This window comes from Theropithecus gelada, chromosome 1, assembly GCF_003255815.1.
Source record: "Theropithecus gelada isolate Dixy chromosome 1, Tgel_1.0, whole genome shotgun sequence".
Classification (NCBI taxonomy): Eukaryota; Metazoa; Chordata; class Mammalia; order Primates; family Cercopithecidae; genus Theropithecus; species Theropithecus gelada.
Window position 1 is genome coordinate 81,172,246 of NC_037668.1, and position 142,489 is coordinate 81,314,734.

General features: G+C 50.2%; 1 protein-coding gene and 2 long non-coding RNA genes across 7 annotated transcripts; 1 reads left to right on the forward strand and 2 right to left on the reverse strand.

Annotated features, from left to right (window-relative positions):
• Positions 1-2,495: 2,495 nt before the first annotated feature.
• LRP8 (LDL receptor related protein 8) lies at positions 2,496-87,484 on the reverse strand. 5 transcript variants are annotated; one of them, XM_025377294.1, is made up of 19 exons: positions 87,136-87,484; positions 86,215-86,334; positions 49,132-49,254; positions 41,042-41,170; positions 37,166-37,552; positions 36,106-36,228; positions 31,698-31,817; positions 31,499-31,624; positions 26,641-26,815; positions 24,326-24,553; positions 22,609-22,727; positions 22,231-22,370; positions 20,628-20,769; positions 18,516-18,668; positions 17,439-17,663; positions 15,311-15,379; positions 10,843-11,015; positions 9,514-9,690; positions 2,496-7,181 (listed from the first exon to the last, which is right to left on the reverse strand). In XM_025377294.1, exons 1-19 carry the CDS (start codon positions 87,248-87,250, stop codon positions 7,143-7,145), a joined length of 2,883 nt encoding a protein of 960 aa, XP_025233079.1. In that variant the 5' UTR covers positions 87,251-87,484; the 3' UTR covers positions 2,496-7,142. The 5 variants fall into 5 exon arrangements, with proteins under 5 accessions (XP_025233079.1, XP_025233108.1, XP_025233083.1 ...); XM_025377298.1 differs by lacking the exon at positions 9,514-9,690 and having other exon boundaries at positions 5,654-7,181; XM_025377306.1 differs by lacking the exon at positions 37,166-37,552 and having other exon boundaries at positions 5,660-7,181; positions 87,136-87,398.
• LOC112619347 lies at positions 47,017-49,310 on the forward strand. Its single transcript, XR_003118213.1, has 3 exons — positions 47,017-47,071; positions 47,862-47,991; positions 49,002-49,310. It is a non-coding gene; the product is annotated as an uncharacterized LOC112619347 (long non-coding RNA).
• A 37,533-nt stretch (positions 87,485-125,017) lies between the features above and the next one.
• Positions 125,018-126,943, reverse strand: LOC112613455. The gene is made up of 2 exons (XR_003116950.1): positions 126,710-126,943; positions 125,018-125,618 (listed from the first exon to the last, which is right to left on the reverse strand). It is a non-coding gene; the product is annotated as an uncharacterized LOC112613455 (long non-coding RNA).
• Positions 126,944-142,489: the final 15,546 nt, after the last annotated feature.

Below are 142,489 nucleotides of genomic sequence, written 5' to 3' on the forward strand. Positions count from 1 at the left end.
AGGTGTGGTGGGGGAAAAAAACCATTGGACACTGGTTAAGATAATCTTTTGTTTTAACAATGACTCATTGTAACCAAAGGTGAACTGACTCAACTTTTCAGACTTCAGAGTTTCCTTCTCTTTAAAATGAGCATAAAACGTACACCTAGCAGAACTGTTATAAGAAACAATGTCTCGGAAACTGTAAATTGCTATAAAACCATGACATTTTTATTACAAAACACCGCATATTGGTGGTAACAAGGGAACTGTATAAAAGAGAAGGGGGCTAGACACAGTGGCTCACACTTGTAATCCCAGCAGTTTGGGAGGCTGAGGCAGAAGGATCACTTGAGCCCAGAAGTTTGAGACCAGCTTGGGTAACATAGGGAGACTTTGTCTCTACAAAAAATTTAAAAATTAGGTAGGTGTGGTGGTGCACACCTGTAGTCCCAACTACTTGGGAGGCTGAGGTAGGAGGATAATTTGAGCCTGGGAGGTCAAGGCTGCAGCGAACCATGATCACACCACTACACTCCAGCCTGGGTGATGAAGCAAGACCCTATCTAAAAAAAAAAAAAAAAAAAGGGAACCATCAAGCACCTAATAAATGTCAGCTCCTAGGCTGAATGGGATTACCTGTGCTTGTTTTTCGAATCATCACAACAATTTTGAGGTGGTAATTAGAGTTAAGTGTGTAGAGGGATTAAGCAATTGCTACAAGGTTATTTTCCAGGAGTAAAATTATAAAAATCATAAGTGAATCTGGGGATCTTCAGATGTGGCAAATAACAAAAGTGTTGAGAAATTTAAAGGACACACAACTCCAGTCAGGCTGTAAAGTAATCCAGGTTTCTGGATATGAGACGTGGTGTAACTGAAAGAGCATGGTCTGTGTGTGTCTGCCGTGCCTGCATTCAGCATCATTTATTGAGCATCCACTGAGTGTCATGTGCAGAGAGAGAGGATACAATGTTGAGCAAGACAGTTCTTTACAGAGCTTGCAGAGGAGGAAGTTAAGGAGCATACAAGCAATTACAATGTAAGGATAAGATTTCCAGTAAAGGAAGCACAGAGTACTATGGAAGCACATGAGGTGACTCCTAATACAGTGTAGGGTCCTTAGGGAAATGTTCCTGAAGGAAATGTTCCAGACAGAGGCCCAGAACTATATCATTAGAATATACAGCAGTGAGTGATGAGGCTGGAGATGGGGCAGAAGCTGAATCATGAAGGGCTTTATAAACCATATTAAAAGAGTTTGGGCACACCCAAGAATATTGAATTTTAGTGCCAGCAAAGCAGTTGAAGGGCTTTAAACAGGAAAGTGGAAATAAGTGGTGGTGATACATCTATGGCACTTTAGAAAGACACTTTGGCTGCAGTGTTGTGGGTTAGATTGGAAAATGAAAAGACTAGACGTATGACATTCAGATAAGTAGTTAAAGTAATCTATTAGCTGGGCAGGGTGGCATGTGCCTGTAGCCCCAGCTACTCGGGAGGCTGAGACAGGATAATTGCTTGAACCCAAGAGGCGGAGGTTGCAGTGAGCTGAGATCATGCCGTTGTACTCCAGCCTGGGCAACAGAGAGAGAGACCTTGTCAAAAAAAGAAAAAAAGAAAAAAAAAAAAAAAGGCAAGCAAAATAATTATCCAGGCATTGTGGCATGTGCCTGTAGTCCCAGCTACTCAGGAGGCTGAGGCAGGAGGATTGCTTTAAGCCCAGGAGTTTAAGGTTGCAGTGAGCTATGATCCTACCACTGTACTCCAGTCTGGGTAACAGAGTGCGACCCTGTCTCTTTAAAAAAAAAAAAAAAAAAGTAAAGGAGATAGAAAAGTGGATGGATTTGAAGTGGAATACCATAATTTAAAGGGTGGGCAAAGGAGACGAAGATGTGGCCAGAGAGATAGGAGAAAAACCACGAACATGGTATCATGGAAGCCAAAATAAGAGTATTCCAAGAAAAGAGTGGCTAACAGTGTTAACTACTGCTTCCAGGTCAAGAAAGATCAAGACTGAAAATGTTTACCAGATTTATAATCGAGGAGGTCCTGGATGACCTTGGCAAAAGCAACCCCAATGGCATGGGAATGAATGGTAGGGCAGAAGTATTGGGATGCAAGTAGGCAAAAATTGTTATAGAAGTACTGAGGTGAGTTATCTAACCTAGTCTTAGAGAGAAGGGAAGGCTTCCTGGAGGAGGCATTACCTAAGTGGAGTACTCAAGAACAAATAGGAGTTAGTCATATAGAGGCAGAGAAGGAAAATTTAGGCAGAGAATGCTACGTTACAATTGATCTTAGGGGGCACTAAAAATAACCTTGTGACTTTGGGCAGTTACTTCACCCATTTTCTCATCTATAAAATGGGAGTGGATAGTATTGATAGTATTTACCTCACTGAATTGTTGACAAAGATTGAGATAATGTATGTAGAATACTGGTACACATTAGGGACTCAGTTCACTCCCGCTCATTAAAGTATTACAATGAAACAATACTTAAAGATATTTTAAAAATGAATTTAATCTCTCTCTAGAAACAGTGCACTGATTTTACAAATGTCCACATTTGGTTTTCAGTTTACCAAGATTATGTTAGTACAGCTAGTGAGATGCAGCACGCCATCTTCAGCCCCCTTGCCTCTGGAAGAGACACCAGACTGCAAAGGGCACCGCGTACAGAAGCTAATGGAACTTGAATGAAAAGACAAAAAGAGCAGAACTGGTTAGTGTGACACAACATTCTAACATGCCTGATTCTTACATCGAATATGGTAACTTGAGGGTTGGTGGGGGAAGACAAACAAGGAAAATCCACTTGGGAACAATTTGATGAAGTTTGCAAACCAGCATTTTACCCCCAAATTAACAACAGCTTGTATGGAAAAAAAAAAAAATGCTATTTTAAAAGTATATGGTTTGGACAGGTATCTGTTTTCTCTTGCAGTTCTTGTAAAAAAGTATCAAAACCTTGGCTTTAAATATATATATATATACACACACACACAAGTGGCTTTTTAAAAATTACTTTTTATAGCACAAAGTGTTTGTAAATGCAGAGGTTTTCTGCTAATTCTTGACTGTGCACATGGTGCATAGCCTGAATGAACAGAGCTTCCTGATTTTTTTAACTGAAAAATTGAAGCAGTAATTTTTTAACCTTCTAAATTTTCCATACCCTAAAAATACAGTGTGAGAAGACTGTTACTCTATCTTCATGCATTTCGGGAAAAGGAATTATTTACTCTGAAATGTTTAATGCTAACTCATTTATATTTTGTGAAATGATGAGTGTATGGCTGGAGTTTCGGGGGTAGGGTGGAGAGGCTTGCATTCCTGTGCCATTTCCCCATTCCCACCAACGCCTGACTGGACAGTGATTGGTATCCCCTCTCCAGACTCAATGTCTTCAAAATTTTCAGTTTTCTCTCTCACAGTTGAGAAAATCTAAGAGGCTTTCAACAACATGGCATGCTTCTGTGAAAATCCCACTGCCCTTGTATTAGTCTTCGTTGACCATATAAAAAAATCTTTGACTCAAATATGTGAAAAGCAGTCAGCATTTTCCTTTGGCCACTGGAAAGCTTGAGGCTGAATAACATCAGGTCTGCAAAGTGCTGGCAATGCATCCTAATGAATTTTCCATGATGAATTTAGTGCCTTGTACACAATGATCAAGAGATGCTTCATTGAATCAGAAATTAATCTATTTTATAAAGTGCTTACATTGAACCTCTTTCCATACAGCCTCATTTCTTGACCCCTTGAGCCTTTTGTTCCTGTTAGAATGAACTGTGCAGTTCCTAAAGTCCCCATGCTGTTTCATACCTCTGTGTTTTAGCTCGGTGTGTCTCTGCCTGAAGCAGCTTGGAATCCCCTTCTTAATTTTAAGACTTAAAGTCACTTCTACGATGACCCTATTCCTCATCTTCTTAGGTAGAAAGACCCCTCTCTCCATTGTGCCCTAACAGTGCTCTGAATAGAATTGATGCCTTTTTTGTTTCCACATATATCTTCCTCCACTGCTACTATGAACTCTGTAAAGTCAGAACATGTGTGACTGACATTTACATCTGCAGTGCCAGGTGTGTAGTTGGTATCTAATGAGTGGTTTTAGTGAATGAATATACTGCAGTCATACTGAGATAACTGGAGGGATCAATAGGACTTACTGCCATACATTTAAATCCGATCTCATTCTCTTTTTGCCAGTTAATGGGTTCCTTCAATCTGTTTTATAAATAATCCGTGCTATCAAAAGTAGATAAGTAGTTTTCATTTTCTCTGTTTCTAGAAGGCATTTCAGCTAGTGCCTTTGTAATTCCACTGGAGGAGAGGTAGACCATAGTATAGGTAGCAGGTCTGATACAATGTTCAGGCAGCCCAAAATAGTCTTCCTGCAGATGGAAATGGAGGAAAAGCACTGGGACTGGCTTCTGATACATTTTCTGCCCTCTTGGCATTATCTCTGAGCTTCCTTCCAGCTCTATAGTCCAGTGACTCTGTGATCTATGATTGGCTGTAGATACCTATGCACAGGGGGCAAAAGGCAAAAGATATGTAACTACACCTCAAAATGAGGCTGAAAAGCCTCTGCGAATGGGGGAAGGTGGATCTGACTCCTCAGGTTTCATCTGTTTACTGCTGTCCAACAAATGAGTATTTCACAATTTGTTTCTTGTAAAGGGTTGCTCCCATAGCTGCCTCTTTCAAACTGCAGTTATAGCATATGCAAGAAACATGGATGTCTCCGAGAAAGCTGTGAATTTCATCATCATTTTGAGATCTCAGGCTGTATGTCCAGACCCCATTCATTATTTTTTCTGTGAATGCCAGGATCTGACCGAAAGTTTAGAAACTATGCCTTATCCACTGTTATCATTTAATTCCTTGGAAAATTCAGTTTCTTTGGAAGAAGGTTACAGGAAAAGTCACTTGTTTTGAGTAAATTTCCATGTTTTTCACTGTCATCATTTTTCTTCAGTCAAAAATAATTTTACTCTCCGTTCTTAAAAGAATGGTAATGTGAGTAAGCTCCATAGGAGTTGGCCACCTGTTCTTAAAATTCTGTTTGGTATTGGTCATTCTAGGTCAACTGCATTTACCCTCTCAATGGAATATTTCAGGACTATCAACACATGCATGTCATGAGGAGATTGCTGGATTATGCAAAACACAGTGCCCAAGCTCCAGAATATAGTTATTTTCTTAGAGTTTAGGAGGCCAAGAGTGATGCAGAGGAAGGTCCTAGGTACAGGATGCTAGAACTCCAGAATGTCTGACTGAAAATTCAAAGGGTATCAAGCTGGTGAGACATCCAACCTTCATTGAGTTGGGGGCATCTGGCAGGTAGGGATGGGAAGGCATTTGGTTAAGTGTGTCAAGTTCCAGGTATGATGAGATTAGATGCATCTCCTCTGCTCCTACTTAAGTCAAACACTTCCATGTTGCACCTTGTCCCTGGTTGTCTACTGGGAGTAAGTGGCAGAACAACAGAGTTAAGAAACTCAAACTCTTTCTCTTTGGATGGGAAAGCCAGTGGGGACTGAATCTTTCTGGGACTATAGGATTATGTTTCCAATGGGAGACCCCACAAATGGAAAAGAGCACTTCTCCCTTCCTCCCGCAAGGCCAGGAAAAGCAAAGAAGGTGTCTATAATGAAGAACATCTATACATATACCCAGAGTTTTTCCTTTTATTTACAAAGCAGTAAACCAAATTCCTGTGTGAACATAAATATCCAATATACTATAATATTGTGTATGCCATTTCCCCCCTCAAATATGACTTCAGTTTTGGCCAGTTGTTCTGACTTAAGCCAAAAATTAGTTTCATCTATATGAACATATGATGGTAAGTAACCTATTTATTACTTTAAAATGTTTCCCCACATAAAGGAAATGGTAGAGAGTAAGGGGAAAAGAGAAATAAGAGATGTAATAAAACCTATTCCACCATCTTTATTCTCAACCACAGCATGTCCCAGATGTTCAGAGCCTGGGCCAGTCTCTATAGTAAACTTGGGCTGTTCTGGAAATGTCTCCACTTAGCTCTGTAAGGATGGCACCCTTCAGGGTGCTTCAGAGGAAACTTACTGAATTCAACCCAAGTGTCCTGAAAGAAATTGAAGAAGTTACTCAAAGAGCTGAACTTTAAAACAAGGAGTAGCTGAGGGTGAGGCATATTCTATCTTGAGTTTCTGAGCACTCTGGTACCATGGAATGTCTCTACACTGACCTTTGCCAAAGCCAAGACAGCCCCAGTAGGAGTCACAGCAGCCATGTGTGAGCTGAAAGGCTTTTCCTGACTTCCTGGGGTCACAGGAATGGCCAGAGGTGAAAAGATTGCCTTTTTTACTACATAATTGCACAAACCATGGTATCTGTTTTCTGAGCCAGATTTCCAAAGGCTTTTCTGAAAACTACAAGATATACCCCTTGTGGACTGTGTTAAAATAAATTTATCTTTATGTATTTGAACAGTAGCCATAGATGTGCCTCTTCTCTACAGATTTTTCTGTCACACACATACACATATAAACACACACATATACACACACAGAGTCTGCGTGGTGGGCCAAACATGCCAAAAATAAATACTCTCACTTCTCTAAATTATTTATAGAACTCATCTGATTTTTAAAATATGTTAATAAATAATCTAAATGGGGGAGGGAGTTGAAGTTTTTTTTTTTTTGTTTTTTGTTTTTTACTTATGTTGATGGATAGCCACAAAGCATAATCATCTTATTTACAAAAAACAAACCCCCCAAAACCTAAAAAAGTCCCCCCAGCAACCAAACATCTTCTGTAAATATATTTTTTAAATGATGAGTAAGGTACTGTGCCATTGGCCCCCATTTGGTTATGTGCATCATGTTAGTCAGCAGTAGCCATTCCACGAATTCCTCATGGGTAGTGCAACCAGTTAAAAAGTGTATAAAACATTATACATAGAAAAACTCTCACATCCTTTGGATGTTTGCAGTTCATCATAACTTTGTGGTTACCTTTCCGCAACATAAATTTTTTAAAAAAATCACACACACACATACACTCACACAGACCCATATATAGAAACCCATTCATCCAGTCATACACCATCCAGAGTGTAGTGGGTGGGACTGAATTCCATGAGGCACGAAGTGGGTGATCCCATCCTCAGGGTAGTCCATCATCTTCAAGGCTTAATGCCACTCGCTGGGGAGACAAACCAAAGAATTCATCGTTAGATCCATAAGAGTTACTATTTATTATTGACAAAGTACAGACTTATGTTACTTTAACAGGTATTAGCTCACATAATCTTCAAACTCTCCCAAGAGACAAGATTTATCCTATTTATTTTACAGATGAGAAAACAAACTCAATGAGCTTAAGTAGGGTTTGTTCTGGATCACATAGCAAGTGGCTGAACTAAAATTTGATCCCAGGTCTGTATGAATCCAAAGCTGTAGATTTTTTCATCATTCTGTTTTGTATCTTTGTAAAGAAGAGTTGCTCAGATCTAAATTTTCTCAATCCTCCCTTATAGGATTTTAGGTTTGGTCAATTTCAGTGGGTTAGCTTTGGCAAATGTTAAATTTCAGGCTATGGGGTTACTTGTCTCTAGCATGCTAATCACATTTAGGAAGGTAATATACTGCACCTTCCCAACAGATTAAACAGAATTGGGAGGCAATGCAGGTTAATTAAATTCCATCCCTCTCTCCCTCACCCCTACTTTCTAGTCATTAGGTAGATGCTAGACTCCTGTCTGCCAAAAATGGCTGACCATGAGATGGTGAGCTCACTAACCCCTGAGCCAGTCTATTCCATTGTGGACAACAGATTTAAATTCTTTTCTATATTAATGTGAAATTTGTTTGTTTATATCTTCTGACATTCCCTGATTCCATCTCTCAGACTCAGAGACAGTTCTACATAGGACAACCCTTGAAATTTATAGATGGTGTTTGAATTCTGTTCCCTTCATTCTGAGTGTTTTCTTCTCCAGGATAACATCTAACTTTCCCCATCTAGTCCTGATGTAATCTTGTTTGCCTCTTTTCCATTTCCCAGATACCCTCCTTTGGAAAGACCCTCCCCAGCTTCAGTATTTTTCTTATAGTTATGTGAATTCGGGCCAGCCAGTTTACTTCTCTGAGACTTAGTTTTATCATCTATCAAATGGGAATAGTAATAGGACCTACCTCACAGGGTTGTTGAGGAATCAAATGAGATAATGCATGGAGAGTGTTTAATGTAGTACCTAACAACACATAGGGCCCAGAGTATCCTAGGTCAACGTAACCAGCATAAAATAGAATCAGACTAGTATCTCCCATCTCTGGACATTCTACATATGATAAAAAGTAACTCTACTGCCTTTCAAGTCATCTTTGGGTTATCTGTAGTTTTTTAATGAACGCAATGGCCATCTTCCACTAGTGTAGAGAATTGAGACTACCTTATTCTAGTCCAGCCACCCTCCCACTCTCTCCAAGACAGATCTCTAGGCCAAAGATAGGCCCCAGTAGTGATGGTACAGTTACCGGAGAAATCGACAGAGGAGAGACAGGTTGTTGAGAATATTGATTTCCAGAGCTTCAAGGCTATTTACCTCATGATATAAAGGAAAGAGCATGGGCTTTTGTGTATATACAGACTGGAGTTTGAATTCTGGTTCTGCCACTTCCTGGCTATGACCTTAGGCAAGTTATTCAATTTCTATGAGTCTCAGTTTCCTCATCTGCAAAATGGGGCTAATAATATTGGCTTGATAAGGTTATTATGAAGATTAAATGAGATAATGTATGTAAAACACTGAGAACAGTGTCTGACACACAGTAGGTGCTCAATAAACGTTGATTTCCTCATTCTACTACTCTATTTCTCTGCAACTGGCAGAAGCTTATTACTCAGTCCTTAGACTCATCAGGAGTAACTCCCCCTGAGTCATTTCTTTCTCTGGAAATAATGTCATTTTACATGTGCAGAGTGCTTTGTAAGTCACAAAGTGCTCTCACATGTGCTATCTCACTTGTACTTTATAAACTCAGGAGGCAGGTAGAATGCGGGTTATTATTCTCATTTTACAAATAACAGTGAGCAGAAAGAAGTGACTGAGATCACAGGGCTGTGGAAGGATGGAACTGGGAATTTTCTTACTCCAAGTTCAGTGCTTCTTCCACTGTGCCCCCTCTGATCTTCAAAAATTGGTCAAGCAACTATTTTTTTTGGACTGGCCGAGGTTAAGGATCCTCAAGGCCGTCTGCTAACCCTCCTCATTTGCTCCATCTCATTTCCCATGTCTCCCCTTCATGAACAATTTGCCTCAGCAGCAATTCTGTCTGCTCTGCCCCAAACTTGATCGCTTTCTTCCACATGCCATTCATTGGTCTGTGACTAACCCATTTTTCTTCTTTGCTCCAACACCCAGCTTACAATTTGCAGCCTTCCCAAACCAGAAAGCCTTCTAGGACTGGCTGCGCCTGCCTTGGTTCATGCCCTCACTCACCAGCCCCTCAGACTTAGAGTGGCACTGCCCTACCTTGGACTTGACGACAGGCAGCTCGGAAAGAGGGTTCTTCGGGAGTTGGTGCAGCTGTGACCTTGGTTCCCCCGGCAAGACAAAAAGCTCCTTGAGGGCAGGGGCTGGGTCTTCCAGTTCTCTGGTCTCCCCAAGACAGGGCTCTGCCCACAGTGGGCGATCAAAGCTGCTGATTGCCTGACAGGGGGATGGCACTGTGGATGACCTCTGAGGTCACACTCAGCCCCCTGACTCTGCTGTATAACAGTGACACCTGTTGTGCCACTTCATGGTCCTCATTCCCCCAAAAAGCCATGCTGTGTTGTGCCTTTAAGCCTTTGCACATGCCTCTATCTGGAATGCCATTTCCCTCCTTCTCTCCTGGGAAAACTGCTATTAATCTTTCAAGGACATAGTCCATCTGTCACCTTCTCTGTGAGGCATTCCTTGCCTGATTCTCCAGACAGAATTCATAGCTCCCTTGTTGATGTTTCCATAGCATCTATTCAACAAATATTTGTTGGGAGTCAGCCATACTGTGCTAGACATCAGGAAAACAGATTAATCAGACAGTTCTGCCCTCAAGGATCTTAGGGTTTAGTGAGGAGACCACTGAGTAAAAGACAAGTGGACTACAGTGTGATAGGGGCTGTGAGGCAGAGAGGCCCGGAGGACTGTGGGAGAACAAAGCAAGCCAAGGATAGCTTTCTAGAAGAGGGGACTCCTGAGCTTCCACCACGGCACTCAGCACACAATTATACCACTGTATGTTAGTATCTCTAACTCCCTACCAACTTCTTGGGAGCAAGCACATTCCTTACTGACTTTTGAATACTTGATATCTAATGTGCTTGGCACATAACTGGCATACAGTATTGAAATGAATATATTTGAATTAAATGGCCACAGTTACCCTTCCAGGCCAAAGGTTCTGAAAATTTACTGAGCAGAAAGAGACATTTGGCTTTTTTACTGCCAGGAAAAGCCTCTAAGTACAAGGTGGTCCTGATACCTTTTTACCTTAACCACCTACCCCAGCATTTCTGTGTTCCCCAGGGCCTAGAACAGTGCCTGATACATGGTACATTCTCGATAAATGTTTCAGGAAGGGAGGAAGGAGGAAGGGAAGGAGGGAGGAGAGGAAGGGAAGGAGGGAGGAAAGGAAGGAAAGAAGGAAAGAAAAAAGACAGGGAGGGAGGGAAGGACAGAAGGAAGGGAGGGAGGGAGGGAAGGATAGAAGGAAGGAAGGGAGGGAAGAAAGGATGGGAAGGAAGAAAGGATGGGAGGAGAAGAAAGGATGGAAGGGAAGATGGTCAGAAGGTAGGAATTCTCCCAGTGAGAAATACTTACTGCAGGATAGACATGGCCAATCTGAGCAGTCCTCCCTATATGGAGCTCATCTTCATCTTCTTCTTCTGTTGTTTTCCTGTAGACTGGGTTGTCAAAATTCATGCTTTTGGTGTTCTTCCGCTTCCAGTTTCTCCAGATCAGGTATCCACTCATGCACAGCAGGGCTATCACCACTGGAGGAAGGACACAGGAGATTGGACCTCCAGCAGGCTCCAGCCCACTGCTCAGACATCAGTGCAAGGCTTGTCACCACTCCACCTTTCCTGCCCCTTGCTCCTCAGGCTCTGTTTCTGCATGTTCTTTTTCTGCTGTTTGAAAGCCCATCTCTCATCCCTTCTTTCCTTTATTAACTATTCATCCTTAAAGATCCTGCTCAAATGTGAAGTCTTCCCCAACTGTGGGCAGAGGCAGTTGCTCTTTCATGTGTGCTCCCAGATCACACACAGTATCTTACTTTATGTATCTGTACTCCCAACTAGATAGCTCTTTCAAGGCAGGGACTGTGTCTTTTTTTTTTTTTTTTAACTCTTTATGCCCAGTTCCTAGCACTGAGTAGGTGCCTAGTAACGTGCTGAATGAATGAGTGAATTTTACCACACCTTTGCCCTAATGCTGCTGCTTCCCTACATTTCTCTAAGAAAACCATTCTCTCCCAAAACTGGGGGGTGGAGAGTGGGATGGGGCCAGGTACAGTGTTTACTTCCAAAGGTGAGGCTCCACCTGAAGAAGAACATCTCTAGAAGGAGACACAGAGGGCAACATAAGCTGTGATTTAGAATAAATGAATATGTTAGTGATTAAAGGAGGAAGCTCTGTCCAACAGAGCTGGGTAAAAATGGAGCAAGTAGCTTCGTAAGGTGGTTAGCAGTCACTCAGTATCCCAGTGGAGGCTGAATGATCACCTATCTAGGATGGTATAGAAGGGGTTTCCGTTTTAGTAAGATTACAATAATTGATATGCACTAAAGACAGAAACAAGGCAGTTACCACTGGTAATATTTATTGTCCTAGAGATCTAGCTATGCAGTAAGGCCAGAAAAAAATTTAAGAGTATAAATATGGGAAAGGAGGCCAGGTGCAGTGGCTCACACCTGTAATCCCAACACTTTGGGAGGCTGAGGCAGGCAGATTACTTGAGGCCAGGAGTTCGAGACAGGCCTGGCCAACATGGCGAAAACCCATTTCTACAAAAAATATAAAGTAGCTGGGCATGGTGGTGGGCACCTGTAGTCCCAGCTACTCAGAAGGCTGAGGTGGGAGGATTGCTTGAACCTGGGAGGTCGAGACTGCAGTGAGCCACAGTAGTGCCACTGCACTCCAGCCTGGGCAACAGAGGGAGACCTTATCTCAAAATAAATAAATAAATAAATAAATAAATAAATAAATAAATAAGAGAAAGGAGTAAACCAAACTCTTATTAACAGCTATTTATATTTTTAGGAACTCTGAACCTGGTGAAAAACTATCAGAAATAATTTTAGTTAATCAAGAATCAACATAAAAGATCATTACCTTCTTTTTTAATCAGCAAGAACCAGTTGGAAAATGTAACGAAGGCCAGACATGGTGGCTTACACATGTAATACCAACATTTTGGGAGGCTGAGGCAGGAGGATTGCTTGAACCCAGGAGTTCAAGACCAGCCTGGGCAAGATGGTGAGTGAGCCCTGGTCTTTACAAAAAAAAAATAATTTAAAAAATTAGCTAGGTGTGGTGGTGCATGCCTGTAGTCCCAGCTACTCTAGTCCCAGCTACTTGGGATGCTGACATGGGAGAATCCCTTGAGCCCAGGAGTTCAAGGATGCAGTGAACTGTGATTGCACCATTGCACTCCAGCCTGGGCAAGAGTGCAAGATCTTCTTGTCTCTTAAAAAAAAAAAAAAAAAAAAAAAGAGAAAGAACATGTAATGGAATAAAAATACATTCATAATAGCCCATCAAAAAGCTATAAAATATAAAATACCTAGGAAAACCTAAGAAGAAATATGCAAGTCCTATGTGATCTATAAAGTTCTGCTGAAGGACATAAAAGAAGACTGAAATAAATAGATATGCCACATTTCTGGCTGGGAAGCTTTAATATAATAAAAATGTATATTCTCCTCACATAAACTCATATATCTAAAGCAATCTTGATAATTTCACCAAAATTTTTATAGAATTGATAAGGTTATTCTGAAGTTCACTTAGAAGAGAAACTGAATAAAAATAACTGAGAAGATGTTGTGAGTGTAACATATCATGAAGTTCTGCTAATAGTATGTAGGAATATATAAATCGGTGGAGGAAGATAAACTGCTTAGACACAAATCAAAGTATGTATGGGATGTAGTTTATAATAAAGATGACAGTGCAAGTCAGGAGAGAAGTACAGATTATTCAATGATGGTTTTGGGGAAACTAGACAGGTATATAGAGAAAAAACAAGTAAATTTCTACCTCATCCCATATTCTAAAATTTAAATTCCAAATAGGTTAATATCTAAATACTAAAAAAAGTTTAAAGTAGAAAAGAAAAACATCAGAAGATATTTTAATAATTTAGAGTGAGGCAGGCCTTCTTAAGCGAAACACAAAACCCAGAAATCTTAAAAGATTGACAGATCTGATACTTAAAAGTTTTATATTTATGCATGGCAAAAGATACCATAAACAAACTTTAAAACCAAATGTCAGACTGGAAGAAAATATTTGTAGCATGTATTTTAAAGATTTAATATTCATCATGTATAAATATTTCTATAAATAAGAAAAAATAGCCAATAGAAAAATGAGAAAAGACTGTGAGTAGGCAGTTCATAACAGATAAAATATAAGTAAAGGGACTGATAAGCTTATGAAAAGATACTCTACCTCACAGGGACATGTCAGGGAAATAATACTCATCTTTCATTCCTCAGATTAGCAGCAATTAAAAATATTGATTATTTCAGAGTGAGTTATGTCAGCAAAACAGCATACATCTGCCTCTTTCTATAGGGCAAAGGATGGCAAGAAAGGGGTGCATTTATCTTTCTCCACTCCAGTCAAAATAATCCTGGAATAATCATCTCACTATCATCTTTCCTGGTGAAGCCTTTCAAGGCCAATTCAAATGCCGTCTTCTCCAGAAGCGCCACTTTTACTCTGGAATTACCTTTCTTTCAACCATCCCTTCACAGGAGTATCATGCCACTGTTACATTGTTCCTCTGTATCTACATCCAAAATGCCCCTATTATAGCACATTATGACATGTATTAACATCTACCTCAAAGGACTTTATTTTTGCCTGATTAAACACTGAAAGCTCTTAAAGTCTTTATCTTTTTCTTCCCTGGATCCTTGGCACTTGGCACAGTGTCTCACACAGGGGAGAAGTTTTTAAAACATTTGCTGACTAACTCACCATACTGAAGATTCCCAGGATAAAAGGACAAAGTTCCTGTCCTTGAAGTACTCATAGCCAAGTAAGGGAGATAAAGCTCTGAATGGACAATCAGAATGCAAAGATACTGCTAAGAGATGAGACTGCTAAGAGATGAGACTGCTAAGAGAGGGGTGTACAGGATACTGTGTGGACTTCGGGGTGGAAGAGAATGAATCAGCCCCCTTGATTCTCTGTGAGGGCTTAACCAAGTGTTATACTCTGGCCGTACTCATCTCCTTCTAGCTCTAAAACCACCCCACCCTGACCCTTCCAGGCCATTTCCTACTCCTGGCTTTACTCATGCTGTCTTCACTGCTTGGACTGCTCTTGATCCTCCTTCACTTGGCTGACCCAGCTCAAATATCACTTCCGTTAGGAAACCTCCTCTGCCCTCTTCCCCTCTCCCTCAGCCCAAGCTAAGTGTATCCTCAGCACTGTCTCTGAAGTCAGTGCATGCAGCTTAACCTTAGGACCCACCAGGTCATAACAAACTTACCTGTGTTATGTGTGTCTCTCCAACAAGACTATAAACTTTTGTAGGACAGAACCATGTCTTATTCATCTGTAACTGCCTTTCCTCCTGTTATCACAGAGTTTGGCACATAGTAGCTGCTTAATAAATACTTGTTGAAAACCAAACAGAAAGAAAACAAGACAGTATGACCTATTAAAGGAACGGTAAGCAGCTCTATTCATTAATTCAACAAATCCTTGATTTCCTACCATGTGCCAGACATTGCTAGGAGCTGGGGAGAATGGTGAGCAAGATACCAGCCCTATTCCTAGGGATCATACAGTCACACTTCACGTGGCTGGAGTGCAGAGTGTGAATCGAGGGGTGGGGAGATGGGGGATGCACCTGGAAGGTCATCTGGGGCCAGATCCTGAAGAGCCTTGTGTGCTAGGCTAAAAAACAAAATTAAATCAGGACTGGGAGGTGGGCAGGAAGGCTGCAAGGGCAGAACAAGTCAACAGGGCAGGCCAAGTTCTCTACCCTGCCAGTGCTTTTCCCTAGGCCTGAGCAGGGTCTCTCTTTTCAGTGACTGGGAGCCACACTCACCTATGGGCACGATGATCCCAATAACAGCGGCAGTGACTGTGGAGCCCATCTTACTGTCTTCATTCCCATCTGTAAAACACAAACATTTGCAGAATGATGCTCTGTCACTGTGTGTCCAAGCCCATACTGGCCTCAAGTGGTAAGAACTACCCAACTGCTTCTCATCCTCATTCTAAAATGATGATCCTGGCTGTTGCCTAATAATTCAGTCTTTCCAGATCCTATCACAACTCCTGTGAGGCAAGCAGGACAGAGGTTATCTCCATTTTACAGGCAAGGAAACTGAGTCTTAACTGAGGGGTTTGGGGACTCACAGAAAAGTGGCAGAGCTGGGACTCGAACCCAGGACTCTTGCCCCAAGTCCCATAACCTTTCCACAGCATCATGGTGGTAGGAAGCTGGAGGCTGTGCATGGTAAGGTGAGCACTTAGGTCTTTGTGTTGCTGACGGACTAGGTCATTTGCCTTTTTCCATCAGTATCTGTTGCTTTGCCAGTATTGTTTTTGGTGAGCTGTCTGTCCATCTGCATTATCAGATTATTTTTCATAAGTAATTGAAATGGGACATAGTATAGTGTAGAGGAACCAAGAGCACAGTCTTCTGTGTCAGACTTCTGGGTTCAAATCCCAGCTCTACTACTCACTACCCATGTGACCTTGGGCAAATTATTATATATTATAAATACAGCACATGATATTATACTTTTATATCTTTCAAATGGTGATATTACCTACCTCCTAGGGATATGGTAAGGATTAAATGAAATAATTTATCTAAAATGAATATAAAATGCTTGGCACAACTTTGCCTAGTTCTAGGAGTGGGATAGGGGTTGTTGTAGGGTCTAAATTTTAAAAAGATATGTAAAAGCACATTTTAAACTGAAAACTGCTTGGAAAATTTACTGTCTTTTTGAAAAACTATGCCATGCCATCTTTCTCACTCTTACAACCATCTTCATTGTAACATTTGTGAAGCACTTCATAGTTCAGAAAGCATTTTTCCCTTAGATCCTCCTGACAGCTCCCTGTGGTGTGAAAAGGAGCTATCATCTACATTTGCTGCAGGTGAGGAGATGACTGGCCCTGGCAATGGCCCAAGGCCCATCCTCTCTCAGTGTGACTGTTTATCCATGTTACTCCAAGAGAATCTAACAGTTAAGGGGAGAAAAAAGCTGCACTGCTTGCTTCCAGAGCTAACTGTGGAAATGCTGCTGTCCTCCCCTGTCTGGTCCACAGCGAACACTGGACAGTGATATTAAAACCTAGAGCATGAGGAAGCCAGTGAGGAGAAGCTGGTGAGAGGCTCTGCCCTTGGATAAGAGGAACTGGAATTCACACATGCTCTGTCTGCCTCTGCAAACTTCGGAGTAAGTGCTCCACTCCCAAAAGCCAGCTTCCGCTGGCAAAATAGCACCAATTAGGAAGATGCTGCCAAGTAGCTTGGTTTCTGGGCTGTCCATGTAGAGGAAAAAATTAAAAAGATAGTTTATCCTTTTAAACGAACTCCCTCTGGCAGGTGACTCAATTAAAAAAGTATTTGCTGATTAATGAGATAGAACATTTCTAGCAGTGACAATTACTGCTCCCAATGATTTAATAAGTGGTGAACTTAATTATTTTCATCCCAGGTCTGGAAAGAGGTATGAGGAGACCATGGTTGTAGATATTACTATCTGGGGACCTTCTGGGAACTGAGATCAGAGCTTTCCAAACACAAGGGACACCTCCTCATATACACACCAGAACTTTGTGAAACATAGACACACACACCCTCGCAGAGTCAGCAACGGCTGTGTGTGTGAGCACCTCCGGTACACCGGTTCCGCCTTTGTCTATCATGGCAATCTTGTGAAGCAGGTTGTGGAAGGGTGGTTCTTTCCACTTTGTAAGAGAAGCAACTGAGGTTCACAGGGTCTCAGCTTCCTGCCAGACCCTCTGTAAGTTAGGGGCACCTAGGAGTCCTAAATCGCAGGTTGGTACTCTACCTCCCTCTCAGATATGCAGTAACCTCCTCAAAAATATGCAGTATTCAGCTCTGGTAGGTTCTTTCTTATCACATACCCGCCATCCTGGCTTCCCTAGGAGCCCTCTCATGTCATGAAAGAATGCAGAACTCATTTCCTTACAGTGCTGGGAGTGGTTGCTGGTTGCAGGACTTAGGGTAGACAGGCTGATGCTGGGAGCCCTGGGGACACTAACTGAGCTTGGGACTGCAGCTGCCAGGTTTGGTGTCTCTGTGCTGTGGTTCTGGTCGGTGGATCTGTGGACGGTGGTCCCAGGGGCTCTTGTGGTGGCAGGTCCTGTCCTCGTCGTGGTAGAGGGTAGCGTCGTAGTTGAGGTAGATTGAGGTGCTGGAGGGGAAATACCATGGAGGTCACTTGGACAGATAATTTTGTTGCCTAAGTTATTGCCTCTGAGTTATACTTAGGAACATATCTTCATTGTGTAGCTCAAATGCCACTTCTGTGAAGCCTTTCCTAATCTCCCCAGTGGGCTATGATCTTTTCTTTAGCTGAATGCTAAGCACTTCACTTTGATTCAATAAAGATGAGTCATTAAAACATTGCTGTGGAATTAGTTGTAAGACCAGCAATAAAAAGACTGCAGGGAGGGGAAATCAGATAAATCTAGAAGGATTTTACACTCATATTGTTATACCAATAGATTTAAAGTCTTATTCCACTTTAAACAATTGAACCTGTAAATTAGTAATAATGCAGTAGACTTAGGCTCAAATGAAAGGTCTTGGCTATACATCAAGGTTGGGACATGAATCTGTGTATGCAGTTGAAGTATTAACTATTAGTCCCCATCATATTGCAAAAGGGCTTCTGTGTAGTGTTTGTTAAGTTCTAGGTGAGAAACAGGCAAGTACATAGTTATCTGCATGTATCCAAAGCCATGGAGATTAAGGGTTCTTAATTTGAGGCTTTAAAAGGGTTCCAGAAACTCCCTGAAATTGAATTTAAAATATTTTATGTATACATGCATTTTTTCCTTGGGAGTGAGAAAAAGCTTTGGAAGGATCCTGGGGGCATGAGCATTCAAGGAAGGTAAAAAAGAGAAACCCCAAAAAGGCAACAAGTAGCCAGGGAAGATGGAAGAAAACCAGCAGCATACTGTGTCCCAGAAGCCAAGGGAAGATTTCAGCAGGGTAGGGTCTGACACTGCCAGGGGCCATCCCTCCGGGAAGGTCTGCTTACCTCGGTAGCACCTCTTCATGTCTGGACCCAGCCACATTGTGTCAGGACAGGCACACGTGTACTTGGGAGAGTGGCTGGAGATCTGAGGAGCAGGAAGGCACAGGTACTCACAGCCTCCATTAGGCTGGACACTCAGCTTACAGGCATCTGCAGCTAATGGCAGAGAGGGAGACAGCTGGGGCACAGACAGGACATGCCAGGTATTCCTGCCTCCTGAGGATGAGGCCTCTCCCACCTGGCTTGCTCAAAAAGCTTGCCCTACTACTTTTTTTTCATATATTTTTTTCTTTTTCTTTCTTTTTCTTCCCCCAAAGCTTTTGGGGTACACGTTGTTTTTTGTTACATGGATGATTATATAGTGGTGAATTCTGGGACTTTAGTGCACCTATAACCCAAGTGTAGTGTACATTGTACCTAATGTGTAGTTTTTTTCTTTTTTTAATGTCTAGCCCCCCTCCTACCTTCCCCATTTTTAGTCTTAAAGTCCATTATATCACTCTGTATGCCCCGTGTATTCATAGCTTATTTCCTGCTTATAAATGAGAGCATATAGTTTTTGGTTTTCCACTGCTATCATACTTTACTTAGAATAATGGTCTCCAGCTCCATGTAGGTTGCTGCAAAATACATTATTTTGTTCCTTTTTATGGCTGAGTAGTATTCCAAGGTGTATATATGCCACATTTTCTTTATTCACTCATTAGTTGATGGACACTTAGGTTGGTTCTACATCTCTGCAATTGTGAAGCCCTTCTACTTTTTAAATGTTTTTTATTTTTTATTTTTTGAGACAGGGTCTCACTCTGTTGCCTAGGCTAAGTACAGCAGTGCAATCATAGCTCACTGCAGCCTCAAACTCCTGGGCTTAAGAAATCCTCCCACCTCAGCCTCCCCAGTAGCTGGAACTATAGATGCATGCCACCACACACCAGGGTAATTTTTATAGTTTTTGTAGTGATAGAGTCTTGCCTTCTTGCCCAGGCTGGTCCCAAACTCCTGGGCTCAAGTGATCCTCCCGCCTTGGCCTCCCAAAGTGCTGGAATTGCAGGTGTGAGCCACCATGCCCGGCCTCCCTACTACTTTTATTGGGTACTTTCCAGCACCATACCTAGTGTTTTATCCCCACACTCTCATTTAATCCTTGCAACAATTCTGAGAGGTGGGGACGTTACATCCCAGACTGACAGATAAAGACACCTAGGCTCAAAGAGAACAAACTCGTCAAAGCTATCCTCTAGGATTTTTTTTTTTTTTTTAAAGATGGGGGTCTTGCTCTGTCACCCAGGCCAGAGTGCAGTAATGCAATCATAGCCCACTGCTGCCTGGAGCTCCTGGGCTCAAGGGATCCTTCTGCCTCAGCCTCTCAGTGTTGGGATTACAGGCATGAGCCACCATGTCTGGACTAGAGATAGAACTTAAATTGAGGTCTGCTGGGCTCCAAAGCCCATAAGCCCGTGGTTTTTGTTTTTCCATGTGCCACATACTATGTCTCTCATTTAAATTTCTAGGTCTAGAATCAGGCACCAATCTTATCTCCTTACACTCCCTTGCTTTCCCACTTTCACCCTGGCAGCCAACACTTCAGTTAGTTAGAATTAGCATATCCTAGTGATAGAGGAGGGGACAACCTACTAGTAGGATTCCTAGATTCTATTCCCAACCAATAAGCTGACTTATTATATGGCCCTTGGATACATTAGCTTATACTACTGCAAAATGGCTCCAAATAGCAAGTTAGATGCAATGTGTCATGGTGAAAGCAGCTTTGGAACCAGACAGACCTGGGTTTAGGTTTCAGTTCTGCCACCTGCTAACATTATTTTACCTCTCTGAGCTTCCATTTCCTCAACTGTTAGAAGAGTAATACCCACACTTTGTAGGATTGGCAAAAACAGGACATTTATGTATTAATTTATACCCAGCCTTATTTCACAAAGAACTTGAGGTAAAATGAGACAAAATATATGATGAAAAAGTACTCTACCAACAAGAGGGATTGTTGTTATTATTTCTGGGGTTGCTGAGTTGTGACCTGAATGTGAACACAGCCTGCCTGGTGAAAGGAGAGGACACAGACAGGGGACCTGGGACCTAGGACCAGAGACAGCTCACCTCTTGGCTGCTTCAGCTCATGGAAGATGACAATGTCATGTGGGTTATTGAGGTTCTCAGCCAGGATGGAGATTTCCAGGCCATTGAGCCGATTTGCACTGAAAATGGCCTCGTTCTCCAGGTCTGTCCAGAACACCTTGTCCTGTGGGGTATAGATGCAGAGAATGGGAGGCCTGGGGTCTAAATCCATGACCTCAGTCTGAGGGGTTGGCCCCAAACCATAGTCACAAGAACTGCCCTGAAATCTCCCCTGATCTGTCCTGTCCATGGATTCACGGTGGGGCTCTCAGTCTCTAATCTGTGATGCACCTCTCCTGGTTCCCTTCTATCTTAGAGGATTATTCAGTGATTCTGTGCTTTGAACTGACAGCCACAATATTACTCATTCATGCTGAACTAAGCCTGCTTGCTAGAGCCCAGCAGAAACCCAAGGTTAAATCTTTATAGCATTATCATTACTGGGGCCTGGGACCAAGATTGGAAGGGATGTGTGAGCTATGAGGGTTATGCCCTGCTGGGCTTCCTGTAGCCTCTGGATATCCACATGAGTCCACATGGTTAGTCCATATAAGCCTAGATGTGCATCTGTCAGTAAATCCACATGTACAGGTACAACTGTGCATCCTCATACAAAGATCTAAACACATACCCAATGTTCATCCACACACAAAAAGCTACATTTGCCCCTAAATATGCAGTCTAAATACATCTTAGTATATGTATGTATACACATAGGCACCAGCACTTAGAGGAACGCACACCTTTATTCTGATGCATTTATATTTACCCATGCACATACACATACTTTACAAGTACATGCCATGTATATACACAAGCACATACACTTGTGCCCCAATACACCTGTCCTTTAAAGCAGGGGCTGGACTTAGAGGTGGAGCTTTGCCCACAACTTCAGAGCAGTACTGAGTAACTTTGCTGCAAGCAAATCCTGCCAATGCCCACCACAGATCATCATCCCCTTGCTTTCCCTCCCCTTGGTGGTGGAGTTAGTTTTGGGGAAGAGGTGAATGTGTGAGACCTTGGTTGGTTCTGGCTTCTTCATTTCCAGAGAAGAAAAGTCATTAGGATTAGGGCACAGGAGAGTCTTGGCTCCTCGCTTTCCCGGGAGCTTCTTCAGACTAGGATAGTGTCTGATTCACTTCCATGACCCCAGGGTCTGGCAGAGGTCAATAAAAGTGTGCAGAGCTGAACAGCATCTCTTAGGCCATTTCATCCAGTAAATGATTCTAAGGATAGGTATGTTCCTTCTTCCTTTCCTCCCTTTACTGGGTACCTTTTGTATATGGGTTACAGTGCTGGGTGCTGAGGGCATAGAGAGGAAACATACACGCCTAGCAACTCACCTGTGAGAAGTGCTCTGAGAGAGGGGTCTTGGGAAGACAGCATGGGAAAGGCTGCCAGGTGGAGAGTGGGCTGCAGAGCCTTTGTGTGCAGGCAGCTCACAGATTGTATACAAACAAATCAGTTGGTTTCCCTGTTCCTGTTTTCATTTGAACAAGTCTCAGGGACTCATCCTATTTGAACAAGCATTTTCTAGGCTTCAGCTTCCTAGTGGGCCCATGCCTCTCCTTACAGCACTCACCTCAAACACGGCTATCCCAAAAGGGTGGCTCAGGAAGTCAGTGGAGGAGATCAGCATCTTTCTGTTGCCTCCACTGAAATCAATGCTGGACAGTTGGTGTAGCTTGGAGTCTACCCAGTACAAGCGTTGGCTCAGCAGATCTTGGGAAGGAAGCAGGATCAGGTCTTGAACCTGGGACCCCAATGTGGAGCTCTGTTCCTTTGTACCCCTCCCTGCCCACATTTCTAGGCCTCACACTGAGGCCAGCCTAGGGCAACCATCAGGAAACAAAGTCACTGGCACCATGAGAGGACCCAGAAACAAGACTCATGAAGTTCCAGACAGTGATCAGGACAAGGCACTAGAATAGGCCCCCAACCCAGGAAAGGCAAGGCTCACCCAGGGTGATTCCGTTGGGCCATTCAATATTGTCTGACACTAGTGTTTGCCGGTCCACACCGTTGAGCCCAGATTTCTCAATCTTGGCCTGGTTCCCCCAGTCAGACCAATACATGAACCTAAAAGACAAAATAACTCAATTTGGCTTCTTGTTGGGGACATGACTGGGGTAGTCTGAGTCACAAGAGCTCAATAACCCATTGAATAGTTAAGGGTTATGTTTAGTAGGGACTGAGAAGACCTCTAAAGTTCTTTTGAACCATCAAATCTTAGAATTAGCAGGCACTTTAGCCTTCACCTCATTTGAGAACTTGAGGAAAACTGTATTCTCCGAGATTGCACCCAGACTCAGCTAAATAGCCTGTGACCCCATCTCTCCCACTTCTGGCAGTGCTAACTGGAGCCTTAGGGTGTCAGTGTGGGGAAGGCCCTAGTAAACCCTCTCTTTTCTGGTTTCAGAGGAGAAAGTGGATGAGCTTCCTAACTCAGGTAACCCTCCCTGCTTCTGTCTCCTCAGGCCTACTAGGGCGGGTAGCAGCCCACTGTTACTAATCCAAGGTAGTAAATTAGACCTTACCCACTCCTTTGTAAATAGTCCCTTTATTAACCCTCCTCCAATTATCTTGAGTATGCAGTGGGGTTCCTGCTGGGACCCTGACAGATCCACAATGGATTGGGGTTGGGCTGGGTGTAACTCTATGATGTGAGGGACAGGATGTGGCAGGTGCAACACAAGGTCTGCATGAGAACAGATAGAGAACAAGGTTGAAGAGAGGGTGAGAGGAGAGGCTCCATATCCATCAGAGTGTCTAGTTCTGTGCTGGGAGCACGTGACCTATGCTTAGTGAATGGCAGCTATCAGTCACTTCCCAAGGCCTCACATAACCTCCCATGTGGTACTCCCCTCACCAGCTGCCCTTGCTCGAAGAAGAGGGTTTTCTTATCCCTGTTTAACAAGGAAACAGCAGTAGGAGCAGATGTTGATTCTGGTAAACTTAACATGATACAACACTAAAAAAACCATCTCAAGATATCCCCACTGAGGGAGAGAGGGAGTCCTGTTCTGTTCAGAATCCCTAACTCCCAAAATTGGAGGCCACAGCAGGGCAGCCTTGGTGGTGAGGGCCCAGAGACCATAGGCAACAGGGGTGGGGATGGAGGTGGGCAGTCTGAAGCAGAACAGACCAGTGATCTTGGTCCTCAAATCTTGCTGGCTGTCCCACAGGGCAGGGAATAGACATGTTTTATGTAACTCCAGAGGCCAATGGAGGAAGTTGTAGGGAGATAGATTTGGGATTATGAGGGGGAAAAGACCCACTTTCTAATGGGCAGAGCTGCCCCACAGTGAAACAGGCCCTATGGGAGGTAATGAGCTACTTGTCTTTGGAAGTATGTGAGCAGCTGCCAGATGCCCACCTACAGCAGCCTGAGGAAAGGCTTCCTCCCCCAGGAGCTTCTATCAGGCCATCTCTAGAGCCCTGCTCTGCTCTGAGACACTCCAATTCTACGATATAATGAGTGGGTGGGAGAGTCCAGGGAGAGCTTTGGTGACCAATGCCCAGAGAACCTTGGTTGGGGATTAACAAGACTTTCTTCCCCATGGCCTGTGTCTGAGTGGGCCAGAGCTTTCTAGAGCCCTCAAGATAGCTCTTGTGACAGACACAAGAGGACTGAGCACCTATGGTGGGAGAATGGGAAGTTAAGTTGAGACACTCACCCTTGAAGGGGGTCAACAGCGATGGCCCGGGGTTCACTGAGGTTACGGCTGAAGAGAGTGCATCGGCGGCCACCATCAACTGTAGCCACTGAGATAGTCTTATTGCCCGAGTCGGTCCAGTAGATGTGCTTGTGGACCCAGTCCACCGCCAGGCCCTCTGGAGAGTGCAGCTGCTCGTCAATGAGGACCTCCTGCTCTTTCGGGTCACTGGCCTTGTCCATGTAGGCACTTAAGAGAAAACAGAGATGACCATGGGGCAGATATTCCACCCATGGGCCCATCTGGAGCTACCTGTGCACCCTTCCCCTCTGTCTCTTCCATCTGGGCCATGGCAATAGATTTTTAGAGGAATGTGGATAATTTCCACTCTACACATTCCCTGGGGTACCAGGCTAGGGGTACAGACTTACAGGGGCCACAGTCTCTGGCTTTCTAAGGTGGGGCTGCCCCACAGCTCTGCCCATTAGAGTGAGCCAGATATAATACAATGTGATTTTGGAAAGCATTAGAGGCTATGGCAGCAGAGGCATGGAGACTACATCATCCCAGAGGGTGGGAGAAGGCTTTATAGTTGAGTCCTGAAAGACAAGTTCACCAGGAGCACAAATTCACCAGGACAGAAAGCCATTAGGGAAAAAGAAAGGCTTGTGCAAATGGCCAGGGTGAGTCTGCTCTGGAACAGTGAGACACTTAGGGGAGCTACTTATGTGGGTGTCAGACTGCAAGCAGGTATAGGCGGGAACCCCATCCTGATGGGCTTTGAGTAGCATGCCAAGGAATTAGGATTTATCCCCAGTGGTAACTGGACAGGCCAGAGGACATAGTCCAATAAGTGTGTTAGTTCACTGTGGCATCTATGGAGTGGGTGGGTTGGAAGGAGAGGGAATGAAGCAGGGAAACTGATTAGGAGGACATTACAGCATCCGAGTGGGAGATTAAGAGAGTCTGAAGAATGACCGTGCCCGTGAGAATGGAGAGAAGGGCTAAGAATACAGTAGACACTCAGGAGGCAACATTAGCAGGACTTTCTTTCCCAAATGCTGTTTCCCCAAAGGTTTTCTTCTTCTTGCTCTCTCTCTGGGTGATTAGTTCCTTAGTGTCCATTGCCATCAATAACTAAGTCTCTAATCCCAACAGCTCTCTTACGATCCAGACTGCAAAGCCAACTAGCTCCCCTTGGATGTCCCATGGACACCTTGAACTCAATATATCCAAAACTGTTCATCCCCATTCCCCTCCCCTCGGTCAACCAGATGATCCAACCCCTGAGCCCTGATCCTCCTCCACTGCTTCACACATCAGAGAACAGCACCACCATTCATGAAACCTCCCAAGCCAAAAACCTGGAACTCCCAAAATTCACTCTGAAGGAGTAAATTTCCTCCTTCAGCCCCATATCTAGTCTGTCACCAAATCCTGCCTCTTTCAGTTACAACTCTTGGACAGGCATTGTTCTAGTTATGTTTTTGGGTGTGTGTGAACTGAGTGTCTGTGTGTTGCGGGGAGGCAGGAATCTAGTTGTCAGTGAGTGGCACTTGCTATATTTGCTTCCATCCACTCATCCACCCATCTATCCATCATTCTTTCATCAGTGACTCAGTGTCTACCCAGCCCCTGGTCATTGGCACTCCTGCCAAGTGGATCTCAGGACAAAGAAAGGACATGACTGCCTAAAGGGGTCCCAGACATGCAGGGAGGCAGGCTGCTGGCAGCTGAGAAAGTCCTAGGAGAGAACCTCCTCCAGTGTGTGAAGAGCTTCGCCAAGTCAGGTCCACTGACTGTGGCGTCAAAGACACAGTGAAAAGCTGGCCTTGGGGTGATGCCATCCGGGAAGGCATGCCAGATCAGATGCCCAGGTGGGTTCAGAGGCCTCCTCTGTACTTTCTCATGATCATCACAAATGGATGTCACTGTGTTGTGACTGGGATCCTCTGGGCAGGGACCAGGTCTAAGTCCCCAGGGTCCAGTACGCAGGGATGTGAGCTGTTTGGAAAGTCCTCCCCAAAGCCAGGATTTCTTCCTTTCTGCCCTGGCCAAACAGTTCCTGTGTCTTGTGCTTCCATATTAGGCCTCCAGAGGTCAGACAAATCCCAAGTGTTTGGGGCTCAAAGCTGCTAACCCAAGGGAGCCCTCAGCCTACTCTAGCCCCAGTAAATTCCCAGAAGTTCCATATCCACTGTGATCCTGCATCTCTTCCCAAGCCCCAACTCTGTCCTGAGGAACTCTAGAGGCAGAGGCCACTACTCCCCTCCTCATCTGTCACTACCCCTCACCCCCATTCTTCAGGCCTTGCTGCAGAGGATGTGGCCGCTCACCTATAGATCTTACGGTAGGAGAGGTCACACCAGTAGATGCGATTGGTGGCAACTTCCACATCTAGTGCCACGACATTCTTGAGCATGGGGATGAGGCGTGAATAGTTCCGCTTCACCAGGTCGATCCTCCGCACCTCATGCCGGTTGGTGAAGATTAGGGATGGGCTCTTGCCAGCTGCCATGCAGGGAGGTTGAAAGAGAAAGAATCAGTGCAAAAGGCAGGGAGTCTGGAGACCAAGACTCTGCCACTGGCTTGCTGGGCGACACACCCATTTTCCTTAAAATAGTAGTGACAATTCCTACTTTACAGGTTGCAGGAGCAGATGAAATAATGAGTACAGAAATCTGAAGATGCAGAGCACCATGCATAGCAGGAGGATTTTTATTCTTTTTATTAGATACAAACTTCTCCAAAATATTTTATGGCTACCCATTTTCTCCTTAGGTCTGCACTGAAAGCCTTCCACAGTGTGACCCCAAGTTCCCTGTGCAGCCTCATTACTTGCCCTTCCAACATAGCTTGATCCCAGCTACCAGATACCATTACCTAGCCATGGATGGGCTTCCTGCCTCAGGGCCTTTGCTCAGGTTGTCCCTTCCACCTACCATGTATTTCTTTCCAGCAACTACCACCTTCTCTGCTTGGGCCCTACTGCTGTGGTTCAAGAAGGAACTACCTGAGCAAGTAAGTGTCTTAGAATGATAACTAGGGGCTGGGCACAGTGGCTCACACCTGTAATCTCAGCACTTTGGGAGGCTGAGGCTGGCACATCGCTTGAGGCCAGGAGTTTGAGACTAGCCTGGGCAATATGGCAAAATCCCATCTCTAAAAAAAAAAAAAAAATTAGCTGGGCATGGTGGCACACACCTGTAGTCCCAGCTACTCAGGAGGCTGAAGTGGGAGAATCATTTGAGCCCAGGAGGTCAAGGCTGCAGTGAGCCATGATTGTGCCACGCACTCCAGCCTGGGTGATAGAGACCCTGTCTCAAAGGAAAAAAAAAGATAACTCAGGATAGAAAGTGTTGGGGACATAGCAAGAGATGAGCTTCAGAGATTGGCAGGGGCCAGATCACAAAGGGTCCTGCGAGCTGGGTGAGTTTGTTCTCTAACCTGAGCCAATGGCAGAGATGGGACATATATGATATACAGCACAGATTATATATATGCAGTAGAGACAACATGTAACTGCTCATATATACACAAAGCCTGTTTTTTTCTTAGATTTAGGGTTAGATTTTAAGATGATAAACAAGTAACCTAGACTTTCCTGGCTACTCCATATGGGAGGTCACTGTCCCACGGGCCTCTGAGGGCCTAGCACCAGCTCCCACAGGCTGTTTTTAGATGTATTGGGTCACTCTCAGGCACCAACACTGTCTGAGGGGCTGCTCCTAGTAACACCTGCCCCTCAAGCTCCTTGTGCCTCCTTCTCTTGTTTTCCAGCTGACACTTCTGCCAGCCACCAGTCCCTATCACTGTGCATCTTTGCCAAGCTAATGTGCTCCCTGGAGGATAGGACCAGCACAGAGTCATGTAGGGCCTGGGGCTGGTGTGTGACCTGTGTGTAGTGATGGAGACTAATTCAAAGCAGGGTGGGAGTGAGACAGAAGTGTGGTACAAATAGAGAGCATGGAGAATGGGCTGAAGGTGCAGGAAGGGGCAAGGATGAAAGCTGAGTTCCAGGCCAGCTCTGCCACTGACAAGCTGTGATTTCCCTCACACCAAAATGACAGCAATGACACTTCACCTCCCTGAAGGCAGGAGCCAGGTTAAAGGGGCATGTTGGAGTGATTTTAAATGATAGCTGTGACTGTGACAGGAACCCCGTGTGTTTATGATTTGAGATTTTATGTAATTGCACTTGAAATATTCATGTGTGTGGATTTTGTATATGAATGGGTAGTTGCGTGTTGTCTCCAGTGCATGTACATAATCTGTGTCATGTATTAAATGTGTTCTATATGGGGGCAAGAACAGGTTACATGTTATATGTGATATACTAATGTATGTGTTACATATTGTACAGTTTGGGTGGTTTACTTTTTGGGTTTATGGGCTACCTGTCAGTATTATGGCTGCTGTATTGTTATAATTTATATGTTGTATATTATATTTAACTTGCATATGAACTGCAGACTCATATATCCAACTGCCTTCTCAATATCTCTATTTGGACACCTAACCAGTTTTCTTAAACTTAACATGTCCAAAACAGCCTAAGATTACTCCAAACCTGCTTCCCTCACTGTCTTTCCCAAGCCTATATGTAGCAATCTTATTGTTTCAGTGGCTGTAACACTTTTTTTTCCAGATTCCACATTCAATTCATAAGCAAATCCTGTTGGCTGGCCTTTGCACTATATCTGCAGTCTGTCCACTTCTCATTATTCCCGTAGTAATAATGTGGGAATAAGGGTTCAGCCACCATCACCTCACTTCTGGATTATTGCAATGACCTCTTAAGTGGTTTCCCTGCCTCCTCCCTTGTCCTCTACAGTGTGTTCTCAACACTGCAGTCAGAAGGACCTTCTTAAAATGTCACGCCATGTCCCTTCCCTACTCCGGGCCCTCAATGGCTTCCCCCTAATTAGAGTGAAATCCAGAGTTGGCTCTTATGATGGTCTAGAAGGCCCTTTGGGCTGCCCCAAGCTACCTCTCTGGCTTCATCTCTTCCTAGTTTCCTTGCTCCAACTGTACCAGCTTCCTTGCTCTTCCTTGAACATATTAGGCATGCTCCTGCATTAGGGCTTTTGCAGTTTCTGTCTCTTCAGCCTGAAATGCTTGTTCCTACAGATAACTGCATGGTAGCTCACTCCCCTCACTCCCCACTTTTTTTTTTTTTTTAGAAAAGGTCTCACTCTGTCACCCAGGCTGGAGTGCAGTGGCATCATAACTCACTGCAACCTCAAACTCCTGGGCTCAAGAGATCTTCCTGCCTCAGCCTCCTGAGTAGCTTGGGACTATAGGTGCATGGTACTATACCTGGCTAATGTTTAAATTTTTTTAAGATATGGGGTCTTGCTACATTGCCCAGTATTGAACTCCTGGCCTCAAGTGATCTTCCTGCCTAGGCCTCCCAAAGTGTTGGGATTACAAGCGTGAGCCACCACACCTGCCCCCCCTTCATCTTCTTTTTTTTTTTTTTTTTTTGAGACCGAGTCTCGCTCTGTCGCCCAGGCTGGAGTGCAGTGGCCGGATCTCAGCTCACTGCAAGCTCCGCCTCCCGGGTTTATGCCATTCTCCTGCCTCAGCCTCCTGAGTAGCTGGGACTGCAGGCGCCCGCCACCTCGCCCGGCTAGTTTTTTGCATTTTTTAGTAGAGACGGGGTTTCACGGGGTTAGCCAGGATGGCCTCGATCTCCTGACCTCGTGATCCGCCCGTCTCGGCCTCCCAAAGTGCAGGGATTACAGGCTTGAGCCACCGCGCCCGGCCCCCTTCATCTTCTTTACTCAAATACCTTCTCAGTGAGGGCTTCCCTGACCATTCCATTTAAAACTAGAACCCCCTGCTCACCTGGACTTCCCTAGTCCCATTCTCTACTTTCTATTTCTCCTTAGCCCTTATCGCCATCTGCCATGCACTATATTTTATTTATTTACCTGATTTCTAGCCTGGCTCACCCATTAGAATATAAGTCCCTTGAGGGCAGACAGGGATTTGCATCCATTTTGTTTACTGCTGAATTCCCAGTGTCTACTACAATGTTAGCTGTTCACTATAAACAACTGAATACAATGAATTAATTCTGCTGGCTGAATTGATCAATGTGTAGGTCTGCCCAGGTCGTGCTCTTTGTATAGACTCCCTATGCTGTGTGTGTAGTCTCTGTGTGGTTCAATTTTGTGTCTATATATTCTGCTGTATGAGTGTCATCTCTGTGGGCTGTATTAGGTGGCTCTATACAGTGTCTGTGTGGGTGTTAGTGTGCAGTGCATTGTGTGTGTGATGTACATGTACACTTTTGAGCACTGTACGTGCAACTGTTAGAGTAGGCAGACAGCTGGACATGAGTAGAAGGGGGAGTCCCTGAGAAAAGGGAAGCCTAGAAAATCTCACATCTAGAGACCACCCAAAACATGCATGCTAGATATGAGCAGAGAGGAGGGGAAATACCTGTGCAGAAAGGAACGCCCTTTAAGATGCCCAGTGACTGCTCACTCTGCAGTTCACCCATCAGAATGTAGCTAGCCGTATGCTGAGGAGGAAGGGGAGGTCAAAGGGGAAATTCCTAAGAAATATGCAGGCCTAATAAGATTTGACTGCTATACAACCTTCCTGGGGTGGTGGTAATGAGTGATGCCGCCATTAGGTAGTATTTGTGCCCAGAGCTGGGCATGCACACGAGCTAATAGTAAGGGAGGTCCCACAAGCCTGGGTGGAAACTAGGTGAGGAACAGGCAGGGACTGAAAGCAGGAATGGGAAAACTAGACAAAGAAAAAGGCAGAGATTTAGGACAGAGACAGGAACTTCAAGAAAAAGACCCAATGCAGAACTCTCAGGGCTGCCGCCGGTTCATTCTCTTTCAGCAGCCTGCCCCACTCTGCCTCACCTTTCAGAGTGCACTGTCCCTTTAAAGAAACACGGCTATTGCTGCTGTTCCCAGTTGGGTCAGCCCGCTCCTGTCTTGGACTGTACTCTTATCTCCTTAATAAACCTTTGGCTTATGTTACTAATTGTCTCTTGGCTGAATTCTTTCTCCCAAGCTAGACAAGGGACCGAAGATTCCTGTGCTTCTCAGTAACACAAACTGCCTTCTTGTGTGTGCGCACATGTACACATCCACTCCTCACATGTGGAAGCATGCTGCTTCCTATATCCCTTTCAGAGCTGCCCCTCTGCCCTTGGGGTGTCCGTACCAGCAGCCTTGCAGTTCTTGGTCAGCAGGTCCATCTCATAGCCAGGGTAGCACTCGCACTTAAAATAGCCCTTGTAATTGACACAGATCTGGCTGCAGGCATCTGGGTCCTTGCATTCATCAATGTCTGTGGGGAGGAGCAGGGGTCAGAACTGGCAGGAGGATCTGCTTCTGCTTGGGGGTGTGGGAGAAGGTCTCACCGCCACAGGTCTTCTGGTCCAGGAGCTGGAAGCCTGCTGGGCACGTGCATTCAAAGCCAATCTTGAGGTCAGTGCAGATGTGTGAGCAGCCGCCATTGTTGTGTAGACACTCGTTTAGCCCTGGGGAGGGACATGGACTCCTGAAGGTCCAGGAGCCCAGGAGGAGTGGGGGCAGGGAAGGGGTGGGACCTAGAGCAGAAGCAGAGCCTCGGGCAGTGGGACTCCCACAGAGGCAGGAGGGCTCCACAACCTCACTGAGCCTCAGCCTCATCTACCAGGTGTTCTGGGCAGGAGGTGGCACAGAGAGGGCAGGTCCCTACTCAAGGCCAGACACAGAGACAGGGTAGAGTGGAACCAGAACTCAGGTCCCCAGCCTCCCAGCTGGGGCTCTGTCCACCACCAAGCTGGAGGCAGCTAGGCCTTCCCCAGTGGCCCAAGGTCTTTCCTTTCACAAACATGTTTCTTGCAGTGCCTCCTTCCTTGTGACCTCAGAGTTGAAGGGGCCTGTATGTGTCACATCCAACCCTCAGGATACCCTAAGAATCCCTTCCAAAATGCTCCGCTTAAATATCTCCAACCTCAGGGAGCCCACTTCCCTCCTGAGGCAGCCGGCTCCACTGTGGACCAGCACTGCCTGCTGAGGCTTCTGCTTCTGCTCCCAGCTCTGCTGTGTGGGGTTAGCCAGGGTGCACAGGCTCCCTCAGAGCCTCCTTAAAGCACTGATATCTGGTCTCCTGCCATCTGGGTGCCTTTCTCTGGACTCACTCCATCTGTTGATGTCCCTCTCTGGACAGGGCCCAGAGCTAGTTTGCCACCCAGAAGGAACCTGAACAACACAGGATGCCCCCTAATGTGCTTGTGGTTATTTAAGACTCCTGGGCCTTTTTTTTTTTACATGGAGCCATTGCTAAATCAATTCTCTCCTATCATGAACTAATATGATGGGATTTTTCAACTCCTCTCCTCTCAGCACATGTCCCTGTTCCTCCATCTTGTCATGGGCCTGGTCCCAGGATTACCACCTGCTCCAAGAGGTGAAGGGATGCCCGGAGATCATCTGTTCTGGCTCCCCATCCTCCACTCCCTCACTACCTTCTGGCAGGGTCTTAGGGGAGGTCAGGGAGTCTAGGACCAATGCTCTCACAGCATCTCCTGAGCTTTAGAGTCACAGAAGGTTAATTCCACAAGCCAAGGGGAGGTGCCGCACCCCTCTGCCCCCCAGGCTCATGCACTGCCACTCCAGCCAAGCCAAGCAGTGCTGAGCTAAGCCAGCCATGGCCATGCATGTAGCTGGTCTGAGCTGCCCACCCCAGGCCATGCACAGCTATGGGGTGCCCCCACTTCCAGCCTGAGCCATGCTTAGGGAATAACCCCTTTACCCCTGGGCCTCCTCCTGTTTCCCAGGAATGTTGGCGGAACTGAAAGAACAAGACCACAGCAACCCCATGACTGGGAGACCCATGGATGACTCAGCCAGACCCAGCCCTGGGAAGCCCCAGACCTTTGGAGGTGGGCTGAGCCATGGCAGCTCCCACCTCCAGGAATTTTTCAGTCGCTCGGAGCCCTCCCTGACCTCTCCTTTCCTGTGTTATTCCCTGAGCACCATCCATTCATCTGTCCTCCCACTCACCCACTGCCCCTATCATGCATCCACTCGCCTCCTTCCTCTCCTTTTGCAGGTAGCAGCAACCCAACAATTCTATTTACTGAGCACTTGATGAAGTGGCATGTGTAGGTGGGATGGCCCTGAAAGGGGAAAGGGGAAAGGAGAGAGCTCAAAGTGACTGGCTTCTGATGAAGGAAGGCACAGTGTCCTCCAGGGCTCAGGTAGGTGAGGGGAAGAGAAAGGAGAGCAGGTCTGCCCCTGTAGCCTTCACCCAAATGCCTGCAGGGAAGTCTCCAGTCCTTCTTCATTCTACCTAGCATGGGTGTGATTCCGCTGGGGAGCCAGGAGAGGAGGGGGATGAGGTAGAGTGGTGCAGAGAGGCCAGAGTAGTATTTGCAGCTTCCTTCCATGGAAGGAAGAAGTGGTGTCACTGCACACACCTACATGCACACACCTGCATGCGCACAACTACATGCATACATACCAGCTTATGTGCAGAGCACAGACAGTCCCATGGACTCCATAAATACATTCACACATACTTGGGGTCACACACATAGATGCATGAATGCAGTTCCCCTGCTTTACTCAGAGAAGAAGACATGGATACAGACACCGGCCTCTCACCAACACAGAGACAGAGGCCACACGCAGACACAAGCTCGTGTGTACATACTCCTCTTTGGTGTGTCATGCAAATGACGGGAGAGAAGAGAGGGTTTAGTAGGATAGTAGTCCCTGGCTACTCCAAGTCTGGGTGTTGGGGGAGCTAGGCTTAGTAGCTCTGGCTTCCCTGTCTCTTTTTCCACAAGTTCCTTCTTCTGGGACTTCTCTTGGCAGGGCCTGGAGGCAGAGGAAGTGTCTGCCTCCTGCCAGCTCAGGTAGAAGCTGAGTCACTTTCATTCAGCTACTCTTCCTTTCACAATCAGTTTTTTAATCTTCAAAAGGGGGAGGAAATATGCTTTTCCTGGGAAGCTCCAGAGGATGAACCTCCTCTAAGCACCCAGGAGGGAGGTGCTGAGGAAACAGTCTGCCAGGAGGCAGGAGAGGGAAGGACAGACCTAGGCTCTGTCCTCCCAGGGCTTCTCTGTCAAATCTCCCTCAAGCCCTGACCTGGGAACAGTTAAAAAAAAAAAAAAAAAAAAAAAAGACTCATGAACCTTCCTGGAGTCCACACTGGGTTTCCAGCATGTTCTCTGGGATGCTCACCCTACCTAGAGCCTGCAGCCTCTGTTCTTTCTAGCCTGAAACCCACCCTGACAGCTGTAGCCGACATCAGGGCAGCCGCTTCCATCCAGGTCTCGCTTTAGTCTGGCCTACAAGTCTGGTCTCTCCATCAGGTCCGAACTCCTCAGGGCTTAGGATGATGCCAGCTCCTGCTGCAAGGCCTGCCCTACTCCCACGCAGGTATGGCCTGAGCAGTGGCCCTGGGATGTGCTTCAACTGGCTGCCTGCCTGCTGTGCCCACCTCTTCCTCTGCTGGGTCTTCTGCAAGGGGCTAGAAGACCTCAGAGCCCAGGGCCCTGGCTAGGTCAGCAGGGCAGGAACACCGAGGATGAGAGAAAGTTCCAGAAGGTCTCAGAGGTCTGAACGGGGAAGGAATGAGGAGAGGCCAAGTTTGTGAGAGAAAACATAATTTTTTAGTACCTGGGATGGACAAGCTCTTAGCACTTTGTAGAGATGTAGACCAGAGGCCTGGGGGTGAAAAGCCCCATGTGAAGCCATAGGACAGCACATGAGTCCAAAGAGAGGGTCAGAGCAGAAATTGTCAGGGCAGGGGGCACTGGAGGGCCTCGAGCCCAGATACCAGGAGAGGGATGGCAGGAGACTGAGTCCAGCCAGTGGGCGTAGACAGGCACTGCACCACACTTTCAGAAGCTCATCTGACCAATCCCGGCAGTCCCTCTGCACATCACACACTTTCCTGCCGTCCACACGCTCGCCACTCTTACACTGAAATCTGCGGGGACCCTCACAAGGTGACTCTGTTGGGCTGGACAAGAGAGTGGACAGTGCCTGTGAGACCTTGGACAAGAAGGGCTGGGCTGGGCTGGGGCCCACAGGAGGCAAGTAGAGCTCCAGTTCTAACCCCTCACAGGTCTCTGGAGGGTGGCCCAGGATAGACAGGTAAATCCAGGACCTGAGGAAGCTCTGCTCACAGGACAGGATCCCAGGGATGATTAGGAGGCTAAGCCTCATGTAGCTGGGCAGGGCTGTGGGGATCTGCATCTCATCTTGCAGAACTCAGGTCTTGGGAGGGACCAGGCAGCAGCTCTAGAGAGACCTTAGAGGCTGGACTGACTATCTCCTGGGGGGACCTTTGCCCCATGGACCCCAGAGAGGGGAAGTTGCCACACTGCGCAACCTGTTATCCATTCCCCCAGATGACTAGTGAAGGAGGGTCCCTCCTCCTGCAGAGGGCAGGTGGGGGCCAGAAGAACCATCTGAGAATTAAAGGGGGTTCCTGGGGAGCAAGACTCAGCCTCTGCTCAGCCTCGGAACTAGTGAGGGAAGCCACTCAGCAGCTGGGACCTGGACAAGTGGTGGGGGCTGGACTTCCCAAATGCCCTGTCATGTAGCCCTAGGCGTCTTTCAGCTTTGACAAAGTCCTTACAAATCCAATTCTGGTGCCACCAGGACCCCATGGGAAGGGAGCCAGGTGATTTAGGGGCAAGTGGTGCTTTGGGGGAAAATGCTTCTTGGAGACCAAGGGAAAACTCCTCCCAACTCTGCTCTCTGGAGAGTCACCAGAGCCCAGGGCATCCTCACAGAAGATGTGTTCTGTGCCCTGATCACACGCACCCTGTAGGCAGCCAGCTTCATCACTCCCATCCGGACAGTCCTGCTCCTGGTTGCAGCGCTTGATTGCAAGGACACATGTCCCATCCCCACACTGGAACTCGTTCCCATGGCAGGTGCCCAGTGCTGCCAGGAGAGGGCAAGGGGAGAGGATCAGAGTCAGTGTGGTGCTAAGACAGTTTCCCCACTACCCCCATCCCCATGCCATAGCCACCCCTGGCAAAAACCGAACCAGTGGCTGAACTTAGGAGTCCTCAAAGGACACCTGGCCAAGGCACCTCAGTGTACAGATGGGGAGACTGAAGCTCAGAGAGGGGGAAGGCCTTGCCCAGGGTCATACAGCACTCTGGCTGGCAGATTCAGGACTAAACCCAGGTCTCTTGTTTCTCTGTCCCTGCCTCTCTCCAGGGCCACTCCTCAGAACAGACACACGGCCTTCATTTGAGTCTTGGTGCTCATTACTTAATGACTTCATCCATTTGGCAAACCTTCCTGTGCCAGGTGCTGTGCTGGGAGGGGTGGAAGTGGGGGTGGGAGCCCAGAGACTCCTGAGAGCCTCCTCATCCTCTAGGAGCTCAGGGTGCAGAGCGGGGCTGAGGAATGCTCAGATGGGGACATAAGTGTGAGATGAGCTGTAAGAGAAGGCTGCTGGAGACCTGCCCGGCAGAGGGACCCAGCCCAGCTGGGAAGGTCAGATGAGTCTAGGCCAGGCCTTGAGGAATGAGCAGGCCTAGCGGGTAAAGAGATGGGAGGAGCTCCTGAGCCTGCCAGGTTTCTGGGTAGAGGGGTTGCGGGATGGGGGTGGGAAGTACAAGTGGGAGGGCTCACAGCAGGGACACAGGTACCAGTGGAGGCTTCTGGAGTTAAACCTGAGCTCCGCAGCCAGGCAGTTGCATGAACTCAAACAAGTCACTTCACTTCTCCCAGCCTCGGTCTCCTCTGTAGTAAACCCAGGTAATGTATTCAGGTAAGGCAATGAAAGGAAGCCTGCACCTGGCGGATCGGGATCAGGTAGCCGATCCGCAATCCCTGGGCGGGGCTGGGCGGTATGGAGGGGGCTTACGGCAGTCGGCCTCGTCGGATTTGTCTTTGCAGTCGCGGTCGCCGTCGCAGCGCCAGCCCAGGTGCACGCACTCGCCGCTGCGGCAGGCGAACTGGGCGGCGGTGGCGCAGGCGGCGGGCGCGGACGTGGCCCCGGGGCCCGGGCGGCCGCAGAGCTCGGCTGCCTCGTCCGAGCGGTCCTCGCAGTCAAACTGGCGGTCGCAGACCCAGCGCTCCGGGATGCAGGCGCCACCGCCATCGCGGCCGCAGCGGAACTCGCGGGGCCCGCAGGCCGGGTCTGCACAGCCGCGCTCATCGCTGCCGTCACCGCAGTCGTCGTCGCCGTCGCACACGAACACGGCGGCCAGGCACGAGCGGTTGCCGCACTGGAACTCGTGCGGGGCGCACACTGCGCGGGACAGAGAGCAGGTCGGCCCGCCGACCCCCTCCCCGGCTGACCTGGGGCCCCGCTGGTCCGGCTACAGGGGTTCCGACCCTCACCCGGGGGCCAGATCAAGTCCCTTTTGGGGGCTGAATGGTGGACGTACAGTTAGGCACGGCGAAGGCGGGCTTCCAACACGGACATGCTAGGTGACAGGCAACACACCTGCCCTTCGTGAGCCCCCCAGGCCTCACTGGGTAAATGAGCATGAGCATGGTGGAACAAGGAGGGGCATTCTGAAACCTTACAGCACTGCCTGTCTTGAAGGACCTTGTGATGGGCCCAGGACATGATCTGTTAAATGACACTGACCCTTCCCAGGGACCAGGGTCTGGGGTTGGCTCTTCATAGCATAGCGATGCATAGCATAACCTGCACTGTTCCACCTGAGTCCCTTGGCCTGGTATCCAAGGCGTCTCTTGGGTCAGTACTGTGGCTCCATCACCTCACTCCTGAATGTTCACAGCTCCGGCCATGCTAGACCGTTTGCTGGGCCCAGTGCATAGGCTCCCACCTCCAAGTCTTTGCTCAAGTTGCTCCATCTACTGGGAACCTACTTCTTGCCCACCACTGTCTCCACATTTTGCAATGATGAGTTCTCATCTTCCAAGGGCCCAAATTCCACCTCTTCCGTGACACCCTGGTGTTTCCCTGCTTGGGAAATCTCTGCCTCTGCCCTTGTTTCTGAGCCCCTCAGTCGCGCAGGTGTCTGAGTTTCATGTCCTTTTCCATCTGCCCCATGAATCCACACTGCCTAGGGGCGTCCCTCCTTTGTCCTGAGGGCCTGGTACAGAGCTCCCTGCAGTGAGTGGGTGTGGAGTGGATGGAACTGGTCTGGCCCAGGTATGAGGTGTAATTATGGGATGTGCAGTAAATAAGCGTCACAGCTCTGCCTGGGGCTCTGGGCTTCTCTCTGATAAGCTAGTCTGAGCTCAGCGGCCGGGATGAACTTAGAGACCAGCCAGCCCTATTGCCAGATGGGGAAACTGAGGCCCAGAGAGAGGAGCAGCTTGTCCAGGGTCACATAGTCCATGACAACAAGAGAACCAGAACTCAGGTTTGGGGCTTTTCTTTCCTACTCTGTCTCCTCCTTTTGGCTTTTCTGGTTTTCTCCTCCCTTCCTGGAGTTTTTCCAGCAGTTTTTCAGGGCAGTGACCTCCTCACTTCCCTCCCTCCTGTGTGTCCAAACACAGGCCAAGACCTGGCCCTGGGGGGCCCTGGTGAGGCATGGCTGTGGCCAAAGGTGATGTGGTGGTGGCAGCACCAGATCTTTCCATGTGGGGGCGCCCAGAGTCTGTGTTTTCATTTTCTGATGGAAAAATGTGAATTTTCATTGTTATTGAAGATAAAGAGTGATGTCTTCAGTTTCACCAGGTAGGTAGCTCGTGTCATGCGTTTCTGACAGCTCTACCAAGTGTCTGACAGTTGTGTTTTTTTTCCCCTCCGAGACTTCTGAGACACTGCAGCATTAGCGGAAAAAGCACATGCTGCCAGTGCCACTGCCCCTCAAGATTACACTGACACCTAGATGAGTTCCCTTCCTGCCTGTCCCCACCCAGCTTGTGCATGTGCAGGGAGGGCGGACTCACTGCTTTCTGGGAGTTCCAATGGGAAGTGCTTTTTTTTTTTTTTTAATTTTCTTTTTTGAGACGGAGTCTCGCTCTGTCACCTAGGCTGGAGTGCAGTGGTATGCTCTCAGCTCACTGCAACTCTGCCTCCTGGGTTCAAGTGATTCTCCTGCCTCAGCCTCCCGAGTAGCTGTTACTACAGGCACGTGCCACCATGCTCAGCTAAATTTTTTTTCTGTATTTTTAGTAGAGGTGGAGTTTCACCCTGTTAGCCAGGATAGTCTCAATCTCCTGACCTCATGATCCACCTGCCTCGGCCTCCCAAAGTGCTGGGATTACAGGCATGAGCCACCACGCCCAGCCCTATTTTTTAATTTTACTTGAAGATTTTGATGGCAAGGAAGTGCTCCTTCATACTGAGTTTTCTCTGAGGTTTTGGAGCCAACAGTAACTTTAAGATCCATATTCTCAGGCCTACATAGCCCCAGAGACCCTACTCCTAGCATTCACAAATGGAAGAAGCTCAGAGAGATGAGGGGTGGGAGGACTCTTTCTCCTCTGCCTAGGAGAGTGGGAGCTGTAGCACAGAAGCCCAGTAAGACCTGACACCCCTGTCTCCCATAATTAATGGGGAATGTTCCTATTCCAACATGCCTTAGTTGGAGAAGCTCCCATCCCTTGCAGTAGCGGCCTTCATATTGGAGGAATCATCTGATTATGGGGGTTGGTAAAGAGGAAAGAGGATTCTCATTGGCCAGTGAGTCCCAGCAAAATTATCACAGCTGAGGAAGTGAGCCAGTGCCATCACTGGGACTTTGAAACTACTGTTCCCAGCCAGGATCTCCCTCCATACCCAGATGCTTCCTGCTTCAGACACATCAAATTCCAGACTTAGAATCTTAAAGTGCGACTACTCAGACACCTCTGGAAGAGATGGCATTTTCCCTGGGCCAGGAAAGATGGATAGGATGCAAATATAGAGGCTGGCAGAGGGGAGAAGGCAGCAGTGACGGGCAAGTGCCTGGCAAGCCCTCCAGGGTGACCGCCCATATCTCAGCCCAGCCGCACAGCCCAGTAGCAACAGCCAGTCTGTCTCCCCCATTAATCATGTGTTCCCAGAGGGACGACTGTGTAGGATTCACCTCACTGTCCCTTTCAGAGCCTGGCTTCAGGCCTGGCACACAGTAGGTGCCCCTCGAATTGAAAAAGTAAGGCCTGGCCATGCTCCTCACTGGCCCAGGCCCTGCTGGCCTGCTCCCTGGGAAGGAGATAATCCTGTGTTTGAAGCTCAGTGATGTGGAACTGTCCCAGTGGCCACTTCCATCTGTCCCTGCCGAGGCTGCTGAGAATATCTTCTCTGCCCTGTGACGTTTGTGCTCAAATCTGATATTTCAGCAACAGTCGTCCTTGACACCTCAGGAATCCGTCCCCCTCCCCCCAGCACTGCTGGCACTCTGGCTCAGGCCACCACCATTTCTCCATACAGTACCCTCCCTGGTCCCCCTGCCCTTGCTCGAAGATTGGCAGACTTGTGGGATGGATGAGCAGATGTCAGACATGGTAAAAAAGCTCATGGGCTTTGCTGTCCAGTCCTGAATCTGAATCTTGGTTTCATCACTCAGCCCTGGGTACTTTTCCTCCCTTGTCTGAGCCTCAGTTTCCTCACCTATAAAATGGGGATGATAATGGCTGCTCATGAGGTGCTTGTGAAGATGAAAGAAGACAATGTCTCCATAGTGTCTAGCCATTACTAATGTCCTGATCATTATCCTTTCCTCTCACCTACCAAGCCCCACGGGGAACTGGGCCCCTCCCCAGAAGTGGCTGTCACTCCCTGAGGCTGCCTGACCATGCTTGGCAGACCCTGGGGATCTGACCCCAGACTCACAGGTAACACAGCCGGCCTCATCCGCTCCACCCTCGCAGTCCTTCTCCCCGTCGCAGCGCCATGAGGCAGGTACACACTTGTGGCTGGTGGGTCCACAGCTCAGCTTCTCTGCAGGACACACCTGCTTGGCTGTGGAGACAGACGTCCATGCATAGCTTAGCCAAGGGGGACACAGGGCATGGTGCCAACCAGTCCTACCACCCTGTTCCAGCCACCTGGTCCAAGGCCCTAGGAGTCCATCAGGGCTCTCCTGGCCCATGTCTCAGTTTCATCAGCTGAGAAGAAGCCTCTGTCTGTCCCAGGAGTTTCCAAATCCTAAATCTGACCCCACCACTTCTCTACAGAACATCTTTCATGGCCCCCTGGTCCCTGGCCCTCAAGTTCCTCTTTAATCCATTGACTCCTGCCTGCCTCTCCTGGCCACACCTCCCATCCCTCCAAACCTCCACTTTAAGTTCCGGCAACATGGAGCCACCATGCCCTGCACTCGTCTCTGTCATTTCCCAGCTGTGTGCTCTTAGGTGAGATATGTCCCAGCTGGGCCTCAGTTTGCCTTCCAGATCAGTGACTCCATGATTGGAACCTGTAAATTTAGAGGGTTCACCAAGGCCCCAACGGCTCCAATCGGCCCGCCTCTAAGCCCCCTCCCCGAGTGATGGTGCTGAGCCTGCTGCTGAGAACAGCTGCTGCATAGCAGGGCCCAGCGGGACTGCATAGCTATAATTACTGCAGCCGCAATCAGAGGCTGACTCAATCCGGGGCCTGAAGCCCCAGGGTTGAATCTCAATTTGGAAGAAAGAATGAGAACCCTATTCAAGGCTGGGGACAGCTCTTATCATGAGTTTCTGCCGGACCCATGTGACAGGCTCAGCCAAGGCAGATGCATCTCAGACCTCCGTGGTTGGCTCCCTACAGCCTTCCAGAGTGTGCAGGAGGCCCGATTTCTGTGGTCTCTAGGATGTGCCAGGCATGGTGCTAGACGCTTCCATTTAATTTTCACAATAAGCCAGCAGGGTGAGAGGATTATGTGCTGGCCTCCAACATGGAGGTGGAGAACATGGGCTCTGGAATCTGGCTGCCTGGGTTCAAATCCTAGTTCACTCACTCACTGACTATGTGACCTTGGCCAACAATCCTTATCTCTGTGCCAATAAAGTGGGGATAATACTATCCCTCATAGGATTGTTATGATGACTAAGTTAATGTCTGTAAAGCAAGCACCTAGAAGAATACCCAGCTCAGTGCTTACTAAATGTTACCTATTATGATTATCCACACATAACAGATGACTCTGAATTTTGCTTATTCATGGAGTATTTGAGCACTGCTGTGTGACAAACATGGTGGTAAGCACTAAGTTCTGGTCACAGAGCTGGTAAAGAACAGCGTTAGGATTGACTGAAAGTCAGCTGTGTCTGATGCCGGAGACCTGGCACAATCCATTTCCCCCCGGAGGCAGTGGGCTACTCATGCCTCACCCTCCATTTTGCTCTCTGATCTCAGACCAGTTTCTCCTCTTCCTATTTCTATAGCTGGGATGAGAGACCACAAGGGATATAGAAAAGGGCACAGATGAGTTGAGGAGGGGGGCAGGTATCTGCGTCAAGGTCCCCAGACACCACTACTGCCATGGGAGAAGAGTACCTTAGGCCTCTGAATGTGAGGTCCCCAAGGTTATCCCTAGGAATGTTTTCATGAGTACAGGGCAATTTCTTGGGAAGGCAGGATTCCTGGGATTCGTTTTCACAGAAACTTCCCTTGCTCGAGGATTGGCAAACTTGTGGGAAGGATGAGCAAAGAACTGTCAGGTTGAGCTCTGGAAAGTACTGACACTCAAAGGCCTCTTATAAAGGCCACCTTGGGGCTGCAGTGCAGGGTGCTGAAGGGAAACTGGGAGTTGGGAGATGGGGTCCTTCCAGGGTACCTCTATCACCAACACTGCAGGACCCCAGGTAAGCACCTCCCCTCTGGGCCCCACTGGAACACAGGAAGCTGAAGCTGACCAGTGCTTCGCTGGGGGTCCTCTCATCAAAGGATGGGGGATGAGGGAGCTACTGAAAGTGCAGGTTCCTGGCCTCAGCTCATACCGGCTGAATCTAGACTTCTAGGGCAGAGCCTAGGGATCTGCATTTTCGTAACTCCCCACCAAAACCCAGGTGATTCCCATGCACCTCCATTTGGGAACCCCTGGGTTGCAAGCATAAAAGACACGGCATGTTTCATCTCTTTTCAATTCACTACCATAAAAGCGATACAGATGTTCCATATACTTGCAAGCCCCTAAGACAGCAATGGGAAGGAAGGTCAAAGCAACTACTTATCCCTAAGCCAGGCCTCAGGAAACAGAACCTCTCAAGGAAGTAGGAGGGGACTCCCAGTTTTTGAACACCTACATTGTGTCAGGCTACGGTGTGTCAGGCTACGTTGTGTCAGGCTGCTCTGTGATGAGAATTTTATATGTTTTCATTTCATTCCATCATGGTCTGATCGTCAGTATCCCCTGAAAATCCATGTTGGAACTTAATCCTCAATGTGATAGCATTAAGAGGTGAGACCTTTAGGAGGTGATTAAGCCATAATGGTACAGCTCTCATTAATGAGATTAGTACCCTTAGAAAAGAGGCCAGGGGGAGCCTCCTTGCCCCTTCCACCATGTGAGGATGAAGCAAGGAGGTGCCGTCTATGAGGAATGGGCCCTCACCAGACACTGAAACTGCCGGTGCCTTGATCTTGGTCTTCCAAGCCTCCAGAACTGTGAGCAATAAATGTCTGTTGTAAGGTAAGCAGGCCCTGTGGGCTGCCAGTGCAAATTCCAGGGGTGCCATTTACAAAGGTCGCCACATAAGTGGCATACCCAGAGTACAGCAGGGCAGCAGTCCTGCATGTAAGCACCCCATTTTATAGATGAGGAAACTGAGGCTCAGCGAGACCAAGTAACTGGCCCAAAGGTGCACAGCAGGCGAGAGACCGAGCCTGGGTTCCTATGACTAGAGCCTTGCCTGTCCATCAAACCCTACATGCTCCAAAACTATCCCCAGACTCTCCTCCCAAAAGCCCAGGTGACTGAAAGGGCCCTTGGCTGTATGCTTCACCTCCAAGGGCCTGGGTTCTAGAGACCCCAGTGCAGCAAGCAGCTGCTTGAACTTTTAATGAATATTTATATAGTTAATTGCATAACCTTTCAGCAAGGACAATGATTAAACAATCTGTCTGCTTCCTTTCCTTATAATTAATAAGACATTTGCTGTGTCCCTAAATAGACAGCTCTAATTATAGGCTCTCGAGGATTCAGCAGTGCCTGATAACAGCCCTCCACCCTCAAAGAGCCAAGGCTCTTAGAATGCAGGACTTGAGAGACCTCAGAGGTCACATTGATGAACACCCTTGGAGTGGCAGGAGACCAAGGCCCAGAGAGGGGAAGGGACCTGCCTAGGGTCACACAGCTACTGGCAGTTGGGTATTCCAATTCCTGTCTCTCCTGGAACCTCACTGTCTCTCCTGTGTTGTAGCTTTCCCCCAAAGGTAGGACTGGAGCCTGGCTCGCAGGGTCCTATGTCAGGCCTCTCCACTCCACAGTCCTGGGAAGTTGGTCTGGGTAATTATTGACACATGGTATCACCCTATGAGTGGATATTATTACCTCTATTTTATGAATGAAGAAAGTAAAGCCCAGAGAGAGTAAGTTGTTTGTTCAAAGTCTAGTGGTGAGAGGCAGATCTGGACTTCCATCCCAGGTCCAAACACACTGCTTAACTTACTGCACCTAATGACTGCACAAGAGAAAAGCAGATCCTGTTGGTCTCCCTGGCACCTCTGGCCTGGAGAGAGGTCACTGGAGGAAGGGGGCTCACTGAGCCTTTGGGCAGGTTCTGCACGATGGCCATCTGATGTCCACTCTCAGGACAACTGAAGCCCAAGGGCTCCCAGCAGCATGATGTAGGAGAAACAGCCTGAGTTTTAGAGACACACAGACCTGGGCCCAAATTTCATTTACTAATACTAAGGTCCTTAGGCAACTTACTGAACCTCTCTGCACTCTGGCTCCCCTCATCTGAAAATGGGGTTGAATAATCTCCTAGGGTTAGTGGATGGCTTAAATGAGGAAACATGGAAATCCCTACACTCAGAGCCTAGAACAAACTAGGAGCTCAGAAAACACTTGCCCTTGTTTAATTTCATGAAGTGCAAATGCCAGTGGCTGGGGAGGGGCCTGGTGTCACCACTGGGGAATGCACATTATGAGTCCACATGGTCCACCACGATGCAGACCCCATCCCAGGATAGCCACTCCCTCTGTGACAGATGCCCCCTGAGGGGACCATATGCCTTTGGCCTGCTCTCCAAGTACCCTAGGTTCTGAGAGGCAGGAATGAAGAATCCCACTGTCTCCCAGACAACAGGAACCCTCCAAAGCTGGCAAGGGGGCTTTTCATGAAACTCTGTATCCTGTAGTGACTCAAGGCATTTAAAGGCATTTAAATTCCCAGAGAATCCTGCCCCAGAAATTCAAATCCATTGGTACTTTCTCCAATTCATAAATTCACAAATTAACAAAAAGGGAAATGTCTGTTAAATTAAAGAATGAAAGTACTTGGCGGCTGCTCATTGAGGGAGCAATCTATAGTGTCAACCCACGTGAGTTTTAGGGGCAGATAACCTCCAAATGGGGACTGCCAGCTCTAAGGGACCAGAGGCTCGGGTGGTGAGAACTGCTAGTGTCACTCAGTACAGCTCCTGCCACAGGAAGCACAGCATGGGGCCACCCAAGGTGCAGGACGAGGAGTTACACCAAGTTCCTTCGGTTGAGGCCAGGCAAAATGCTGCTAGCTGGGTCAGTCTCTAACTTACTGAGTGAGCTCAGAAAATCTCTGGGCCTCCATATTCTGATCTGTAATAGGAGGATAATCCTGGTTAATCAGAGAGGCCCCCCTTCCAGGTGGAAAGGTTCTAAGATGCATGAAAAAGCCTCCATATTCAAATAAATAGCATCCAGAACTATAACTCACCTTGAACCATCCTTCCCTCCCCCACCCTCACCCCTCCCAACAGACGCTTGAAGGTGGGTCAGAAGCCATCCCCAATCAAGTGAGCTATAATTAGAGCTGAAATGCTATTGCCACTAGGCAAATGTTCTGGGCTTTTCCATTGTGAATCCTCGCTACATTTGAAGGTACAGAACCCAGAACCAGAGGAGAAACCCCAGCCAGCTAGGGTCAGACAATATAATGGGGGAAAACACAAGAATTGGGACCTTCTCTCAAATCCCTTTCCCGCTCAGTGCAAACCCCTTCACTGACACTATTTTAATACTATAAGAATCTAATATCTTAATATCTAACAAACTGTTGTGTTGGGGAGAGAGGGCTTGCAGCCAAAATATAATAATACAAATAACACTGCCATTTACTCCAGCAATGACACTTGCATTCTTTCATTTGATTCTCACAATCCCTCTAAGGCAGGTCCATCACCACATTTTACAGATGAATAAACTGAGGCTCAGGATGACTGGGCAGCTTGCCTGAGATCTGACAGGTTAAAAGACCTGAACCCAACTATATCCGATTCCAAACTCACTACACTTTACTGCCTATAATCTTTCTTTTAGGGGTAGGGAATGGGGCTCCATCCTGGGAGCTGGCATGGCCCCAGGAACCTGGTAGGCCGTGGAGGTTGCTATGGCAACACCAATTAAATGGATAGTAGGTTGGCTGCTAGGTTCTCATTCAGTTGGGAAGGAGTGAGCAAGCCTACTATCAGGTCCTGCTGCCCCAAATTCTGCCTGACCCTGACTGGCGCTCCCACTCTGGCCAGCTTCCTCCAGGCAGTCTTCTGCCTTGCCTCCACCTGACCAATGTAATACAGGAAGTGGGCATCATGGCTCTTGCACCCCAGCTAGCACAAGCGAGGGAGAAAAGGGGTCTCGGAATACTAAGAGTTTAGGAATCTAGGAATGGAGAAGATTCTGGAATTCTGGAATGTTACTGATCAGGACCCAGAGGGAGGTGGGAAGGTATGCAGGGCTTCACGGTGAGTAGCTGGGAGAGCCCACAGGAGAGCTGGGCTTCTGTCTCCTGGGGTGCTGCTCCGGCTACTGCTCCCACAGGTGCCTTGTGAAACCTCAGAGAGCTCGAAGAGCCTTTTTTCATAAGAGGGAGACCTGCCATGAATAAGCTGTGTGTCTGTGAAGGAAGTCTATCAACTTCTCTGGGTCTCCAGTTGTCCCTCAACTGTGAAAAGCGGGCCTGGGAGGCAGGAAGAGTGAGGCAGGAGGGCCCCTGCCCAGCCCAGGGGGTGGGAAGGCAGCAGGTGCTGGGATGGGCAAGAGGGAGAAAGACAGAGGGACACATGGGTAGGGCAGGGGAGAGAGATGGCGAGAGGGAGGGTGAGGATAGGAGATGAGCAGGGAAGGGAGGCAGCCCAAGAGGGCAGGGGTGGGTGGGACCCTGAAGGGGACAGAAAGGAAGATGAAAAGGGACATCCACACAAAGAGATAGAGATGGGAGTGTGGAGGCGGGGGGAGAAGGGGAGCCCAGCCCTCAGGTAGCAAGGCAGCCCCCTCTAATAACCACAATGAGGCTCCTCTCCCTTCCCTTTCCGTCCCCAGTGTCGGAGTATCTGCTGGAGTGCGGTACGGATGGAGGAGCTGGCTGACTGCAGTGAAGGAAAAGCCCCCTGTAGCCCAAGCCCCTCCCCAAGCACACACTCCAGGCTGCACATGACTCTGCCTCTTGTTAGCTGGGCAGCCTTGGGCAAGGGGGAGAACCGACTCCAGCCTCAGTTTCTTTCTCTTTACATGGGGATCCCCCTCCTTCCTTAGGTTGCCAAGAGGATGAAAGTCACAAGTGGGCGTGGCGGGGCTTTGTTCCTTCTGAAGCTCAGGACAAAGCACTGGGCTTCCCTCCTGCCTGGGAGCCTCCAGTACGGCATGGAGTTTGGCCACGTGATGGGTGAGGAAAGGATGGGGCCTGTGGCATGGCTGGGGAGGCCAGGAGCAGCTGTACGAGGAAATGAGGGCTCCTTGTCTCGGGTGGGGGCCGCTCTTGCTCTGTTCTCTCTCTCTCTCCCTTTCTCTTTCTCTTATGTGGAGACTGGTAGCTCTGTTGCTAGGAGACAAGGAAACCCAGTTATCACCAGCCACAGCATTAGATGGGACTCCGGTCTCCATTGTCCCCACCTCTGCCTCTGGGGCAACTGTTACCCCTAAAGAGGGGCTCTCGGGTCCCCGCCAGCCCCACCATCCTCCACATGCTTTCGCCTGAGCCTTTTGTCTCGGGCTCACACTGCTGAAGCTCTGCCTGTGGACTGCGGGGTCCTTCCCCGCCCCCTTCTCATCTCCTTTTTAATTTAACAAATGTCACAGAATGACCTGCCGGGTGTAAGTTTGCTTTGAGGATTAGGGCCTGGAAAATAAATCATGGAGAGACAAAGCCCTGAGTGTAGGGGGCAGGCCTGGGGCTCAGCTCTGGCCTCCACCTCCCCCCGCCTGCCTCTGCCACCACCCAGCTGGTGATGGAGGCAGGAGCTCCAAGGCTCAGCCCACCCAGGATAGAGGAATGGGCCAGGGCCTCAGAGTCTTGGCTGGGTAGCCTTGGGCAAGTCACTCAACCTCTTTGAGCTTCAGTGTTCTCCTTTACAAAACTCAGAAAATGACAGTATCTGCTTCATGAGGCTGCTGTGGGGATAAAAAGCATTAATGCACACAGAGAGCTTAGCACATGGTAAAGGCTTAAGAAGCGCCAGCTGCTATTGGCACTTCTGGAATTATGGTCGGAGTTCTCAAGAACAGCAGCAGGGAGGCCTGGAGGACACGCTAGGGCTCCTTCTGGGCAGAAGGGCTTGACAAGACTGTTTCTAGCTGCTGCTGCCACAGAAACAGGGTCCAATCTGCAAGAGGGCTGTGAAGAAAGCCCAGACACAGGACAGTAGAAACCAGCAACTAAACACACCTGTTTACCAGGAGCGCCCTGAGGGCGTGGCACAGTGTTCAACTGGTCGCCTCTCCTGAGCCTCACAGCTTCTCAATAAGGAAGATGTGAGGAGGAAACCGAGGCCCACCCCCCCCCCCAAGCCTGAGGGGCAGGACTCACTGCAAGTGGCCTCGGACTCATCGGAGCCGTCAGGACACTCCTCTTCGCCATCACACTTCCACCGCTCGTGGATGCAGTGGCCGTTGTCACAGGTGAAGTCACTGTCCGCACAGGTCTTCTTGGCTGCAGGGGAAGGAGGAGAGCGTAGTGAGTCTGGGAGCAGTCAGGAGGGCGGTGGGGCAACCAGGATGTGCTTGGTCTGCAAGCCGGACCACAGGGCTTCCCACAGCCCCACCAGGCCACGGACTGCCTTGCTGACCAAGGGCAGAGGACAGGAGAGACAAGCTTCTTTGTTCCTTAGGCATCTGAACACTGCGTGAAGACAGGTGACATTTTGCTCTGCCCTCCAAGTCCAAGAGCTCAAATCCAGCAAACATGACAAGACTTATCATACCCCTGTCACTCTCCTGCTTCCCTTCAATGTCTAGTTCCACTGCCACTGCCTCCAGGAAGCCTTCCCTGATACCCTACAGCAACTGCCTTAGCTCCTTCAGCCAGTTCTCAGTCTCTTTACTTGCCTATCCCACTTTCCCCAACTGGACTGGAAGTCAAAGTCCCTTCTGCAGGCACCAGGCAGTTTGTGACCATGAATCCTACACCTAGATGATTCCTTTGTGGCAAGATGAATGAGGTATTTTGTGTTCAGAGCAGTGGAAGGAGGATCTACTGGGCAAGACACCCAAATCAGTCCCTGCCCCCAGGTGTCTACAGCCTGCGGGGTGATCTCCACACTGCTCTGGGGATTTCAATCCCAGTTCCTCCTCCTCCTCCTATCTGTGTGACCTTGAGGATGTTCCTTAACCTCTGAGTGTACATTTTCTTATCTATAGAATAGGGAGAGGAAGACAAAAGGCGGTGAGGAGGAGCAACAAGAAGTTATAATGTATGAAGAACCCGCAGCAGACTCAGGCACATGGCAGATGCTGGAGAAGTGGCGGCTACTGTTGTTTTCAGGGTTTGAGTCTCAATTAGAAGCTGAAGGAATGGGGTTCTGTGCCCACACAGGGGATATAGCAGGCTGAGAGCTCACAGCTGGTAACAGAGCTGAGATAAGAATATGGGTACCATCCCCAGACTGGTTCTTTGCTGCTTTCTGTGTCTTGTCCTAAGAGGAACTAGAGTTTCCAGATCAAGGAGAGGAAAAGAGATGGCTGCCCATGTCACAAGGTGCCCCAGCTTCTTCCCAAGCAGCAGCACAGCACTGGGCGCACCTAGCAGGCCCGGGGGAGAGCAGTTGCCCTGTCAGGCCTTCCATGGTGGAACTGAGGCTGCCTGGGTACCCCCAGTAGCAGGGGGTGTTGGAGACCGGAAGGGGCCTTGAGCCCTCCACCCCTGACACCCTGTACCCTCCATAGCAGCCCTAGGCCTCTGAATTATTGGGGGCTCATCTGCATCGAACTCACACATGCCCTGTTCCTGCTGGACCAAGCGTCCAGGACCCGCTACAGAACAAGGTGAGGAAGACAGCACTGGGCAGGGAGTCCGGGGGTCTGGATTCGAGTCACTGCTGTGCTATTTTGCTCTGTACCCTCAAGCACATCATGGCGCTTTTCTGGTCCACAGTTTCTTCATCAGGAAAAGGGAGGGTGATCTGGTGAGAGATAAGCTTTCAGGTGTGGTAGTTCCAGATCAGGAGGCCCAAAAATGAAGGCGGCAGGGGGCGGCGGTGGGGGTCCCTTTTCAGCCTAAAAGAGGATACCTCAGCACAGCAGTGACTTACCCCAGGCCTTGGGGCACTCAGACCACCAAAGTCCCCCCCTGGAATGAGCCTGGGATGGATTTAACATCAGGGGCCATAGCATGCGGCCTCTCCCCAGGGGCTGAGAAGTCCCGTGGCCCCAGCCTGCCCCACTCCCTCATCTTCCCCTCCTCATACTTCCCAATCTAGCCCCACCTCAGCTGCAGGTAGGTCCCTACATACCCCATGCTTTTTATACCATCATGCCTTGTCCAAGCTGTCTTTAGTCTGAAAGCCCTTTCCCCCACCTCCCGCCTTGTTTCCATTACACACTGGGCTTAAGTATCACCTCCATTCTTGATGTGGGAGCCTCCTGAGCTCCCACAATCCGCTGAGTGTCCTTCTAGGGCAGAGGTTGGCAAACTTTTTCTGTGAAGGGCCAGATAGTAGCTATTGAGGCTTTGAGGGCCAAATGGTCTCTGTCACACCACTTGACCCTGCTACTATGGGGCAGAAGCAGTCAGAGACATTAGATAAATAAGTGAGCATGGTTATGTTTCAATAAAACTTTATTTACAAAAACTAGGGACAGGCGAGGCCTGTGGCCTGTATTTCGATGATCTCTGTTCTAGATCATCACTGATCACGAGTCCAACATGGTTTGCTTTCTTCCCTGTCCCTGCAGCACAGGGACTGTCAAATTCACAAGAATCCAGCTTGGGGTAGGTCTCAGTGGGGGACACTGAGCCAAATGCGAGCACAGCTGCCCAGCCTCTGCTCCATACTTGCAGCTCTGGGACTTGCCTTCTCCCAAGGAAGCTACTTCCATGGACCACCTTTATTCAAATTTATCCACAGGCCCTCTGGGTGCTTCTGGGGCTGCAGGCCTGCTCCCCATCCTCTGGGTAGCCTGGCAGGGATTTGGTGAGAGAGACTGGGTCTCTGAATCTGTTCCATGTCTGTCCTTTTCAGTGGAATCTTTGCAGTACATCTGCATTCTAAGATGAATTTTCTTCACACTTTGCTTAGAAGAATGCCTCTGTATGTGCAGAACTAGAAGAAACCTGAGGACTCAGAGTCCACCTTCAGATGTGTGGATTGAGGCCCAGAAAGGGAAAGGGGCTGGCTTAGGGAAATACAGCACGGCAGGGATAAGAACAGCTCTCCTGCCTCTCAGCCCAGGGCCCTGGAGCAGCCCGCCCTGTTTCCTGCACTGAGAGGTCATTGTCAGTGATAGATACGAATACCACCTATTGGTAAATCATAGTCCGTAATCATCTTAAAGTAAGTACCAATATGAACCACAGCACCTGGGGAATTTCCTAATGTGAACACCAGTGGTTTTTCCCTCACAAGAAGCTCAGCATCCAAAAAAAATAAATGTATATCCTAGTTTCTTCTTTTTCTCATTCTAACACTTACTGGGTGCTTCCCCTGTGCCAGTCTCTGCCAGGTGTTTTTACCCAAGAAACCTCATGGCAAGGGGCCTGCTATGTAGTCATTTGACGTATGAGGAAATCCAGGCCCAGAGATGTTAAGTTACATGTCCAAGGTCACATATGGGGGGAGCAGGGTCACAATCTGAACCCACAGTCAGATGCCTGCTCATCCCCACCATGGCTCCCCAAACAAACATTCAGCAGTATCAGATGTGGAAGAAAAACCTTACAGTAGGTGAGCAAGCCCTGTGCAAGCTTCAGTTCCACATTCAATGAACCTTACTTCTCTTCTACGTTCTGCACTGAGAACACAGAATCAGCCCAGCCCAGTCTCTGGGAATTAAAAGCAAGTAGGCAAGTCTGGCAAGGATGTCTGGTCAGATGTGCCCAAAACATCAGGGCAGGCTTGAAGAAGGTGATGATGGGGCTCTGTCACTGGGCACAGGACAACCAGATACCCCCCCAAAACCCTGCCCTGCCTGGGATTCTGAAAGCCTGGGGGTGAGCTTGTCCTCCCTCCATGTGCCAAGCCCTGCAGGCACTGGGCAAGGAGGCCAGAGCAGCCAAAAACACCACTGCTGTCCCAGAGGGCAGCTTTGAGGTCAGCCCCAGCTGGGAAATGGCAGCTGCAGGGAGAGTGCCCTGTGGTGGTGGTTTTGGGAACAGATTTGTTCACTGGCTGGACCGGCTTGGAGATTTTCCACTCTGGCTCTGGCCTGGCACCTTTTGGCTCTGGCCTGGCACCTTTCACCCAATATCCCAGTGACTCCTCACAGCTATCTTGGTAGCTGTTGTTAATCCCATTGTACAGAAGAGGATATTAAGGCTTAGAGGTGAGGGTGTTAGGTGGCAGAAGCGTGATTTCAACTCTGTGTGGCAGCTGCCAAAGCTTGATCTCTTTCCATTCAGACCCTCGGCCACCTCAGTGTTACCAGGCTAAGAATGAGGACCCGAGAGTCCTCAAATGTACTGAAACATCTCTCAGGTCTCCTGGAATGTGCCCAGAAGTGTGCAGCAGAATAAACCCAGGCCTGGGACGGCTTTTGCTCTGCTAATGGATGGCCAGGAGTGGGGACTAGAGTAAAGCACGCTGGAGGGCCCCATCGGAAGTGTGATCACATGGAAGGATCTGGAGTCAGAGTGGAGACTGACTCCTGGCATAGCCACCTCGGGGTGAACCTGGGTAAGTGGGGATGTGGCTTCCCCATGCAGCTTTGTCACAAGGACAAAGACTTGCCTTTTGTCAAAAGGCAAAAAGACTCTTCTGGGAGATCCTAGCGAACACCCAGTGTGGGGCCGTTCAGTGCAATGAGCCCAATAGTCCCTCGTGAAGAGACCATATCAGCCCTGCCATGAGATGAGGGCTGTGCTGCCGTTCTAAGGCTGTCAGAGCAAGCCATGCCAGACCCTTACTCTGCTGGCCTTGGCTCTGGTTCCCAGGGTGATTCCGCAGCTGGGCTCATGGCTCCCTGTTTCCAGGGATTTATGTCCCCCCATGCCAGTCTGCCCCTTGGACAATGCCCACCTCTGTGAGTCCCTCAGCCCAGGAGTGATACATAGTCAACCAGGGTCTGTGACATCATAATCTGGTGCCATAGCAACAGATGGGCTGCCACAAAGGACTAGGGGATCCTAGGGGCAGTGAGGAGGGGTTGACCCCAGGGTAGAGTGGGGGATAGTGGGAAATCCAGGACAAAGGAAGTGGGAAATGCTATTTATAACAAGAACATGGGCCAAGGAAAGCACCAGACAGTCCTTGGTCTATCAAACTGTGCCCTGCCACTTGTAGGCTGTGTGACCTTACGCAAGTTACACGACTCCTCTGAGCTGCACTTTCTTCGTCTGCACTCAAGGATACCATCCCTGCTTCACGGGACACACAGGGTCATTGTGAGAAGCAAATAAGCTAAGGATAGCCCCAAAGCTTTATGAACTGAAAAGCAAAAAGGCGCAAGTTAGAGGTGTGTGAAGTCACAGCCCTGGCCCCAGCTGCTGTGTGTGTAACACTGGGCCCATCCCTCAAACCTTCTGAGCCTGCCTCCTCCTCATTAGGGAATGGAGGTGTGGCGCTGACTAAGTCTTAAGGCCCTCTCCACACTGAGTGTCTGTGATCCTATGAAATTATTAGAATCACTCAGCACCTCCTGGCTTCCCCCGCCTCTAGAGACATCCTTCCCATGCTGCTCCCCTCCCACACACATCCTGGAGCCCCAGTGCAGAGACGAGGCTTCAAAATAAAGATCAGTCCGGGCTGCCCAGGGGCACTGCTCCGTGTGGCTTCCTCTTGGCAATCCGAATGTCCTGCCATGTTGGACTCCAGAGTCTTGAGGCCCCCTACGTGGGTCTCCCATGTTACATGCCTGGAAGCCAAGGCCTAGTGAGAAGTGACTGCTCAAGGTCACAGCACATGTCTGTGGGAGGGCTGCACTTGAACCCAGGTAATGACTCCCAATCTCACTTTGTGGCCAGCAAGCCAGGTGAGGGCCACCTGACCTGGCCCAGGGGTCAGGGAAGGCTTCCTGGAGCAGGGGCACTGTGTTCAAAGAAGAGGAGTCAGCCAAACTGTGGGAGTGAAGAGAGCAGTGAAGAGCATTCCAGGAAGAAGGATAATGGGGCTTGGGGGCATGGAGGAGTGAGCAGAGTGACCATTAGGGGCTGGGACGAGGTGAGTGGCAAGGGACCTGGAGATCCACCAGGCCAGGGAACAACTTGCCCTGGTGAAGTTGTTCACCAAGTTGTGCACCAAGCTGCCCTGCAGAGGCCTGGCACAGCGGCCTGGCTTTCCTTGAGCTCACCCAGGGACCCATCCAGCCTCTTGCTAAACACAGGACTGCTCTCCAGCAGCCAAAAAACCCCAAGGCTCCAGGCTGCCAGAGCTTCCTTTGGGATTTTGTGAGGCTGTGCAAGACAGAAAATCGGCCCCTAGCAGAGGAGAGGGGTATGAGGCAGGACAGAGCCCAGGGGTGGCCATGCACCAGGATATTTAGGATAGACACTATTTTCCCCCTTGAAGATGCATGATGCCCACCGGTTTATAAAGGCCCTGAGAAGGACTGCAGTGAGGATATCTGATTGTTTCCTCCAGTCTTCCAAGCTTGTTTAACCAAGGAACTCCTTTTTCAGATGCCACATCTGTTTATTTCCCAAGAAACAAGTGGTCCAATGAACCACACCTAGGAAAACACTGCTAGGGCGTAAGCCTCTCATCCTACAAATGATTAGATGAGGTGCAGAGAAGGGAGGGACTGGCCCATGTTCACACAGCAGCCTGGTACTTGTACTTAGCCGCCTGCCTCTGGGCCAGCCCCACTAGGCCATAAAAAATAGAACAAGGTGTTCACAGAGCATAGAGCCCAGAGTGAAGCTGCAGGGACCCCACTGGAGACCCTAATCCTCAGAGCAGGGACATGTCTAGAGAAGGGCCCAGGAAAGGACAGAGAGAATGTATACCCGGCCACCTAGAACAGGAAGATGAGAGAGCTGTCAGCCTTACAGGCTCTGACTGATCTCTGGTTTCTGTGGACAGGTCTTGGGCTCTAGAGAATGTTCTCTGAAGGCAGAGCAGCGACCCCTAAGAAAGATGGATTCCAGCTCAACATCGTTGCTCAGCAACCTGGGCAGGTTCTTTCGCCTCCTAGGGCAGTTGAGAGGCAGAGAGCAAAGGTAAAGCCCCCACACTGGAGAGCTGGGTGCACAGAAGGGACTCGGCTGTTCCCACTTCCTCTCTCAGGTGTGGGCCAGTGCAGGGTGGCTGGCTTTGGCCCTGCAGCCCAGCCCTAAGGCAGCTGGGCCACTTGTACCCGGGTCGGGGAGATGAAAGGGCTGCTCCCACCAACAGTTACCCTTCCATAGAGCTCACCAGGCCCCGGCGTTGCCAGGACGACCGCTTCCAGCAGAATGAAGATCCAGGGTGGGGGCAGGGGGTGTGCCAGCCCACCCCTGGCCTACTAACCTGGCAGGCAGATTTAAATGACAGTCCAGGAAGCTACTATTAAACTGTCACCCCAGTCAACAGGACGACAGACCCGGAGTGTTCTCCGGCTGCAGCAACGACACAACAGTAATGAGAGGGGGAGGAGACCGTGGCCCAGAGCAACCTGTACCCCACCCGGGGACCCTGGCCTGCTGGCTGTCCCACTGCCAGAGCCACCCTCTCAGGCTGTGGCGGGTCCTGGCACGGAGCTGGGGCTCAGCACAGGGCCTGGCAAACTATTTTTAAGCAGAGGAACCCTTTTCCCAAGTGAACCCCCAACATATAAAACAGATTAAAATGGAGCTGCATGGTTGGAAGTGGGGGTGGGGGTGACAGCCACAGCCCATCGCCAGCAGATCTGGGGTCCAGCAGCACTGGATTCAAATCCTAACCCCTCCCTGGGGTTAGGATTCCCAAAGCCCTCAGTTTAAAGATCCCGTGGGTACATTATAACATTGCAAACAGCTTCCACCTGGCTCTGCTGCTGACACTCTAGGGACCTAAGGTTCTAAGGCTGTAACACTCTGATTTGCACCCTAAGCCCCTGTGACAAGACTCCATGACAGCTACCACCAGAGTCCGAGATGTAGATAACCTGCGGATGGCAGCCTCTGATGCCTTCCTTGCAAGGAACTGTTTATCTGAGTCCAGAAGTCCACATGCGGACAGTCTCTGACTACTCGAGGCCCGCGGTTCCCAGGAGGCAAACGGTTCCCACAGTCTCCTGACATTAGGGTACAGGCAGCCAGCACCCATATGTGGTGGGTGGGACACGGTGAGTGGCTTTGTGCTACCCAGCGGGCTCTGGGGCTCGAGCCACCATCATCCATCAGCAGGTGACATCTAAATTCACCCTTTCCCCCACCCTCCCATCCACCTGGGGAGACTGAGAAGCTGCAGGTGCTGAGGAGGAAGGAGACACATGAAGGGCTCAAGCCAAAGGATTCACCCCATTCGGAATAAAGAGGCTGTGGCAGAAGGAGCACTTTTTGGTGAGGGCGGCTTTGCTTTTAAATCGGGAAGTTTCCCTCAAAATTTTCTGGGTTCTCTCCTCCAACCCATTCCACTAAGGAGTTACACAATTCTAACCAAGCCAGATCCTAAGACCGTAAATCTATTTATTTCCCAAGAAACAAGTGGTCCACCTTCGCCCCAAAACACCAAGGCATGAAAATGAGGTTGTAAGGGTCGGGAGGCCTGAGGAAAGACGAATGGGAGGCAGCGGCAGGACCCCAGCGGTGGAAGGAGTGTCACCCCTTCCCATTCTGGGCCTCAGTCTCCTCATGTGAACACATCTCTAAGGGCCCCCTCCAGATGACCTTCTGAATTTGTGACCCCATGACATGGAGGGGTTGTGGTTCTTGGTGCTGTTGCAAGCTCCTCCAAAGGGCTCACCTGGGGCTTCCCACAGCCAAGCACCTCCTCCAGGCCCCAGTACATCCCAGCTGCTCTCAGATACTGCCGGACCCTGGCCCCACTGTCACCAAGGGAGGCCCAAGCCCTTGCTGGGGTATGTAGGCCTCCCTGTCACCACAGGGAAGAAGAGCGTCTCCGAGGGACAGACCGACAAAGGCGCCTTCCTGTCCCAGTGATTTGTGCATGCAGGAGGTATTGAACGAGTTGCAGCTGAGGGGCCGGGAGGAGGTGGGTATGGGGGAGAGGTGGGTGGGATGGGATCAGCAGGGGTCCCTGGCTGGCGCCTGCAAGGTGCTGCTGAGAGCAGGCAGCACGCTGAGAAGATGACCACGTTCCTGCCCTCTCCCAGGCTCCAGCCAGCCCCACCCCGGATTTTGGCACTGGGATTGTGGGTCCCAGAGAAACAGCTAGAAGAAAACTCATGGCATTCTTAAAGTAGAAGCTTCCAGAGGCCAGAAGGCAAGGCCACGAAACCCTTTAGGCCCTCTAGCCAGAGTCATTGCCAGGTTCCCAACCTTACATTCCCCTTCCATTCCTACCCCAGTGGAAATGTGGTCTCCTCTGACCAGGGGACCTTCCTGGCTAACCCTAGCTAGGCCCCCTGGGGCTGATGGATCCATGGCTCTGCCTCCCTTGGGCAGGCTGACCTTGGAGCTTGCCAAGGACCCCTGCATTCCAGGCTCTGTTCTTGCCACCAGCTTCCTGAGGGAAGGAGGGGCAGCTCTTCTGCTTCTTCTTTTGCAGTCGAGGAGAATGTTCTAGATCTCATTCCAGCCCTGCTCTGCCACCAACATGCTGTGTGACATGGGGCAGGCCTCTCTGGGCTCTCAGCCCCCACTAACTGCTAGTGGGAAGCTCAGGGCTCCCAGAGCAGAACTCTGCAGCCAGGGCCAAGGAGGCCAGGCTGGAGGGACTCAAGGACCCACGAGGCACAGACACTCCTCTGATGGAGCGAATGATTGAATGATGACCCCTGCCTGTTGTGGGGGTGGTGGTGGGTCCCTCGCTGCTACCCACAGGCAGGCAGAGCACTCGGGCCTCTGATGTCAGCAGTGGGTTGCTGCAGCACCCTCCCCTCTGCCCACTAGGTAGAGACTGCACTCACTAGGAAGCAGCCTTGGCTAAGTGAAAAACGCAAATGCTTTCACCAATTAGGCTGGTAGGAGAAGCATTTCCTAAGAAGAGCCCCACTGGCCCATCCTGGTGATAAACGGGCAGCACCTGTTATTGGGAAATCCATCTCCTGGTGCGGGACTGCTGCCTCTCTGGAGTGCTCCTCTGTGCTGGGCTCTGGGCTCCTCACCAGGGAGTGTGGGGCAGGCTGTGCCCAGGAGGCTGATGTGAGCTCTCTGCCACCCCCAGCCTCATGCTGGTCATCCAGGGAGCCTGTGCCCACCTGTGTGTCCAGCAGAAGGTCTGCAGGTTAAAGTGTCACTCTGTGACATCGCTGAGGCCTGTGCAGGGAGTCTGCTAGCTTTTCTGGAGAGAGGTTAAGAATATCTCACTGAGAATGGCGTTAGCAATGGGCCGTCTGCCACCCCTGGCCTGAAGGGCCTGGCTCTGCTCTGTGGCCTTGATGTAAGTCTCTGGCTGCCTCTGTGCCTTGCTCTCTTCCATCATGGCATGGTTAGTTGGATGAGATAAGCTCTAAGTTCCTCTCCTTTTTAGACAGGTTTTATCCACCACCAGGCCTAGAGTGAGGCTGACAGAGGGAGGGAACTGTGGCTTGGTCCCCAGCCCCTCACAGTCCACTTCTGTGGCTCCAGGGGCTACAAATCCAGAGCCAGTAGTCACTGTCCTCCCAAAGGCCTCCCCATAATCAAAGAGCCATCTTTCCTTGCCTACTGGCTTCCCATCTCCCCTTGAATATGACCGACTGCCTTAGCAGGACACTCAGGAACACTTCAAGCTGCCCTGCTACTGCTCTGGCCCATCCCTGGCCATCACCTGCCTCCAGTAACCACTCGATGGTTATGGACAAGCCATCAGCCTTCATACCAGGTGCTTTTGCTCATATAGCCCCACCAGGCCGGAAGCCCTTCTTCTACCTCCATGGGCAAAACTCTCCCACCCTTGAAGGCCAGCTCAAGCATCAGCTGTTCATGGTGTCTGATGATGCCCCCATCCAAATCCCCCCACCTCTGACAGAGCAGAAATGAGTGGATTCCAGCCCGGGGCCAGCCAGGGCCCACAACACCAAAGTAGGACGTTAGCAAGCTCGAGTCTCCACGGGGTGCTTATTTTGCTGCTGTATTTCTGGCAAGCCAGCCCCAGGCAGTGCCTACAGGAAGCCCCTTCCAGGCTGTGCCCACCCTGGCCATCAGTGCTGAGATGAAGATCTGTGGCCCCAATGGCCAGGGGAGACCTCAGGAGCCGTCCACCAGACCAGATTGGACTCAGAAGTCATCCCAGCAGCTCACTAAGCCGCTCTATGACATGGCTCGGCCACTGTCATAGAACGGGGCTCAGGGAGATGCAAACCCTTCCCAGTCTCACCTAGTGACAGCTGGGCCCTCGGCTGTGAGAAAGGCCTTTGCAGGGCTTCTCTGGGGAGTTCTGCAAAGCCCTGCCTGGGTTCCAGAGCCTCTCAGTGATCTGGGCCTCGGGAGCCCTGGGCACCCCTCCAGGCTGCCCTTGACCTCTGGGGTGACATTGGACACGCCCCTTACCCTCCTGTGCCTCAGCCTCCTCACCTAGACACTAGAGGAGTCAGGTTTTCATGTGTACCATTCAAAGGCCTGCCTGGGTTACCTCACAAGGTGAGAGTGAACGGGACAGAAGGCGGGTGCTAGAGGTGTGGGGTGGGGCTGGGTGGTGTGGGCCAGTGTGGTCAGTGCCCGCTCACAGAGGGGAGACAGGTGTGCTGCTGGCTGATGCAGACAGCAGAGCACGTGGCTCAGAGCAAGGGCTCAATGGAGAGAGTGGAAGGGCCCTGAAGCCAGGGGCTACTGAAGACCTTCGGCTCAGAGGTGGGGATCATGGGGGCGCTGGGGAACAAGGAAATTGTCTGATTGGGATATACTCCTTGAGCCCAAGAGAAATCTAGCAGACTGGTCCCGGGTCCTTAGCAGGTGTGGAGTTGAGTGACAGGTTTGAGACTCCATCCCCAGTCGCTTGGCCTGGCTCCTCAGGGCCAGCTGTGTGGTAGGATGCCACCACCCACTTTGAGAGATTAGGAAGTAAAGACCTTAAAAGGCATGAATTGGCCAGGCATGGTGGCGCATCCCTGTAATGCCAGCACTTTGGGAGGCCAAGGCAGGCAGATGACTTGAGCCCAGCCTGGGTAACAAAAACAAAAATACAAAAAAACATTAGCTGGGCATGGTGGTACACACCTGTAGTCCCAGCTACTTGAGAGGCTGGGGTGGTCGGGTGGCTTGAGCCCGGGAGGTTGAGGCTGCAGTGAGCCATGATCATGCTATTGCACTCCAGCCTGGGCAACAGAGGGAAACACTGTCTTTAAAGAAAAAAAAAAAAGGCATTGATTGTCCCAAGGTCATATAGCTTGAGGCAGGACCAGAACCCAGGTTGTTTCATCCCTAATGCTGTGCAAGCAAAGGAAAAAGTGAGAGGTGGACCTTCCTTCAGAGAGTCTATGGCCAAACCGAGCAATGGAGAACCCCAGGTGTAACAGCCACAACCCAGAACAAAAGGAGATGCATCTTGGTTAGACTCCAGGGTGTTGACGTCACTCATCTCCCCTCTCTGGACCCCAGTGCCTCAGCTATAAAACAAGGACGCTGACCTTGGTGGTCTCCAAGCCTGCATCTTCCTTGCCTGTGAGTAAGGTCTGCTGGAGGGAGAGGAGGCAGGCCTGGGGAGGGCTCATTGCCTGGAAGAGAGACATTTTAAGTTGGTCCTCAAAGAAAGGGGTGATTTTGGCTGGCAGTAGTAGGGGCTAAGGAAGCCTGCTCCGAGGAACTATGTTTTTCCAGAAGGAAAAGGTGGATTCTGAAAGCAGATGGAGAAGTCTGCTTCTGGCTTCTCAGTGCATTTGGAGGGAAATGGGGTCCATTCTGAAGCTCTTTAGAGATTCAGGATTGGTTCCAACAGGGAGGTGTGAGCGTGTGGTCCACAACCCCTAACCAACAAGCAGATTCCTGGCCTTGGGCTCATGTTAGGCTGGAACCTAACATGATGTGAGCTTGGAGACCACCAAGGTCGGCGTCCTTGCTTTACAGCCGGGGCACTGAGGCCCAGAGAGGGGAGATGAGTGACGTCACCACCCCGGAGTCTAACCAAGACCCATCTCCTTTTGTTCTGGGTTGTGGCTGTTACACCTGGGGTTCTTGTTTCTCGGTTTGGCTATAGACTTTATGATGAATGTCCACCTCTCACTTTTTCCTTTGCTTGCACTGCATTAGGAATGAGATGACCTGGGTTCTGGTCCTGCCTCAAGCCATATGACCTTGGGCCAATCAATGCCTTTTTTTTTTTTTTTTTGAGACAGTGTTTCCCTTTGTTGGCCAGGCTGGAGTGCACTGGTATATCAGCTCACTGCAGCCTCAACCTGGCAGGTTCAAGCCATCCTCCCACCCCAGCTTCCCACGTAGCTGGGACTACAGGTGTGCACCACCACACCCAGCTAATTTTTTTTTTTAATTTTTTTATTTTTGTTGTTGTAGAGACAGAGTTTCGTCATGCTGCTCAGGCACCCTAGGGCCATACTACAGCAGGTGATCCAGAGTCAGGGCCTGGGAACAACCTGTATGATTATACTTGAGTGACTTAACCTCTCAGAGCCTCAGCTTCCTCATCAATAAAATGGGGCTAACCACCTCAGGGGGTGGGAATTAAGAGAGGTTGTAATGTTGAAATTCATGGTAAATTGCACATCCCCACAAAAGCAGGCAGAGCTCTCGTCAATCATGCAGCTTATTTCTTACCACCACCACTCGCCCACTGCTCCAGCTTTCCTGCAGGGACTTTGGGGAGAGCTGGGTTGCCTCCCTGTTGGAATGGGAGAGGGCCAGGGGCAGACAGGCAAGGGGCATGGCTCGGCTGGAAAAGCATTTGGGTCCAGTGAGGTGCTGGGGAGCGGCCAGTCCTCATAGGGCCTGTGGGAAGCTCCGGTGGAGCCAAGGGGGCTGCAGGCAGAACACACCTGGAACCCGGGCCCCGAGGCCATGTGGCCCAGCCCTTGGATTTCATACACGAGAAAAGGGGCCACAGCAGCCTCGAGCTCCCATGGCAACTTCAGCCAAGCAATTCCACTCCTCCCAAGACCCATCAGGAACAGAACTGCCACTGAAGAGACTTAAGGAATCATAAGATAGTCTTTGAATCACAGAACAGAATCTCCTTGTCTCAGAGAGGATCTGAGAATTGTAAAACACAGTTTACAAGTACTCAGGCTTATTCCGCTGAACGTCAGGACCAATGAGTCACGGAATCTTTCCAGTTTTAAACCACACATCCTAGACTCACAAACAGAACAAAACCCCAGAAGCTTCTAATCTAATCCAGGCGCCAGGAGTGGCAAAGGCCTGTCCCTTTCCCCCAACCCCTACCAGTGCAGGAATCCTCTGTTCCCACCGCTGACATATGGCCATTCGCCCTCTTGAATGCTCTCAGCGACAGGGGACTCAGTCAGCCGTGCTGGCTGGAGGCTGAACACGTTCCTTCCTCTTGAACGGGGAGGGAAATAAGCTCTCAACAGGAGATCCCCACTTTGTACAAATGGATTTTTCACCCCTCCTTGTTCTTTGGCTCTGGTCAGAAAGATTCCCAGGGAAGTGGAAAGGAGCCAAGAGCTGCCACGAAATGACTTTACCCAGCAGACAGGCTGGTGATAGGTTTCGGTGGGAAAAAGAAAGGAAAGGGGCGATGAATTCTAACTTGCTGAGCGATAAAGGAAATTAAGGCATAATACCGAGGAGGCAGCAGTTCTATTAACCTGGGTGGAATACCAATTACTCCAGCCTTCTCAACATTGCTCCAAGTGAAGAGAAAACCCCCAAAGAGAGTGTGATTGTGGCCCAGGGCTCATCTGGATTAGACTGTTTGTTTGCCCTGGCACCCTAATGATGGGAATGAGAGAAAATTCCCCGTTTCCTGGGAGACAACCATGCCAAAGTGGGGGAGGACAGGCAGGCCCACGCGCAGCCACTGGACTGCTTGGCAAATGCGCACGGCAGAGGGGGTCCCCAGGCCCACTGCAGAAAGGCTCAGTGAGGGGCCACCAGCAGCCTCCCCTCACCCCGCCCTGTCCAGGGCACCTTCTCTGTCCCATGTTCTGGGAAGGCCAAGCTTTCTGCTGACTCCTGTGCTACCTGGAAAGTCTCAGGTCTCTGCTGCTGGAAGCCAAAATAATCAAGCAGCAGGCCTCCTGTGTGCCAGGGACCTGCTAGATGCTGGCATGCCCTGCAGTTAGGTAAGACCTGCGGAGGTGGCCATGCCTCCGGGCGTTGGTTCTGGAAGGGCCGGGGCTAGGGGCTCTGGTCAGGACCACTCACCCATCTGAGGCCAGCCACGGGGCGAGCAGTATGGGGATAGTTCATGGCCACAAGCCCCAGCTCAGTGCCTCCAGCCAGAGCTGGGCAGAAGGGGGCAGACACGGCTGTGGGAGGCAAGAAGAGGAAAGGAGTGGGGTCATGTGCCCAGCAAACCCTCACTGCCCATTGGCATCCTGGCCCATAACTCAGCCACACCGGCCACTTCTCAGAGCCCCTTACAGAGGGGTGCCCATCAGCCTAGGGGTACTGAGCTGGCATGGCTCCCCCAATAAGACAGGTCCCACTACAGCTTGAAGAGGAAGCCACTTTTAAACAGCCCTCCCAGTGAGCACTGCCGGCTGCCCAATGATTCCACTCACCTTGGTCTTTCCTGCAAGTGAACCCTCCTCCCAGAACTAAGGTTTGGAAGATCCCAATCTGCTGCCTGACATGGCCATTCTCCCACCAAAACAGGTCAAGGAACGCAGGACTCAAATCACGCCTTTGTCCCTTACTAGCTAAGAGACCTCAGGCAGGCTACTGGACCGCTCTGAGCCCATGTTTCCTCATTTTAAAAAGTGGTGGTAGATCCTGACTCAGAGGGCAGTTGGTTGCTAGATCACATCTATCAGTGCCCGACATAAGGGATGGCACACAGAAAATATTCAGTGACCGAAGTTCCTCCTCCCTTTTTCTCAGCCCTGTGGCAGCCCCACCACCAGGCTTTGTACACATTGAGTCCTGAAGAAGTTTTTGCTGCAATGTGTTTAAAAGGGCATCTGGAGGCCTAGCCTCTGTCAGCCTGGGCCACCTGGTTCTTCTGTGACTTGTTTTCTCCATGTATAAAGTAGAAGGGCTGTTCCTTGGAGAAAAAGGTCAAGGTGGGTGGAATTATCACCGGGCAGCCAGCTGGGCTCAGTGCAGGCTACGTCAGAAGCCTCGTCCCTGGCTAACACCACAGTGGTTATAACGCCAAGTGGGGCAGCCAAGACTGGCCCACCTGGACACACAGGCAATGAGTGGAGGTCACAGGAGGTCCGGCGGCCACCTGCCCTGCCCCTCCGCCCCTGCCCCGACACTAGTCTCTCCTAAGCCCCACAGGGAGCCAGGGGCCTCTAGAATGGCCTCTCCTCCACCCACGTGCACGGGCCCTGGCACAGGAGAGGAGCTGGGGAGGAAGCTGGAAGGTACCCAGCCACCCATTCCAGGGTGAATGGTGAGCCTGCCCAAGCATGAGCTCTTATGAGGCCCAGACTGCTGGGGAACCAGGGTGTCTGAGGCACATGCGTTCCTCACTCTCTGGGAGTTGGGAGTGGAGGACCCTCCTCCCCTTCTCTATTCTATTGGGAAGCTTTCCATGACCCCATGTGGGATCAGAGACCTCTTCTGACCCACAGCTTCATCATCCTGCGTTGGTGTCACTCAACCATCTTTCTCTACCAGACTAGCAGCTCGGTGGAGGCAGGCACTGAGGGAGCACGTGCTGAAGGCATCGCATGCAGGCAATCTGGAAGCCTGGGGCTTTTCATCTATACAGAATGTACAGCCCCTGACACAAACCCTGTTTACCCTCCAGCATTCTGCATACATAGGAAAAGCAGTAATCATTGAAGTCTTGCTTCAGCTCCTCCATTCATGCAGGAAGTGGGGCTCTGGTCTGTTCCAGTGCTCTCCAGTTGGGTGGCACGCCCACATCCTTTTCTCCAGGCATGTGAACTAGCTCTTGTGTCCTCTTTCTCTCGCCAAAGACAGTGGTGTGGTACCAAGGAGAACAGAGCCAGGGGCCAGGAGGCCTAGGTTTTGGTCCCAGCTCTACCCCCAAGCTGCTGTGTGGCTTTGAGTAAGCCACTCTCCCTCTCTGGGCCTCAGCGTCAACACCAGTTGGATGAGGGGTTGGGTCCCACTGCTCTCTGGGTCCGTTCCTGCTCTACTTCACTGCCATGAGCCATGTGTCTGGGGCTGGAGCTGGAGGAGAGTGCTCGCACCAGGCAGATGGTTCTGGGGACAGGTTCAGAGTCTGCAAGGCTGGGAGGGCACCTGCCTCTGTCCTGGGTCCCACCTCCTGGCCTGCTCCTCAGGAAACCCTGGGACACATGAACTTGGGCCTCAGCTTTGGCCTTGATCATAGTGTGATGCCATCTCTGGGCCAGGCCTCATCTGTCTACATCACCTCACCTCATCTCGTGATTTATGAAGTCCTTTGTCTACGTCTCCTCATTTAGTTCTTACAATCACCCCTGAAGTTCAGACAGGGACAGGATGGGCCCAGGTCACACCGCAGTCAGAGGACTATCAGGCCCAGCATTCTCCAGCAGCCCTGATATCTCCTCCATGAAACAGGAAGATTCCTGTTTCATCCTGTTTCAAGATTCCTGCACAGGATGTGCAGTGGGAATCCTGACCTTGCCCCCTGAGCAATACTGAGTAGTGGGGGTGGTACTCTCTCAGGAACCTCTTCGAGCCACCATGAAAATCCAACAGCATAAAGATGCCAAAGCACAGGTGCCAGCCAGGGCCGCAGCCCGCTGGAACAGAAAGAGCACCATGCAGGGAATCCCAGAGCCCAGGCTCCAGTTTTGGGTTTTCCCATCTGTCAAATGAGGGCAAGGATGCCTGCCCTCACTCAAGGCCAGCTGTGCACTGGCCACACTTACCCCGTCCCACCTTCTGCACAGCTGTCTGTGCCCACCACCTCAGCCAGGAGGAGTCATGAGTGCCTTCCCTATCTGCACACAGCCCAGCCTGGCTCACTGCACCAAAAAGGCAGGCCTGGGCACAGACCACACACACAGAGGTGTGTTCAGACAGACGTGCAGACACTCAGGCACGTGCACATAGCACGGGTACTTGCAGATGGGCATCTGTGCATACAGCAAGGCACATACCACCACTTGCACACTCAGGTGTGCACCACATACTGAACATACTCAGATATGCATGTCATGCTGGGCACACACTGCAGCACACAGACTGCACACCTACACACGCACAGCTGGCTTCATATGACGCTCACACACTGCAGACAAATATGCATAGATTTTCTTGCCTCTCCCGTGATAGCCAGATGGCAGGATTCTCCCAGAGGGCTGCCATTTAATGCTCTAATTAATTTTTTTCAATTCTAGGTACCCAAAGCCTAGGTTTGCTCAATTGGACCAGGCATGACCCAGTCTGAGGCCAAGGCAGGAAGCAGGACCTAGGACGAGGGGGTCCCACTACACCTAGGAGAGGCTTCGCCCTCACCTGGTGAGTAGATACCTAGCCTAGCAAGGGGCTGGGGTCACGGGCCCAGAATGTGGGTCTGATCCTGGTTCCAACAGTGCTCCTATGACCCATGACAGGGAGAGACCCCTTCCCAGCAGCCCCGGCAGAGCGGTCTGGCGCTGGCTGCACACCTCATGATGCAGGGTGCTCAGTCCCTGCGGAGGCCACTGACTCTCCTATCAGACTGCCCTGCAGCGAGGCTTTCCTGACATGGAGGTGGGCTCGGGGCTGCACATCCAAATCCAAACACACCTTTGCTGATCCCTACTGTGTGCAGGGCACGCTTCAAGGCACTGTGGGAGGACAGCGAAGGGAACGGGATGTTCACAGAGCACAGAGCTAGCAGATAGTCAGTGCTGAGACAGTGCTCACCGCATCTCCAGGCAGTCTGCTCTGAGCAGGCCAGAGTTCATCCTCACCCAGTTCTCCCGGGGAGCCCCACCTTGTTCTCTAGGCCATGAGGATCCTGGGGGGTTCAGGCTAGCAGGAACCAAGCATCACTGGCCCTCCAGGTCTCTTCTCTGCCTTTACCGGGGCACCATCTTTGCTGCTAAATGTTTGGAAAAAGCAGTGATAAATTTACTGCCTCACTTATGAATAATTTGCTGTCAGGAGCTGTGTGTAAGCAGAGGGCTGAATTAACGAGGCTTAATTAACATTAATGTTGTGACGGATCTCAAGTGAGTCGGGAAATCCCCCATCCTCACCACCCGGACCTTGCCTGCTGATTCCCTGCTCATGTGGGCGGTGAGAGGCCCAGGGAGGGCTCTCAGAGCTGCTGACAGACGTGACTGGGGGCTGATGGCTTGCAGGAGATCAGCACAGGAAGCCAGAGCCTCTGCAACTCCAATTCAAAAGAAGCTCTCAGACTAAGTCCTTCATCCCTTGCCTGGTGCACTGGCTAACACGTGGACCCTGGAGTGCAAGAGACCAGCGTTTAAATCCTGCTGCTGCCACTCCTATGCTATGTGATCCTGGGTGAGTCTCTCCACCTCTCTGTGCCTCACCATCTCTATCAGTAAAGGGACAGGACAGATTCCCCCTCACAGGGCTGTTAAAGGATCCATGGGCCAGATCACATACAGTGGCTCACGCCTGTAATCCCAGCACTTTGGAAGGCTGAAATGGGCAGATCATGAGGTCAGGAGCTCGAGACCAGCCTTGCCAACGTGATGAAACTCTGTCTTTACTAAAAATACAAAAATTAGCTGGGCATGGTCACAGGCGCCTATAATCCCAGCTACTCGGAAGGCTGAGGCAAGAGAATCACTTGAACCCAGGAGGCAGAGATTGTAGTGAGCCAAGACTGTGCCATTGCACTCCAAGCTGGGCGACAGAGCGAGACTCCATCTTTAAAAAAAAAAAAAAAGGATTCATGAAGTCATGCATGGAGAGCAGAGGTGCTCCCCACCCCGCTCCCTATAAGCATAAGCATCATTGGTGATGGTGCGCGGGGCTCATCATCTCATTTAATCCTCCCAACCAACAGCCCTTTGAGGTAGGGCCTGCCATGACACTACTGTGCAGAAGAGGAAACCAAGGCACTGAGAGGGGAGGTGGCTCCCCCAGCTCACATGCTGTGTGACGTTGGGGGAAGAGACTCCAGCCACCCACCACAGTCGCTGGCAGGAGCCCCTCGAAGGATCCAGAGAGCCAAGGTGAAGGCAGAGGTCAGGCTGCAGGGCCATGCTGGGGACCAGTGTGCCCTTGGGCAGTGGGCATCCCGTCAGAGAGGCTAGGCCACTGTTTTTCAATGACTAAGGTGTTACTAAGCTGCCCCCCGAGGGCCCAGCCTATGCCAGGCTCCGGGGATAAGATAAAGGTGGTGAAAGCTGTGCCCCTGCTCTCGGGATGGATTCCACCTCCAACTTCTGTCAGCTGTCCCCAGGGCACCCAGCCCAGCCCTGGCATGGGGCAGGCACACCATCATTTATCATCAGTGATCGCCATTATTCATATGAATTGGAGGATGCTTCTGAGCAGAACCAACTTTGAGCAGCAGCAGAAAGGAAGCCCAGCCCCACCCACCTACCCCAACGCCTCACCAGAGATGGGAATCCCCATGCCCCCAGCTGTAACCCTGCGCATCTCGGGTCACTGGACAGGGCAGTGACCTCTCCTGTCAGTTTAGTGGCCCTGAGCTCTGCCCCGGAGCATACCCACACCCTGGCCTCCAGGGGACAGGAAGGGCTCTGGGCCCCAGGTCCCCAGGTCTCACCTCTGGGACTACCCAGTTGGAGTCTTGGTGTCAGCGATCCATTTGGGGACAGCATGGGGAGAAGGGAAGAGACAGGGGCTGGGGCAGGGGCAGATTCCACCTCCAGAAAAGCCCTCAGGCCCCTCCTCAGCCTTGCCCCCTCCTGCCAAGCCCCCAGTACCCCCAAGCCCTGCCACAATCCCATGCTCCAGGAGGTCTTCCTCCAGCCCACCCCAGCCCATCTCCCACCCTCCTGACTCAGACATTCTGTGTCCTGCTAAGCCGTGTGACCTGGAAGAAGTCATTTTTCTCCTCTGTAAATGCGGGATGAGAACTACCCGCCTTACAGGCTGATGTGAATGGAATGAGATGCTGCCTGGGTGAGGGCTCAATATGTGACACCTATGATTACTGACAACCCAGAGGTTAGTGCAGTGGAGACCCAGCCCTGCAGGAGCCTGTGAGGAGCTGGGCTGGCTCAGAGGTCTCTGGTCTTTTCCGGGCTGCTCTGAGGCAGCAGGATCAGCCAGGGTCTCTGTGTGGCCCCTGTGCCAGGCCTGGGAGCCATGGAGCCTCTCAGGAAGAACCAGAAAGAACTTCGTTTCTGAACATCTTAGAAAGAATTGCTGTATAAAGGAGTGAAGCCTCCATCCCAGGAGGTATGCAAGCAGGGGGATCCATTCATTCGTTCAACAAGCTACAATGGGCCCCTCCTCTGTGCTGGGCCCTGTGTTGGGCACTGGGGGGTTGGGAAGGAGCATGAAAGCCAGTCCTGCCTGAAGAAAGCCATACTATAAAGACACAAGAGATGACAAGGGTGCCAAATCGACCCCGGGTCATGCCTGCCCAGCCCTGCACATGCTTCAGAGCCTGGAGGAAATGCAGGAGGCCCTATGCCATGAAAAGGGGCTTGGGAAGCACCCAGGGCAGCACAGTGAGGGCTGAGCTCCAGCCAGCAGATGCAAGACCCAGGCCCCAGCCTGCTCTGAGCTGCCATGCCCTCTGGTATCCCGGGGACCTCCCTGCCCTGGTCCACCTCCATCACAGCTCAGGGCCAGTCCCCAGGCCCTGCCCACCCCCAACATCCAGTGAGGGGTACGCAGGAGGAATCTGTGGTTTACAGGGAGGGCCCTGCTGGCAGCAGGGTGTGAGGAGGGGGCGAGGGGTAGCTGTCTCTGCCTGAACAGGGGCATGGGCACAGCCAGTTCCAGGCAGGTGGCAGGCTTACCCTTTGCCCACTTTCTTGTCCCCCGGCAGTTTCTGGGGTGTGGGCTCCAAGGAGGCCCAGCAGCCAGACCACCAGCTGCTTCCCCTCCCCACACAAACCCTGGCCACAAAGCGCCCTCCCCCAGCTCTGCCCGCCTGTGGTGACAGCCTCTTGGCACCAGCTCTCCCCTCCCTCCATCTGTCAGGAATCGGTGCAGACAGACTGTGAGAACCACAGAGGAAGGAATGACGCTGAGTGGACCCTCCCTGCCCCCAGCCTCGCCAGTGTGCTCCCCACCCCATCCTGTCTCTCTCTCCCCACTCCTATGTCTCTGCCTTCTCTTCCATCTGTCTCCCTACTGATGAAGACGTTGACAGAGTGGGCGTAGGGAGGGGAAGAGGACCAGCCAACCGGTGACCCCACTCATAACTGCCACACACCACGACCACAGTCCGGCCACCCATGTGGCTTCCCTTCTCCCCACCATTAAGGAGTCAGACACTGTGGGACTATGGGCTCAGTGTCCCCATCTGTACAATGGGTGAAGTCATTCCTGTGGGCCCACCTCCCAAGGGCCACCATGAGCCTGGAGGCAGCACGTGGGAAGGGCCTTGTCCACTGCAGAGCTTTGTACAATGCACATGGCCAGCGCCTCCAGCTTCTTTCTATTCATCGTGAGAACGGCGATCTCAGTACTGTCCTCCACTTGGGAGGAGTGAGGCCAGCGTGGGACATGGACAGACAGCCACATGCCTGGAAGAACAGAAATGGCAGTGGTAACACAGGCAGGCCTGTGAATGTTATGATTCTCACCACAGTCATACGAGGTGAGCAGGGCAGCGATGGGGAAACAGGCCAGAGAGGGGAGTCACACAGCTGGGCTAGAGGCAGTCTGTAACAGCAGCCAGGTCTCCTGGCCCTATCCACACAGCTACCCACTCGGGATGCTTGGCCCTGCTCTTCCAGACCTTCCAAGAGCCTCTCTTTCTTTCTTGAATTCTCCCAAAAGGTGAGGAAGAAATCAGTCTTTTATTTTGGCAGGGAGGGGTTGAGACAGGGTCTGGCTCCCTCACCCAGGCCAGAGTGCAGTGCATGACTACAGCCCACTGCAATCTCAAACTCCTGGGCTCAAGCAATCCTCCTGCTTCAGCCTCCCAAGTAGCTATAGGCATGGACCACGACACCTGGATATATATATTTTTTTCTTTTTTGGAGAGATGGAGTCTCACTATATTGCCCAGGCTGGTCTTGAACTCCCAGCCTTAAGTGATCCTCCCATCTCAGCCTCCCCAAAATTCTGGGATTACAGGTGTGAGCCACTATGCCTGGCCTTTTTTTTTGTTTTCAATTAAGTGAGCCATGCCCAGCTAGCAGAGTCCACAAGGGATGGGGAGGACTTGCTGGGGACCTGAGGGGGCAGTGGCCAGGGCTTGGGGGTGCAGCTGGACTGGTCAAGTGTTCCAGTTTGCTCACAACTGAAGGAGTCCCTGAGATGCAGGATGTTGAGTTTTAAATTGGGATAGTTCTGAGCAGCCGAGGAGGCGTGGTCACTTTATGCATGGTAAGCACATGGCAATGCTGACATGCTGGGCAAATGAAGTGGACGTTTTCACTGAAGAGAGAGCAAAACCTCTGCTCACCCTGCTCCTGTGAAGCTTGGACCAGGGCTCCAGAGGCCCAGTGGAGAGGAAGTTCTGGTCTAGCTGCAGCCTCAGGGTCATGTGGGGCTGACCCCCCCAGCCACAGCATAGATATGCCCAAGGTAACAGGGAAGGGTCTTGGGTCCTCATCCCTTTCACAGCGGAGGAAGCTGAGGTTCAGAAAAGGTCACACATTGAGTTAGGGGCTGGTGCTCCTAGGGCGTGACCTGCTTTCCCATCTGTGGATCCTCCCCAGGTCCTGGCAGGGCACCTGGTACAGAACAAACCCTCAGTGAATGTTGGAGCTGGGATCCAAAGGCTCCAGTCCACAGCAGGCACTTCCCAAGGACTCACAGAAAACCATATACAGTCATGCGCAGCAAGAGGGACTGGAAACCTAGCAAGGGGTCGGTGGCACAGGGCACACTCAGAGTCCAGAGGCACCCTCCACCCCTCTTTCCTCTGCCGTCCTCCACAGGTCCCTGTCCCCCTGAGGCTTGTGGTCTGCATCGTGAACCACAGACTCTAAATCAGGCCATCATGGTATCGAGTGTGGGGAAACACAAGGATGGGGGAGCCCAGAGGACACTGACCCACCCAGGGGAGGAAGTTCCCTGGAAATGGTGACTCCGGAGGTCAGGTGAGGCTGGACAAGCAGAGGTGGGGCCTTCCAGGCTAGGGACCTGCATGCGAAAGGGCCTGAGGCTTCTTCCGGGGGTGTGGCTGGAGAGGAGACGCCTGGGGCTTGGGGCCAGTGCCAGGTGAGACCTGGAGAGGAGACAGGTGCATGTCGGGTCTTGAGGGCTCTGAATGTCAGTTAAGAAGACTTGGTCCTATGAGGGGTGGACGTCACTGCAGAAGCTGAGCAAGGAAAGGGTGTAGCTTTGCAACTCTCAGAGCACTCAGCTGCAGAGCGAAGATAGGTTTAGAGGAGAGAACAGAAACTAGGTAGGGGCTGCTGCTGAGATCCAGGAAGGGCACGGCAGTGCAGGCGGGGGGAGAGGCCCAGACTGGCAGGTAAGCAGGTAGGCAGGTCGGGACTTTCCTCCTTCCTCTGTTCGAGGTGAGGGCTCAGGGGAAGGAAGGGAGGAGTTGTGATGACTCCCAGGTTCCTGCCCAAGGCCCAGGCAATGGCTGCGCTCTGGACTAGTCCAAGAGGCGGAAGAGGTTCAGCCACAGCCCCCTAGTGCTATGTGCTGTGCCACAGTCATTGCAGGATCCGGGCACTGCCGCCCTGCTATCCAGGAGAGCAAGTTGTCCATAATGATGTCACCTTTGCCTTCAGGCACGGCACTTCTGTCCTCACCCTCCACTTCTCAAAGCCCTGGGAGGTAAGTCACAGGATGCAGCTAACATTTATAGAGCCTGTGAATGTGCAGGCCACCAGGCCCTACGCTGGGGGAGCCAGAGAAGCAGTGGCCCCAGAGAGGATGGTCCTTATCCAAGCCCACACCACAGGTCAGCTGTCACAGGCTGGGCCTCCCTAAGCCTGGGGGCTGTGGCAGGAATGCAGGTAGGAAGGGCCACAGCGCAGGCTTGCAGTGAAGCTGGGGGCAGACTCTGTAAGCAGAGGCCCCATTAACAGAGCTGGGATCAGAGAGGGCAGAAGAGCTGTAGGAGACAGATCTGGGATTGACAGAAGAGCAGGTTTTGTAACAGGAAGAGCAGTCCAGGGGCGGGGAGCTGCTTGGTCAGTGAGTGAGCGCCCAGTCCGCGGACACATTGGACCCCCGACCTCCAGCCCACCAGGCTGCTGAGGAAACTCCTGCATGGGATGGAAGGGGGAGGCTGCTTTGGCTTAATGAAGATGCTGCCCCGGCCCACAGATCACGCATCCATTCACTCAACACCTTCACCAGGGCCTGCTCTGAGCCAGGCTGGGGACAGTGGGCACCAGGGCTGGGTGGAGCAGGCCAGATACGCCTCCTCTGTCACCCTTCTCCACCCTGATCCGGCAGGTGAGGCCAGAGCCCAGCGGGAGCAGGAGATAGAGGCATGGGTTCCTTCAGCCCTGGCTGACCATGCACCATGTCACAGGCCTGTGTCCTGGCCGCTAAAGGACCAAGTGTCTGTAACTTCCTGGGCATATTTAGGGCACAAGGCCAGGGGCCAGGCAGGGCCAACCACAATGTAATCTCCTTCTGCACCCCACCCCTCCTGAAGGTCCCTAAGGCTCTGGGCTCATTTCCTAATGAGGTCCCTAGAAGGCCTCTCCCTAATTAAACTGGGCCAGCAAGTGACAGCCTGGAGCGGCAGGGGAGAAGGGGAGATAAAGGAGTCTTTCTAGGGGCTCCCTGGCTCCTCCTATTCCACCCCACAGTGCAACAGCCCAGTAAGGATGGGGATTCCTGAAGGACAGATGGGAGAGGGAGGTTCAGAGAAGGAGGTCAAAAGAAGCCCAGGCAATCTTGAATTGAGCACTGCGCGTGCACCATGCACCGCTCTTAGTGTGCCTCACAAGTGAACTCACCGATCAATCCCACAGCCACCTTGAGGGGCGGCTCCATCCTACAGATGAGGCAGGTGCTCAGACAGGTGAAGTCATTTGCTTGGGGCCCCACATCTGGGAAGCAGTGAGGTGTGGACTTGACCCTAGGCGGCCTGGTAGGGTCCTGCTGTTATCCATGTCATGATATATCCTCTCACGGATGAGGTAGAGGCCTGTCCTGGGGACTTGCGCATCTACACCTCCCAGCTGGCTTCGCACCAAGTGGGCCTGGAAGCGGCTGGGGTAGAATTTCAAAAGCTGCCCCAAGTGATGCAAACCACTGATCTAATCCTCAGTCTCTCAGAGCCCCAGAGCAGGAATATACCCAGGTCACATGGCATGTTGGGGACAAGGCCAGGCTGACAGCCTGGAGGGCAGCCAGCCAGGTAGGTCAGTTAGCCAGCAGCAGCAAGGGATCAGGCCTCTGTCACAGAGGGGAGACATCAGCACAGGACCTCCAAGGGTGGGAGAGACCAAGGGCCAGAGGGGAGGGCAAGGCATGGTGGGGGAGGTGGCAGAGAGAACAGGGGCTCAAGCCACATGGGCTGCCAGACCACTCTGCCCTGGTTTGGTCCAATTCAGTGATGTAAAAAGAACCAACTGCCTCATGGGACTCGCACGCTGAGGGCCAAGGAGATTTCTGGTACTTTACGTAGGCCAGGAATTATTTATTACCCACATTGTACAGAGCGGGAGTCTGGGGTTCCATTCAAGGGGCTTGCCCTGGGGTCTCCCAACCAGGAAGTGGGAGAGCTGCAGCTGGAAGCCAGATCTAGCTGCTGCTGGAGAGACCACGCTGGCCGCTGCACCACTTGGCCCCTACGCTGGAGAAGCAGGCAGTAGAGGCAGGCTGGGAATGGGGAGGGGAGGGAGACAGAAGAGCGTCGCATGGGCAGCTGATGTCGAGTCTGCTCTCACTGGCTCATAGGTATTAAAAAAAATCAGCCCCATCAGAGCTTGGCACAAAAATAAGCAGACGGAAAAAGCCTCCGGTAGATGCAGGCTCTAACAAACAGTCGTATGGTTTAGGCCATGTCTCCTGTGTGAGGGGCTGCGGCGGGGTCCCTGGGGCCCCATAGGGTTGGATTTCACAGCTCCTGCCCCCCTGCTTCCAGCCCTGGGCCTCAGAGAAAAGGGTCAGCTCCTTGGAGCACCCCGTACCTGGGGCCTGGCCATGGCAGACTCCTGCCACGTGAATCCCTGACTCTTAGGGGAAAACAAAAGAATTCCACAGAATGGGACTAAGAGGGACTGGAGATGCCCCACTCCCAAGGGGCAGAGACCCCACGAGGGGCAAGCATCTGCCAAATGGCCACTTGGCAAGGCGGGAGCCGAGGAGGAAGGCTGCCATTTATAACAAGCAGCCCTCCGGGTGGGGCCAGAGCACACGTGGCCTGGGGAGGAGAGGCTGCTGTGGCGGGGGGCAGGCTGGGAAGAGAGACTGCTGGCGCCTCTCCAGCTACAAATCATTCCCCACCACAACGGCCTGGTGGGGCGGGCGGGGTCTCTGGCTTGGTTTGGGCAGACTTAGTGGGTATGGGAGAAGAGTGTCATCTTGGCCCCATAGCCTCCAAGGGTCCAGAATAGTCACCTCCTTTCTGGTACACACCCCCTCCTCTGAAGCACACCCCCAAGCACACGCACATGTGCCCATGCCCATGGCCGAGAAAGGGCTCTGAGAGTGTAAAGAAGGCAGCAGATGGCAGCTCAGGGTCCAGGAAGTGGGGGAGGGTGGGAGGGGAGGAGTGCTGGCTTGAATGTCCCTGGATTCAGGCCACCAGGAAAGTCCACCCTTGGCCTCTAGCTATTCAATCGGGCAGCTTAACCTGGGCCTGATGGGACCTTCCTGCCTCTCATCAGCTGCCAAGTCTCTGATTTACCCCCGACCCAATGGGGAACCAAGGCCCTGCGTGGCTAACTACCGTGGCAGGCCCGGCTGGCTAACCAGCCCCCCTGGGCCACTGAGGAAGCAGCCACCCTGGGGCCCCAGTGCAGATGGGGTGGAATGAGATGGCTCCAACAGTCCCTCACAGCCCGAGGAGCTGCTGTTCTCTCAGGCAGCCAAGTCCTCCCAACTGGCCAGTTGACCTAAATCTCTCCTGCTGCTATTTCACTGCTGCCCTCTTGTTGTGTCCTTGGTGGAGGAGGAGGAAAGCTGAGGACGGTTCCTTTTACTCAGCCATTCCCTGTGCAGGAATCACAGGCTCAGGAAGGGAAGGCAAATGCTCATTTTTAGGGCCAGGGTCTGGGCAAAGTGCTTTCATCAGCCCGCACACCTCTGGAATATGGGGTCATTTTCCCCCTTTCGGAACGTCTCGTGAAGCTTGTGGGCCTCACTCCATTTTTCTCCATCACTGCACTGCATCCAGCCCAATTGTGAGTGCAGGAAGAAGGCAGAAGGAAAAGTCACCCAAGGAACCTGGGCCTCAGGGTGGAGCTCTGGAAGTGGAGCTAAGGAGTCCAGCTGCCCTGTTTCCCTGCCCAGAATCCAACCCACCAAGCCAGCTATACTCCCCGCACTGTCACCAGGTAGTAACGCACAGATCCCCACCCTAGGCCAGGACTGGCCAGCTCCAGCCCTGAACCCAGCTCCAGGTACAGGAGTCTGCTCCAAGTGCTGGGGGCAGAGCAGGTGGAATAAGGACCAATGAGTGAAGGGAAAATGAAGTTCAGAGAGGGAGAGCCATTCGCCCAAGGTCACACAGCAAGTTAGGGGCATAGATAGAGGAATTAGAATGCTATGGAGGAGATGCCTTCTACCAATATCTGAGAAGAATGAAGGAACAGTTTTGTACTCTTCTGCTTTTTATTTTTTTGGTGGGGGTGAAAGCCCCTGGGGCCAGAACACCATTGTCCTCTCTCCTAGCTTTGCTTTCTATGGCCTGGATATGGCTACTTTGTCCCATGGGACCGGGATGAGGTGGCCCTGTGCTCAGAGAAGAGGGAAGTCGTTCAGCTGTCTGCCTCACTGGAAAGGAGAGCCATGGGGCCATGGAGGGAGAGGGCTGTGAGATGGGGAAGAGTCTCCCCTCTAGGGAGCAGCATGGCAATGACGAAAATGCACACACTCAGCAGCTCCTTTCCTAAGAACTTATCTTAAGGAAAGGACCAGGCAAACGCACAAGGATGGAGTTCAAGGATGTCCATCCTAGCACTGCATAGAGCAGGGAAAAACATGGAAGAACCAAACACACATCTGTCAACGGGAGATAATGTCATTAAATTATGAAAGAGCCACACAATAGAATACTATCTAGCCCTTCAAAACAAGGATGTGGACTACTGTTATTGCCATAGAAAGCCATATGTGAAAACAACCAGCATAACATGGCCTCATTTTTAATAAAAAAAAAAAACATACATTCAAGCCCAAGAGCTCACATGGAGAGAAAAATCTCTAGAAGGCTATGCTGCTTAAATAGTGGTACTAGCAAGGGTGGGGACTACCTTCACCCAAGCTGGAGTGCAGTGGTGCAATCTCAGCTCACTGCAACCTTCATCTCCTGTTCTTTATTAACTGTGTTTTTCATTGCCAGTATAAAATTACTTTCAGCTAACCAGAAGTTACTTACCCTGGAAAACTAAATTAGTAAAATCAGTTGAAATGAGTTTTAGCTCCAGAGCTACCAATAACTGGGCAAGTCTCTTATCCTCTCTGAGCCTCATTTTCCTCATCAGAGAATGGGGATCATAATGAACTCCTGCACCGCCTGCCCCGCAGGAGCACACCTGTAAGGCCCCAACTGGAAACGCCATCCAAGGATTATGGCAGGTTGAGAGGGGTGGAAACTGAGATGCTCTCCAGAGTGGCTGGGATGAAGTCCCCTGTGGCACCTCAAGGCCAGTGACCAGGGGAGGATGAGGGCCCCATGACCACTCCCGTGGACTCCTAGACAGACTGGCAGACCGCTTTGGGCTGTCTGTCCTGCCACGTGCCACGTTCCAAGGGGCAGGCGTGTGGAGGCCATGAGGTGTCATGGGAACTGTGTGCACCACACGAGCCCCACAGCCCTGGGCTTGCTGGGTGACTCTCAGTTACCTGAGACACTCCATGGCACCTGAGAGAACGCCGTGTTCTATGCCCCCAAAGCAGTTAGGCCCGGCTCTCCCATTGTGGGTACCCAGGCTGGGCCCCACCAGAGATACAGAGGTCAGAGCAGGTATAGTCAGTGAGAAGATCGGTCAGGACTGAGCAGGATTCCCCTGAAGCCCCTCAGCCCCTCCCATGCCACTCCGGCTGCGGGGTGATTACTGGAGTCTATGACATATGGCAGCTTGTGAGAGGAGCTGGGGTGAGCAGGGCTGATAATTAAAACTGCTGCCTGGGGACCCAGCTCATGCTGGAGGGTGCCCCCGGGGCCGGGCTGCTCAGGAGGGAGCTGGCACACCCACTGGCAGATGCTGGCAAAGAGGGACGCCTGGAAAGGAAGAGAGGCCCCAAGCCACACTTTACTGTCGTCATGACTGGGATGTGTGAATTCATATCCCCTTTCAGCTGCCTCAGACTTGCAGCCAGACAGGCACGGCTCAGTCCTGCCACTGACCAGTGAGGCCACCCGGGGGACAACTGACTTCATCTCTCAGAGTCTCGGCTCTCTCCTCTGTGAAATGCAGTCATGACACCTCAAGGCACCGGCTGAAGGAGGTCTTGCATGAGAAGTCCCCTCACTAGCTCACTCCCTAACTCTTCTTAGTATTAAGGTGGGTATTTTAGATGACTTCTTGGCAATCCAGAGGTGGGCAAGCAGGGCCCAGTGGGGGTGGTGGTGCACCTGAGGTCCCCAGTCAGGAGCCCAAAGCCCTTCGGTACTGAGTCCACCCCTTAGCCTGAGAGCACGCGGTTCCTGGATCCGGCAGGGAACAGAGAGGGTGGGGATGGGAGGGGGAAGCACACACAGTTCTGACTCCAGTCCTGCCCAGAAATGAGGACACCTGAGTTCTGAGAATGGGTCCCTACTGACGATGGAGCCAATTCGACCATCAGAGCCTTGGTTTCACCTTTCTAAGCCTGGGTGCGAGGAGGCAGCCAGGCCCTGTGTTACTACAGAGTAAAAGACAATCCCTGAGGTCATCTGCATCACTAATATATCATCGGATCCTCAGTTTCCCCTTCTGTACAGTCAGAAGGAGAATCAGCATCTAACAGGCAAAGGCTGAGAGAAGCCTATGGAAACTGGAATGTCATCCCCACAGGAGCTGGAAAAGTGAGGCCTATGTGAGGGCTCTGTGGGGTCTCCAGAGAACAGGGTCTCTCCCCAGTCCCACTCCCCAGGTCACAAACAGGTAGCCCAGGGAGGCATTGCTGAGTCCTGCAGCTGCTCCCTACTTCCTCCCATACCCTCCAAGCACCAGCCTCTGACCCACCAGGGTAGACAGCGCTCAGCGGGGAACAGCTTAAGAGGAGTCTGGGCTCCAGACCAGACAGACCTGGGTCAGATCCTGGCTCCACCACTTAACGGTCATGACATTGGCCAACTCCCATCTCCTTTCTGAGCCTCAGTTTCATCATCTTCGAAATGAGAATAATGAAAAACTGGCCCTCACAGGGTTGTGAGTAGCGAAGCTAAAGGATGTGAATTGTCCAACATGGTCCCAGGCATGGGATGTAGGCAGCCAATAGCTGTTATTAGCTACTCCCTTGAGGAAATGACTCTGGAGTCCCTAGTGCCCAGCACAAGGCTGGCAGAGCACACAATGTGGAGAAGGATCTGCAACTGCAGGAAGAACAAGGACACGTTGTGGGAGCTCAGGGCCTGAGGGGCTGGAGGGCAGGGGTCTAAAAAGGCATCTCTGGAGGAGGTGGCATCCCTGCCAGGCCTTCAGAGCCTGGGTGATCTGGATGTGTGGTCATTTTGGGGGCAGGTGCTACCAATGTTACTTAGGCCTGGGGCTGTAAGGCCTGGCTCCACAACCCTAAGGACACAACCCCACACCCTCCCACAGACCCCAGAGCTGGCCCCCTAGGACAGCATGGGCCTGGGAGTAGACCACTAACCCGGTGCTGGGAGAGCATGCATGCATTTACATCCCTTGAGGGGGTGCCTGTTCCATTCGCCCTCTGGGCTCTCGCTCCTCACTCCCCCTGGGAATCTCCCTCTCTCTGGCTTCACCTGCTACCAGCATTTCCCCAAGGAGGAAAGCTGTCAAGTCGGCCACCAGCAGACAACTGGGGAGGAAGAAGCCAACCATCCCTGAGCCCCAAGGGACTCAAACAGGGGAACGCTGACCTGGGAGGGCCCAAGGGAAAGCCTTCAGCAAACACTCCCAAGGCCTGCTAGGGCCTGCTGGGCAGTGCCATGGGGGATGCAGGCCCTGCACTCCTCCCTAGGCACAGCCAAGAGGAAAGGAGCAGACAGGACAGAAGCCAGCCTCTAGGACCAGCACACAGCCAGAGGGAAGGCAGCCCTTGCCCCTCCTAGGGCCCTAGGCCTGTTTGACTCATTTCTTCCCCCAGCTCCTTTCCAAGCAGCTTTCTGTCACCTCCACGGTGGCTGGGCAACTCCCTGGCTGAGGCCAGCACCAGCTGCAGGAACCTCAGACTTCTGGCTAAGCAGACAGGGGCAGGGGAAGCAGGGGGTCCGGGGTGGCCTGCAAAGGCCAGAGTCGGGTACCTAGAGACCTCAGTGAAACCCCTCCCACCAAGAACAACCTCACCCACTGCCACTCACCGAACACCTCCTGCTCACCAGGCACGTGACCTCATTTAATCCTCACATTTAATCTCTGTAAAGGAGGGCCTAGTATCACCCTCACAGCCATTCATCCAGGAGGCGACAGCTGGGATGTAAAAACCAGGTGTGTCTGGGTTGTGATTTTGACATGGGTCTCTAAGTCCCTTATCTCAACTCCTGTATCTCAGCCTGGAAGCAATGGGGTGTGAGGGAAGGCTTCCTAGAGGAGGTGACACTTGCACCGAATCTCCTAAGATGATAAAATGAATCTAGCCAGTGAGGGAGCAGGGCGTCCAGCAGACGGAATGGCACACACAAAGGCCTCGAGGTGAGAAGCAGCAGGAAGGTGAGAGTGTGGCAGAAGCTAGTTTGGTGTCACAGGCTCACGGGAAGAGGTGGGAAGAGGTTGCAGGGAAGTGGGTAACAGGAGCAGGTCACAGAGGGCCAAATACAGAGGAGTCTACACTGACTTTATCCTCTGGATAGTTGGGAGCCCCAGGAGGACTCTGGATGGTGGAGTTGCCTGGAATGAAGACGGGGAGGTTCAGAAAGGAGCTGCACTGTCATCAGATGGCTCCATCCATGAAGGAGATGAGGCTGGGTCCAGTGTCAGGAGCACATGTCCAGGACACACACTGAGGGCCAGATGCGGGCTATGGCACAGGCCGGGGGCTGTGGCCGAGCTTTAATTATTTACAAGGCTGTTTCCCAGCAAGCCTCAGCACTCCTGCAGCCTGGCCTTGCCCAGCTAATGAACTCTCAGCCATGGGAGACCTCCCTGTGGCCACTCTTTATTAAACCTGGGATGGAGGGGTGATGGGCGCTGGGATAACAAAAGAGTCCAAAGAAGCCTGAACAAAGTGAGGTCAGGGAGCACAAAACTGATCTATCTGTCCACCCAGCCTTTCCACGAGAAGCACAGAACTTCCTAGAGGAGGAAGCAAGGTGGAGTAGCCTTAAGATGTCATCTCAAGACAGGGAAATGAAGGCCTGGGAAGGACCTACCTAAGGTCACCAGCCAGTACTTGAGACAGTACAGGTTCCATAGCTGGTCACCCGCATTCACACCCCAGCAGTTCTACACCCTTGGGCCAGTTACATAAGCCGTCTGTGCCTTGATGAGATGGGACAAATTCAGGTACTTCATAGTGTTCCCCCACTATTGTCCACCATCGTGCGTGGACAATCTCAGCACGATGCTTGGTCCACAGCAAGTGCTTAGTCAGTGTCATCGGCGCTATGGTTACTGTTGTTGTGACTCTGGGAGTAAAGGCCAGGCCAGAGATGAGAATCTCTGCCTCTGCCCCCAGACACTAGAGAGCAACAGGAAACTGAGGCCAAGGGGCCAGCTGGCCTACGTGACCCAGGTCCGCAGCCAGGAATCCCACCCGACTTCTCCTGGCTGGGCTTCCTTGGGCCTGGCTCTCTGGCTTCCAGCTCCTTCCTCCACTTTGAAGGTTCTTTGAGCTGGGAACTAAAGCCCCAGGAGCTTTTCCCTCTTCCATCCTGCAAGTTCCTGCCGTGACTCCAAACAGCCAAGTCCCAGTCACTGTGGATGAGGCTCAGGACTTCGAAGACCTCAGTTTGAATTCCAGCTCCAACCCTGAGGAGCTCTGTGACTTTGGGGGAGTCACTTCACCTCTCCAAGTCTATGTCCTGTACAATATAGGAGCCATACCACCCGTTTTTAAATGGTAAACTCTGGGGGAATGCTATTAGTTACCATCTTTCAAGGCCTAGTTCAGCTGTCTCCTCCTGCAGGAAGCCTTCCTTGGCCTCCTTAAAAGTCCCCTCCTTCCAGCCTCTTGGCATTCAGGGGCTGCATTCTAGCCCCTTTGGGAATTTGGACTCATTTTGCCTCACGCAGACTCTATCTACAAATTCACCCCCCATTTTGCAGGCCCAGAGATGTACAAAGGTGGGCTGCTCAGGCCCTCTTGCAGGGTGGTGTGCCAAAGAGGTGGTTAGGGGTAAGGCACGGAGACTGCTCAGGGAGGAGTAGCTTTTGTTATCCCAGCACCCAGCACCCCTCCATCCCAGGTTTAATAACGAGTTCCTCAGGGAGGAGCCGACAGCTCTCTCTCCTGTGGGGAGAACAGTTCAAAGAAATTCAGTCCGGGCAGGTGGCCTAGAATGCGAGAAACCCTCAGATGGGGAAGAAAGGGCTGAGGAAAGAACATTTTCCAGCACCTGGCCCCAACACGGCCACGGAAGCCCCACTCCATTTCTTCAGTTTCTCTTTGTGGCTACCAGGAGTCCGTTTCTAAAGGCCGTGGAGGTGGGAACACTCACCCATCTGTTCCCTTCTTGCCAGCCCTGTGTGTCTATGTGCACAGCCAGCATTGGAGGGACAGCTGCCCCTGTTTGGCAGATGAGGAAACAAGCTCAGACAAGCCATGTGTGATTGCTACTTGGTACTATCAGCAGCGCCACCACCCTTTCCACTCCAAGCTTGATGTCATTCACTTTTGTTTAATAACTCCCTGCCTGTGACTCTACCCCATGCATCTCAGAGCCATGCAGGAGCCCAGCTTGGCCATTGGAGCGCTCTTGGTTCACCTGGGCGTCACTCAGCACCCAGCTACTTCACTCCTCCATCTTGTCCAAAGCCTCACATGGAGCTGAAATGCACCAGGCCTAACATTTACAGTCCGTTTTTCCAGCTCCTAGATCACACTCCTGGTGCTTTCCGCACCACATTCCCCACTGCGGCAGACAGTGCCCTGAACTAGAGGCAGGCAGAGATCCTGACCAAGTTCTGTCATCCTGAGCTGTGTGACCTTTCCTAAGTCACTCAACTTCTCTGAGGCGGTATCCTTATCTAGAAAGTAGAATGACAAGAGAATTGCTGCTCTCTGCAGCCATCCTCACAAGGACAGTTGTTATAAAGAGCCAGGGAGATAAGGCATAACCAGCCCAGAAACACAGTTTCTATTCCTTGCCTCGTCCTCACTACTCCCACTCTAAGGAGACCACAGAACAACTCCCAGTGAGGAAATTCACAGCAATATTTTAGCAAGGCACAGCCATTTTCATAACCTCAGCAGCACTGGGAAATGGTGCAGGGTCACGATTAGACTAGGAACTCTGGAGTCAGATGCTTAAGTTCAGGCTCCTACTTAACAACTCCATAGCTGCTAAGCAGGTAACTTAACGGTTCAGTGCCTCAGGTTTTTTGTTTTGTTTTGTTTTTTAATCTCTAAAATAGGACTATTGTGAAGATTAAAGGAGTTTATACAAGATAAGTACTTGCTGCAGTGCTTGGCACAGTTAATGGTCAGCACACATTAGTCTCATTACTTCCAATTTCACTTCTGGAACTGGTCCTCAAAACAGTCCCATGAAGTTGCTGGGGCAGGAATTATGTGAACCCAAGTGGTCAGGTGAGGAAACTGAGGCAGGAGATATAGACTCAGGCAGTCTAGTTCTGCCATGCACAAGTCTCAAAGCCAACTTTGGCTTAGGTCTGAAAGTGAACGAGAGGGAGACTGACAAACACAGTAAAAAACCAAAAGGATTCAACAGAGAGGGTGCCTGTCCACCTGTCCCGCTGCCCTTCCTGTGCGGCGTGGGGCTGTGGGCCTGTCCACCTGTTGCCCTCCTCCCTCAGATCCTGTCAGTGCTCCCTGGCTGCCAGGGCTGGCCTGTCTTGGAGGGCGCCCCAGCGCCTGGCACACAGCAGATGCTCGCGAATGATGAATGAATGACTGCCTGGGTCTATGTCTCTAGGAGAGCCCTGTTTTTCTGTTCCTGGAACTACATTTCTTCCACCGTGGCAACTGCCTGCTAATTAGCTCCTGGTCCCACATACACTCTGAAACCCCGTGAACTCTGAGAAGAAACTTCAAAATCAGTCGCGCACGCCCAGCAAAGGCAGCCGGCAGCCGTTTCACGCGTGGCCTCGGGCTTCTCGGGCCCCTTCCGGGGAAAAAACTCTCCCTCCTGGTACCCTCCTTCCTGGTGTGCCACATGACTCAGAGCCAGGCAGGGCTAGCAGGAAAGCACGGTCTGCTAACCAGGGTGGCTCAAAAAGGTCTTCACTGTGACTCGGCAGAAAAGCGGCGCCCGAGCCCCGCCTGCACCTACCACCCTGAGGATGTGCGCGGGGGTGTGGCCAGGGCGGGGCCAGGGCAGGGCCCCCGCGCCCAGGGAACCCGAATACCACACATCCGTCTGCTCCGCGATTGGCCGCTCCGGCCACGGGGGCCTATGGGGTGGTCCTCGCCCAGCCAATCAGGGGCCCTGGGGAGCCCATTCATTCACAAAAACTGAGCAGGAATAGGAGCGCAGTGCGGCCCAGAGCTGCGTGGAACTTTGAAACACGCGCGCGTCCCGCGGGGCCGAGGCAGGAGTCCGAGAGGGCAGTGTTTCGGGAATCCAGACTTTGCAGGGACTGCCACGTCCCCGCCCACAGCTCCGGTCTAGCCTCCCCAGCTTGGTGCGCCCTCCTCTCCAGGCCCCACCAGAACACGCCAGCTTTCCTGCCCTCTCCGGGTCGCTAAGAGCCACCCGGCCCCAAGGGAGGCGGCGCCCAGGTGGTTTCCCGGTCGCAGGCTCCAGCGGCAAGGCCCGCGCAGGTGGAAGCGCCGCGGCTGCAGCCAAGTGCGCGCCAAGCATGGTTTCCCCCACCGTTCCTCTTCTCTCCCCGGGTCTGAGCTACCCGGCCCGCCACTCACGGCAGTCGTCCTCGTCGCTGTGGTCTAAGCAGTCATCGTCCTCGTCGCATCTCCACACAGAGGGGATGCAGCGCTCGTTCCGGCACTGGAATTGATCCTTTTCGCACTCCTTGGCCGGTCCTGCGGGGGGAGGGAGCGTAAGCTGGATCAGCGGGCTCGGCCCCGCTCCCCACCATGCGGCCTGGGCCACCCGGAAGGGCCCGCTGGGGAGGAGGAAAGGGGGTGATTATGGAGACCCCGGGGCTTCGGGCACACTCCTTCTAAAGGGGGTACGATGGCAGGGGTTCCGTGGATGTCGGGCCTTTCGGTGGCACGGCGAGACCAGGCACCTACTTACAGTGTCACACGACCTGGGTGTACCCTCCATTCAGACCCACTCACCCGCACACGCGACCCATAGTTAGAGATCCGCGCAGACGCAGCCCATAGGGAGTCCCCGCACTCGCGCGCCACGCGCACTGGGAGCCGCGGGCACATCACCCTGGCAGGCAGCCCCCTCTCTCCGCCGCGCGCAGGGGTCTGCGGAAACGCATTGTCAAGCGGAGAAGCCGCCTGGCTCCGCTCATTACCGCCGCGGAGCGCGCGTGTCAAATAAACCCCAACGGCGAGAATCACACAGCTCATCCGGAACCATGAATGGCCTCCCCTTCGGCAAAGTTCCCCGCTGGCCAAGCCCCCCTGCACCCCTCCCCCAAGAGCCGCTGCCCAGAGGGCAGAGCCCTCAACACGGAGGCCCGCGGGGGCGGGGGGCAGAGGCCAAATTCAGGAATAGCCGCGTCGCGGGGAGCTTGTCCATCCCGGCGCCCCCGATAGCCCCCTGGTTCGGGAAGCCCCCCACTCTGACCCTCCCCCGGCCTCTAGGCCGCGCTTTGTTGGTGGCTAGGGCGGCGCAGAGCCGAGGCAGGAACCGGCCGCACGCACCTTGGCCGCCGAGCAGCGGATCAGCCGCTGCCGCCGCGAGATGCTGAAGCTGCAGCAGCAGCAGCAGCAGCAGCAGCGCCAGCGGCCGGAGCGCGCCCCGCTCGGGGCGGCCCATGGCGGGCCCGGGGCTCCGGCCGCCGCGCCCCGCGCTCCCCGCGCCGCCGCCGCCGCGCCTCAGTCCTCAGAGTCCTTGCCGCGGCGCCGGGGCTGCCGCTGCCCCCGCCGCCGCCGCCGCCGCCGCTGCCGCCCGCCCCGGCTCCTCGGCTGCATTTCAAGCAGGTTCGGTGACGCTCGGCGGCGGGGCGGGCTCAGGCTGGGCGCGCGGCCCCGGCCCTGCGCTGCCGCCGCCGACGCGCGCACTCCCTCCCGCTGCCGCCTCCGCCCCACGCTCCCCTTGCCGCCGCCTCCTCGCCCTCCTCCTTCCTAGCCTTCGTCCACTCTTCTCTCAGCGGGCGCTCCACGGCCCTGCTCGGGGCTCGCCTGAGTGCTGGGCTCTGTAGACGCAGGGATGGGCCAGGGGAGCCCCTCACCCCGGAGGTAGCAGGTTCAGAGGAGGCAGCAGAGGCTTCCTGGAGGAGGTGACAGGCCGATGAAAGGCTGAGGGATGTCTAGGAGTGAGCCTGGGCGGGAGGGGAAATGATGTTCCAGTGTGAATAGGCCTGTGCAGTGTGCGCGTGGGGCGGGGGAGGGAGGGATAGGGGTGGGGTACCAAGATGTGGATGAGCAGGGAGAAACTGGGGGCGCAGGGCTGGACCCCTGCACCGGTCATGGGCTCCGGCTGGGATATTATAAATCCCTGTGGCTGGTTTGGTTTCCGTGCCCATGTGCATCTGTGCATGTTCCACGCTCATGTGATCATGGGCGGGGACGTGAGGCAGGTGGCTTGGGCCTGGTGCACAGACTATATTCATCGTCGTTAAGTACGCTCCAGGCGCCTAAGCAGAGGGGCAATCAGGGGGGCCCGCAGGGACGACAAGGAATCCTCGCTGTGATGGAGAAAGGCGAGGTCTGTGGGGGGTGGAGGGAAGGAGAGGGGGGAGGGGGAGGGCAGGGAAGGGATGCCATCCCTGCCGCTAGGGGCCGCGCACCTAGGCCCGTGCTGTCCGCCCCTGCTGTCCTCTGCAGTAAGAAGGCGCCTCCTCTGGAGGGCTGCAGCCCACCTCACCCACGCTGGGGAGAACGGGTGCGGAGAACAGAGCTGGGATTCGACTTCAGCCTCAGACTTGTGAGCTGGGTCCAACCCACACAACCTTCTTTAGAGAATGAGATTCCAGGGCATTGGCCACGCAAAACAACTGGCCCGCAGGTGCCAAGAGCCAGTGTTAGGTCCCACCCTGCCTCCCCTCTTGCCCCTTCACCTGCCTCACAGATGGGCGGGTGCTATTAGCCCTTGACTTGGAAACCACCCTGTCTCATCAGCAGCCTCCTGAGCCCTAGTCCCCCAAAGGGCAGCCCAGTGGCAATGTCTGTGGCTACCCCACCAGATAGGGACTTAGACCCCCAGAGAACCCAGCAGAGTGCTCCTGCCATCATCACTCCTTTTGTCCCTTGTTCATTCAGTCATTCAGCAAGCATTTCAGGCCCTGTTCTGTGCCAACCCTGTGTTGGGCCTGCAGGTGCCAAGGTGAATCAGGCATGGTGCCAGCCCCAGAGAGGTCCCTGACTGGTGGGGAGACAGACCATTAGCACACAGAAATGCAGGCGTACTATCACCTATATGTGCCAAACGCTGTTCAAGGCTCAAGGATACAGTGTGGAAACAGGTAAGGTCCCTCCATGCTCTCCTGCAGCTATGTCTTAGTTGGAAGAGATACACACAAAATCAGGAAAACAAAAGATTATTTCAGGTCATCATAACTTCTATGGAAAAAACAAAACAGACCGATGTGAGAGCAATGGGGGTAACTGTAGAGTAAGTGATCAGGCAAGGCCTCCCGGAGGAGGTGACATTCCACTGAATGGCAAAATGGATCCTGCCCCGTGAAGATCCAGCGGAAGGGTGCTCCTGGCAGAGGGAACGGCAATGCAGAGACCTCAAGGTGGGCCGGGGCCTGGTGACAGGGAAGGAGTGGGTGCCTCAGGTGAGGCTGGAGGGAGTTGGCAAGGGCCTGACCACCAGGGCTTTGTAGGCCACAGCTGGGAGTTTGGATTCTGTGTCAAGCACAATGGTGCCTGGGACTGTGAGACAAAGATAGAAGCCTGTCTTGCCGCCCAAACTGGCTTATCCCACTCAGTCCCTCCTTCTCCTCCACTCTGTGGTCGTAGGAAAGTCAATCCTATCTCCGAGTCTCACTTTCTCATCTGGGAAATGGAAACGATAAGGAATTTCTGAGGTTCATTCCAACTGTAAGATTAGTGTGTGGGCTAAAGTTTACAGGCAGCAGATGAAGAAAAGAAAAGAAAGAAAAAGAGGCCAGGCGCAGTGGCTCACACCTGTAATCCCAGCACTTTGGGAGGCCGAAGCGGGCAGATCACGGGGTCAGGAGATCGAGACCATTCTGGCTAATAGGGTGAAACCCTGTCTCTACTGAAAATACAAGAAATTAGCCGGGCATGGTGGCAGGCGCCTGTAGTCCCAGCTACTCGGGAGACTGAGGCAGGAGAATGGCATGAACCCGGGAGGCAGAGCTTGCAGTGAGCTGAGATCGCACCACTGCACTCCAGCCTGGGCGACAGAGAGAGACTCTGTCTCAAAAAAAAAAAGAAAGAAAAGGAAGGAAGGAAAGAAGGAAGGAAGGAAGGAAGGAAGGAAGGAAGGAAGGAAGGAAGGAAGGAAGGAAGGAAGGAAAGAAGGAAGGAAGGAAAAAAAAAAGAGAGACAGAGAGAGAGATGGAGAGCACGGGCCTGGGGGTGAGACTGCCTGGGTCTGAGTCTGTTCATTCCCTTTCTAGTTATGTGAACTTGGGCAACTCAATCTCTGTGACTCAGTCTCTAAATGTGAAAAATGAAAAAGGTGGCAGTACTCACCTCATAGGGTAAGGATATGAGATGAGATTGTGCATGCACATCATACAGTATATTGTAGCTGCATGAGAAATGTTAGTTACTGTTACTGTCATTCAAACGCAATTCTCTGTTCACAAACCCCTGATGGCTTTCCAATACCCAGAATCAAGACTGAGCCCAGGCATCCCCTGACCTCCCCAGGAGAGTCCTTGTGCGCACTATCAACACACACAGCCAGTTGCCAAAGTGGGCAACTCCTTGTCTCTCAACAGCCCCCCAGCAGAGGTTCTCCTGGCTCCTCTCAGCCTCCACCCACTTTGGGCCACTTCCCTAGGCTCCTGCAGTCCCTGGGTTTCCCTTTGTCACAGCCCTGACCACCCTGTGTTGCCACACTCTGCTTATGCAACTGTCTCCCTCGTCACTCTGCGAGCTGCCGGAGGACAGGAGCCCGCTCTCCTGCATTCCTGGATTCTTGGCACAGGGCACATTTGACCAATGCTTGTTTCTGCCTTTATTGAAGGCTTTTGTACCCCTAGGAGGACTATGCCTTCCTCATCTTTGTCTTCAGAGGATAAATACAAGGATTGACACATAACAAGCGTTAGGTAAGTTATCTTTACTTCAAAAAGTTAAAAGAAAACCACGTAAGATAATAACAATAGCCAAGATTTATTTTATACTTGCTGGGGGTCAGGCACCATTCTAAATGTTTTACATTCTTTTCCCTGTTTAATCCTTACAATATCTTTATGAGGCAGGTTTTGTGTTTATCCCATTTTACAGATGAGTAAACTAAGCAGCAGAGAAGTCACACAGCTAGTAAGTGACTGAGCCAGTGTGCAAACCCAGAGGGTGGGAATTTTTCAGGGCACATAAACTGGTTAATTTCTGTGAGGGGCAAAGGGAGAAAGCTCAGTCCTTGAAACACACAAAAACACAAGACACCAAATGGACACTGAGGTCCTGGTAAAACTTCTGCTGCCCAGGTGACTTCCAGTCCTCCCCTACCCTCCCTCTCCATCCTGGACGGACTCAAGCTTACAGATCCTCCCTACCCTGGGTTTCCAAAGAAAACTCCCAAACCCAACCCCAAATGTAATGAATTCCCCATGAGGCAGATGTAGGTGACATTTCACCTGCTGTCAGCATGGTGCCCTGCCACTCCCAAGTCCCATGTTGGCCTCCAGAGCCATGGGAGCCCCAGCAGCCTACTCTCTGCACCCTCTGCTCTTTCACTCTACCCCCAGGAACTGGAGCTTCAGACCTTTGCCAGGCTGTGCTCTCTGCTAGGCCGTGCCCTCTGCCTAAAACACTCCTGCATGGGTTGGCTTCTGTTTACTATTTGGGCCTCACTTCAAATGCCTCCTCCTCTGGGAAGCCTTCTAGTCTCCTCCAAAGAGATCCTCCCTGCTCCTCTGGGCCCCCACGGCACTGTGTGTCCCAATCTCCCTGATCACACCGGACTGTCGTTGTTGGCTCATCCATCCAATGGGAGCTCCTCCAGTCAGAAACAGGATCATCCTGGTTCTCGCTCTGTCCCCACTGATGATGCCTCTCCGGGGCCAGGGCCAGAGGGCCTTCTGTGCTCACCTGGCCCAGCCTGCTCTGGCAGGCCTTGTGCTAGGCAAGGGACACAGATGAATAAGACTCCACCTCTTCCCTGGAGGAGCTCTGGTCTGAAGGCAGAGAGAGCCTGAGACGGATAGTGTCAGCACAGGGGGACAGGAGCCAGGGAGGGGTCTGCACAAGGGCGTCAGATTCTCCCCCACCCCAGGTACCTTAGACTGTGTCACCGGCCCAGCCAGGGTCAGAGATCAGCAGCCCCAAGCCAATCACAGCCAAGCTGCAAGGGCAAGGGTGCTCTCCACCGTCCTTCACTTTCCACTTCACTCACACTTCACTTCACTGCCTTCACTTTACGCAAGTGCAGCCCCAGTCGTTCACATGGTACTGTGAGCCCATGGCGCACTTCTCCGTGTCACTGTCTCTCTGTGTTTGTGTCTGTCTCTTTCCCTCTCTCCCTCTGAGCTGGCAAAGTGTCCTGATTCCTGTAAAAGAGAGATTCTAATTTATTACTGAACTCTACATAGATCCAAACTGCCGTGGTTTAAACCACTTGTTACCTGTGTGACCTGGGGAAAGTTACTTTTATGCCTCAATTCCCTCATCTGCAAAACATTGACAGCATTAGCTAATGTTTCCTAATGCTATCAATTACCTATTGCTGCAAACACATTACCCCAAAACTTAGCAGTTTCAAACAGAAATAAACATTTATTATCTCTCACAGTGTCTGTGGGCCAGGAATTGGGGAGCAGCCTGGTTGCATGGGTGTAGCTCTGGGTCTGTCATGAAGTTGCAGTCAAGATGTTGGTGAGGCCACACAGTCCTCCGAAGGTTTAACTGGGGCTAGAGAGTCTGGGCCGGCTCACTCACAAGGCTGGCAAGTCCCTTTTGGCTGGTGGCAGGAGGACTCCATTTTTCACCATGTGGCTCACTCCAGAGGACTGCATGAGTGTCCACATGACATAGCTGGCTTTCCCTAGGGAGACTGATCAAAGAAAGAGAAAGCAATGAAGTCACAATGTCTTGTATGACCTGACCATGGAAGTCATGCTCCCTCATCTCTGCAATATCCTGTTGGTTACATAGGCCACCTCTATTCTATGTGGAAGGGAACTACGTAGGGGTGTGACTCCCAGAAGGTCTATCTGGGGGCTGTCTTGGAGTCTGGCTGCCACACACTGTCGTAGGATTTGTGAGGATGAATTAATACAGTCCTCCCTCTGTATCCATGGGGGACTGGTTTCAGGACCTCCTGCAGATCCCAAAATCCTCAGATGCTCAAGTGCTTGATAGAAAATGATGCAGTATTTGCATATAATGTATACACATCCTCCAATATACTTTACATCATCTCTAGATTATTTATAATACCTATGCAATGTAAATGCTATGTAAATAGTTGTTACATTGTATTGTTTAGGGAATAATGACAAGGATAAAAAGGCTGTACATGTTCAGTACAGATGCAATTATTTTTTCCTGAATATTTCTGATCTGAAATTGAGTGAATCCAGGATTCGAAACCCATGGATAGAGAGGGCCAACTATGTATACACTTACATAGTGTGTACTATGTACTAAAAACCCTCCTAAGAACTTAAGTACACACTATATAAGTCATTGCTATTATTATTGCCATTGTGGTTGTTCCTGCCACATAGTAAGTAAGAACTCCACAAGAATTATCTACAGTTACCATTAATATTAGCTACATTATTGCTATTAACTGCAGAATCCCTTCATTTTGCAAGGAAAGGAGAGGATGAAGGTGGTTCAGGGGTTCATAGAATAGCAGGACAGACCCAGCCTCAGTTTCTTGCCTCCTGGCCGTGTGCTTTCAGGAGGGTGGGCTCACAACTGCCTCCTCCTCCGCTGCCTTATGTAGGAGACTGAGTGGGTCCTTCTCCCTCTCTAGGCCTGGGGTGTCCATCCCTAACCTAAGGAGCTGAACTAGGTCAGTATTTCTTGTAACTGCAACCATTCCCATCTGCTTGAGTGACTTTCTCTATTTCCCCTTACCTGCTACTGTCATCTCAGGGTTCCCCTTAAATCCTTTCACTTAGTAGATTTAGCTTCATCCTAAGCAATAATCTCCATGAAATCACAGGCTTGATATGCTCATTATCTTTTTCCAATACATATTAAAATAAATGTGTGGCTATTCACGTAAACAATGGGCCTCTGTGCACCCAGATATGTCTCTTTTCTCTAAGGGCCATCAGCTCTGAGCTCCCTGTTTATTCCAGGACTGTTGGAGGGCAGGAGCCCTGACCACTCTGCCCATGATGACAGGCATTCCTCAAGGTGACTTGCAGGTGGCTCAGGCCCTGGGTGCCCACCCCCTGAGTCACATGGCCTTCGGGGGCAGACTCAGTACTTTTCTGTTTGCTTTTATTTTGGGTTAGTTTTTATTTTTAAAATTGTTTTTTATACTTTTATTGATTGACTGATTGATTGATTGGTTGAGACAGGGTCTGTCTGTGTCACCCAGGCTGGGGTGCAGCAGTGCCATCTCAGCTCACTGCAACTTCTGCCCACCCCAACCCTCCACCAGCCCCAGGCTCAAGCAATCCTTCCACCTCAGCCTCCTGAGTAGCTGGGACTACAGATGCACACCACCACACCCAGCTAATTTTTTTTTTTTTTTAAGTCTTTTTAAAGAGACAGAGTTTCACCATGTTGCCCAGGTTGGTCTTGAGCTCCTGAGCTCAGGCTATCCACCTGCCTTAGCCTCCGAAAATGCTGGGAGTATAGGGATGAGCCACCTGGAAATCCCCTTCCTTCCTCCCTGCCAGCCCCAGAAACCACCATTCTACTTCCTGTATTTATGAATTTGGCTACTCTAGGCACCTCATGTAAGTGGAATCACACAATATTTATCCTTAAGTGACTTATTTCACTTAGCATAACAGTGTCAAGGTTCATCCATGTTGTAGCGCATGTCACAATTTCCTTCCTTTTTAAGGATCGGAATACTCCATTGTATGTCTATTCCACATTTTCTTTCTTCATTCATCCATCAAGGGACATTTGGGTTGGTTCCACATTTTAGCTACTGTGTATAATGCTGCTATAAACATGAGTGTACACATATCTCTTCAAGTCGTTGCCTTCAGTTCTTTTGAATATACTCAGAAGTGGAATTGCTGGATCATACTGTGATTCTAGTTTTTATTTTTTGGGGAACCACCATAGTGTTTTCCACAGCAGTTGTATCATTTTATGTCCCTACCAACAATGTGTAAGAATTCCAGTTTCTCCACGTCCTGGCCCGAACTTGTTATTTTCTGCTTTTGTTTGTTTGCTTGTTTTAACACAGATCTTAACGAATGTGAGGTTTTTTTTCTCATTGCGGTTTTAATTTGCATTTCCTTGATAATTAGTGATACTGAGCATATTTTCATATGCTTATTGGCCATGTGTATATCTTCTTTGGAGAAATGTCTATTAAAGTCCTTTGCCCATTTTTCAATTGGGCTGTTTAGTTTTTTGTTGTTGAGTTGTAGGAATTCTTATATATTTTAGCTATTAACCCCTTATCAGGGGTTAATATTTTCTCCCATCCCATTGGCAGCCTTTTCACTCTATTGATTCTGTCCTTTAATACACAGAATTTTTCAATTTTCATGTAGTTCAATCTATTTTCTCTTTTGTTGTCTGTGCATTTGGTGTCATGTTCCGAAAATATTTCTATGTGATCATAATAAAGTAAATGCTATTTGTAGTGTGCCATGATGAATACTTTTTTCCTGCATGCCTTTGTGTTCTCCCGGGAATTAATAATTGTTATATTTTGCTTTATTGCTTTGTTTCTTTCTTAGTTTTCTATGTATTTATCTCTCCTTCCTCCCTAAACTCTCCCTCATTTGTGTAAATCTCCTCCTACTACAATCACCCACATTCAATACAGTAATCCCCACTTATCCGAAGTTTCACTTTCCGCAGATTTATTTACTTGAGGTCAACCATGGTCCAAAAATTTTAAATGGAAAATTCCAGAAATAAACAATTTGTAAGTTTTCAGTGGCGTGCTATTCTGAGTGGCACGATGAAATCTTGTGCTATCTGGCTTCGTCCCACCTGGAATGTGAATCATCCCTCTGTCCAGTGGATCCGCGCTGTAGACACTACTCTCCCATCAGTCACTCAGCAGCCGCCCCAGTTACTGCATTAACTGTCGCAGGATCGCAGCGCTTCTGTTCAAGTAATTCTTATTTTACTTCATTACGGACCCCAAAGTGCAAGAGGAGTGTTGCTGGTGATTCCAATATGTCAAAGGGAAGCTGTAAAGTACTTCCTTTAAGTAGAAAGGTGAAAGTACTTGACTTAATAAGAAAATTTAAAAAACAAAATTGTGTGCTGTGGTTGCTAAGATCTACAGTAAGAATGATTCTATTCATGAAATTGTGAAGAAGGAAAGAAATTTGTGCTAGTTTTGCTGTTGCACCTCAAGCTGCAAAAGTTACAACACCTGTGTGTGATGAATGCTTAGTAATGATGGAAAAGGCATTAAATTTGTGGGTGCTAGACACGAACAGAAACGTGTTCTGATTGACGGTAATCAGGTTCCACTGGGGGTATTGGAACGCATCCCCGAGGATAATGGGGGACTACCGTATTCTACCAACTTAGTCCTCTTGAAGAGTTCCCTTTGGATTTCTGACTGCCATGTCCTGGACTGGTTGATGACAAGGCCAGCTGCCCTGGTTGTCACCTGGAGACTGTTCTGCACTTTTCTCCTGGGTCGAACCCCTCACTTGCTGGATCCCATGTCCTCCCCTTCTGGGTTGACTGCCTTATTTGGGGGAACATATACCCATAGCTTTCTTTTTGTTTTATTTTTTATTTACCTATTTATTTATTTTATTTTATTTTTTGAGACGGAGTCTCCCTCTGTTGCCCAGTCTGGAATGCAGTGGTGTGACCTCCTCTCACTGCAGCCTCTACCTCCCAGGTTCAAGCAATTCTCCTGCGTCAGCCTCCCAAGTAGCTAGGACTACAGGTGCATGCCCCCATGTCTGGCTAATTTTTGTATTTCTAGTAGAGATGGGGTTTCTCCATGTTGTCCAGGCTAGTCTCAAATTCCTGACTTCAGGTGATCCAACCACCTTGGCCTCCCAAAGTGCTGGGATTACAGGCGTGAGCCACCACGCCTGGCCACATATATACCTATACTTTTCTAAAAGGATGTGTTTGAGGTGAAATCTTAAGACCTTGCAATTCTAAAAGTGCCTCACATTTAATCAGATAGTTTGACCAGGTATAAATTTCTAAACTGGAAATATTTTTCCCTCTGACTTTTGAAGGCTTGCTCCATTGTCTTCTAGTTTCTGCTGAAAAGTCCAAGGCTGTTCTGTAGAGACTCTGCTCTCTCTTTCTGGAAGCTGTGTCCTCAGTAGGTCTTTTCTTTTAAGAGAAGGGATCTCATTGCCGCCTACGCTGGAGTTCAGTGACACAGTCATCGCTCACTGCAGGCTTGACCTCCTGGGCGCGAGGATCCTCTTGCCCCAGCCCCCTGAGTCGTTGGGACTACAGGCTCATACCACCACGCCTGCTCAGCCTTAGTGTGTCCTGAAGTGAATCGATTTCCATTCACTGTGCTGGGCACCCAGTGAGTCCTCACCGACAAACTAATCATCTTCATTTTGGAGAAAATTTAAAAGAAGTACCTCTATAATGATTTTATTTTTTCTTTCAGGAACTCCTTAATTATTCAAATACTGGCCCTCCTGGACCAGTTCTCTGTATTTCTTATATCTTTTTTTCACCTATTTTTCCTCCCGTTTTGCTCTTCATTCTGGAAATTTTCTTCAACTCTTCAACAGTTTTTTGTTGTTTTTCAGAAATGTATCTTATCGTATTTCCAAAAGCCTTTTGTTTGTTCTTTGACTATTCTGCTTTTTAGAGTATCTCGTTTTTTTTTCATGGATGCAATATTTTCTCTTATTTCTTTGAGGATGTTAGTAATGTTTTACTGTTGTTTCTGTTGAAGTGTTTCTCACCATGCCTAATCTCTTCTTTGTCCAAGTTAATTTTTTTTCTGATTGTTGAAAAGACAAGTCACAAACTGGGAGAATATATTATAGCACAAATAATGCACAAAGCATTACTATCCAGAATACATAAAGAATGCTTACAAATCAGTAAGAAGACAACTCAATTAAAAAAGAGCGAAATATATGAATGAGAATTTCACAGCAGAAAAATATGAATGAAAAATAAACCACAAGAAAAGACTCTCAGCCTTATAGAAATCAGGAAAATGTAAATTAAGACCACAGGAAGATTTTCCATGGAAAAGGAGTCCCACAGTGGCAAGCATGGCAGAGGCAGGAATCAGCGGGGATCCTTATATGCTCTTAATGCAGTGTAAATTGCTGAAACCGCTTTAGAATATTGCGATTTCATTACTAAGTGTAAACCCTAGAGATCCACATGCATGCAAGCACCCAGAGACAGGAGCAAGGATATTCATAGCAGTGCTGTTTTTTGTGATAAAAACATGGAAACCACCCTAATGTCCTTAACAGTAAAATGAATTAATTGTGGCATCACCATATAATGAAATCCTATACAGCAGTGGCAGTGAGTCTATCATAGCTGTGGCCGACTACAAGAAGGAATCATAGAATTATAATGCGGAGTGAGAAAAGCCTGTTGCAGAGGACTACGTACAACAGGATCTGACACTTGTAAGGCTTCGAAACAAGCAAAATTAAATGATATTGTTTAGGTTTTCATACATATGTGATAAAAGTATGTTTGTTTGTTTTTAATGAGAAAATGAGTCACAGAATTTAAGGTAGTAGTTACTTCTGTAGGGAAGGCAGGGGAATGGGACAAGGAAGAAGCTCACAGCATTGGTCATGCTCTCATGCTGAAGTTGGGTTCAAAGGTGCTCATTATTACAATGCTTCATAATGATGGCCATACTTTTGGTGTTTCTAGGACAATCTTGGTTTACACCTGTTGTCTCAACATAATTATTCAGTGTAAGCCTTTACTTTCTCAGAAAGGTCCTAATGTAGATAATAAATGATTTTGGCCAACATTTCTTATAAAATGCAACATGCATCTCTTTTTTATATACCTATTATTCCATAATAGGTACAGTTGTTTTTTGTTTTTGTTTTTAGTTGTTTTTTATTTGTTTTGGTTTGTTGTTGTTGTTTGTTTCTTTGAGACAAGTCTCTCTCTGTTGTCCAAGCTAGAGTGAAGTGGCACGATCTGAGCTCACTGCAACCTCCGCCTCCAAGTTCAAGTGATTCTTGTGCCTCAGCTTATCGAGTAGCTGGGACTACAGGTGCCCGCCACCATGCCTGACTAAATTTTTGTATATTTAGTAGAGACAGGGTTTTGCCATGTTGCCCAGGCTGATCTCGAACTCCTGGCTTCAAGTGATCTACCCACCTAAGCCTCCCAAGGGTAGGATCACGCTAAGATTATAGGCGTAAATCACCGCATCTGGCCTCCATAATCGATACAGATTTTTAATACTGGGGCCACAGCCTGGCCATAGTCTCATGGGATGTTTGTGGTTGGGCCTTGACAACCTTGTGAACCAGCCTGGGCAACTGTCCTTGGGACCTCAACGAACCAAGCCCTGGAGCACCCAGTCCCCAGACCCCTCTGACCTCTCTGACTCCCTGTGCCCTGGACCCCACACCTCACCTGTCGTGGTCCCCACCCTGTCCTCTCCTCCACTTCTCACTGCCTGTGGAGCCATCTTCCAGGGGCCCTGAAACCTCACCCACAATCCAGGTCCACCCAGGGCCCCTGTGCCAGGCCACATGCTGGGTGATGTTGGGGACCCATCTTGGGGGCAGCTGGAGGTGGAAACTGTGACAACCCAGTGGATCAGGGCTGTAGCACAGACCGGGCTGTGACACTGCAGAGGAGAGGGCTTAGCCCAACCTGGGGCCCAGGGAAGGCTGCCTGGAGCTGTTTTGAAGTCTGATGGGAGTGAGCTGGGTGGGGAAAGTCGGGGGAAGAGTGCTCCAGGCAGACAGGACCAGGTGCAGACAGCAGGGTAAGGAGGCACAGGCTGGGGATGCAGCTCACAGGTCGCTGTGAACAGAGCACAGGGCAGTGCCTGGCAGAAGTGGGGCTGGAAAGGGCACCTCCTGGAGCCTCGAATGCCAAGCCCAGTGTCTTGGACTGTATCCTGAAGGCAGCAAGGAAGCGCTGAAGGCATTAGAGTGAAGCGAGGAGCACTATCAGGCCAGGTGAGTCATATCAAGTGAGGTGAGAGCGAAATTGGGAGAGAGAAGGGGAAGGAGACAAGGCAGCAGAGACATTTGATTGTTCTGCTTCGTCCTGGAAACCCACTCCCTGACAGCCTCCTCCCCCTGTTGTGCACCAACCACCCCCACACCTATCCATACACACACTGCAGAGCCGGTAGGGGAGGAATAGCTCTGTGGTCTTGTGTGCAGGTGCTTCCTGGGTTCACATCCCAGCCTTGCCACATGTCCTACCTGTGTAACTTTGGGCAGGTGGCTCAATGTCTCCATGTGTCCAGTTTCTTTGTAAAATGAGGATGATGGAAGTACTTACCTCACTGAAGCTTAACTGAATCACAGGGGCCTGGCACATAGTAAGCTTTCAGTCACTGTGAGCCGTCATGGTCACTGGGGTGACACCACTTGCTCTCCTCCAAAACAGAGGAGATTATACCCGAGGAAGAAGAAACTGGAGAAAGAACAGGAAGGTTTGGTGGCAGTGACTAGTCTCAAGACGGTGGTCCCCAGCACAGGGCTGGATGTGTCCCCACCAGTACAAAGGCCCAGATGCAAGGCCTCTGGTGTGTCTGCTGCTGCATCCTCCGTTCCTAGGGTGGTGACTCAATAAATATATGTGCTGAGTGAATGAAATGTCATGACTTCCAGATGACTTTCAGGTACCCCACTGATGTGGTTTGACTGTGTCCCCACCTAAATCTCATCTTGAATTGTAGTTCCCACAATCAGGTGTTGTGGGAGGGACATGAATCATGGGGGTGGGTTTTTCCCATGCTGTTTTCGTGATAGTGACTAAGTCTCACAAGATCTGATGGTTTTATAAAGGGCAGTTCTCCTACACACACTTTCTTGGCTGCTGCCATGTAAGATGTGCTTTTGCTCCTCCTTCATCTGCCGCCATGATTGTGAGGCCTCCTCAGCCACATGGAACTGTGAGTCCATTAAACCTCTTTTTCTTTATAAATAATCCAGTCTCATGTATGTCTTTATAGCAGCATGAGAACAGACGAATACACCCACTTACAAATAAAGCCCTGAGGTCTCTTCCCCACCCTTGCTTGGGTGGGTGCTGTGAGTGGAATGTGTAGTCCCTGATGCACCATCTCCAGCCCTTATGGTTTATGGTTCCTCACTGGGCTGTGTCCAGCAACATCTATACTGTCTCCCCTACCCTGGGCTGTCCCTGCTTTTGCCACTTTCCCGGGTAGTGGGTGAGGACTGAGGGACACCCAGCCCCAGCCTGGGCCCAGGGACCAGGAGACACCTTGGGAGGACTGGGTCACTTCAGGCAATTCCCTTCACCTCTCTGAGCCTCTTGAAAATGGGCAGAATGATCCCTAGGTGTCAGAGGTGTGGAGAGCATCATGGGAGATGATATCCCTGAAGTGAGGTACATTGTGATCTGTGTATCAGCATTGCCAGGCTGGGACTAGGGCAAACCTGTGAGGCACCTGGGGTGCAAGTTCTCCCTGGGTCTGGCCCTGTGCTCAGTAAATGCTGGTAAATGCCGTCTTTTACTACGTAAGGGGCAAGGCTGTCAAGAGTGCCTGGAGCAATGGCCTGCAGCCAGGCCTGGGGACAGGGTCTTCCTGGGTTGGGGATGGTTTGAAGCTCAAGTGGCAAGAAGAAAACCGGAGCCAGGAATCAGACCAAGAGGCCCCCTCCCACTCAGGACCACCCTCTCCCCACCCCTCACCCCGTTCTCCCTAGAAGCCCAATAGACACATCATTTCTCTTCCCCTCCATGAGTGAGCTCCAGCGGGGGATTGTGGCCTGGTTTCCCAGGCTCTGCCCCTTGAACCCCCAACCTGTCTCCAAGGAGATGCCTTCCCAGCCTCAGGCCACAGTCCGCCCAGCCCACCCTGGGAATGACCCAGCACCGACACCAGATGGCACTTCTGTATGTGAGTGTGTTTCTACATGACTGTACGTGTGTGCATATCCACATGTGGAGAGGGCTATTTCTTCATGTGATCTTGTATGGATAGCTGAGTCTGTGTGCGCTTGGAAGTATGCTATGTGTGTGCCTGTGTGTGTGTGTCTCTGTGTGTAAGCTCCCAGATGTCAACTTGTTGCTTGCGTCACCATTAGCATGTACCCGGGTGTCCTGGTTGGAGGGTCATGTGTATGTGCCTGTGCCTTTGTGTAACTGGCCCTTGGGGTGTCTGGATGTACCCTAGATGAAGAGAGCTTTGCTATACGTCTGTGTGGTTGTATGCTTCTGAGTGTGTTGCTGTGCATTTGGAGGGGTTTGTGTAAAATTACTAGGTGCCTAGTCTAGGAGCTGAGAAACAAGACAATCACAGTGGTGTGTGGTGCTGTGCATCCATGGAGTTTCAGAGGAAGGGAAGATGAACCCTACCTGCAGGGAGATGGAAGTCTTTCCAGAGGAGAGTGGGAGAGCCTTCAGACGGAGGGAACCGCAGGAAAACAGGTGCAGAAGTTGGAAAGCACGTATTGAAGCAAGGCTGGAGATGTCTCCTCACTCAAGAAGACCTGGAATGGTGGGATATAGGACAGGAGAAGGCAAAGAGTATGTTCAGTATGGTCATGGCTTCTGCGGGGCCTGCTGTGGGATCCCAGGTCTAGGCTCTGGAAACTGAGGGAGAGGGACAGCCCTGGTGAGGATGGAGAACAGGCAGCATCAGCTGGACCAGCCCTGCCCCAGGTTTCTAGGGAGATGGATGGCATAGCTCCTGAATTGTTCTTAGGCGGATACTTCTCTTTCCCAGCGGTGATGGCCTGTTTACCCAACCAGACCCAACCAGATCCTAGGGTGGGGCTGGAGTGAGGGGGATGGGGAGCTGTCTGGGACAGGAATCCCTGAGCCCTGCATCCTCATTGCTGGCTCTGCTGCTGACATCATAATGCTGGAGGTAGGAGAAAAGCCCATGGGGATTTCAGGTCCAGCATGTCCCATCAGGCTGGTGCTCTGCGCTCATGAGTAGTGGGTAAAAAAAATAAGGACTTGGGAGCCGAAGGCTTGGATTTAAACCCTGACTCTACCACACACTTGTCTGTGACCTTGGGCAAATCACTTCAGTTTCTCTGTGCCTCAGTTTCCTGATCTATAATCGGGGGATGATAATAGCACTGATGCCTGTCAATAGTATTGATGTGTGGATTAAACTAGTAATATGTTAAAAATGCTTATAATAGCACCTGGCCCAATAACGAAAAGCGATGGAAACATTAGCTACTATTGTATTATTATTTCCTTACATTCTCACAACCACTATATGAGGCCCATATTATTTCCTTCACTTCAAGAACACAGCCTTTAGACTCACCCAGGCCTTGGTCTGAGTCCTGACTCTGAATCCACTCCTAGCTGTGTGAACCCGGGAAAGCTGCTTCCCCTCTCTGCGTTTCAGAGTCCCCATGCATGGAATGAGGCTGCTGTCAGGAATGAATGGAATGATACATGCAAGGTTCTGAGCCGGGTGCCTGGGGCAGGGTACACATTTCTGACGGGTCATACAAGGTGAGGACCCAGAACCAGCATAGTTAAGTGACTTGGCCAGGGTCTCAGGGCTAGTAAGGAGCAGGGCTGGGACTGGAATGTGGAGGGTCTGATCAGAGACCCAGGGGCCTCTCCCCTGCCAGGCTGCCTCTCCTTTGGGTCTTGGCATCCCCATCTGTAAGGCGAGTTGCTACACTGAGAGGGCCTGCTGGGTGGGTCAGCAAGGAGGGAGAGTGCTGAGTTCAGACTGCAGGGCTGGAAGGGAGTGGAGGAAGCCCAAACCCCCAACCAGGACCAGAATTATGGTCCCGTGACCAGAGCCTTCTGCTCTACCCAGAGATCTGCCCCTGTACCCAGCCCCTCACCAGAACAGGCCCCCTGGTGGGGGCCCCTAGTGCCACATATTTCTCCATCTGTTCCCTACCAATCATCCTGTGAACTTGGGTGAGTCTCTCAACCTCCCCCAGCTTCGGCGGCCTCATCTGGGCACCACTCAAGCTCACTGCTGGTGGAAGTGCCTGACTTGTACATCAATGGCTAGCACTTGCTAGGTACCTGCTGGGTGCCAGGCTCTTTTCTAGGCACTTTACCTGCATTAATTAAGTTGGGTACCAGCCCTGTAAGTGGCATACTGCTCCCAGGATGGGATGAGGTCCTACACGCTGGGTGGGGGAACAAAGTAGATAACAGAGGAAAATTGCTATGAACGGGGCTGGACACCTGGTAAATGCTACATACATGTTTATTTCCTTGTTATTATTATTGCCAGGACTTCCAAGTTGGTTTTTGTTTTGTTTTGTGTTAGAGATGAGGTCTCACTATGTTGTTCAGGCTGAATTCAAACTCTAGGCTCAAGCAATCCCCTTGTCTCAGCTTCTTGAGTAGCTGGGGCTACTGGTGTGAGCCACCACACTCGTCTCTGGCACTTCCAAGTTTACAAAACACCAGGACCTCCATGCTTCTCTGGGAAAGTGGGGCACAGGGAGCAGGCATTATTACTCTCATTTTTGCTGCATTCATCTGTTCTCCATTCATTCATTCATCAACCCAGCATCCATCCAAGGACCAGGCCTGGGCCAAGTGCTCTGGAGACCCTGACCAGAGGCTGGGGGCTTTTAGCTTTGCTCAGGGGCAGAGAGCCCACTGGCCTTCAGGGCTTGGGGAGTGAGACCCACTCCAGCGGGTGGTTGCCTAACAGGGATGGGGACCCAATGAGACCAGATCTTCTGATTCTTCAATAAAAGCTTTCAAGAAAATAGATCTAGATTTTTGTGTAAAATATCCTGATCTTTTATCTTTTAAATGTTTGCAACCAATTTGATAAAAACAAGCACAGGGGCTCACGCATGTAATCCCAGCACTTTGGGAGGCTGAGGTGGGAGAATTGCTTGGACTTCAAGACCAGCATGGGCAACATAGTGAGACCTCATCTCTACTAAAAATAAAAAATTAGCCAGACATGGTGATGCATGCCCATAGTCTCAGCTACTCTGAAAGTTGAGTCTGGGAGATCCAGGCTGCAGTGAGCTGTAATCACACCACTGCATGCCAGCCTGGGCAACAGAGTGAGATGCTGACTCAAACAAACAAGCAAAAAAAGAGAAGAAAGAAAGCTACCGTGCAGGCTGTGTCCTGTCCATGGAATGAATGTTTAACACCCTCCCATAACCCTCATCACCCTGTAACCCTGGCCTGGCATTCCAGACCTTTCTCTATTTGGGCCTTGCTCTCCTCCCCTCGCCTCACCTCTTGAGGACCTTGCTCTGGGATGCCCACCATCTGTCACACCTTCTTCTTTCCCAAGCCCGATCACACCTGAGTCTTTGCATATGCTGTGCACCCTACCTTTTATTTGTCCGTTGCCTAATTTTTGAGGCCATGTACACAGGTGCTGCTCTACACACAGAGATTCAAAAGCAAGCAGAAAGGACAAAGACCCTCCCCTCAGAGAACTTACATTCTAGGGGGGAGCCAGAAAATAAAGAAATCAGGAAAATCATGACCGATGGCAATAAGGACTATGCACAAAAACTAAAGCAGGGAATGGGGGCTGGGGCTGCTGAGGCAAGGAGAACGCTGGAATTTTAAACAAGGCTGCCACGGAAGCTCTTGGTGGGCCGGGCCCAGCCCAGGACTTTCCTACTTTGGGAGAAGCCTATGCACCTGGGAGTCAAGTGGCTGAATCTGGGTCAGTCCAGCAGGGTTTCCTGGAGGAGGCGTCCAATGATAGCCTTGGAGGATGGGAAGGGAGTGGTTACTATGCAGGGTATGAGGGTCCTGAGGAGAGATTCCTAGTGGAGCTGGGAGTTAATTCACTCCTGACTTATTGGGTACCAGACACAGTGGGTCGGGGACAGCCCTCACCCCAAGACTGGGCCTTGAACCCAGACTATTGGCCCAAGCCCCTCATTACCAGAAGCCCTTTGGCTCCCACCAGGTCCCATTCTCCTGCATCAGGAACTACCGGGGCTGAGGCAGCAGGTGGCTGTGTCTGGAGCTAGTCAGGGAGAACACACACGAGGCAGGAACAAGGGCAAGCGAAGGCCTGGTGACCGGACTCTGGGTGGCCTGTGGGGCAGGCCGGTGGACACAGAGGACCCTGAGCTGGGCCTTCTTAGTGGCTCTCCTACCATCCCCTGCCAATGTTTGCCAAGAAGTGCAGTTGTGGCCAAGATGCCACCGGCCACTCTTCTTTTATTTATGGATTTAATTTGTCCCATGCATCATGCTGACAGCTCGGAATTAGGCGGCTGCAGGGGCCCTGGCCTGGCTCCTCCATGATCTGGCCTGTGCTTAGGCCAGCTGGGCCCCGAGGCGTTTCTCTGCTGCTGATTTGTGCCCGAGGCCCCGGGGGATGGGGTGGTTCAACTGCTATTTGTGGAAGGCCCTGGGGTGTGCCAACCTGACCAAGAATCGTTCCTTATCCCTGGGCTCAGAGCAAGTTCATTGTCCCCATTTTGCAGGTATAGAAGGCGAGGCCCAAGGTGACATGGTGAGTCTGTGGCAGAGACCCTGAGACTGCTGCATCCCAGCTGGCACTTGCCACCATCTGGTCCAGCTTGGAATTTTGTCACCCAGGCCTCCCAGCCAGGAGGAGGGTGTTGCCCGCTCCCCATCAGTGGGGATGGGTGAAGGGGAAAGCAAACTGGGGGAGGCAGAGTGTATTAGTCTGTTCTCACTCTGCTGTAAGGACGTACTGGAGACTGGGTAACTTATAAAAAAGAAAGAAGGTTTTTTTGTTTGTTTGTTTGTTTTGTTTTGTTTTATTTTTTTGCGACAGAGTCTCACTGTGTTGCCCAGGCTGGAGTTGGAGTGCAGTGGTGCAATCTCAGCTCACTCAACCTCCACCTCCTGCATTCAAGTGATTCTCCTGCCTCAGCCTCCCGAGCAGCTGGGGTTAGAGGCACACATCACCACGCCCGGCTAATTTTTTTTTTTTTTTTTTTTTTTTTTTTTTTAGCAGAGGGGATTTTGCCGTATTGGCCAAGGTGGTCTTGAACTCCTGACCTCAAGTGATCCGCCAGCCTCAGCCTCCCAAAGTGCTGGGATTACAGGTGTGAGCCACTGTGCCCGGCCTATAAAGGAAAGTTTAATGGGCTCACAGTTCCACATGGCTGGGGAGGCCTCACAATTATGGCAGAAGGTGAAGGAGGAGCACATTTTCAACTTTTCTGTGTAACTGAGAAATGTCAGGGTACAAAGTTGGTTGGGGGAGATAAAACTGTTGAACTCCTGTTTAAAGACAGTTCCCCGTTTTCCAGCTCTTGGTAGCAGAACACAGTGGGTAAAAGTGCAGGCTTTGGGGTCCGGCTACCTTGATGTGGCTCCTGGCTGTGGCCTTGAACCAGTTACTTAACCTGCCTCCATTTCTTCACCTAAAAAGTAGAGATAATGGTGTACGTACTACCCCATCAGATGGTTGGGAGGCTGTAATGGGAATGTATGTAAGTCGTCGGAATAGAGCCCACACAAGGTGGGTGCTCCGTAAATGTGGGCTGTGCCATGGTTGGCCCATTCCTCGGAGAGCTCTCAGCAGGGTCATTAACACGGGCCATGGAGAAAAGCCACGTGGCACCTGGGGATGGGCCAGCACTGTGAGGGGGTTGAATTGCCTCCTCTTATTCCTAGACACACACACACACACACACACACACACACACACACACACACACCCCAGCCAACTCTGCACAGACTGCATTTTTCTAATCAATCAGATTTATTACGACTTGTATAGGACTGTTAATTCTTTATTTTAATTTTTAAAATGTAATAACATTGTGTTGTTTCCACTGTTCATTTTTAAGATTAAAGTCTATTTGAAGCAAGTCATGCTGGTTTTCCATTTGCAGAAATAATGAAATGTTTCCTTTTAAAATAAAATTTAAGAAGTGAGTTGATCTCTGAACTATCTTTACAATATTTCTGTAAATCTAAAACTGTTCTAAACGAAATACTTTAAAAAATACCCAGGTTCATTTTGATTTTAAAAGCTTTTAGAGAAAAGTGAGTCGATTAAAGGGAAGTATGAAGTAGATGCTGGTGAATGCTGCTTCGCTGGGAACTGGTTTCAGCCTGCTTTCCTCCCAGCCCTGATGGACTGTTCATAGAAGAGGGCCTGGGGAGGCTGGAGAGGGGAGAGGAATAAGTATGGGTGACAAAGTCCGGAGTTCTTTGGGAGTGGGGGCAGGGTGTCTCCAAGGGTCCCTCTCATAGGTGTGACAGAAGTGAGTTTAATGACAGGTGAAGGGATGATTAAATTCCCCGAGACAGCAACCGTGGGGAGCAGTTACCACCCCTGGACTCACAGGGCAAGGCAGGCAGCAGTACTGGAGCCCTGTGAGGGCCGAGGCAGTGGAAGAGGGCCAGTGGCCTTCGGTACAGGAACACAACTGGCTCAGCAGGGACGGAACCAGGGAGTGAACCCGCCAGCCTCTCTCTCCTTCCCACACGCAGAGCTCCTGCTCCTCCTTCCTGCTGAGCGAACCCACCAGAAGCCAGAGGCCAGGGAGCTCATGTGAGGCGTCAGTCCACGGAGCAGAGGCAGAGAACGCAGCTGCAGGCCCAGCGGAGAGGACCTAGTCCTGGCAGGTGGAGCTGGGAGGGCAGAAGCTCAGCAGATTTGTGGGAAGAGCCTGGAAGCCAGTCAGCTGCCTTGTGTCACACCTACTGTGTGCCACGGGATGTGCCGCTTCTCCTCCCGAGCCTTGGTTTCCTCATCTGTCCACTGGGGCAGCCGACAGTTCCCCCTAGGAGTGCAGAGAAGCCTCCATGGGTCAATGTAGGGTATGTGTAAGCCCTGGGCACACAGTAGGCTTGCTGGTCAAACAGAATACCATCTGCCCTTTCCAAGAGAGCACAGAGCCCCTGCTGTCTCCTCACAGTCACTGGTGGGGTGCCACACTCTACCAACTTCCTCTAAGCCACTTTGGGGGCAGTAATGTCCCCTGCACAGGTCCCTATTGGTCCGGCCACCACCAGTTTGCTCAAACCAGGCCTCCAGCCTGCAATGCCTGAATGCTCCTTGGCGTCTCTAATCCTATCACACACACTGAGTCTCACCTCGTCACCCCATCAAGGTACAGAGGAGGAGCCCAAGGTCCCAGGAGGGAAGTGACTAGTCCAAAGTTGCTACAAACTAGTGGCCGGTCAGTGGGACTGCCAGGGGCTGGTTTGGTCAGAACATTGCTGCGGAGGCCCTTCCCCTAGAGCCGGCCTGATTCCTGGCCTGAGGGGCCTCCCCAGGAGGCAAGAGAACCCTGGTCAAGGCTTCTGCATCCTTTATTTTCCAACCTCATTAAACACCTGCAGATCCATTTGCTACCTAAAATACAGAGGGAGCCCCAAGGAAAAAAATCATTCAAATTGAAGGAATAAATAAACACAGGCTTGCAGGAGTACAAGTGCCCTGGGAAGTTCCAGTGATTTCAATACCCACCCATCTCTAACAGTACCCCCCACCCCCATTTCTTTACAAATAGCTGATGGCCTCTTGGTCTCGAGTAGAGAAATTACAAAAGTACCTCCAAGCCCCTCCTTCCTCCCATGTCCTCCCTTGGCCTGGCAGGGAAAGTCCTGGCTCCAATCCCTGACTGTGCTGACTGGCTGTGTGGTCCTGAGCGCGTGACTGTCCTCTCTGGGCCTCAGTCTTTCCACCGGTATAAAGGAATAATGGTCCTTCTCCTATTCTCATCCTGCTAGTCTAGGAGAAAACACCTGGCCCCAGCCATTCTTCTTTCTCTCCCTCTCTCTCCTCACCTTCCAACAGCCCCACCATGCTCCAGCCACACTGAACTTCCTGCCACTCCCCAAATATATCACAAGTGTTAGGGAAGGTGCGTCAGTTAGATTTTGTTGTGTAATAAACTGCCTCCCAGTTGCACCTGTTGGTTTAAAACAATAAGCATTTATGGTTCCACTGGACAGTTGTGTTGATGTCACTGTGTTTAGTGTTGTACCTGAGTCAGGACGTCCCGTCTGTGACAGGTTGATTACACACTTGCCCCCAGGTCTCCACCCCCCTCCCATATCTGTGACCCTTGCAATGTGACTTCACAGTCCCTCCCATCAAGCGGGTTGGTGGAGAGGGGGTGGTGCCATTTTCCTACCCCTCCATCTGGGCTGGCCTATGATTTGCTTTGACCAACGGAATGTGGCAGCAGTGACAACAGGCCAGTTCACAGCCTCAGCTGTAAGAAAGAGGCCCTACATGCTTCTTTTCACTGTTCTGGCCCATCACTGCTGCCGTGAGAATGACTGGGCTTGGCTGCTGGAGCAATGAGAGGCCCCATGGAGGGAGGCCTCAGCCACCACAGCCCAGGATTAAGGTTTCTCTTGGGACATGGGTCTTTCAGGGCTATCACTGGGACAGTCCCAGGAAAACCAGGAAGGTTGATCACCCTAACCTGACCCACCTGCTGACTCAGGTAGAGGAACAAATCCTGCTGAGATCCGAAGAACTGCCCTGCTGGCCTGTAAAAGCCAACTGTTTTAAAGCAACTACTGCATTTGGAAAGTGGTTTGTAATACAGCAAAATCTTCCTCATACACCTTCTCCATCTCTGTGTGAAGAACTCAGAGTTGCTGCCCATGGCTGCCATGTGCACTGCATAACTTCAGGGAGAACCAGTCCCAGAGAACGCATTGTGAATGGCGCTGCTTAGGATTGCGCAGGACGGAAGTCCTAGAAAAACTCAGCCAGGCTCCAGTTCAAATGTCACCTCCTCTCTGAAGCCTTCCCAGACTCCCCCTGGATCTAATTTACTGGGGGAAAAGGAACCTCCTGTGCTAAAAAGAGCACAGGTTTTAGAGTCAGACAGGCCAGGTTCAGAGGCCCTGCTGCTTACACACCCGGCCAGTCATTTGAACCTCACACAGAGACTGGGAATGGCCGCAGCTGCCATTCTTGGGGTTGTGATGAGGAAAGAACACAGGGACAGTGCCTGGCAGACAGTGTGTGTTTCACAGAAGCACCAAGCCCAGGCGTCTCCCCACACAGCCCCGAACCCTCTTCTCTCTGTTCCCGCTGCTGTGGTTCCTTCCCCGGCTCCAAGACTTTCTTCCTGCCAAAAACGCAGTCACTTCCTTGCTGGTGTCCCATCCCCCAGGCTTGCGCGCTGTATTATGTATTGAGGCCAAAGGGACTTTCTCTTTTTTAATTTTTAAAAAATTATATAGGAAAATTTACTTTTTTCTTTATGTACAATCCTATGAATTCTAACTCATGTACAAATGTATGTAACCACCACCATAATCAGAACACAAGGGACTTTCTTTTCAAGATTTGTCTTTTTTAATACTAAAATTTTGGATAGATAACATATATACTTTGTAAAAAAAAAAATGCGTAAAAATATAAAAGTTACTCAGTAAGAACTGGGTCTCCCACTGCTGGTTACTCCTCAGATGCAATTTGTAGTTTTTAGTTTTGACAATTGTATACATGTGTAACTATTCAAAATAAAACATAGAACATTTCCATCATTCCAGAAGATTCCCTCATGCCATGCTCCTTCCTGGTCAGTCTCCACTCCCATCATCCCAGAGGCAACAACTGAGATTTTTCATCACAGATTTGTTTTGCTTGTTCTAAAATGTACCCTTCCAGAGATATTTCATGCCTATGCAAGCATAAGTATGTAGAACTATCCTGAAGTCTCCAATTTTATATCACTGAAACCATATCTTGTCTTTTTGTACTTGATATATTTTGGAAATTGTTTTAGATCAGTAATAATTCTAGCCTACACACACAGTCCTTACCATATACCACTGATCTAAACGCTTTGTGTATATTTGCCTATTTAATTTTCAGCACAGTTTTGAGATAGGTGGCATTATTGCTGCTATTGTTGTTGCTGCTGTTATTATTACTATCATCATTATCATTCTTACCAGTCCCATTTTAGAGACAGCAAAAACTGAGGCACAGAGAGATTAGGTTAAGGAACTGGCTCTAGGTCACACAGTCAGTAAATGGCAGAGCTGGGGTTAGAAGCCAGGCATCCTAGCTCTAGAGTCTGTGTTCTGAGGGACCACATTCAACTGCTCTAGTGTACTTCAAGCAATCTCAAGGAATTCCATTATATCAAGACACAGTCATTTATTTAACCAGCATCCTCCTAATGGCTATTATTTGCCACCGTAAACAGGGATGCAATGGATATCTCTGTCATTCATCTTTCTGCACATGTGGAAGTGTATCTGTTGAATTAATTCCTAGAAGCTGAATGCCTGGGTCACAGGGTGAGTGCAATTTTGTATTTGATAGATATCGCCAGAATGTCCTCCGAAGAGTTATCAATTTATATTACCATTAACAAGGCAAGGGAGAGCCCTCCACTCTTACCAACATAAGATATTATCAACATTTTTTATCTGTGTTATCTAGCTGGGGAAAATTGTAACTTCATGCCATTTGTATTGGCATCTTCTCTTATTGTAATTTAGGGGGACATCTTTTCATGTATTTGGAAGCCATTTGCATACACTTTCTGTGAGCCATCTGTCCATGCCCTGTGCCCATTTTTTTCTTGGGTTATTAATCTTTTTTTAAAAAGAGTGGTCTCTCTTGATATAATAGTTCATTCATTTTCTTTCCATTTTATTTACGGTATTTTCCCCCCAGTCAGATGTGGTTAATTTTAGTGTGATCACATTTATCTTTTCTTTTTTTATGGCTTCTGGGTTTGAATTATTTTGAGAAAGGCCTTCGCCTTTCCAGACAAAGAACAACAAAAGAATGAAACATGTTTGCTTCAGTACTTTCATGATTTCATTTATTTACCTTTCGATCTTTGATCCATTCAAAATTAATGTTGGTGTAAGAAGTGATATGCGGTTTCAACCTACTTTTTTCCAGTTACCTAAATATCATTATTAAATAATCCATTTTTACCCACTCATTAGAAAAACTACATTGTCATATGTGTTTGTGTCTAATTCTGGATTCTTTATTTCTTGTGTCATCCTCCTAGCTATTCTTTTAGTTTTTATGGTGGTCTACTTTAGATATAGAGAAAAAATGCATAGATTTTCAAGTGTTTGGTTTGGTAAGTTTTGGCAATTGTATACATGTGCAACTATTCAAAATAAAACATAGAACATTTCCATCATTCCAGAAGATTCCCTCATGCTCCTTCCTGGTCAGTCTCCACTCCCATCATCCCAGAGGCAACAACTGATGTTTTTCATCACAGATTTGTTTTGCTTGTTCTAAAATTTCATCCAGGTTGTTCTCTGAAGCAACAGTTTGCTCCTTTTCATTGCTCCATGATGTTTCATTACATGCATAATCCACAGTCTCTTTGGCCAGTTTCCTACCAATAGATACCTGGGCCACTTCCAGTTCTGGACAACTATGAATAAAGCCATTATGAACATTCTTATGCAAATCTTTTTGTGAATGTATTTTTTCATTTCTCTTGGTGGAACTGCTAGGTAGGAGGGTAGGTGTGTGTTAGTCATGTAAGAAACTATCAGACTTAAAAAAAAATTGTTATACTATTTTCTATTCCTGCCAACAGTATATAAGAATTCCAACGGATCCACAACTTTTGCTATATTTGTGGTGCTGTCAACCTTTTCAGTTTTAACTATCTGGTGGTTGGGTGGTTGTGTCTTACTGTGGTTTAATTTGTATTTACATGATGGCTAATGGTGTTGAGCATTTCTTCATTTGCTTATTGATCATTTGCATAATTTTTGTGAAGTGCCTGTTAAGATCTCTGGCCTAAATTAAAAATTAGGTTGTTTATCTTTTTAATTATTGAGTTGTAGGAGTACTTGATATATCCTGGATACCAGTCCTTTGTCTCACACACACACACGTATTTATGTTTTGTGAATATTTTCTACTAATCTGTAACTCACCTATTCATTCTCTCTCTTTCTCTCTCTGTCTTTTTTTTTTTTTTTTTTTTGGGATAGGGTCACCCAGGCTGGGGCGTAGTGGTGTGATCATGGTTCACTGCAGCTTTGACCTCCTGGGCTTAAGCAGTCTTCCCACCTCAGCCTCCAGAGTAGCTGAGACCACAGACATATGCCACCACATCCCGCTAATGTTTTTTTTTTTTTTTTTTTTTTTTTGGAGAGATGGGGGTCTCACTATGTTGCTTAGGTTGGTCTTGCACTCCTGGGCTGAAGCGATAATACCGCTTTGGCGTCCCAAAGTCATTTTTTCAATGATGTCTTTTAATGGCAGAAGTGTCTAATTTCAAAACTTATAAATTGTTTTCTTTTATGGTTATTTTATGTTCTGACCTCTAAGAAATCTTTGCTTACCTCAGCATCCCAAAAACATTCTATTTTTTTCCTTAGAAACTTTATGATTATGGCTTTTTCATTTTGTCTATGATTCATATAGATAAATGTTTGTGTTTGGAGTGAGATAAGGACTTTGTTTAACATTTTCCCATATCAATATACAGTTGTTCCAACACCATTTGTGCAAAAAGAAGTTCCTTCCCTGATGAATTGTTTTGGTCCCTTGGTTGAAACTCAACCATATACATGAGATCTATTTCTGAATTTTACATTCTGTTCCTTTGTTCTATTTGCATATACTTACATTGATATCACATTGTGTTGATTACTGTAGCTTTATAGTAAGTCGTTAAGTCAGGCAGTGTTCTTCAAACTTGTTCTTCATTTTCAAGGTTGTTTTAGCTATTCTGGACACTTAAATTCTCACATAAATTTTCAAATCATCTTGTCTACTTCTTTAAAAGGGCCTACTCTTACTATAATAGGGATTGTGTTGAATCTACAGGTCATTTTGGGAAGAATGGACATCTTAACCATATCAAGTCTTCATTAGCCATATTTTTTAGACACATGTTTACATATATTTTATTTGCTGTTTCTAGTATTTGATATTTTCTGATGACAATGTAAATGATACTTTAAAATTTTATTTCAATTTTTTTCTAGCATATAGAAATAAAATTGATTTTTATAAACTCACCTCATATCCTGCAAATTTGCTAAATTTATTTATTAGTTCTAGTAATTCTTCATAAATTCCACAGTTTTCTGATTAAACAATATATCATCTGCAAATTCCACATTTTAACTCATTCCTTTCCAATGTTTGTGTTTTTTATTTCGGTTTTTTTGAGGCAGGGTCTCAGTCTGCCACCCTCTGTCACCCAGGGTACAGTGCCGTGGCACGATCATGGCTCACTGTAACCTCAACCTCCTTGGCTCAAGTGATCCTCCCCACTCAGCCATCCGAGTAGCTAATTATCATTAGCCAGGCTAGTGTGTGTGTGTGTGTGTGTGTGTAGAAATAAGGTCTTACTATGTTGCCTAGGCTGGTCTTGAACTCCTGGCCTCAAGTGATCCTCCTGCCTTGGCCTCCCAAAGTGCTGGGATTACAGGCATGAACTACCATGGTTGGCCCCTTTTATTTTTCTTACTTTAACGCACTAAAACTTCCAGCTCAATGACAAATACACGTGATGAGAGTAAACATTCTTGCCTCATTACTGAACTTAGGAAAAAGAGATTAAATGTTTCACCATTAAGCATAATGTTAGCTTAGTAGATGACCTTTATCAGTTCAAGTAATTTACCATCTACTTCTAGTTTGCTGACAGTTTTTTATAATGAACAGATTTAGAATTTTGTCAAATGACTTTTCTGCACCTATAGAAATAATCATGCAAATTTTTTCCTTTATTTTGTTAATATGGTGAATTACATTCATTTCTGAATGTTAAACTAATCTTGCACTTCTGGAACAAACCTCACTTGGTTATGATGTATTATTCCTTTAATATACTGCAGGATTCAATTTACTAACATTTTGTTACGAGTTTTCACATCTCTATTCATGAGGAATATTCGTCTGTATTACCTTTTCTTGTAATATCTTTACTGGGTTTTGATATCAGGATTATACTGGTCTCCTAAAATGACTGAGGAAGGGTTCATATTATTTTCTCTATAGATGACAAAAATTGGCATTCATTGCTGATTTTTAAAAGCTCTATTTTCTGAAATAGTTTGTGTAGAATTAGTATTATTTCCTCCTTCCATAAAAGTTTCATAGAATTCACTAGCAAAGACCATCTGGACCTAGAGTTTTTTTTGTGGGAAGGGTTTTTATTGTAAATTTTGTTTCTTTAATAGATATGGGCTATTTGGGTTCTCTATTTCTTCTTGTGTCACTTTTGTTAAAGTTGTATTTTTAAGGAATTGTCCATTTCATCTAAGTTGTCAAAATTTGCATAAAATTATTTATAATGTTCCCCAGCTATCCTTGAATGTTTTTCATGTGAACTTTATTTATTTATTTATTTATTTTGAGACGGAGTCTGGCTCTGTCGCCCAGGCTGGAGTGCAGTGGCGCGATCTCAGCTCACTGCAAGCTCCGCCTCCCGGGTTCACGCCATTCTCCTGCCTCAGCCTCCCGAGTAGCTGGGACTACAGGCGCTGCCACCACGCACGGCTAGTTTTTTGTATTTTTAGTAGAGACGGGGTTTCACCGTGTTAGCCAGGATGGTCTGGATCTCCTGACCTCGTGATCCGCCCGCCTCGGCCTCCCAAAGTGCTGGGATTACAGGCGTGAGCCACCGCGCCCGGCCTCATGTGAACTTTAGAATCTGTCAATTTTCCCATGACAAAAAGTGCTTCAACCCAATTCCTCTATTTCTTAAGCAACCAGATAGACTACATATCCTAGCCTTTCTTGTAATTAAATGTGGTCATATGATTGATTGAATTCTAGCCAATGGAATGTGAGTGGAAGTGATGTGTATCACTTCTAGGACTGGCCCTTAAAAACCTTCAATGTTTGGTCATTCATGTTCCTCTACCAGCTGGAGGCAGATGAGCACAGTCACTTTGGAAACCATGTATTGAAAATAAGAGTGACACGAGATTAAAGAAATCTGAATAGGAGAGGGGAAGTAAAGAGAGAAAGGGAGAGAGAGAAAGAAAGGGAGAGAGAAAAACCTGCCAATCAGGAATATCTATCCTGAACTTCACATAAGCTAAAATTAAATATCTACTATATTCTAGCCATTATATATTGAGGAAGAACTCTATTTTCATTTTTATTGGAATCATTCTAAATGTATACATTAATTTAGGGAATTGATTTTGTCAAAATACTATCTTCTTTTCCAAAATAGGACACCTCTTTCCATTTATTCTTACTGTGTTTTAGGTGTCCAGTAGCATTAAAATTTTTTTCATACAGATCTTGCATGTTTCTTATTAAATGTGTTGCAAGATATTTTATAATTTTTGTTACTTTTGTAGATGGAATCTTTTCTTTATCTTTTCTAACTCATTGTCATATAAGAAAGCTATTAATTTTTATATTTTAATTTTTACCCATTTATCACACCAAATCATCTTATTTGTAATAGTTTCTTAAAGTTTTTCAAGTATGAAATCATATCATATGAAAATAACACAGAACTTTTGTCTCTTTATTTCTTCCCAATACTTATACTTCCATTTTTTGTGAAATTATAGTAGCTAATATCTCCAAAGTAATGTTAAATAAGGCTGGTGAAAGGGGACATCCTTGTCTTGCTCACGAATGTGTTGGAAATCCTTCAAATTGTTCATCATTATGCAAATGGATGGCATTTGCTTTGATATCGTTAAGGAAATATCCACCTATTTCTATTTTATTGAGAAGTTTTTTAAAATCAGGAATGGATGTTGAATTTTATCAAATGCCTTTTTGAAATCTATAGGGGAAATAACATGATTTTCTCCTGTTTTGATGTACTATATTACATGATATTTATATTAATATTACATTACTGGTATTAACCTAAATTAATTGGTTTTTAAAAATTGGACCATCCTTGCATTTCTGGTATAAACTCCAAAGGTTTGCTACAACAGTAAGCTATTTCTTTAATGTGTGTCTGTATTTTAAAGTATATTCCTAGAACTATTTTTTTACTTAGGATAGTTGCACCCTCAATATTAATGTGAGCTGACTTATTGCGTTCTATTCTGTGCTTTCTTGCATTTTGCTATCAATGTTAAATGGCTTTCATGAAAATAACTGGAAGCTCTTCTATGCTCTGAAACCACTTACATGGCATTGGATATATCTATTTCTAAAAGGCTTTGAAGAATTTACTTGTGAATCTTTAAAGTATAGTGGTTTTGGGGACTTACAAAATGAAGACATTCTGATATTCCTTCATCATTTGTTACCTAGAATATCTCTATCAAGGGACATTTCTCTTTATCAACTATTAGTTTACCACAAGGTAAACAATTTTGTAAACAATTGTCTGCTTAACAATTTTCTTCGTTTATTTTACACTATTTGGTCCTTTGAGACTTTCTTTCAGAAAAGGCAAATTTAATCCCATCACATACTTACTTAGACTGTAACACCTGCAGTGACTATGCTTCATGGTAAATTAATAGTTGATAAAGAGAAATTTCCCTTGATAGAGATATTCTAGGTAACAAATGATAAAGGAATATCAGAATATCTTCATTTTGCAAGCCCTAGTGAAATAATGAGAAAATTGATGTAGTCAACATTCTTAAATAACAGCTAATATCACAAAAAGAGGACAACCAGACATTTAATTCCTCCTGATGGAAATTCACAATACTATCTATGAATTACTTCTGCTATACATTCAAGCCTCTAGATCTAACCCTGGTTGCCGGGAGCCACTCTCATGGACAAGTGTGGAGAGGTTCTCAAGCCATTCTTTTGCTCCTTGTGAGCCTCTCCCAGCCTGATCCCACCTTGCACAAATGAGAAAACTGAGACTTGGCAAAGAAGTCACCTGCCCACTTTTCAGCTGTGTGTCCTTGGACAGAGAACTTGATGTCATCTTACACACTCAAGACAAACCATAATGCCTGCCCCAGTGGCCCCTGACATGTGCGTGCTCACTGATATTTGCTTCTCTTTCCAAAAAGAACAAAAAGACCCATCCTAGATCAACGTACTCAGCCTGCCACTCCCTCTATTAGCTGAGGTATAGGCTGGAGTAAGTTCTTTCCTACTGCCAGCCTCAGTATTTCCATCTGCCAAATGAGTGTTTCTGAGAGCTTGGTCATCACTGTCTTCCTCTCTTGTAACTCTGTCCTAGGACCTGGGTAGTGTAAGCACCCGATCAAGAGATGGCAGACCCTTGAGCTTCTGGGCCTGCTGTCACCCTGTGCAGTTGGGGGGCTGCCTGCTGGAACTGAGATTTCTGCAGATCCTTGGACCAAGGGCCAGGAGTTAGCAGGGCAAATTCTGTGAGACAGGTCCTTGATTATCTCCTTCTGCCGCCTGGACCACCCAAGTCTAACCGCACGGCCTTTCTGCAGCTGAGCTCATCCTTGTTCCTTGCAGCCCAGAATGGGGCCCCTTCCTGCTCATAGCTGCCCCAGAGTGTCCAGCCTGCCCCCATCCAGAGCTCCCTGGCCCAGAGGACCAAGGCCGAGAACTTCAGCCTGGTTGCTGCCCACCGAGGGACCCCCTGCCAGGACCTCTGAACTCCTAGGTCCTGTATGGAGATCCCAGACCCTCCATGTCCAGCTCTCCTGTACCCCTTTGCTGAGGCTGTTCTGCTCACCTGCGACACGTACCCTACCCTGAAGAGAGTAACGTTTGCCCTTCAAAGACAGCTCATGCGCTTCTCTCCTCCACCTCCTCCGGGAAGTCTCCCTTGACTGTCCTACCCACAAAGACCTCTCCCTCCACTGAGTTCCCTGTGTGTCTCACTCCGTGTGTATCTCAGTGACTAGACAGTGAGGGCCATGAGGGTAGGGGCAGGACCTGACTCGGCCCAAGGACCTGGGAGGCAGTTTGGGTCAGAACTAGGTTTAAATTGCACATCAGCCATCTTTAAGCATTTTGACTCTGAGCTGTAGTTTCTCATCTGTACAATGGGAATAGTATCAATTATCTGTTCAAGAAGTACAACTCCTTCTGTCTGGAAGAAGTTGTACTTCTTGAACAGGAACCAACATTTTTTTTTTTTTTTTTTTGAGACGGAGTCTTGCTCTGTCGCCCAGGCTGGACTGCAGTGGCCGGATCTCAGCTCACTGCAAGCTCCGCCTCCCAGGTTTACGCCATTCTCCTGCCTCAGCCTCCCCAGTAGCTGGGACTACAGGCGCCCGCCACCTCGCCCGGCTAGTTTTTTGTATTTTTTAGTAGAGACGGGGTTTCACCGTATTAGCCAGAATGGTCTCGATCTCCTGACCTCGTGATCCGCCCGTCTCGGCCTCCCAAAGTGCTGGGATTACAGGCTTGAGCCACCGCGCCCGGCCAGGAACCAACATCTATCAGCAAAGATGTGGGCCCAGAGCCCCGAGCCCAGAGCCTGGCCCCGGATATTAATCTACTAATTCTCACCCTGTCACAGAGCTTTACAGCTGCCCTCTGTGAAATCCCCTTATCGCCTTAATCCACCTTAGTCCACTTTTTTCCCAAGAATGGGAGGGGCCATCCCATCCTGTCATGGGGAACCAGAGAATGGGATGCCTGGCTGTGGGCCTTGATTGGACCTGGGTGAACCCAGAAGGAAGTGCTGAGTCTGGGAGCTTCCCCTGGCTGTGCACAGGGAGTCAGAGTGGGAGGGGCTTCCAAGCTGCCCTAAATGTCAGAAGCCATGCACTCTGTCACTTACGAAATACCCACAGGCCTGTGCCAGGAACTGCAGACTCTGGGGGAGTCCCTCAGGAAGCCCACAGACTGCTGGAGATGATGCCTCCCAGGGCCATCTAGGGACACCCAGGGTCTGTAGGACACCCAGGAGCCCCTGGCCTAACCTGGAGCCTAGGAGGACTTTTCTCCCCGGGCAGGTAGGGTTCTAGGTTCTAGGGGGTGACTGGGGCCATGGGGTGGAAGAAGGAGGAGGCCAGCACTAAGCAGCACTGAGGGCTGGCCTGGCCGCCAGGGCCTGCGATCTGTGCAGCTACACAGGACTCTGCATTTGGAAGGGTTTAATGCTCTGCAGGCATCATCCTGAAATGCTGAATAATTTTTTTAACAAGGAGCTCTACATTTTCGTTTTACACTGGATCTCATAAATTATGTACCAGCCTTGCAGGGTCTGGGGGTGAGCCTGTTACCAAAGGGGACTGGGAAAATAGCCTCCCACAAGGAAAGGGCAGAATTCGGGGTCAGGAGTAGATCCCTGACAAGTGCATATGACCCTAGACGAGTCCCTTTCCTCACAAAGGCTGCTTCCCCTTAGGATCAGGGAGGGGCAATTAGATGGAGAGATTTAAAAGCGTTAGAATGGGGTAGGGAAGGGAAGAGTAGGCAAGTTCAGCACAGAGGCGGTTCCTGGCCCCTTTTCTGCCCCACCCCGCTGTCCCGTCCCTCCTGGACCCTCCCGGGAGCTAATGTGATTATAGAATCCTGTGGAATGTGCTGATGGTGCCAGTGGGTTCCTTGTTCTCCCTGCAAACACCCTATTTACGTCGTTCTGGGGTCTTCATTCCTCTGAGGAGTTGGTCGCCATCCTGGAGGAACTCCAGTGCCCTACAGAGTGGTGGCACTGTGCCCCCTCCTCCTGCCTCCCTCACAGCTGACCCTTTCACAGCAAAATCAAGCTCTTCCAAGATCTTCCCCTGCCTGGGTACAATGCTGTGGCCCAAGGCCCTCCAGTCCTGAGGCGAGTCTCTGCAAGCTTTGGTAAGACGCCCCCTCCTCTCTGCTTCACCCAGCCTGAGACCCTGTGTCCCTAGGCTGTCTTACAGGGCCAGACCACACACCCATGAGTCCATGGGCCCCAGAGCAGTGTCTGAAAACCCTGAAAAACTGGGGGAGGCCCAGCATCCCTGATGTGTGCCTCCAACAAAAGCCATCTAGGGCCCACTTTACACTCAGAGGACTGTGTGCCTGAGCAGGGTGGGTGAACTCAAAGGGTCACTGTAAGAAAAGGGTCTGACATGGGAAACTAGGCCAGTTGGGATCTAAGCTCCAGCCCAATCTCTCAACCCCACCACCACCACCAGACTGCAGGGCTGTTGGTGAAGCAGGTAGCGTAAGCCACCTGCAATAGACCCCAGTGGTACTCTTATCCTCCTGCAAACCTGCTTCTCCTTCTGTCCCCATCTCCAAGGGACCCTCCATCCCTCAGGCACCCAAGCCAGGAATCTGGATATCAACTTAGACCCCTCCCTCTGGGTGCTGGGTCCCCTCTACTCTTCCCCACCCGGCTGCCACCCAGGAAGCTGCCTTGCGTGGGCAAGTTCTGTGGTTTCCAGTTGGGTTTGGCCAACGGGAGGTACCATCTCCAACAGGAGATGGGGAGGCAGGAGTGAGGTTGGGGTGTCTGCTCCAGGCCCCCTCCTTCCAGGCCATGGGTAAGCTGGTCCCTCCTGTCAAGCACCTTCTCCCACAGCCACCCTGTCTCGTTCCAGCGGCCTTGCCCTCCCTTTGCCTGGGGGTGGTGACGTCTCCCACAGGTGCCGCACCATCCCTTGTTAGTTTCTCTTAACGTGTCCCGGCCTTAGTCACCAGTACCTTGATTACTCTCCTCCATTCCCCATCTGGAGTGCACCATCTGCTTCCTGCCAGGGCCCTGTGGGAAACATCCTCTGCCCCCACCCCACCTCCACCAAGAAATACCCAGTCCTCTCAATTCTACTTCCTAAGTACCTCCCCAACCCACCTTCTTCTCCTGTCTCCCCAGGTGCCATCTAAACCCCCTGGATACTCCTAATGGGTCTCTCCACTCCACCCTGGGTCCCCCACCTCACCCTTCACAGGCAGCCGCAGGGGGGTTTCTTCAAATGCAAATCTTCAAAGAAAGATTTTTAATATTAAAGACATTTGATCATGAAAGCAATGCTTGCTTGTTGTGCAAAATGTCAAACACTACAGAGAGGTATAAAATAAGAAGTAGAAATGCCCTCCTCCCCAGTCCCCACCCTTACTCCCTGCAGAGCCACCAGGTTCTGGTTCCTTGTGGGTCCCGCCATGCACCTTCCATCCATATGTGCACATATCAATGTGCATCTCTTTTTATTCATGCAGTGGATTTGGACCACACATATAATAAGCCTGCGACGACTTTTGCACTTGTAACCTATCTTGGAGAACTTCACATGTCCACACACATAGATTAGATTTAACTCTTCCTTGATGGCTGCTTAATATTTCATGCTACAGATCTCCCAGTTTTCCCATCCACTGCCCTATGAATGACCATTCGGTTGTTTTCACAGTTTAGTTGGCTACCAGTAGTGCCGCCACTGGAGTTCTGTCCAGGTATCGCTCTGCCTGTGAGTGGACATTTCTGCAGGATTGACTTGCTGGGTCAAAGGGTGTATGTATGTAACATTGGAAGGATGTGTCAAATTATCCCCCTGAAACACTGCTCCAATCTACACTTGTACCAACAGAATATAAGGGTGTCTATTTCCCCACATCTCTGTCAACACTGAGTTTTAAGAAGATAATCTTACCATGCAAATTTCCTGCTTAAAACCCCTCACACCTCAAGGAGCTGGAGCACAGGGGCTGGGTGCGGTGGCTCATGCCTGTAATCCCAGCACTTTCAGAGGCCAAGGCAGGTGATCACAAGGTCAAGAGATCGAGACCATCCTGGCCAACATGGTGAAACCCTGTCTTTACTAAAAATACAAAAATTAGCTGGGCGTGGTGGGAGGCGCCTATAGTCCCAGCTACTCAGGAGGCTGAGGCAGGAGAATCGCTTGAACCCAGAAGGCAGAGCTTGCAGTGAGCCAAGATCATGCCACTGCACTCCAGCCTGGCAACAGAGTCAGATGCTGTCTCAAAAAAAAAAAAAAAAAAAGAGTTGGAGCACAACTTTCCACCCTTAAGTGTGGGTTGTGCATAGTGACTGTCTTCCAAAGAGTGCAGGGTGGAAAGGGAGGAAAAAGGGTAACCTGAGGGTTACCGTGGAGAAGCCTGACAACACTACCTCAGCCAGGTGACTGAGCTCAACAGCAACAGGGGTAAGTCACGGTGACAGTGCACACCTTTGTTACGATGGTGTAAAAATCACCCTTTGCTTCTGTGGTCTTCCTCCCCCAAACCCATAACCGCAGTCTAGTCGTGAGAAAAGCACAGGACAAATCCGAATTGAGGGACAGCCTCCTCAAAACTGTCAAGGTCATCAAAGACAAGGAAAGACTGACACACTGTTACAACCAAGAGGAGCCTAGGGAGACACACCGACTGAATGCAATGTGGGGTCCTAGATGGAGTCGGAAAAAACAAAGGAAATCTGAATCAACTATGGACTTCAGTTAATGATAACGGATGGACATAGGTTCAACAATTGTAACAAATATACCCACACTCATGTAAGATGCTAATATTAGGGGAAACAGTGTACAGAAACTCCTTACAAACTTAGAATTATTTTCTGAAACTTTGAATCTGTTCTAAAATATAAAGATAAAAGAAAAGTCTCACATCCAGAGCAAGCCTCCCACAGGCACATAGTGGCCTCTGCGACTGGGCCCTGGCCTCCTGTTGAGTTGTGTCTCCCTCCTCTCTCTTCTAGGTACCTCCCATTCCTGCCATATCTGCAAGTCAAAATTTCCAGAAAGCCCCACTCTGTCCAATTCTCTGGGCTGCTGAAAATTATACACACACCACCCCACCCCCGCCCCCCAACTGCCACCTGCCCCGTGAATACTTCCTACTCGAGGACAAACCCCAAGATAAAGGAGGCTTCCTCCAGAGAGCTCTCCTCTCGCCTCTGACCCCAGCACGGGCTGGCTCGGTGCCCAGTCCCTGGCACCTCCAGGACTGCTTCTCCAGCTTCTCAAGGGAGTGAAGTGGAAACTGGGTGTGGGAGCTGTCTTAGTTTCCTGTGACTGCTGTATCAAATTCTCACAGAGTGCCTTCAAAAGCAGTAGAATTTATTCTCCCAGCATTGGAGGCCTGAAGCAGAAACAAAGCATCGGCAGGGCCACGCTCCCTCTGGAGGCTCTGAGGGAAGCCATCTTGCCTCTTCGTCTTCCTTGGCTGTGACCACATCACAGCCATTTTTGCTTCTTTATTTTTTATTTTATTATTATTATTATTATTATTTTTAGACGGAGTCTCACTCGGTTGCCCAGACTGGAGTGCAGTGGTGCGATCTCGGCTCACTGCAACCTCCACCTCCTGGGTTCAACTGATTCTCCTTCCTAAGCCTCCCAACTAGCTGGGACTACAGGTGCCTGCCACCACGCCCAGCTATTTTTATTTCTAGTAGAGAGGGCGTTTCACCATGTTAGTCAGGATGGTCTCGATCTCTTGACCTCGTGATCCACCTGCCTCAGCCTCCCACAGTGCTGGGACAAGCAACTTGCCAACTGGGTGTGAGCCACCGTGCCCAGCCTGCCTTACTCTTGTAAGGACACTTGCCGTTGGATTGAGGGCCCACTTGCATAATACAAGTTAATCTCTTCATCTCAAAATTCCTCATGACATCTACAAAGAATTTCTTTCCAAATAAGGCAATATTTTTGGGTTCTGGGGCTTAGGACATGGGCATATCTTTTTGGGGCCAGCCATCCAGCCCCCTACAGAGTCCAGTGTGGCTGGTTCCAAAGGTCCCTTCTTGGCTCGCCTTGCAGGCGGGTTCCTCTTCTCCACGGGTTTGTTGGTCCTTGCTCCACGTGGAGTTGGGGGCTTGGGGACTGGCCACTGAGGGCATGCTGCTCACAAAAGCCGTCTGTGGGCACCCTCCCAGACTCAGGGTCACTGTGCTGGCTGGAACATAAATGGGCCCCGTTGCAGGCGGGGTTGTCCTGGAGCAGATCTTGAGATAGACTTTGACATGGAGGATATTTACTTGAAAAGTCAGCACCTGGGGAGGAAATAGGGAGGAAGCAGGATTTGGTAGAGAGAAGTTGAACAGTGACACAGGACCAACCGAGTTTCAGCCATCCCTGGAGCCCAAGTGGCCCATCTCAATTATCCCATGGGAGGTCAAAATGTCTGCACCTTTACATCCTAGACATGATCAGTCACTGGTCAGCCCTTTGTGAAACAAGGGTGATGATAGCTCGTAACTTCTAGGTCAGAAGGGTTAAGTGAAACGCCCTGGCCGCTCACAGCTGCCATCCAGCTGTCAAATTTTGACTTGCAGATATGGCAGGAATGAGAGGTACCTAGAAGAGAGAGGAGGGAGACACAACTCAACAGGAGGCCAGGGCCCGGTCACAGAGGCCACTGCGTGCCTGTGGGAGGCTTGCTCTGGATGTGAGATTTTTCTTTTAACTTTATATTTTAGAACAGATTTAAAGTTTCAGAAAATAATTCTAAGTTTGTATAGAGCTTCTGCACACTGTTTCCCCTAATATTAGTATCTTACCTGAGTGTGGGTATATTTGTTACAATTATTGAACCTATGTCAGCTGTAAGGATTATCTTCCCCTTACAGAGGGGAAAAGCCGGCCTCAGAGAAGACAAGCAACTTGCCAAGGCCACCCAGCTAGTAATGGCAGAGCCAGGACTTAAACTGAGGTGTGCCTGATGCGGAGCCTGAGCCCCTGAGAGCTGCTGGGGGAACCCAGAAGCCCGGCAGGTACCTGGCTCCACACCCAGCTCCCCGACGCTCGCTTCCCACTCCCCATGCCCTGTGCAGCATCCTCCCAGTCACTTCCCATCTCCATCCTCCAAACCCCAGGGATCTCTGTGCCCCAGGGGACCCCATCCAGGGGTCGCCTGGCCTCCCTCCCCTCCCCACAACCAGTGATCCAGCCTCCCGGGGCCCCTCACAAGTCTCCAGCCATGGCCATCACCTGCCTGCGCCATGCCCTCTGTTCCCATGCCTTCTGCCCCTATGCCCTCTGCCCCCACTCCCTCTGTCCCCATGCCCTCTGCCCCCGCGCCCTCTGCCCCCACGCCCTCTGTCCCCACATCCTTTTCCCAATGCCCTCTTTCCCCTTGTCTTACCTTTTAAAGTGGTACATAGAGGCCTAGCTGTCCCAGTCAGAGGCGACCTTCTTCACGAAACCCTTTTGAACTCTCCCTCCCTTCTCTCTCCCAAAAGACTCGATTTCTATCTCAATCAGGGCTGAGTTGCCTTGGGTCTGATATGAATCTGCTTCCCCCAACAAACCAAAGCTTCCAGGAGGGGAGAAAGTACAAGTTAGGAGCTCTCACTCAGCCAGCTGCATGGCCCGGGGCTGGCCACTTCCTCTTTTCTGAACCTTACATTGCTTATCTGTAAAATGGAGCTAACAGAGCACATTGCCAGGCACAAAAAAGGTGCTCAGTAAATGCCGTCTCTCAGCCTTTAGCCTGGGTGCAACTTTGTGTCTGCCTCCAGGGCTGCAAACACTCCCTGCCCAGCTGACCCTTTGTTTTCAATTGTCTGTTTCCTCCACAGTCCCAGTCCCGTTTCCCATCTGTTACACAGGCTGTCCTAACCATTCCACGCAGCGGACCGTGTGGGGACTAGAAGAGGATTAGCCCAGCAGAGGCTTTGTGGGCATGTTGCTTTCTTCTTTTGCCCTTCCAACTGCCTGCCCTTTCCATCCCAGCAATGGACAGGCTGGGAGCCAGCTGGGCCCGGGCGCCCAGGCTCACTGTGTGGCGTCGGCCTCAGTCATTCCTCCCAGGATCCCAGCCGCTCTTCACCCCTAGGAGCAACTGCGGGGTCCTGGCAGGGGCGGGAGGCAGCTCTAGGGACGCAACTCTGCCCTTGACTGGGAATGGACGCCGAGGCTGCTACTGCCTGCTAACAGTCTATCCTGCTGTCCAGTCCCCTGGCCACAGACCCCCTCTCTTCCTCCTTCACAGCCTGCTCAGGTCCACTCTGACGGGGCGAAGCAGAGCTCCCCAGTCCAGGAAGCCCAGGCATCATCAGGCTCTGTGGCCCTGGCAAGTCCTGCCAGTGTCTAGGAGGTGACCAGGACCAGTTCTGAAAACCCAAGAAGCTGGAGCACAAATGCCCCTTCCTGACCCTGCCACCTGCAGTGTGAAGGCTCCGAGCAGTGACTCCGAAGCCAGCCTTAGCCACAGCCAGCAGTGTCTCTGGGCAAGTTATCTAATCCTCCGTGCCTCTGCGTCTTTGTCTGTAAAGTGGAGGAACAGTGTCTACCCCGCAGGGCTGGTGCGTGGACTAAACGAGGTAATACACAGGGGACTCTCGGGACAACAGAGCCCCTGGGAAGCACTTCATGAGGATTAGCCATTATTATTTCACCTGTGTTCTGTGTGTGGGGAGGGCAGGAACTACGGTCCCCACTGGCAGTAAGGAAACTGAGGCCCAGAAAGGAGCCACACCTGTGTCTGGGCCTCACGCTGGCCTCTTGGTTTCCTAGGCTACCGCAGCGTCCACCACACCAGCTCTCTACCTCAAGGTCCTCTGCGGTTCATGAGCACCTCCTGTGTGCTGGGCACTAGCGCAGACTGGACGGCTCTAAGGCGTAGCAGGAGAGCTTGGGCTTCACTGCTACCATGCAGGTGGTTTACGGTAAACCCACAGTCTGGGTGTGGTGACCCACGCCTATAATCGCAGTACTCTGGGAAACCAAGACAAGAGGATCTCTTGAGGCCAGGAGTTTGAGGCCAGCCTGGGCAACATAGCAAGACCCTACCTCTACAAATAATAATAATAAAAAAATTAGCTGGATGTGGTGGTGCTTGCCTGTAGTCCTAGCTACTCGGGAGGCTGGGGCAGGAGGATCATTTGAGCCCAGGAGAGGCCAGGACATTCAGCCAAGGTCACACAGCTGATACACAGCAGCCAGGTCCTCAACTTGCTTGGCTTGAGCCCTTTGTCCCACACTGGTTCCCAAACATAAATGTCTCAAGGACACCCAAAACACAGCCCACCAGCTGGCCACCCACTTGCCTTGGGACTTTTATAAAGAAACCCAAAGCTCAGGTGCCTGTTCCCCACTGAGAATGCCCCACCCACCATGATTCCTGACCTCAGCCCCTAGGCCCTGCCTTGCCCCTCATAGCCACCAGACTACCCTGTCACCCACTTTAGTACAAGATAGGATAAGAATTGGTACCCTCCAAGAGCGCTGCCACCACCAATGATTACAGAGGGGGAGGAACAGAATTTGGGATACTGATTTGGGTTGTTTTTTGGGGGCTATATTTCTCCTCTTCTCTTCCTCTTTGAAGCAGGGGCTCTGTTCTCATGACTTGGGGGGCTGTGGCAGGACCCCCAGCAGAAGTTTTCTGCTAGACCCTGCCCTTCCTGGTTGAGATTTCTAAGGCTCCTTAGGAAAATGACGCTTGTGACGGGGGCCTTCTGAGGAAAGCTCAGGAGCGAGGAGGAAGGAGGCTCCCCTGTGTGAAAAGACAGCAGCCCTCACTTGGGGTGGGGGTCACATGAGCCGTGAAATAGCAGGGCCTCAGGGAGGCATGACCACCCAGTTCCAGACCCTCCAGAGACTTGAGGTCTCACAGGGTCCTGGCTGAGGTCTCAGAGCCATGGGTCGTGCCAGCACCAGGGGCTGGGGGTGGGAGGGCTGGGTGGTGACTGGTGTGGGCCTCCCATGGGCCTTCGCCTGAGACGCAGGGTCCCTGTCTCACCACCTCAGACAGACAGATTCTTAGAAAAGCAGGACCACAGCACCACTCACACACCTGGGCATGTCGCTGCCCAGCAGCAGGCAGCTTTACCTCACCTCCCAGAGACTGTGCCGTTACCCTCCAAGGAGGAGCAGCCCCTGCCTGCAGCCCCTGCCCCCCAGTCATGGGGAAGCGCTGCAGCATCCCACAGGCATGCCTGTGCCCAGCTGTGCACATGCCAGGCGTTGGGAGGCCCGGCCTCTACTTCTGCCCCTCATGTTTCCTCAGGCAACAACCTCTGCCCCCGTGGGGGTCGTCCATTTCACACCCACCCCACGCTTCCCCTGCCGTATCCCACAGGCGATCCCCACCCCTCCCTCCACCGCCCCATATAGAGGCTCTTCACCCCATTTCCTTGGAGTGTGCACTGCCCACTTTGGGGTGCTCTGAGAGCTCCTCCCACAGTCTTAGGGAGGAAACCATGAATGAAGAAGCCAGGAGTGAGGCCCAGCCACAGCTGTGGTCCCTGCAACCCCAGCCCTGCCTCCTGGCTTGGTTTCTTTGAGAGAAAGAAGCTCCTGCTGCCCCCCACCCCAGCCGGATAATTAACAGGCTCATCAGGGGCGCTGGAGGAAGCAGCCCCGGCAGGCAGGTGCAGGAGCCCAGCCTTCCCCAACCCCCACACGGTTATCAGCCCTGAGTTGCATCCCGGCCTCAGGGAAAGTCGCTTCAATAATTTATTCGGACATTATCACAAACCCACTCCCAGCATGGTGGGAAGCGAGGGAAGGAAGGCACCGCGGCCGGAATGCCAAGCAGGGCAGCAGCCTCACCTGGCAGGGGGGCGGGTGCTGGGAATGCTGGGAGGAGGGCTGGTGCCTCCAATCCCAGGGACTGTCCACCTCTTCTCTTGGGCTCATCCATAAAATGGGCAAGGAAATACCTGTCCTGTTCCTCTCCTGAAGAGTAAAGAGAAAATGATGCCCCCGCCAAGCCTGGGCACCAGGGGTCCTGGGTCTTGGGGTCCTCCCCTGCCCTTCTGCCTGGTCTCAGCAGCAGAGCTGACTACAGAGCCCACAGGGTCTGTCTGGCTCCCCCAGCCGTCCCTCTTTTCTTTCCTTCCACCATGCCAGGCACGAAAATGGGCACTCGAGGTAGAACCCAGAAAAAGGTAAGTCCCTGTTCTCATGGGGCTTTGAGATTTTGAGTGGACAAAAAGCATTCACTGAGATAATTTATGGAGCAACTGAAACAGGGTAGTAATGGGACAGAGTGACCTGGGATAGGGAGCCATCTCAGCAAAGGCTGGCCAGCCAGGGCCAGCAAAGGAAGGCTGAGCTGAGACTGAAGAGGAGTGGAAGATGTGGGAGGAGAGTGTGGGACAGACACGGCTGCAGATGCCCATCCAGAAGAGGAAAGACACTGGAGAGACAGATCCTTAGGGCCCCGTAGGCCTGGTGAAGGCTGCATTTCCATTCAAAATGCGATGGGAAGTCATTGCAGGATTTAAGGTCGAGAAGAGGTGCCCTGCCCCTCTTAACATGTCTGAGGATTGAATGAATGAATGAGGGAGGGAGGGAATGGGTGATTGTGTGCATGAGTGGGTCCAGCCATGAGGACGCAGCAGTGTTGTCATCACCACTGTGATGAACGCCACTGAGACTAAATCTTTGCCCATCTCCTTGATTATTTTGGCAGAATACACTCCTAGAAGTGCCGATAATAATGATTTGTGGGACATGAGACAGCCCTTGGTGTCACAGAGAGAGTTGGGAGATGGTGAGGAACAGGACACTTCTTGCAGAAGGCAGGGCTACCCAGGCAAGGAAGAGGTACCCCCAGGCAGACAGGTGAGTCATGGCTGGAGAGTGGCAGATCTTCAGTCTTCACTGAGGCCTGGGACATGGCTGCTTCAGACGGCCTCATTTTGGGGTGCCAGTTCTGCATCAATGTCTCTAAGGGCCACAGCCATTGGTCTCGGGGCCCTCTCCATCACCATCATCTCCACTGTATCATCCCTCCAGCACCCCACACTGACTCCTGCTCTCCTTCCAGGCCTCTGTCACCTGGGGCCTGGAGCTCCAGAAAAGAGGAGAGGCTGGATGCCAGCTTGAAGTGGGGCCTCCTCCATGAGGACTAGGGTCTTCTCCCCTCAGGACAGTGCCTGTCAGGGGAGACTGAGGCAGACCCACTGGCCCCAGGCATTTGTCTGTCCATCTCTTTCTTTCTATGGCCAAGGCCAGACAAGGAGCAGGGTCTGAGACCTGGGCCAGAGGAGCCTGCATAGATGGGTGAGAGTCCCAGGCAGCCCCAGGGCCTAGGCTGGGCCACAGCGTTCATGTCCAGCTCTAGGTCCAAAGTGAATGGTCAAGGTCCGCTGTGGTCAGCCTCTGGACTCCTTAGCTAAGTCTGTGAGCCCCTCTTTCCTCATCTGTAAAATGAGAATAATGATCATACCTTCCTCACACAATTGAGATTATAAATATTAATAAATAAATGATAGCATTTATTATAATAATAACAGCTAACACTTTTTAAACACTTACAATGTGCTAGGCACTGTTCTAAATACAATTGAAATAATCTCTGCAAAGTGCATAGCATGAAGCCTGGTCCTCAGTAGGTGCTTAATAAGTGCTTCATGGATAAATTGAATTAATTGAGTAAACATCCCGGGTTCTCGGGGACAAGCCACAAACTCACAGGTGAATATGCATGGCCTACTGTGCGCCAGGCCTCAGGCTAGGTATTGTGGATCTGCCTTCCCCTCCCACTCAGATGGCAGGGACGCTGTTGCAGACTGTCAGGTGTGGAATATAAAGAGAGAAGCCTGGGGCTGCTGTAAGATGTGTCATTATCATTTTAGCCTGTCTTCCCCACCAGGATGGGCTTTCCACAGACAACTGACCACATCATCTGATGGCGGCTGGGCCCCGAGCATGCCGCTTTGGGTGCAACGGAAGGGAATGAGAGTCTAATTTGCTCTGAATACAGCTCACTAGCAGCCTGGCACACACTCTGATCAAATATTTAGGTTCTCAGGAGCCCTGCCTGCAATATTAATGCAAGAGGCCGGAGGCACTGGCTGCAGCCACGCCGAGGGCTGGGGCTTCAATAACAAACAAGGGCTTTGCACGCTGAAACATGAGCTGATCTGGTCCATGAGTAGGACAAAAGCACCATGGCAAAACACCTTAGATGCTTCCCCCATCACCCCACACACGCGATCCGAACCCATCCACTGCAGTCATCAGCACACCTTGCTGGCAGTCACGCAGAGACTTTTCAGAAGTTTGTACGTCTCCCCCGGGGCCTTTCCTTTCTGGAAATCTGGATGAAGGAAATAATCAGAAATGCGTTATGTTTAAGAATATTCATTTATTTATAATAATAAAGGGTTAAGAATATCAACAATTCTAAACAACAAGAGATGGGTTCAGGAAATGATAGCATATCCTCTTCGCAAAGTTGTCATGTAGTCATTAGAAATTACGTTTGCAAACAGTTTTAATGACATAGGACATTATCATGATCCAATATTTATTTTATTTATTTATTTTTTTTTGAGACAGGATCTCACTCTGTTGCCCAGGCTGGAGGGCAGTGGTGTGATCGCGGCTCACTGCAGCCTTGACCTCCCCAGCTCAAGGGATCCTCCCCCTGCCTCGGCCTCTCAAGTAAGCTTGGACTACAGGCGTGTGCCCCTACACCTGGGTAATTTTTGTATGTTTTGTAGAGATGGGATTTTGCCATGTCACCCAGGCTGGTCTCCATCTCCTAGGCTCAAGCGATCCACCTGCCTCGGCCTCCCAAAGTGCTCAGATTACAGGTGTGAGCCACCACGCCCAGCCCCAAATAATTAAGTGAAAAAGGCAGGACAAAAAAAATGCTATATCCAGTGCTAACACAATCGTTAAGATAACTGTTTACATAAACTTGGGCAAATTTCATCATCTCTCTAGGGATCTCTGTTTCCTCATCTGAAAACTAGGTGTAACACCTACCACATGGCTTGTTGTAAAAAAAAGCATAGGATGCTATTTGTAAATGGCCTAGGATAGCGTCTGGTAGGCAGTAGACAAGCAATTCGTGGTACCTGTTACATAAATTTTAACAAGAAGGACTAGAAGACGCTATCCCCAAATACTAATGACAAGCTGTGATAAGTGATAAGACTCTAATCATTTTAATTTTCTTCTTTCTTTTCTGTTTTCCTTACGTTTTACAGCATGGTGGATTACTTGTATAGTGAGAACCTTTCTAATAACCTTTATGTTATTCATTCAACAATTTTTTTTTTCTTTTTGAAATGGGGTCTCACTTTGTCACCTAGGCTGGAGTGCAATGGCATGATCTCCACTCACTGCAACCTCCGCCTCTTGGGTTCAAGCTATTCTTCTGCCTCAGCCTCCCGAGTAACTGGGATTACAGGCATGCGCCACCAGGTCCGGCTAATTTTTGTATTTTTAGTACAGATGGAGTTTCATCATGTTGGCCAGGCTGGTCTCGAACTCCTGACCTCAGGTGATCCACCTACCTTGGCCTCCCAAAGTGCTGGGATTACAGGCGTAAACCACTGTGCCCTTCCTCATTCAACAAATATTTATCGAGTGCTTACAATGTGCCAAGCACTGGGCTAGGCTTTGAGATACAAAGATGGATAAGACGGACAGAAATCTTTGCCCCTGTTGAGCTTAAGCAGGGGACGATGAACAACAGTCATAGCACATGAATAAATTGTGTAGCTGTTAGAAGGTTTTGACTTCTAACAGCTACACAATTAAGGAGATGTTAAGGAGATGGGGTGTGTGACGCTGGGGAGGCAGGGTGCAGTTTTGAAGAGTGGTGGGTGGGCCTGGCAGATATCCATGTAGAATATCCCAGGATGGCCCTGAGGTGGGAGCATGCTAGCAGGTACCAGGAGCGGCCAGGAGGCCAGTGAGATGGGAGCAGAGTTCATCGGTGGCAGCGGGGTGGGTTTCAGCTGAGAGCCACAGTCAGGAGTGAGCAGGGGGCCATGCAGGGGAGCCGCAATCTGACTGGGTCTGAACAACTCACTCCAACAGCCACTGAGCTGACAGGGGATTATCAGGTCCTCGGGAGGAAGCTGGGAGAACAGAGCGACTGAGGGTCCAGGCCTGGGGGCGGCGCTGGGGCCTGGGAAGAAGCTGTGGTGGATACTGGAATCTGAAGGGAGAGCCCCCAGACTTGGTGGATGGGCGTGGGTGAGAGAGAGGGAGAACTCTAGGATGATCCCAACGTTTCTGGTTTGAGCAACTGGAAGGAAAAGCTGTCCCTGCAGATGGACTAGGGGATGAGGAAGGAGATGAGTATGTTTAAAAATGAAACAAGGCACAGAGAAAGAGAAGTGTTTGATGTGCAAAGCTCCAGGGGCAAGAGGAACCCGGAGAGGAGCGGGCCCAAGTGCATGTGGAAGGGCGGGAGGTGGATGGGGGGCTGTGGGGGCCCCGGCCCTGGTGAATAATGGAGGAGGCTGAGCCTTTGATGAGCAGCTGCCGGCAGCCGGCTGGGCAGCGGAAACAGCTTTGCACTGGGCCACTCCAGGCCTCCCAGGGGACACACACTCTTACCCGCTCCTCCGCTCACCAGGCAGCCCTCCTCTACTCTAACAGAAGTAGTGCTGTGACTGTTCTAGAGGCTCAGAGCATCTCTAACACAGACTCCACCCAGGCAGGACTTCCCACTACAGTTTTCCTGCCAGATGACCCCCTAGCTGTGCCCTCACACCTCCAGGGACAGGAGGAGCGGGAGTCCTTCTATGGACAGGGGTGAAGGAAGTCAACCTCCTGTACTGTTATTCTGCCCATACTCCACCCTGGCTTTCCGGAGACTCTGCCCAGGTAAAACCCTCCCCTGCCTTTGATCAGAGGCCACATGGAGCCCAGAATGGAGAGGGCCGGGAGCAGCCCTGGACTTCAGGGACGAAGCCTGACTCAATCTTTTGTTTTGTTATTAACTTGTGGCTTAACCTGCACCCTCCAAATCTTATCCATTCACCGTCCCCCACCCACCCATTCCCCACTCACCCATCTAGCCAAGACCCAGGCAGAACGGATTTGGACACTGCTTTGCCACCTCCAAGTCTTGTCGCTGGGATACGCTTCTTGCCCTCTCTGAGTCTCAGCACCCCCCCGCTCCGCTGCTGGAAATGGGGGTATTGATCTGTATCTACCTAGTGGTGGTTGTGGGGAGCATCACAGGACACTTTGGGGTGTGACATCTCCCTTTCCTCCTACTTTGTCCAGGCGGAAAAGTTGGCTTCCTCTGTGGCATCCCTGGTCCCCCTCCCCCAGCACCTCCCCGCTCCTCAGTAAACCTGCCTTCAAGCAAGGATGGGAAGGAGAGCGCAGGAAGGCACCCTGGCTGCTGCCTCCCCTTGGGGCACACAAAGCACTGCCCCTCCGGAAAGGAGCCAGAGAGAGAGCAATCCAGGCCAAGGACGAAGGCAGGTAAATCTCCGGTGGAAATTTAGGTAGCAGTTGACAGGAGAGCCTGAAGTACTCACTGAATTGTGTTCCTGGCAAGGAAAAGGGCTTTGTTAACTGTGGAGTGCTGGACCAATGCAAGCATTGCTCTTGTTATGCCTTTTGTGTGTTTAATCCTCAGAATAATATGGTAAAATGGGAGAGGCCACTGCACTCATTTAGAGAGGAAGAAACCAAGTGTCAGACTAGCAGCGGACAGCTGGCACTTGGTTCCTCCAGGGCACCTTAGCCACTTCCACCCGTGTCCCTGTTGACCCCTCTCCCCAGTGAAGCCCCACCTGGCCTCATTCAGGAGGACTGGCAGGGCCGGGGAGCTCGGCGCCCTGCTGAATACCACAGTGCTCTGATAGCCCAGAGCGTGCCACTGCTTCCAGTTCCCTATGCCAGACAGGCCAAGTCCCACCTGTGAAGAATGAAGATTGAACCTTATGAATGTCACTCGTCACGAGGCAGTGGCTCCCCTTAGACTGCTTCCTGCCTAAGTTCTTGAAAAGCAATTCACTGTGTGTCAAGTGACCACAAGAGATACGTGGAAGGCCCTGCCCTGAGCTGCCCTGGGCATCTGGCTCAGACGGCAGGACAAAGTGCAGTCTTTCATTAAAGCTGGGGAGGGTCGGGAGCGGTGGCTCACGCCTGTAATCCCAGCACTTTGGGAGGCCAAGGCAGGTGGATCACTTGAGGTCAGGAGTTCGAGACCAGCCTGGCCAACATGGTGAAACCCCCATCTCTACTAAAAATACAAAAATTAGCCAGACGTGGTGGTGCGTGCCTGTAATCCCAGCTACTAGGGAGGCTAAAGTGGAAGAGTTGCTTAAACCGGGAGGCAGAGTTTGCAGTGAGCCAAGATCATGCCACTGCACTCCAGCCTGGGCGACAGAATGAGACTGTGTCTCAAAAAAAAAAAAAAAAAAAAAAAAACCTGGGAAAGAATGCTGCCCACGGTCTGGGCTAGCCTAGATCCTGAGACCCTGGACCCCGAGACTCTGAGCAGCTCTACAGCCTGGAAGGACCCAGCGTTCAGTCCCCAGTCCCCAGCACCCCTTTTAGGCAGGACATCCTTCCCCAGGTGCCTCGGCTCTAGTGGCCGAGCCCAGAGCCCTGCTTCCAACCCTCCTCAGGACCATCTCTGTCCCCAGCAGTACACCCTGCTGTGCCCAGCTCAGGGGATGGGTGGGTGGGCCTGGTCCTAGTGACCTTGACTGCCAGGTTAAGGGTTTCAGACTGAATATGAGAACAAGGCAGGGGGCAGGCAGGGTCTCGGTAGGCCTGCTGAGGGTCTAGATAGGTTTGGGGAAGGATTAAGGGAATTCCTGACTTCTCTAGCGTGGATGAGCAATGGGTTACCGAGGGGAGCAGGAAATCTTGCCTTTGAGGCTGACACCAGGGAGGCCAAATTTGAGCCCTCTCAAATCCCTACCTTGATGTTTTCTGTGCCATAAATAGGACCTAGTCAAACATCCTTCCACCTATTCATTCAACCCATCCATCCACCCACCACATACAGAGTCTATCCTCTGTGTCCGGCAGGGGACTCTGTAGACCTTGGCCTGAGGGTGGCTTTGTGAGGCCCCAGAGGGCAAGTCTATTATCCTGTGTATAGACACCACCCAAGGTAATAACTGCTGTGTTTAAGGGCCACTGGATGCCATGAGCTGTGCTAAGGGTTGCATATATATATTCTCAGCACAGACTCCCACAACGGTCCCATGAAGCAGAGCTGGTAGCCCATTTACAAATGAGGGCCCTGAGGCTGAGAGAGTTTAAATGCCTCATGTAAAGTCCTGCCATTCATAAGTGGCAGGATTAGGACTTGAATCCAAGTCCATGTGACTCCAAAGCCTGGGCTCTCAACTCCTTCTAATGCCTAAAATGTGATGGGGCTTTAGAGGGAAGGGGTATGGATCTGGGCGCGTGTGCTTGTAGATTTGATGCGTAACATACAGGCCACGTGTCCAGTGCCTGCTCTGCCGGACTCAACCACTTGTTGAGTCCCCCTGCAGGGTCACGGGTGGGGGCTCAGGGCTCCTGCTGGGTGCGGATGATCCATGAGAACCAAATCTGGAAAAAGACTCCTGGCATATTGTAGCGTGAAGTGGTTTTTCAAGTGGCCAGATTTAGTGTTCCCAGGTTGGAGAGAGGCAGACACCGTGCATTAAAAATGACAGTGAGCAGTGTAAATTATCAGGCACAGTGCTTAGGTTTATGGACTTTGTCCATAATTCTCGCTCGATCCAGTGTGATCAGAAATGAAATACGTCCAGGCCGGGCCTGTTACTGTGTGTGGGCCTGGCGTCTTCCGGCTTACTTATCCTTCCTAATCCACTTTGTAATTTATGGGGCCCGCCAAAAAGCCGCCTGCCACAATGCCTCCTGGATTTCTTCAGCTGAGGATCATGTCTCCTCCCTTGCCATCAGGGCGCAGAAGGCAGAGACAGCAAAATTCTTCTGTTCAAGGTGTAGGGAGGCAGGTTGGAGCTGCACACGGTAAACTCTGGCACTACCCCTCTGTGGTCAGATCCCTCTGAGAACAACTCAGGAGATTAACTCACAGTGGCCTTAGGTGCCTCTGAGCCTGTCGGTCTCCACTCCCCCATCCGAGACTGGACTTGATGACGCAAATGCCAACTCTAGTTGCTGGGTATGGCTGCCTGGAACAGAACTGACATTGATTCAGAGGGGCATCGGCTTCATGGGAAAGATGCCTGTTTGATTAGTGATGTCTGCTATGGTCTGGAGATGCAGGGAGTGATGCTACACACACCGTGTGCCTGCTGTCCCTAATAGAGTCCCCCAAGGGCCTTTCACCTCTGACATCGTGGCCTCTGTTGTGCCCTGTCTGTATAATGGAGGTGATAATTGATATTCCCTATTTGTAAACATGGGAGTTAGACCAGGAGAATCAAGGTCTTCCTCTGTGCTCCTACAGCATTTTGTCCATGCCACTGTTAGCCGGTACGTGCGCATGCTAGCCTGGGGTACTCTGAGGGCTGGCGTCTGATTTATCTCGGGGTCCCTGGCGACCAGCACAGACATTCCCACAGAGTGAGCTCCAGTGAATGTTGATGAATGGATGGATAGATGGGTGACTACATGGAAAAATGCATGAACGAATGGATGGGTGGAAGGATGGATGAATGCATTGCAGCCTCACAGGGTGTTAGTGGAGATTGACCCCATGCTGTTAAATGTCTGAGGAACGGGGAGGCAAAAGGAATGTGAAAGATAAGATGCCAGCGTGTTCAGGGCGCTGAACAGGAGCAACAAGGACGTGAGGCTGGGATGTGGAGGAGTGTGTGGGGGTCTGAACCCTGTCCGGGAGATAAGCTTGCCTAGGCTTCAAAAGAGGGCTGGCTGGGGGCGGGGGCTGCCTCCAGCAGAAGGCACAGGGAACAGGGCACGGGCACTGGTGATTCTGGTTTTGTTTAGCAAACTATGACTGCCCTTGTTGCTTTCTCTGATGATCTACGTAATGAATTTTCCTGATAGAAACATTCACGCAGAACAGTGCAAGTACACAGAGCAAACAAAAATCACTCCAGATCCCACCACTGTGAGGGAATCAGTGGTAAGACTTGGGTGAACCTTTTTCAGAGACTTCTCTATGCACCTAAATATGTATGCACATGCATATATATTATACAAATACAAAGCTGCAAAAATGAGGCACTCTTCTATGTGCTGTGCTATAACCTAATTTTGTCATTCAACGGCATGTTAAAAACGTATTCATCTATATCATCATTTTAAAGGTGAAGAAATTCAGCTCAGAGATGGGAGGCCATTCACCCACATATCTACCCTGTGGGTTTTCTCTCCCTCCCCCAGCTCCTTCTTTCCTTCCTTCCTTCCTCCCTTCCTCCCTTCCCCTTCCCCTTCCCCTTCTCCTTCCTTCCTTTCTTCCCTCTTCTTTTTCTTCCCTTCCCTCCTTCTTAAAGAAATAAGTTCACTGGAAGCACGGAAACAAAACTCTAAGTCTCACCATAGAGTATGTAAATGGTTGACATTTTTTGTTTGTTTGTTTAGAGACAAAGTCTCGCTCTGTCACCTGGGCTGGAGTGCCATGGCACGATTTTGGCTCACTGCAGCCTGGACCTTCCAGGCTCAAGCCACCCTTCCACCTCAGCCTCCTGAGTAGCTGGGACTAGAGGCATGCACCACCACATCCAGCTATTTTTTTGTAGAGACAAGGTCTCACTAGGTTGCCCAGGCTGATCTTGAACTCCTGGACTCAAGCGAATGGATGACTTTTAAATGCTGTTTTCATTTGACTCTGTACTCCAGAAGCGGTCAGAATGAAATATGTAGTGCTGCCGTACTGTTACGCGTAGATCTGCGTCTTTTCTCTTCTTCTGAAGAGCACAAATGCTTAATTAAAAGTGCAACAGTGCATCCCTGAGACTTGGGAGGTGGCAAATGTGATGAAGCAGGGCTTGAAATGTGCTTTGCAGCAAGGCTTGTTCTGTGTCACTGCTGTTGCTGGGGAAAGAAGATGCCCTGGATGGCCTGCTGGTCTCAGGATGAGGATGACAGACATGGAACGCAGAGCTGCTCCAGCCAACCCACAAATTTGGGAGTGAGAAAATAATGTTTACTGATTTGCACCACTGAGATTTTGAAGTTGTTTGTTCTGCTGCAATAGTTGACTGATAGATCAGGAATGGACTGCTAAGTAACTCAAGCTCTTGGGTCTCAATCCCCTCATCTGAAAAATAGAGATAGTAATGACCTAACTACCGGGCCATTGTATGAGTCAAATGGGTGACTAACTGCACAGTTGGTAGTGAGCACTCGATACCAACTCTTATTAGTGCCTGACCTGCGAGTGATGTTTTTCAAATCACACCACCCACTAATGGACCCGGAAATCGACTTAGTGCGTCACCACAAGGGTTTTCTTTTGATAGGATAGACTAGAAAGAGATTACACTACTTTGCAATTAGGAAGGGTAAATATTGTTTCCTGGGACTGCTGTTTCAAGGCGTGTGTGTAAAACAAATTCCTTTCTGTGTGTCACAGTCAAAAAAATTGACAAGCCTCTGCTGAGCGTGGTCGGACTGTTTCCTTCCCTGGTTGTTGGTCCTTGGCCAGGAGACAGGAGCAGAGGTGGGGTGGGAGCAGGGGAGGGACACCAAGGGCAAGTATCAGGATCGTCATTTTCAACGAGTATTTATTGAGCTCCTCCCAAGTGAGATAGTATCACGTCTGGCACAGAGTCTGCACTCAATAAACAGCAGCCATTATTAATATCATTATGACCATGCTGTTCCCTGTGTCTCTCTAATTTTCACCTCATTCATTTATTCATTTGCTATTCAACAAACATTGACTGAGTACAGAGTGATGGGGACATAAAGATGACCCAGGTGTAGCCCCTGCTTCTGCCCAGAGGCTGGTTTTTGTGTTGATTGGCTTGTGTCCACCCTCGTGAGGGGTTAAGAGCTCCAAATTGGGAGCCAGACAGCATGAATATGAATTCCAGCTCCTCTACTTACCAGCTGTGTAACCTTGGGCAAGTTACTTACCCTGTCTGTGCCGCATCCATAAAGTGCAGACATCAGTAATGAGGTTACTGGGTGTGTTAAATACTCACTTAGGCAAAGCACGCAGAATGCCGTCTGGCCCACAAGATGCACACAGTGAGGGTCTGTTGGCTGTTATTACTGCTGTCAAGGTTCAAGCGTGTGACTTGGAAAGAACCCAGGAGATGTGGAGCCCAGGATGGTAGCACGCTTCATCTCAAGTACTGGTGGCCTGGAGTGCTGTGCTGAGAAGGATTCTGAGATTGGATCTGGACTCAGTAAATAAAGTCTTGAGTAATTAGGGATGTTGGCATGGGCAAGGAAGCGAGAATGGGGGTGCATGTTTCACCTACTTGCCATCCCTGATCCAGCCCAACCTTCTGCCTTTACAGACAGAGAACTGAGCCCTCAAGAGAGGAAGGCACATGCCCAGGTCACAGCTGGCATTCTTCTGGGATGGGACTTCTGACTTCATCCAGGGCTCCTGCTGATGATCCTTCCACCGTGGGAGAACCAGAGGAGCAAGAAAGCATTTTCCAAGGCGCTGTTGGAGCCTCTCCCCCTTGGCACCCACTCCTCTAGGAGCTCAGTAGCTTGCACCAGCCTTAATTGAGCTAGGGAACATTTGAGGCAAAATATGGCCCTGCAGAGAGCAGTCGCTTGAATGGCACTTTTTGGGATGATGAATGTACTTGTTTGGATTTGAATGAGGCAGAATCAGCAGATACGGTATTGCACTGGAAACCGATGGGGTGGAGAACTCTCCTTTTTTCCCTTGAAAAAGCATGATTTTTTATATTGCAATTAAACAGTCCTTTGGGCTGATTTTGCTTCTCTACTGCTGACATCGAAAAATGCCAAACAAAGATAGCGGCTTTCTCTCCTTGAGATGCACCTCCAGCGATGGGGAAGCAGCTGCTGCTGTCGCTTGGGAAAACAGGGTGAGAGATGCCAGCTCTGGGGTCAAGGGCTGCTGACATCCTCTTGGGAAATGTGGCTTCCTAGCCTGTATGCACATGACCTCCAGGCATTTGAGGGGCCCCAGCCCAGTTTTTCCCATGAAAGATCACCAGCCCATGCCACAAGTTACCTTTTCTACCCTGGAGCCCATGAATGACCCTATTTGCTAAGGACCCCAAAGACTGTGTATCTGAGATTCCCCCCTGGGAGCCTA

What these genes read in the sequence shown, in the direction of transcription:
- LRP8 (XM_025377294.1), bottom strand. Translation starts at nt 87,250, where the DNA reads ATGGGCCGCCCCGAGCGGGGCGCGCTCCGGCCGCTGGCGCTGCTGCTG. An exon ending in TGAGTCCGAGGCCACTTGCA is followed by an intron (nt 41,171 to 49,131) that starts GTGAGTCCTGCC and finishes CTGTCTCCACAG; the next exon opens with CCAAGCAGGTGTGTCCTGCA. An exon ending in ATCCGACGAGGCCGACTGCC is followed by an intron (nt 36,229 to 37,165) that starts GTAAGCCCCCTC and finishes CTCTCCTGGCAG; the next exon opens with CACTGGGCACCTGCCATGGG.